General features: G+C 46.7%; 2 protein-coding genes across 2 annotated transcripts; one reads left to right on the top strand and one right to left on the bottom strand.

The window, feature by feature from the left end:
- Positions 1-5,490: 5,490 nt before the first annotated feature.
- LOC144139786 (DNA-directed RNA polymerase III subunit RPC5-like) lies at positions 5,491-44,224 on the bottom strand. The gene is made up of 16 exons (XM_077672044.1): positions 44,150-44,224; positions 42,830-42,901; positions 37,432-37,560; positions 36,189-36,319; positions 30,943-31,028; positions 29,020-29,100; positions 26,422-26,600; positions 24,877-24,998; positions 23,046-23,158; positions 22,559-22,679; positions 20,791-20,872; positions 18,589-18,648; positions 16,938-17,038; positions 15,632-15,726; positions 6,778-6,908; positions 5,491-5,972 (listed from the first exon to the last, which is right to left on the bottom strand). Exons 1-16 carry the CDS (start codon positions 44,222-44,224, stop codon positions 5,916-5,918), a joined length of 1,635 nt encoding a protein of 544 aa, XP_077528170.1. The 3' UTR covers positions 5,491-5,915.
- Positions 44,225-53,689: 9,465 nt separating this feature from the next.
- LOC144139785 (DNA-directed RNA polymerase III subunit RPC5-like) lies at positions 53,690-92,505 on the top strand. Its single transcript, XM_077672043.1, has 14 exons — positions 53,690-53,821; positions 58,343-58,471; positions 59,912-60,035; positions 63,167-63,244; positions 65,018-65,181; positions 66,799-66,920; positions 70,002-70,120; positions 70,502-70,622; positions 72,774-72,855; positions 82,434-82,493; positions 88,389-88,489; positions 90,424-90,518; positions 92,240-92,400; positions 92,479-92,505. The coding sequence occupies exons 1-14, from the start codon at positions 53,690-53,692 to the stop codon at positions 92,503-92,505; spliced, it is 1,515 nt and encodes a 504-aa protein (XP_077528169.1).
- The last annotated feature ends 30,089 nt before the right edge of the window (positions 92,506-122,594 follow it).

Genomic DNA, 122,594 nt, shown 5'->3' with positions numbered 1-122,594 from the left:
GTCACGCCCGGCCACCGCTATGGCCGCCTTTTCAATTCAGTTTCGGTTCCGAAAACGCCAGCTACCACGCTCATTTGAAGGCGGCTCTGAGCAACGTTTATAGATAAACGTTGGCTCTGAGCGGCCGCCGGTCCTGGCGCGGCCGCTTCCGTTCCATCACGTACGTCACGCCCGAAAACGCCAATAGAGAGTTTTAGCTAACCATTTTCGACGGTCTGTTCCGGTATCGGTATCACGGTCAGCGCAACCGGAGGCCGTTCGCGGCCAAGCGGGCCAGGTATGCGCAATGGCGCTCCCGCTTGCTATCGGAGCGGAGCGGACCGTGACAAACGGTCAGCTAAAACGCGCTAATAGAGAGTTTTAGCTGACCGTTTTCGACGCTCCGCTCCGGTATCGGCAGCCCGCTCAGCGCAACGCGGCCAAGCGCGCCACGCATGCGCAATGGCGCTTCCGCTTGCTATCGGAGCGGAGCGGACCGTGACAAACGGTCAGCTAAAACTCGCTAATAGAGAGTTTTAGCTGACCGTTTTCGACGCTCCGCTCCGGTATCGGCAGCCCGCTCAGCGCAACGCGGCCAAGCGCGCCACGCATGCGCAATGGCGCTTCCGCTTGCTATCGGAGCGGAGCGGACCGTGAAAGACGGTCAGCTAAAACTCACTTATGTCGCGAGCCGTTTGTGTCGCGCGCGTTGATGTTTGAAGCGCAGTATTTTGCAGTTCGCACCCTTTTTATATGTACTATTAGGTGACATTATTTTTACGTTGTCGAAAATTTGAGTGCAGTCGGCCTTTAAGTCGTCTCCCTCCGATCCACCCAAGACTTACCCGTCTCAATGACCCTGCCCCGGAATTCCCGAGCTTAACCGCCCAAAAACGCCATGTGGTAACACAGTGGCCTGCGGCTCTACGAGGGGGAGCCCTGTAGCTACCGGCACGCCGTGGGTCCGCTGCGCCGAAGACGACGACGACAAAGGCAGGATCTCCTTGCGTCTCTCTCTCTCTCTCTCTCTCTCTCTCTCTCTCTCTCTCTCTCTCTCTCTCTCTTTTCCTTGCGTGGCGCAAGGCCACGCGCAAGCCTGGGCGACGCCGGGCACTTCTCTCAAGGCGCTCGGTCACAGGCGCTTGGTGTTTCATCCACTGCGCGCAGGGGGTGCCGTGCGCCTCGCGTCGAGTTTTTTTTTTTTTTTTTTTCAGGCTATTTTTTTTAATGCCAACGCACCAAGCTGCTGTTAATATTTCTGTCTACGCCACTGATTTCCTTTGCGGACAGTTCCAAGCCGGAACAGACATGCAACGAAGGCTACCGCACTAGTTCAGAAACAGACAATGTAAACGCAACTACTGGTGTTCGGGCACAAACGAGAAGCTGTGAAAAAATTTTGACACAGAAGTGACAGAACAAGTAAATGAACAACTAACTAGACAAACTCGAGCTGGCTATACCTAGTGGAAATTGGGGTAAGAAAGACAGTCCAACGAAGCACCCCTATCTGAATGTTTAGTCGCAGTTAGTGCTAGTGGAAGCGACAATGCAGCAATAATAGAATGGGACATCACATTACATCACTCGTTACAGCACCACATAGTATCGATGTAGCCTCCACAAGAAGAGTCGTAAATAATTTAATACAAACGCACATCGGTAATCATCACCGGCGCATCCCACCAAGCGAATATTCAAGCATTTCAGTTAGATATATGCTGATAATGATACCTTTATTTTGCCCAAAACTGGTCGATTAACGGGAAGTGGAGATTTACACTGACGTCGCAGCGAAGCGACATTCCTATCCGAGATAAGCGCAGGGCAGGCAGTTCCGATGGGGCGCTGAAGCTTAAACGCGTTGATGTGCGTGCACCAACCCTAGCTGGACCAACCTAAAGGATACCAAACCACCCTTATTAACAAACAGAATGGGTGGAATGTAGCCAAAAGAACATTTTACAGTGAAAAAAAAACCGCATCTTGCAAAACTTTCAGCACTACTGGGACTAGAATCCTGGTCATTCATGCCAATATGGTTCTACCCCTAGGCTATACTATTGTGCTCAAAACAATAAGAGTGTTCGAAGTGAGGCAGCAGGTGGCGCTGGGTGCATACAGGCCAGTAACCGTCACGTCACTGCAGTACAGGTTATCAATGCAGGCAGTGAAGTTCGAACTAGAGAAGAAAGTAGGATATTAGGGGAACTTCAAAATGGGTTTCGAAAGGACAGAAGACTAGACGACAACTTATTTTTTTTTAAGCCGATGCATAGAGGTGGCGAAGATGCAAAACCGATCTTTGTCGTTAGCCTTTCTGGACATTAAAGCGGCGTATGATAATGTAGACAGGGAGCGGCTATGGAGTATTCTTGAGGACGAAGGAGTGGGGGCAGAATTCATTAGCTTACTCAGGGAGCTATACCGGGAGAACCAAGTGCAAATAGTGTGGGAGGGGATAAAATACAATAGGCCTGTATACAAGGGTTTGAAACAAGGATGTCTTCTTTATCCGCTGCTGTTCATGATCTACATGGCGGGGTTAGAAAGGAAGCTAGAAGTCAGTACGCTGGGGTTCGACTTATCATACATGAAAAACGAGCAGGTGGTGGAACAACGGGTTCCGGGACTAATGTATGCAGGCGAAATAAATTGTTCATGGCGCACAACCGGATAAGTATGCAGGGCTTGATGGATATATGCGGTGAAGAAGCGACGCACTTTGGGCTATCCTTTGGCAGAGAAAAATTAGGTATCATGGTCTTTAACGACGGCGCGGAGCACGAAACAGTATCAGGGCAGCAAGTAGAAATACCATGGGTGAAAGAGTATACGTATTTAGGAGTATGTCTGAACAACAGCGAAGATTACACGCAGGCGCACGAGGTTCACCTTAAGACGAAAGGAAGACGGAACGCGGCTATAATGAAGCATAGAGCCCTCTGGTGATACAGCAAATACGAGGTGGTAAGGGGAGTCTGGAAAGGAGTCTTGGTACCAGGATTAACTTTCGCAAATTCGGTTCTGTGCATGCAACCCAAGCGGGCCTGGAGGTAAATCAGAGGGCGGTAGGCAGATTGGCCCTAGGGGCCCACAGCAAAACTACAAATGAATTCGTACAGGGGGATATGGGCTGGTCGTCTTTCGAGGTGAGGGAGGCGCAGAGCAAGATAAAGTTTGAGGAGCCACTTCGTGACATGGAGGACGAAAAATGGGCCGCGAGGGTGTAGCGTGGGCACGCGGTGGAGACGGAAGAACAGACAGCTGACCAAGCGGTACGGAAAGTCGGTAGGGGAAAGTGGGGTTTACGCAACAGTTAAAAAGCAGGTAAAGGCAGCAGAGAGGACAAAGTGGGCACAGAGAATGGAAGCGAAAAAAACACTGGAGACTTATAGGGTAGAGAGTCGGGAAATTAAGGAGGGATATTCTATGGCAATACGAGAGGCCGTGCATTGCTCTTCGATGCACGGGCGGGGTGCCTGAGAACCCGGGCATACACGGGTAGCTGCAGGCAGCTGGATGAAACATGTGCATGCTGCGGCAGTGATCGGGAAACTATCGACCATATTGTAAGGGGCTGCACAGAGATACGACCACCATGCGGTGAGGGGGAAACGCCTCTGGCGGAGGCTTTGGGATTTGGGGCGAGGGGGAGCCTCAACTGCAAGGCCATAGAGATGACGAATAGGCGACTGGAGTGGTGGCGGAGGAAAAATAGAGAAGGGATGGGTACGCAGGCGGATTAATCATACGGATGAGAATTTCGAACAGCGAGGGGAGAAAAAAGGGGTGTGGGAGCAATGAGTTTAAAACAGGGAAGAAGGGGAGATGGGAGGGAGGAAGCAAATCTATTAGGTTAGCTGGGAGTAGGGCAAGTAAGCGTAATAAAACAGGCAAGTCGGTTGCTGACAACCGACGCCCCGATTCAAAGCGAGAGCCACTAATCATCATCGTCATAATCAGGTGGCGGGCTTGTATTCACATAGAAATGCAATCACAATTCGCAGCCAAATCGCAACTGATGAATAGTCCACAAGCCCCCGACAGTTTTGACCGACCCTGCCTAATCAACCTGGGTGGGACAGGTTGATGTGTTATGCTTATTCAGCATTAACGTGATTACCTTAATGCTGATACTGAAATCATGTCAAACAACGGCAAACTTGTTGCAATTCAGTACCTGTTGGCAACGTTTCCCAAGTAAAAGGCCTCGCTGGACTAAAGTTTCGAATATCCTTGGTTTGATTCCCATCCAGTCCCATGCTTTTATAATTTTCAGGTAAACTCAATTACTTTACCATTATGTTCCTTCAGCACTATCGGCAATTTTAGGAGCCGTTTCGTCGCTACGGACACGGCGGATTTTCTGCTCGATGGGCCAGCTAATGCTTTCCCATTCAAATGATGCTCACCACCCCGGAAGTGTAAACGCAGCTTTGAAACCAAGACTCAATCAACAACAAGCAACAGAAAACTCAATATCACCCAACCGAAAAAAGGAAGAGAAAAACCCAAATGTGTGAAAGATTTATTTCAAACCCCCTAATATCTTTATGGCCATGCATGTATCCTACAGAACCGCACTTCTATACAACAGAAGGGCCCACGTACATTCTCGAGGAAAAAGATGTTATTTATTAAGACTGCACATCGCTGTTTAGAAAGAAACCAGCGGTGGCCGTTGCGCCTAAAAAAAAAGCAATAGAGGGAAAGGTCACATTGCTGAATGCCAAGCAAGACGTACAAGTACACAACATGAGCTGCAAGAGATGATTATTAGGCGAATTCTTTCGTCAACACTGGGTAAGTCTAAAAGGGGAAAACCACGCCTGCTACGAGGAACTTCATCAGCCTCAATCCAATCCCTACCACTGACAAACAACAGATAGAAATGTAACATTAAAAGCAGAGTTGAACTACAACATAATGTCAATCGTACTACCATCAATCTTAGCTGAAGAACTTTCCTTTCTATAGCTCTACTTCTATTTGCCTTTGAAAGTGTTTGTAGGTTATCAATCAGCTACCAAATGCACATTAATTATTCCTTCCCTTAACTCACTCGAGGTTACAAACATTGCAAGCATGACTTTTTACAACCAATAAGCCTTTTTGCAACTATAGCCCATTCGGTTTGGGATTAAAGAAATAACACGACAGGCTCATTTGCTTGAGGAATTGATGCAAAATTTTCAGTGCAAAGAATAAAATCGAATGTTCGTTGTGTTAAAGGGCGAAACAACCGATTTTTGTGGAGTATATGCTTTTTATCCGAAATAAAAGGGCATCACTTTTGGGCCCTAGAACGTTTAAAAGCGAAATTTCTTATTAACTACCGGCCTTAATTGTTTGACTTCTTGTGGAGCTTTATTAATTTTTTAAAATAGAATTAAGCACACGTCCAGCTTGTAAGGTGATGTATTCCACATGTTTGTTCTATGAACGGTCGGATGAAAAGAAAACACCCGATATATTTTGCGTGATCTACTTTTTTAATTGGAACGTTATCTAAGTGGTAGTTTTGGATAATGTTAACTCGTTTTCTACTGAAGTTAATATGACTACATTTTGTGCGGATTAAGGTGCATGTGCCACTTATGCAAAAGGCGAGGATTCGGTCAAGGTCGCACTGCAGGGAGGGAGAATGAACGTCATTCTCTATGTCCCTATAAACCACGCGAACATTCGCGTATAACCTTATTTTGTATGTAATGTTCAATGTTATGTCATTGATGTAGATGAGAAATAAAAGTGATCCTAAGACAGATCCTTGTGGGACCCCCGAAGAGACAGCTGCGAGTTTGTTTTGATTCAGAGCCGAATACTTGGGCTTCATTGAATGATAAAGAAACAATGTTTCATCCAAGTCCCCAACCTTGCACATGCACGAAAGAAATGATGGGGAATTTCGCAAAATAGCTGCCAATCAATTGTCAGTGGTGACCTCCTGTCCGCCCCGATGAGGTCGATGGCCGGGCCGCCTTGCTCGTCTGCATAGCAAAAACAGGTCTGTCGAAAAATAGCCACACCACCACACAAGCAACAAGGAATGCAGATCTGGTCCCAGTACTCGAAGTGACTTGGAGATTACAATAACAAGCAAAAAAAAAAACAATTTTTTAGGAGTAATGGCGTAGAACACCGAATTCGAAACGGCAAAGGGGTGCGGATGAACAGTCAAAGCATTAGCACAGTACTTGGGAAGAAATATGCATCAATCTGAACAGCGTTGAAGCCATCACGCGTGCCGCTACGCAGTCACGTCCTTCAGCCTCACATGCACATGCACGCACATCACTGAGAGCAAGGACAAGGGGCAGGGGCCTCCATAGATCCCCTTAAACATCTTGGAGAGGGGATCGGTAGCACATGTATTGTGTCACGGCATTTTTTTAGTATCTGCTATGAACTGTCATTAAAAATTTCATCTATGACTAGCTCCAAGCAAAAATCAATGGCCGATTATCATCGAGATCATTACCACCTGCATAGACAAAGAACAGTAATGACAACGAGACAATGTACGTAGATATGCCATGGCACACAGTCATTAGAAGCATGTTTTCTGTAAAATTTTACGAAGGTGGTACGTTGCAAAAAAGCGTTGCCCCGCACGTAAACTTAAACGCCCTGCGCTTGCGGAGGGCAAGCCACGAAAATACAAAACATAAGATGGCCGGTGCATTTCGCTCGGCTGAGCAACAGTTTCATGGCACACGAAGTATGTACGCAGCTCTGCACTTTTGGTGTAGCCCAAAACTCAGTGGGAATAAGTACACGTGCGGTATGGGTTACCTTCGCGCCAGGGGTCTTGTTGGTGGCCGAGCCGCTGCGTTCGCTGGCCGTCGAATCGTGGCGGGAGCGCGGCCGACGCCTCACCTGGCGTGCCTTGGCACCCCCCGCTGCGGCCGACTGCATCACCGCGTCTGCACGAGGCCGCAAAGACGCACGCAGTCAGTCATGCTATCTCTCTTTAATGAGTGCGCCAAAAAGGTAAATGTGCCAATGTTTCCGTTTAAGCCTGATGTCATGGATTTGAATTTGTGAATAAGATAGGATTCTCTGACTTCTCTATCATGGCGCACTCATAGTCGTCTGTGTAAACCTTCATATCTTGATTATACATCTTTGTGTATGGGCATTCGTGTATGAGAATGCGCGCGTGCCCGCAGTTTCACTTGTACGTTTTTAATGTTTAAACTCCACTATCAGTTTCTTTGGCCGCATCTTACATTGTTTAATAGTGACGTTTGTCGTACGTTGCTGTTGCTGTCTTTTCACTCTGCACTTTAATTGCATGCTGGTTTTGTTGTACTGCACCCTCTCATCACAATCTCTTTTTTTGCTTGCTGCAGCCATGAATGACATGTCACTGTACCTGTTTTGTTTTGATAATGCGTCGCACATCATTCATAAAGATTTTTCAGCTGTTGTTCTGACGTACCACGCAGCACGTGTAACCCTCTTTGCTGTGATTGGCCCTTGACGCCTTATAAGCTTGTCTTCGTGCACTTGGGTTTTATTCTGACGAAGGCTTGTCCAAAGCCGAAACGGTATTATACACATCAAAGATGCAGTCCTTATTGCCAATGCTATTAGGCTACTTGAAGGGGCTTTATAGCGCCGAATGAGTTGATTGTCATTTTTGTATGATACAGGAATCAAGAAATCAAGTCCGGAAAAAATGTGCCTTGGTCGTAAGTGGGAATGGAACCCACGACATCCGCATAACGCGTGCGCTGCACTACCAACTGCGCCATCTCGGTGGCGGATTTCCTCTCGACTTCCGCGTGGGCTTATATTTAGGGAGGTTCAGAGACCGGTCAACTATATTATATATATATATATATATATATATATATATATATATATATATATATATATATATATATATATATATATATATATATATATATATATATATATATATATATATATATATATATATATATATATATACATGCGAACAAAAGGTTCAGAATATGAACCAGACGTTAAGTGACGACCTCAAACCAAATACAGTGTGGATTCTAATACCAACATCATTGTACTAAATGCTCTGCACCGAAAGGTGATGTACCAAAGGTCCAAATCGGATCCTCCGGCTTCATTGAACTTTTTATGGGAAGGTGAACTGTCTGGGCCTTTATCCATGTATGTCAGCATGGTTGGAAAGCGGTAACTACCATGTGGGTCTGTACCCACGTCCCACTCAGAAGAAGGAAAGAGAACTGCAGAGCCAACGGCCAAGTCAAGGTATGAATAAGTGTTGTGTCCTAAATTATGGTGTGTGGCCGGTTTCTTTTGAAAAGACACGCACCAGACGATCAAGCGACCTCGGGCATCCGTGCGGGAAGAACCCCAAATAGAGTTATGTGCATTCAGGTCACCTATAAGTATGTAAGGTTCAGGCAGCTGATCTATACCAGCGCCTCAAATCAGAACTCCATAGCTGGAAATCAGGAGGGTTGTAAAGAGAGAATACCGTTATTAACCTCTTGAATATTATCTAACGCATTGCATCAGCTTGAAGGACCGTGTTTAAGTTGATCGTTATACATGCTACAGATTTTCGAGCGACAATGGCCACACCCCCCGAGGAGTGTGCGTATCCATCACTATCCTTTCTAAATACCACATAGTTATTCAGGAAGTTTGTATGTTTGCTGTTCAGATGCTTTTCTGCAGTCATATTACACTCGGCTGATTGGCATGCAGTATCTCTTATATACATGAAGATTTTCGATAAAGCCTTCAAGTTCATTGTACAATATTTTCTCTTCCCATTATTTACAATTTAGAGGACTGGAAATGTGTTTTTTACGCAAGTTGAAGTTGAAGTTTATTTTACTTTCCGCATACAGGTCGAAATGACGGAAAGACCGGGGGAAAAGCAAAAGGCTAGAACCCTGACAGAGGCTTTTCCCCCGATGGCAGTTTTGCACGGCTATGCATTTGCAAGAAGAACATATTAGGAAAAGTTACACAGCACACAACTTTGGTGTACCCCAAAACACAATTTCAGAATTGCATACATGTACAAAAAAGCACAGTCCCTGAAAAGCATACATCTCGTAATAAATCAAAACATAGAATTTTAGCATGGTACATGAAGGCAAACAAAAAATACAAATTTTGCCCGAAAGTGAAGCAGCTACAAAAAAAAAACACAAGTTCATTTATGCATTGTCTTTCAGGGCAGTGATTCTTGTCTTTTTTTACTCTAGGTTTGGACGTAGGGATCTGTTCATTTTGCTACGACGCAGGCAGGAAAGTTCCAACGTCCATGTCGTCGTCGGACGTCCTCGGAATACCCGACGGATCGGGCTCCTTGGACCGCGCACCCTTTCAGGTGCTGTTTGCTGGAACCGCCACCGACAGGTGTCAAGGGTGCTACGGGTGGCACAGGCAGTGCAGCAGGAGTGCGAGCCGCTGCGTTTCTTTTCGTATCCATTTCCTCCGCCCCCTCAGCCATGCCGGGGACTGGTGGGACCGCATCAGGCTCGTCAAGTGCTGCGGTGATTGGTTGCGCTGCCGGAGACAACCAAGCAGGGGGCGGGGGTGGGACTAGATCAGTCTCGCTGACCTGGGTCGCCGCCGAAAACAGACGCCGCTCCTCCCCATGGCGAGCTTCGTCGGGGTATCTCTCCAGAGGGAAAGAGGCTAACCTCTTCCGTGGGAAGGCGATGTTCTTGATTATTGTCACATTTATGATGTTCTTTTCTAATTTGAACTTTACACAGGTCCGGGGCGGGGACCCTGGCAATTGATGCAGAGGAATTGTTGTGCGCGTTACAGTTATCTGTGAGGTGGTCATGTTGGATGCATCTGGCACGTTAGCTGACCCCGAAATGAGGTTTCCCGAACCGCTGGCGTTTCAAAAAGCGCCGCGAATTCGGGATGTACTCTGGAACGGATCCTCGAGCACCGGATGAAGCCTGCATTGATGTGGTCCAGAACAGTGGAGCGGTAGAACGTCAGGATGATGTGTTTAGTGGTATACTTCCTCGTTATCTCTACTTATCGTAACACGGCTGACTGCCGTCGCACCGTGATTTCTGAGGCCTTCAAGAAAATCTGTCTGGGTCTCGTTTGCCAGATCTGGCTCAGAGATCGCACCGTGCGAGCTGTTAAGGCTGCGGTGGGGCGTTACCTCGATGTCAACATCGGCAATAAGGGTTGTGGATGCGCTCCCTACGGCATGCGAAGAATTGAGGCATACTGCGGTTGTGTGAAGAACTCTTTATTCGCATCGCTGAGGCGAGATATGCGGGCGGCCACTAACAACGCGAACCTGTCTTCGGCACTTCACCGATGCTCTCTCTCTCTCTCTCTCTCTCTCTCTCTCTCTCGGAGTCCGAAACCATGGACAGTCTCCGCGCATGCCTCCGCATTCCACCGCGCATGCCTCCGCATTCCACCGCGCACCACTGACTTGCGCGCCTCGCGCCACCTCTCGGACGACGGCGACCCCACGTCCTAACGTGCGGGAGGAACGTTCTACGGCTGAGTAGGGTACAAGGAGAAAGCACGCGGCGAGGGGGCGCCAAGGCGCTCTCCACAGGGTCTGACTCAGTAGTTTTTTGTGGCCTGCTGCTGAGTGGTGACTTCCACCAGTAGAATTCCAGTTTTATGTGTCTTGGCTTTGTAGGACTCATTATCCCTTCTAGGAACTTCGGGATCAGGAACAAGGACATTGCGGCAAAAGACTTCTCTTGTTCAACTAATTCAATTATCAGGAAGCGGGGTTAGGTATCAGGGTTCGGGAAAATGATGGCAGGAAAGGGTGGGAATGAGACTTCAGTGCACCCTTTTCAGTGTCCGATCATGTTTTTTGGAGGGGCTTGAGTTTACCATATGGCATAGGAAAAAAGGAGGGGTCGGAAGTTCTTTCTTCGCAGGCGTTACCATCGCGGTCAGAGAGGTCCTGGAGCTCCCTGCCTGGTAAGCAGAGAGGGAGGCCATCGGCCGCAGCTTAACTAGGGCTCCCACGGCCACCGTTCGAGGCTTCTACCCTTCACCTTAAAACTCATTGCCACGGTTGGTTACAGCGGGAGTGTGGGGGCTCGGTCTCCGCGGTGTCGCCAATACCGTCACTTTGAATACGAAGGTGCGACGTGCGGAGGCCCATTTAAACTAATGTAGCGTCGAGCGATTCAGCTAACATGACATGTTTATCGAACCATGCTCATTCAATTTCAACTCCTCAAGCACAACAATTCTCAAACACGAGTTCCAAGAGCCGAATGCCGAATGCCTTAATTCTCCAGTTAAGTCTAAATGCCTACATCTTAGAGAAGGAAAAAGTTAAGTGCAATCATATATATATATATATATATATATATATATATATATATATATATATATATATATATATATATATATATATATAAATTATGGGGAGGTTTATTGGCAGGACGGCAGCAAGGCGTTGAAACGCAGAGAGGCTCAGCTGAGTCCGAAGGGGTTCTGCCGTGCGCGCTCAGCTCTCGAGACAACAAACTGGTGATGATGATCTTGAGTCTTGCCATGATGATGATGCAGGTAGCATGAGGTAATACGCTCCGCTGGCTGTTCTTCCAACTTCACGGCTGTGTAGCTGCGCTGATAGCGTTACGTCGATGGTGGCAAGTCTTCCTCGTTACAATCACCCCCCGTCGCGAAAAGAGCCAACCTGGCGACTTAGGGACACGACAAAATAAGAGGATCGTAGTCAGGCTTGAGGCGCTGAACGTGGACAATTTCGCGTCCACGGCGGCGAAGATCCGTCGAAGGCGTCAGTGGCTCCACGACATAGTTGACGGGAGAGGTACGCTCGACTACACGGTATGGGCCGTGGTACTTCGAAAGAAGCTTGCTGGATAGGCCGGCAGTAGTAGACGGTATATAGAGCAACACAAGAGAGCCGGGAGGAAATTCAGCTGATGGCTTGGAGTCATCACGACGGTGTTTTTGTTGTGACTGCTCTTCCGTAGTGAATGCGCGGGCAAGCTTTCGGCACTCCTCGGCGTACGAAGTAGTCTCAGAAATCAGCGCGTATTCTGAGGCGTCTGGTCGATACGGAAGGATGGTATCCAGGAGACACGATGGTTCGCGTCCGTAAAGAAGAAAGAATGGGGAAAAGCCGGTAGTGGCCTGCTGAGCGGTGTTGTAGGCGTATGTTATAAATGGGAGGACCTGGTCCCAATTCGTGTGGTCCGAAGAGACATACATTGCTAGCATATCGCCCAAGGTACGGTTGAAACGCTCCGTAAGGCCATTGGTCTGTGGGTGGTAGGCTGTAGCGGTCCTGTGGGTAACGTGGCATGCTGCGAGTAGGGCTTCAATGACCTCGGAGAGGAATACAAGGCCCCTGTCGCTGAGCAGTTCACGAGGCGCACCGTGTCGGAGCACGAAACGATGTAAAAGGAACTTTGCGACGTCGCGTGCAGTGCCGGCTGGTAATGCGGCTGTTTCAGCGTATCGGGTGAGGTGGTCGACGGCGACTATAATCCAGCGGTTGCCAGTAGCCGTTAACGGTAAAGGCCCGTACAAGTCAATACCAACACAATCAAAAGGTCGGGCTGGGCATGGCAACGGCTGCAAAGCACCTGCCTGTGGGTCCGGTCGTAACTTTCGGCGCTGGCAGTCGGCACAAGAGCGAACGAACTTGCGGACAAACGTGTACATTCCGCGCCAGTAGAAGGGCAGCCGGAGGCGCTGGTATGTCTTGAGAACTCCGGAGTGGGCACACTGCGCATCTGCGTGAAAGGAGTTGCAGATTGTAGAGCGCAAGTGGCAAGGGATGACAAGCAGCCATTTTCGGCCTTCGGAGAGGTAGCTACGGCGGTAGAGAAGCTCATCACGAATGGCGAAGTGGCGTGCTTGACGGCGGAGGGCTCGGGGTGCTGATGTCGTCGCCGGGTGTGAAAGGACAGCCAAAATTGAAGAAATCCATGGGTCTGCAAAGGTCGACCACATCCTCGATGTAGCTGGTAAAGTTCTCTCCGGCCTTTTGAGCTCGCTCTCTCAAACACTGCTCCGCGCGAAGCTTGCGAACCGCTGGCCGGTCAAATACGGCCGAAAAGTTCGTTTTGAATTCGGTCCAGGTAGCTGCGCTGATAGCGTTACGTCGATGGTGGCAAGTCTTCCTCGTTACAATATATATATATATATATATATATATATATATATATATATATATACACAAAATTTCGGCGCACGTTAAAGATCCCCAGGTGGTCAAAATTAATCCGGAGCCCTCCACTACGGCGCGCCTCATCGCCTGCGCTGCGTCGGCGCGTTAAACCCTACAATCAATCAATCAATATATATATATATATATATATATATATATATATATATATATATATATATATATATATATATATATATATATATATTGTTACGGGACTAAGGTGGGCAATGTCTCACAGCCCTTTGAACGAAGAACGATTACGACGACGACGTTCCTGGCGTGCATCTTGCGCGAGGTCGCTATGCCCATTCTGCAAATAGATCGCTTCACCCCATCCCATCGTTCGTCTCATCTGTGTCCTGCCGCCACGTAACATTTTGGTAAGGGGCGGGGTGATCCCCATCCTGGCCTCCGCATCGCATCGTCTCGGCCTTGGGCGAAATCGTCGAGGGACCGTCGGCCGTGTCGGGTAGCCGCAGCCCACTGCGACCTGCATTCGACCACGTCCCCCGCCCCGTGTCCCCAGCCCGTGTGCAGCCACTGAAGACCAGCCGATACAAGCCGAGAACAGACCAAAGACGCCGTGTCCCCAGCCCTTTCGTCCGACATGGTTCGAATTCCGCCGACGGTTCATTCCTGCTTGAAGACATCGCTTCTGTGGGGCCAGGCATCAACAGGGACGTCATCGTCATCTGTGGCGGCAAGCAAATCTCCACTGTATGTTTTCATCACATCGCTCACCACATCGCAATCCTCACGTTGCCTCGGCATCGACCGGGACGGTCGCCCTCGACCCTGGGGGTGATGTTACGGGACTAAGGTGGGCAATACCTCACAGCCCTTTGAACGAAGAACAATTACGACGATGATGACGTTCCTGGCGCGCATCGTGCGCGAGGTCGCTATGCCCATTCTGTAAATAGATCGCTTCACCCCATCCCATCGTTCGTCTCATCTGTGTCCTGCCGCCACGTAACTATATATATATATATATATATATATATATATATATATATATATATATATATATATATATATATATATATATAGCAAAGTAAAATACTTCCGGGAGCTCTCACACTGTGCTAAAGTATGGGACAAGATTGCCACTATCTAAGTGGTGCCAAAGCATGTGTTACTGTTCAACACCTCTCTTAACTATGCCCATCGATGTGGCCCTCAGCAAGTAGGCCATTAGGAGCCAGTGCTTTAAAGGATCTTGTGCTTTTTCCCTTCAAGATTCAAGTTGTTAAAAAAAATGAGATTTTTAATGACTTCATAGCGTGCCGACAGCAAAAGTTAATTTACCAGAAAGAAAACGTGGCTCTTGTTAGGCATTTCCTTTGCACAGTTATTTTGTACAGCATATATTCACCCTGCGAATATAATTTGACATCACATTGACCTGAAATTTGCGGTCGTTTTTAACAAACAAATATATTTTGCTGAACGCACCGAGCGGGAGCCTGTTAAACCGAACTTAAGTTATTTGTCGTGAAGCAAACACCCGTGTACGCGGAAATATTTTCCTCAACCACAGCCATCAACAAAATATGAAACTTTATTATTACTATGATATATTTCTTTCAAATAATTTGAAAAGCTGCCTGACTCAACTTTTCTTTCCTGGTTGGGCAGAACTCTAATCCTGCCAAGCATTCATAGTAATAATTCAGGCCACGCACATTTCCTCCCGTGCTGTAAGTGTAAAAAAAAGAGAATAAAATAAATAAATATAAATAAAGCTCATTACCAATACAAGGATGCCGTTATAAAATCCACCCGATAAGAAAGGTTCGAAGAGCTGAAGATTCCTAATGCCCCTGTGACACGGGCACTTTCAATCGCCATCGAGTCGATCCGGATCGAACTCAATCCGGATCGGGTGCTGCTACATGGCAGTTTCAATCGCGATCGAGCTCGATCCCGCTCGAACTCAATCCTGGTTTCTCAAGCACCAAGCGCGATCGAACGAAAGCGGCGATACTCTCGTCCCCGCTCAGTAATGGCACAGAAGCTTAAGGTGACAACTTCAACTAACGCACAAATGGTGCCAAATAACTTGACCCAAAATAAGTGTGCGGTAACGTTTACGTAGTTACGTATTCTAGGCACTATATGCCTACGACCGCGCGAAGTTACCAGACGCCCAGCGCAAGTACATTGTTAGCGCCATCTGGCGTACACGAGCGCAACCGGTGCAACTTCTCGATCGCGATTGAAACGTGCCGTGTAGCAGCGGCAGTGCATCGAGCGCGCTCGAAAACTCGATCGCGATTCACTTCAATCGCGATTGAAGTGCCCGTGTGACAGGAGTATAAGCTTCTTGATAATTATTCTGCAAAAGGCAAGTCTGAATTTGGTACAGCACATATTACCAATCTAGAACAGGCTTATAGAAACATTCAATAATAACGCAGGGAGGGCTGGATGAAAAGCGGAGAACGCAATACAAACAGTTGGGTCTCTTACCGTGGCTGTCTTGACGAGGTAGCTTGAAATATTTTGACAGGTTCGCCTGCTTCGCGCCCCAGCACAGCTGCTGCCTTTGGGCAACCTCGGGAAATCTGGAGAAAAAATACTCAGGTCCTGTTCTTGTTTTGAGACTGGCAGGAGGTGAAGGAGAATCAGTACCCTAACGTTCTCATCTCTGCCTTCGTATATGTGAAATTTTCTGGCATCAGTACCTTCAAGCTAAAACTAAACTCCCCACAATGCTTCGAGGTGATGAGAAAAATGATTGGTTGCTCTAAAGCCTTAATAAGAGACTTCTACACAGAACCATTTCAGATAAGCTAATTCTACTGGACTAATTTCTTTTTTTACCTGAAAAGAGCTTGTTACGCCGGTGGCTTGCAAAAGCACACAGGAAGTTCACAAACAAACCCGGGTTTTCCCTGAACGAATGCAAAACAGCAAGGCTTACATTGGAACTACATAAACGCGCAAACGATAACAAAAATGGCATGAACAGTCTTGCGGTGCCTGCGAATTTCGTTCAGTCAGTCAACCACCTTTAAGCAACTTAAACAACAATTCATTACAAGTGCTAAAGAACACAATGAACCAGTGGTTCTGTGGCCACCGTCATCAATCATCATCATCATGCCTAGGTCCACTGCAGGAAAAAGGCCTCTACCATGCTCCTTCCACCAGCCGTTGCTGAATTGTGATGCTATATCTTGTCCTTATCTCCTTATCCTTATCTCCTGCTTGTCCTTATCTCCTGCTTCCTTATCTCTTTATGTCCTTATCTCCTGCTTCCATCAAGTTGAACGGCCTCCCCCTCCTTCTGTTCTTGTCTCTTGGCAGCCACTCGGTTACCCTGATGGCCCACCGGATGTCAGTTTTTCGTGTTACGTGGTTTATCAAGACCAGTCACAAATGCGCATCCGATAACCCGACAAGATAACGCGATAGGAAATAATGCAAAGGACATATTCCGGCCACTTCCTCTTCATTGCAAAGGATTTCCGCCCCACAATGCCCTTTCTTTCACCTACACGGGCAGACAACAGAGACAAGGGATCACAAGTGCTCCCTCTTTCCTCCCTTTCCAGTGAGTGGGAGTCCTTTACCCCAATATCTCCGCCTTTACAATAGCTCCACACTCATTCGCTGAAACTCCGTCACTTGTCTCTGCCTTGAAACTGCGCGTTCTTGTATTACTGCGCACGAGAATTGATTCTTGTGCCTCTTGGGTCTTAAAGCGATGCGATACAAGCATGCGCATCTACTCCTTAGTTCCAGAGGAAAGACAGAGGGACAGGGGGCTCACTTCGTGATGAAGTCTGTGTCGCACGGCAGCAGGAACTCCCAGCCCTCTGGCGTCGGTTTGGCCACGTCACTCAGCAGTGTCTTGATGTCTTCCCCAGGAAGCTGATAGGAGAGCGAAGAAAACAAATAAAACAGAAGAACTAGGGCTACGAGCGCTGACTTCTTGGTATTACAACATCCCATCAAAACACTTCCACGCATGCTTGCTGCTAGAACAGCAAGCTCCACTCAAAGTACCTCAAAATTTTCTATACCGAAACTCTGATCGGAGTGTATGTTGCATAATACCCGCGGAGGTAGCTTAGTGGATAAGGCGTTGTGCTGCAGAGCCAAAGGATACGGGTGCACTCTCCGCCACGGTGGCTGATTTTCAGATGGCGGCAAAAAGCAAGAAAAAAAACGGCATCACGATTACAATACTCCCTAATGTGAAATGTGTGCGCAGCACGAACAGCTATCTCTTCGGTCACGACTCACGGCGCATAGCTGCTGCGTCTCAGGAAGTGATCCCGGGATCAGCGAACGCACGGTGGCGCGCGCTAAGCTGCCGTTATCTCGCAGAGTTTCGCTGCCGCCGATCAAGTAGAAGCAATTCGGGTTTGAACCTTCCGCGCAAATGTCACGAGGTTCGGATGAGCCCGAGAGGGGGAGGAGCGTTTGGTGAAAGTGTGAGGGGGATGCAGTGAGACATACTGAGGCGCGACGACGCGCTGGCAGATGGCGTCTCAGCAGCGCGTGCCACCCTCCCCCTCACCAGACGCTGCTGCTCCATTTCCTTGCAGCCTGGGGTGCCTGGTTTGCTCGCTCGGTTACGCGGACACCGCCATCTTCGCTGCCGCGAAACCTCTGTGCTGGGCGCCGAAACGCTGCGCGCTAAAACGCTCGTGCGTCGAGATTTGAGCGCAGGTTAGAGGTCCCCTGGTGGCCGAAATTAATCCGGAGCTTTTTACGGCACGCCTCCTGGCCCAGGTGTACCTTTGATCGTTATGCCAACTAAACTTGATTTTTGAATATTCAATATTCAAATGTAATATTCAAAAGTCAAATTTGGGGGGTTTAACGCACCAAAGCTCTACACCTGGGCCACGCGGTGCGCCGTAAAAAGCTCCGGATTATGAAATACCACAAGCCTGTTTTCTTATTTGACCTCTTGGATTTAGAGTCACAGAGCTTTATGACTTCACGTAACAGACATGGTGAGGAAGCGCTGTACTTCTCGCCTGAACCTCACGAAAGCAGCCCCTCAAGGCAGATCGCAGTGCGGATTTTGACGATTCTAGCTTCTGCAGCTGTAGCAAGAGCCTGTACAAACTTCCAAAGCCATGGCCAATGAGACAGCCTGCTGGAACAGACAATAATGGATAGGCAAAGAATATAATGCAATTTCATTAACATCCTAGGGTGAGTAAGTGACACACCGCTTTAGAACTAACAAAACCATTCTTACAACAAAAACAGCGTCCCTTTACTCATCTATATTGGGAGAAAGCTTTCAATGTGTACCGCATCTTCGATTAACGAAGAGCTCACAGATTCTGGCCGCAGCGGGAAGTCGTCGAGATTATCAACACCAAAACAACGTCCCCCGTACCCTTTCCTTCCATGAAAAACAGGTACGACAAACGCATTGCAAGAACAGCGTAAGCACTCACGTTGACAGCCCTGGCAAACTTGGCTTGCGAGACGTGCCTCGACTGGGTGAACAGGTACAGCTGAAAAGTCGAGAGACAAAGAGGCATTCTGTACTTATACTTCCTAGTTTTACTTTCTAGAGCTCCTCAAAACAGCAATCACAATTAAAAACTACAATTGCATTTGTTCGTGCTAGCATAACAAACTTTATATGCCGCTACTGTTTCAGTATCAGGGAAACTGCGACAAGTGTAGTGCTTTCCCCTACAGCTGCTTTCGAACCGACCGACTCTTAAAAGACAAACTTTATGGTTAAGACGAGTGACACTTTGGCTCTCTCGAAACGTCCACAATGCAAAACATCCGAATAAGACCAATATCTTAATACGAACTAATTTTTATGGTCAGTTCGAGTTCTTCTAATGGGAGTCTATACTGTACTCCTGTAACACGGGCGCTCACAAAAGTGCACACCCATTTTCCCAGTTATGTTGGCACCGTGCTCATTTGTCTCAAAGTACACAGAAAGACTGAACCACACATAGTAACAAATGTGCTGAAAAGCCACACTACCGAAACAAGATAACTAACAAATACCTGAGTATCTACCTTGTCGAGGATAATAACGATTGATTTCCTTGATAATACTGGGCTTTTCACTTCACCAAGCAACACGTAGCAGAAATTACAGGATGGTTAGGTGCAGGATAAAGCTGAACCTCAAAAGGGAAAGAGGGAAACTAGCAGAAACGAGAAAACCAAACATGGAGTCAATTAGAGCCAGGTCGAAGGAGTGTAAAATAACCCTTCAGAACTAATTCGCGCTCTTAAGTGGTGACAAAAATGGCAGGGCAGACATGCTAATCTACAACCTAAAAACGACAATCCCAGAGTCAGCAGCAGCTGTGGGAGAAGCAGCATGTCGGTAGTAACCTGGAAAACTAACGCAGAAAAAGAATGAACCAATTGCAAAACATAAGAACATGAAAGTGTCCAGTAAGGCCGATCGAACTGACTTGACAAAAGTAAAATGACACTCTGGAGAGAGGAGAAAGCTTAAAAGCAAATAAGAAGCTGGCTATAGGTAAAGACAGTACGCGCATTCTGACACAAACAGGGTAACATTACGCACAACATCGACGAGGTAATAAAAGTAGCGGACAGATTCTACACCGGGCTGTGTGGCAGTGACGACGGACTAGGGACTACTAAGCCCGCAAGCTTAGCTAGCGATGTCGCTCAAGTAACGAAACAGTAATTAGAAAAGGCTTTCCTTCGCATTGAAAGAGGAAAAGCTGCATGCATGTGACGACGTAAGTACCGTGGATCTCCAAAGGAGGGAGAAGATATTGAACTTGAAAACTTGCTAGATCATTTTTAGAACGCCTAACGACTTGAAAGGTTTCATAGCCTGTAAAAACGCCAACACAATTATGATTCATAAGGAGGGACATACTGCACATCTTCAGAATTACAGACCCATCAGCGTACTCTTATCCTCAACAGCATAAGCGACAGCTTAAAGGAGCAGCCTGCGTTTAGAAAAAGATACTCTACAACAAACCATATTAGTGTCATCCATCAAGTTAATAGAAAGATATGCAGAGTATAATAAACCCATTTACATGGCAACAACTAGAAAACAAACTAAGATTGTCTCAGCGACCCCTAGAACGAAGTAGGATAGGAATCACGCTCAGGGAGAGGAAGCGAGCTTCCTGGATGATGGAACAAACTCAGGCGGAACATATCGTAATTAAAATTAAGAAAGAGAAATGGACTTGGGCTGACCTTGCAGTATGATGAACTGACAACGGGGGGACCACGAGAGCAACAGAGTGGATACCGACAGACGGATTCAGAAGAAGGGGAGAAGGGGGGGGGGCGGATTCGAAAAAAGAAAATTGGAAGGTAAAGAATCGACTCCGGCTTTGCAAGACAGGAGGGAGTAAAGTTAATAAGAGACGCCTTCGTCCTGCAGTGGACTCAAATAGCTGCTGATGATCTAATGGTGATGATGGTGTTGGTGTTGGTGGCTTGTCCGGACGTCTAGGTCTTTGGAAAGGCCAATGATAGAACGCACCTTTGGCAGTCTCAGCTCCTGCTCACAAACAACCGCTTCGAATGGCTCAGGTTGCGTAAACTTTGTCGGCAATAGTTTAGTGACAGTGTGTAAGAACAAGAAGATATTAACAAATTTAATCAGGCTGCCGTTAACTCACCAGGAAGTCACGAGCTCGGCAGATTATCTCGGCCGGCACTCCAGTGTTGGGGCTGAAGGTGTCCTTGGGGTAAAGCACTTCGCTGTAAGACGAGAAAAAAAAAACGGGAACAGGTATTAAGAGAAGTGTTTTCCAAAAGCCTGCTCACATGATGCAAAACACCAAATAAAAGAACAAGTCCTATATACTTTCTGATTAAAGACAGTTTTTTTATATCACAATATCACAAGAATGCCGGTATTTCTTTTTACAGAAAGCTTGTAGGATTGTACAGATAAGGTCACAACGTTTCACCACCTCCACATCTTTATTCGCTCGGTAGTTAGCCTTGGTAATTGCGCAAGAACAAATTTGTTCAAGAAGCATGACATACTACTGTCGTACATAGTAGTCAAGTTTTTTGTAGACCTCACCCATTTCACTCGCATGCACAATCTTAAGGAGGAGCTTAACCATGTCCAACTAAACAGGAAGTAACCCTAAATTTTTTGGGACAGCTTAGGGAAAACACCTGCAAAATTATTGGTAGGCAAGTTTTCTGTAGACCTCACCCATTTCACTCGCATGCACAATCTTAAAGAGCAGCTTAACCATATTCACCTAAACAGCAATAACCCTAAATTTTTTGGGACAGCTTAGAGGAAACACCTGTAAAATTATGAGATTTTGCTAAAAGAACCTCAATGATTAATAATTAAGGAGCAATACATTCCTGCAATAAATTTTTTTTCTAGAACACATCTGAGGGCTTCACCGAGGAAAATAAGGTCATTATTTTGGCCGTGACGCAAGGGCAGACACTTCTTGGGACACTCGGCTAAAAGCTCACGCGTTTTGTAGCTACTTCGGCTGCTGTTCAACAGCCCACAACACTTTGTTCACCGAGAAATAAATACAGCTGACATTTATGTATATTACCTCTCTTCCATATTTTTTATATGACGTTAAAAAGTGACAAAACGCCAAGGCTCCACTCCTCCCTTCAGTCGAATGTCCCCGTCTCCCAGGTTGCCCTTTTCGCGAAGCCTGTTCTCACTGGCTTTTAATTTCCTTGCAGATATTAATAGACAATCAGTAAGGGTCCTCTCAATGCCATCTTGGTCTGGTGACATCCAGGCAAAGCCTAGTAAAACTTTCCCGTGAGCTACTGTTGTCTGGAAGAAGGTGTGGAAAATACACGCGCAATCGGCCGTTTATAGAACTGACGGTAGCTGCTGGCTGTTGCAAAGATCTGTGGTATATATTGCATATAAGGAAATACAGTAAACTCATGCAGTCACCCGCATGCGACATCTTTTGACTGCTTTCATCAGGCTAAGCATTTCAATGAAATCGAAACAAACGAAGCCTTCGGCCTGGGCTGAGGTATTTTGCTTTACAATGTTTGGTAGATAAAAAAAGTGTACGAGAAGTAGAAGCTCCTGCATACATTTTTTTACACTTACGTTCCCCGTCTGCCTCAGTGTTTCTTTTTCGAAATAAGTTCACACAAGCTCCACCAAACCCGTTCCACCACCTGTGGTGTAAGGAAGGGAATTAAGGAGCGATACTCGTTTTCACGCTTGGGCATTTCATGCGTTACTAAGCGCCTGCTGTGAGCGATGTATTTGTATTCACAACAGCCCAGTCTACCGACACAGGCCAACATGTTTTTACACTCTCGTGTCCGTTTAACAAGCCCCCGCTTCGTCACCCCACGTAACTCGGTACATCTAGTCCGCCAAACGTTGTCACGGCCACCCCCGATTTCCCCCACTAATGTGTTCACCTTTTGACCACCCAGCAGCCTCGGACGAGCAGGGCCACCCTCTGCAGCTCACGCAAGACTGCAAACATGTCTCCCTGGGGTGGGAGCAGGGTCATCAGTTTTGCCAGGTTCACCACCTTGGCTGCACGAGGAGACACAACATGCGAACAGAAGAAACCTGAATGTCCGGATCATATTAATACTTGGGGACAGTAAACAAGTATCTCATACCAGAGGACAAACTAGATTGAACAAATGGCAGCTCAAATCAAGAGCGCGGTGAGCTGAAAGGCGGTGGAACACCAGGGTAGCAGAGTGGCTACCGAGAGTTAGGACTAAGGGAAGACTTAATGGAGGGAGGCAATCAGAAAATGCAAAGGCAAAAAGTGGGCTAGGGCATCCGAAGGCAGAAATAGGAACACAAAAAAAAAGGCGTTTGTCTTGTTGTGGATGCAAGCAGGCTGATGATTATGATAATGATTTTGCGATGTAACAAAGAGAGACCCACCTCTTGCGAGGATGGCTTTGATTCGATCCTGAAGCGGCAGGTTGTTCAGGGCGTGTAGCGACGACACCTGTGGGCTGCCCGTCTTCTTGGGGTTCACCTTGTCAGTGTCCGAGCTGTGCGGCCGAAAGAAGAGGAAGTGGGGAGTGAGTTCACACGCATAAAAACAAAAAAACTGTGGTTGATTCCTATGTCGTTGGAATGAGTAAAACACGAAAGTGAAAGGTGCAGTGAAATCTGCAGCTGAACATGATTTGCGGGTCAGCGGTTGTCTTGTAGGTGTGTTTGACAAGCGACGTCCTGCTGGCGGGTCGCTTCGGCAAAGGTGTACCGGTGTCATTTTTGTGACGGATATGACGTCAGTGAAATCTTGGGGTATCGCGGCATAAAACACTTTTGCGTTAAAATGGAGAACCCGAAAACGAGCAACCCTAAGTATAACGTACTCTTTAGTACTAAAGGTTGCTTCCCCGCAAGCATACCCTGTGTGCAGGGGTGCACCCTTTACAGGCCGCTTGCTCCGTTGTACTGATATCACTTTCGTGACGGATATGACGTCAGCGAAATCTTCGTGTGACCGGGAATAAAACACTTTCGAGTTAAAGAAGAAAAAAAAAAGAAACCAAGGGGAGAGAGTGTATTTATCTCAAAGTCTGTGCGTGCAAAACTATCTTTCATCAGGAGCAGAATATGAGCGCGTTTTTTATTCCGCCTACATTAGCATAGAAGAGGCTGAGCGTTTAGGGCCAAAGATGGGGATCTCTTCCAAAGACAAGGATTGCCTAGCTGGATAATGATCTCGACCCGTTTCCTTATTGTAACTACGGCGTGAACACGTTTTAATTCTTTATATCATGTTGCTCCTGCTGCTACATTTATGTTGTCGCCGGTCTCGCTTCCCCCTCCCCTGCTTATTGTTCGTGTGGGAACCTAGCTGCAACGAAACCTGAACAAATCAATCGCAATGAAGACAAACTGACAATTTTCCACTTCAAGAAAAGGAATAACAGTAATTTGTAACTTCATGTAGCACAAAAAAAAAAAAACGACAGAAGACACAGGCAGGCGACAGGCACAAACGCTCCTTGTCCTCTGTCACCTCCCTGTGTCCTCTGTCTTTTTTCTGCGCTACACAAATTCATGGATTACCGCTACCAACTAGCCCAAACCCAAACTCTGTTAAGGAATAACAGACCGAGGTTAGCGTTGACTTAGTTGGCGCCAATGTCACGAAAGCTCAGTAGAGCTGTTTTCTTGTTGTATAAGTATACACAGTTATTTTATAAATACTTTAGGGAGCACGACGGACTACGTCAAGCCGCTTCTGTTGGCTTTTTGTCTGCGCTCCTGACATTTGTATTATGGTCCGTAGTAATATCCAGAGTTACTGGATATATACCGCTTGCGAAACGCCCCATATACGCCCCATGTATCAAAAGCCGGTCTTCGGTTGCCCCCCTGCGTTGGGGCCAGCACGTGGCAAGTTGACTATCCTGTCGTCTGTCGGCAGAAAGTTGAAGTAGTACTCAAGTGGTTACGACTGCTGCTGAGTCATAAAAATAAAAAAATAAAAACATAGGTACATTTCACCTAATTAATGTCTTCTAACTTAAAAGCAAGCTTTATTTAACAAAAAATTGTGATTAATTGATAGTTTATCGAAGTTCAGTCAGTTTAGTTTCCGTCCCCTAGGGGGACTTGCCCCTCAGCTTCAACGGAGCAGAGGGGCGCGCGCCGTCCGGATTCTGAAGCGGAGTTTTGCAACTGGTATATATTGAAGAACTCTGGTAATATCTGTATTTAGATGTCGAATAAACTTGACTTGAGCCCCCACCTTTCTTTCTTGTCAGTGACAACGCGCTGCAAATACTCGGCCAACGTCCCAGGTATATCCGACATGTCGCGGTCCATTTGCGGGCAGAACAGCTTTGACCGCTCCACGCGGGACATCTCCGTCTGCAAGCAGGCAAGACAACGCTGAGTTTTTAGCGAAATATTTGTCGGAGAGCTTCTTTTGAGTGAACACTGAACTCATATGGGTGAATGCACACTGATCAGGTTAGGAAGCAGGGAATAGCCAGAGATATATCATTATAGCACAGGGCAGCAGTCACCGATTGCAGTATTAATTATTGGACAAGGAAAAAGAAATTGCTAGAACTATGCTTTTGCTTTCAAACTCAGAGTGCGTCACATTTTTCACCATGTCAATAACGATTTTGTCGATGATCGTTTACCGAGTGCAACTGATCTTCTTGATTGCCAGAAAAGGGTTTTGTTTTATGCAGTTGCGCAGATCACTCAGCAACATTTTAAATTTAGGAAATTGTTCTCAATCGGTATAACTTTCAGAAACAAATGACTAACAGAGAAGAAGAAAAGGTGATAAGAGCCTGCCTTCAGCATACCACATGTAACCCCCCTAAGTTCTTAAGCGGCAGGCATTTAGTTAAAGGGCACGACATCAATCCAAACATGCAACATATTTTCACGTAGCCAAGGACGACCCGGGTTCTTGAAGAAAGCAAGTTTGTTGGAGCGAGTCTGTGCCCCTCAACGAACTTTAAAAAAACACAAACGTCGAGGAAGCCGTCAGCAGCGTGACGAGCACAGATGTGCGTCGGCGAGACGGATGCCGTGGTGTTTTCCTTGCGAGCATTCATCTTTCGGCGTTAATTCTTCGAGAACCATTGAATCAGATCTAGAACTTTGGCGATCAAAGACGGACATTCGATCTCGTGAAGACAGGGTGATACACTCTTCAGATCAAATGAGATCGCCTGCGCGCCATACAAAATAGGCTGAAACGCGCGCTTCACTTGTAACTTGATACGCCAGCTGGGCGCGGCCAGACGCTGGCACGAAAACACGTAACTAAACACAGCAAAATACATAATTCGCGGCAATATACACCAGACACTAAAGGGGCCATAATTCTTTGGGGAACCCATGTCTGTTTACATGCTTTGAACTCAGCTCAACTCTGGAACCAAGGTTCAATTCCTACACGAGCTCAAACATATTTTCCCTCCTTTGACAAGAGCTCCCATGTTTTGTTGCCGACACTAACAACCACTACAACCATACAGCTTTTTGCAGAACGGGCCCCACCCCGTTCGTGTTAAACGCTCTCCCTTTCCGTTTAAGCTAAATTAAGACCACCACATCAAACACCGCGTAGTTGATTTTCCTGCACAGTGCAAGAGCTTGCAGTGAAATATTCTTTTGGGAAGTTCTTTGATCGGACGACGTGAACGCGCGCTACACAGCCTATACAACGAGGATACAACACAGCAAGGACGCTGATTTCTAGCACAATTGGGCACTAAGTCTTTTCACCCTAATGAAAAAGACTGACTTCTCCCTCGTGGGTATTCACCTCCAGCCCGTGAAAGTTGGCCTCAACCCAGGGCTCGCTCTCCTCCTGCCGCTGCATGAAGCGGAACTTCTCACGCGCCTTCTTGGCCCGGCCCGTCTCCCCTTGGGCAAACCGCATAGTCACCAGCTTTGGCGCCACCTCCTCGCCGTCATCGTCCGTTGCTGCATGAGACGCAAAACAGCGAAGTTCATTACCGAGTCCAATCACAATAACAAGAACGAGAAAACACAAAAACGCAGTGTCACTTCTCAGAAACATCTCTGAATCAGCGCCGCTGTGCCTGCAACCAGAAGCAGCTATGATAGAATTCATTCAAATAATAAGCCCCCTTGAAGACTGCTGAAAAACATCAGTCTTAAGAATGCCAAAAAAAAACCCTCTAACATCAACAGATAGAACTCAACTTGCTCTTACCTTTCCTCTCCGAAAAAATAGAAGTACGCAGCAAGGAACCTATTACAACGGCATTCTACTAGAGATAATAAGTTAAATCAACTATTGTAAAACATTTGCAAAAATAAAAATTAAAAATTATATCCTCGCATTCTTTTTCAGGAAATCGCACTAAAAGTTAATAATGAAAGCACAGAACCGTTGCCGTACCTCACAAACTCCCGAAGGATGATTTTCACACTATGCAATTTTTATTACTCAAAGTTCAGGCAACTCTTCGTTCCCCAATTGCCTAATATTTAATCACCCAGTAACTATACTTTGCTTCACACCTTAGCTCGAAGTTTTCGAATGTTCTCGGTCAAAACACGCTTTGTGCCTAAAGTACTGACTTTAGGAAAGATCGCAGCAACTTTTTTTCTAATTCTAAACCAAATTTATAGACTAAACAGCTTGAAGGGCCTGTGACCACTTCACTCCCAAACTGGCAGTCCTTGAACCGTTGCCGTACCTGGCAAACTCCCAAGGAATGATTTTCCCATGATGCAATTTTTCATACGCAAAATTCAAAGGCCTTCGTTCCCTTCGTTCCCAAATTGCCTTGTTTTATTAATGGGCCCCAGTAACCCCATTTTGCCTCAACCTTACCTCCAAGTTTCCACATGTTCTCGGGTAAAACACGGTTTGCACCAAAAGTACTCGCTTCAGCAAACATCATCACAAGAACGTTTTTTTGTAGATTCTTGAACATATTTATCAACTAAACTGTTCCAACTGCCTGTGACCACTTCACTAACAGAGTGTCAGTTCTTACTCTGCGTTAACAACCACTTTAATTTGCAAAATCACTTACGGAGGCACTCTGAAAGCGAAGTGTAGTAACCTGTTACTAGTAAGGATAACACATGATTGGATTGTAAACTTTTGACAACTACAGTAATGCTAACTGCTAAAAAGCTGCCTTCTTCTTTGTACATCGCAACATCACCCTTAAGGTTACTTTCGCTTCATGCTGCGTTTATGTTTAGTGTTATTTGCCTAGTTCCTCTGAAAAAAACATGGGTCCCAGTTTAAAGTAAATTAATTAGGAACAAGCATGCTGACATGAATTTGGAACACTAAAAGTGCATAAAACATGAAATTTTTAAACGACAAGTCCCTGTGCCATTCCTCTCTTCTGGGGAATTTGAAAGTGGGAAGATGTATACCATATGTAAGAACGAGGCCTCCCACTGCGTGCGGATTGGCCAATGCCACACTTTCGGCAATGCTTACCCAGAGAGTCCGCTAAAGTACAAGTTGATGCCTACTAAGATTAAGTGTACATGGATAGTGCACGTTCTAAAGAGTTTAAAAGAAAATCGCTTACTGGACCCATACAATTTTCCTTTGCGAATTCTCTAAAGAAATTGTGTGGCATTTTTTTCCAAGTCATTCTTACCCATGTTACACTAACACACTAACGGACGAACCTTGATCGAAAGCGCGGATGATGGGGAGACAAGAAAGAGCAGGGAAAAGCTGTAAATTGAAACACCCAAAATAGTGTATGTAGGCATGCATGCATGCATGCATGCATGCATGTATGTATGTACGTATGTATGTATGCACGTACGTATGTATGTATGTATGTATGTATGTATGTATGTATGTATGTATGTATTCATGTATGTATGTGTTGTTCTTTAGGAAGAGAGGAAGGTCCACCAGCAGGCGTAAATTGTCCCGCCTAGTGGCGGGCACCGGAACACCTGCTCGTGTAGAGGAGGACAGGTGGGGAGGAAAGAATACATAGGAATAGGGGGATAGGGTAGAGGGTAAACATGGAACACATATACAACACATAGGAAAGATTAACAAGGAGCATATATAAAACACATAGGGGAAGAAAAACGAGGAGTTGCCAAATCATTGCAAAAAAACAAAAACAATTTTGTTAATGCCTGAACAAGCTTTGGTGATATGAAGCCTGCACGACGTTACAAGAAACAAATTTTCAGCCTATTATTAGGCAGATTTAATCTTCATGAATTGAACCTATACTGACCAGGCAAACTAAAAAGTGTGAGGAACTGAATGATTTTCTTTTTGAGAAAAAGTTGGGCGTGGAAAAGTCCATAATTCTCGAAACCATCTGAACGACCATAAAAAACCATCAAGCTTCCCTGTGGCGTTTATTTGTGAGGTGTGGAGGAGAGGTGGTCTTACGTTCTCCAGATTGATCCAGATGTTGGAAGCCTGGTCGCATTTGGAGGAGGGCGTGGAGTGGTGTCAGGTGAAGCTCGCCTGCGGGCAAAAGGTCGTAACGACATCGTCTAAATTCGACGACACTGGGACATCCAGAAGACGCTCAGTCCAGGTGTAACTGGAGCAGCAGAAAATGTGTAAAGCTGGAGTATGATGTACTTTAAATTGAAGAAAGCAGCTCCGACTTAAAAGGGAATCTTTAATAAGCCAAAGAAAAGCTAAAAAGAAGTTATCGGGGCTTTAAAAATCATATAAAACAAAAGTCTTGTATATTTACTCTGGAAGCTTTCATTGTCCAAATTTTCACAGTCATTTGCGACTTCTGCTACATCGAAAAACAATGTTTTATTGTTGCCGCTCTTACTATAAACACCATAAAACTAGTTACTTTGCTCCCAGAGGGAGTTAAGGCGGAAAGTTTTACACTGGAGAGAGGGCCTTTGCAAAAAAAGGGCTTGGATATAAGTTGAAATAGCTGTACAGGAGCGAACGTAATTGTTCACAAGCGATGTAGTGTTCAACGTATTGCCCACTTCCTTTCCATCTCTTCAGCTACTTCGTCGTATTTTCGTTTCTCGGTGTCTTTTTTGTGAAACACACACTTTTGTAACAACAGGAGTAACATAAAAAGGTGAACTGGCATTTCATTTTACTGGCTACGAAAAGTTTGTTAGACGTTCCCGCATCAAAAAGAGGCGGGTGTTAAGGTTCAATTAAAACCTTGCTCATTCGAATATACACGCAACATAGGAACATCAAGCACGGATACCACATAAATGAAAGGTTTGTGAAAGCCTTTTCTTCTCTCACCCAATCATTCCACGTGTTGCCAGACCAGGCAATATTCCAAGGAAGGCAGACATTGTGGTGAAGGTAAAAAAAATGGGCGCAGCTTGAACTAGTGGTGCAATGATTGAGTCAACAGAGGAGCTTGTGATGAAATAGCTTTTACGTGGCTTGAATAAATTATTTTAAGTTTTTTCGAGGTTATGCTAGGTTTTGCTAGGTTGTTGGTAGGCTTGACTAAGTCGTTTCTAGGTTTTGTGAGCTTTTGCTAGGCTTGGCTAGGTTGTTTCTAGGTTTTACGTTGCTATACTAGGCTTGGCTAAGACGTTTATAGGTTTTTCGACGTTACGCTAGGCTTGACTAAGTCGTTTCTAGATTCTGCAAAGTTATGCTAGGTTTTGCAAAGATGTATTTAGGTTTGGCTTAGTTATGCGTGGCTGGGCTAAGCCTCATTTCCGTTCCGGTGGGCCCTCCACACACCCCCAGCAGTCACGTGACGGGAGCACATCTGATTATCCACGGGTAAGTCGGATGCCGGTCGAAGCTATCCGGGGGGAAGCTAAGTGATCACAAGCTCGGCTGTTGACTCCAGCCTTGCACCACTACGGCAAGCACATTTTCCCCCCTTCAAAACTAACACTTGGCTCTAATACTTGTCAAAATTCCGCTATCTGGCCTTTTTTTCTTGGAGGTGTTGCGCACTGTGTGACAACACTTTTTTATCCAATTGGGTGCACATGTTATTGCTCTCCGCCGATGCTAACCCCCCCCCCCCCCCTTCCCCTTTTCTGTGGCCTTTGGGGTTGCCCAGGCAGTGGTTAGGTTGCCGATTTGACGGCGTAAAGGCCCCGGGATCGATTCCCGGGACTTCCCAAACCACATTTCTTTCTTGAGACTCGCACTCCCAACACCTGCTCAAGGGCTCCTTGCCTCTTTGCAACTTTCCCTCACACATGTTGGCCACGCATTTTCACTCCCTAAACTTGGCCGATGATAGTTTTCTGGTAACGCTATACGGCGGATGGGCAGAACTAAAGTTAAATCAGCCACGCTGTTGACAAAACTGCGAGTAAAAAAATGCAGGAGGCTTCTCACCCTGCCTGAGTATTCCAATGGCGCAATTTTCGGCCGTGCCGGGCAACCTAGTTGACGTCAGGATCTCCCTGTCCATCACGTTGCTACTGTCCAAGAAAGAAGCAACAAAGAAACAGAAAAAAAAGTTAACAAACATCACTTGTTGTGAAAGAAAAAGAGTGTCACATAAAAACAACATAACAGAATATAACTCTCGATGTGCCAGGGGCCCCCCTTCCCTAGGAGAACTCAACTTTGCTTGCATGCTTTGAAGGTGAAAACATTACGGTTTTCCCTGGCAATATGCTCATTGCTACACGAAGTGTGCGTCGCTTCCTTTTTTAACGTAAATTAATGTGATGGGCAGGCTGGCGACGCTTCCCGCCACAGTATGACATAGCCTACAGGGCGACTTGGTGCACGTCCTTAACGTAGAACGGCGTAAACACACAATAGTCGTTTCGTTTCTTCCAGTCGTGTGTGTTTACGCGAGTGTTTTACTATACTATCCACCCCACAGCTTCCCCAGAATAAGAGGTCTTTGCAGCTGGGGTGCACTCGTTCTATTCCAGGGGTGGTCACGTTCACCTGTCACGTGATGCGACGTCTGTGGAAAAAGGGACGAGCCACCGTGACCCGTTCTGAAGAGTGCGTTTGTCCTGCAATACAGACACTCGCGCATGCACTGCGCAAGTCTCCACAACATTCGCAGGCTCGATCAGCGCTGAGAGCGTCGTATGCGAAACTGGGACTGCCTTCATGCACCTCAAACATGTTGTTCCCGGATTGTCATAAATCAAATCGCGAAAAAGCGTTCCGAGCCCTGCTGGACTTTTCAAAGGACACGGGACTCTCGGACCGGCTATGATGCCGTCAGTACTGTCCATGGTGCGCGGCTTGTGAACCGTTATCTTATTCTCCCTTTCTGCCTTTTTCTGCCCGCCCTCTTTCCTTTCTATCCCCCTCCTATACTCATTCTTGATTGAGGTGCCCTCAGCCCGAGAGGCAGTTATCGGCTGAGTCAACTTTCGTTTCTCTTCTAATAAAGCAGCTCTCTCTCTCTCTCTCTCTCTCTCTCTCTCTCTCTCTGAAGAGTGCTTTAATGGAACATAACACTGATGATTATGATGGGCACGAGGAAGGCGAGGCGTCATCTTTCCCGACATCCTCCCCCGCGCGAAGATGGCTATAAGTTTATCTGTGTGTTTAAAGCCCATGACAGGGAAACAGTCCAGGTGGCGCGCAAACGTCGATCATTCATGTCCGTGGAAGCAAGCAGTGTCGGGCATCGCCGCTTATGCTTCCACCGATGATAACTGTGCTTCTTACGACGACGAAGCGTAGAACTGTTGCCTGGGTGAGCAGCCGCTGAACCTTTCGCGTAGACGGGAGTCTTCGAACAGGCGAATTCACTAGTGCTTGTCGATGAAAAACGCTTTGTTCGCCAGCAGGACTTTTCGTTCTTCACAGAAGTTTCCTTTCGTCGTTCGCTGTTCAGTTCTGCAAACTTTAGTGAATTCAAAGGCTCTGTCTCCCTTTGTCTTCTGTCTTGCTTTAAAGCGCTAACCGCACGGAGCGATTTTGCAAGCGACTTGGGGAGCGACGCGACTAGCGACGAACTACTTTTCGCCGCGTACCAAGTCGCTCATCGAATCGCTCGGTTCTCGGCAGCCAGAAACAGTCGCTCGCCTCCCGGAAGTGGCCTCAGCGACTAGCCAATAGGAGAGCCCCTACGTAAGCACGCAACCTCCAGTTTTGGAAGAGAACGGGAGGGAGATTTGGCGCGCGCGCAAAGTCCGCACAGACTGCGTTTGCGATGCAGCGGCAAAGAAAGCTTTGCATGGCAAATCTTGTGTACATGCTGAAGCGGAAGCAAGAAGGCTCCCGCACACACTGGGTGAGACCCGTGTGGCAAAAACGACGTCAAGAAAGCGAATTCTTCACGACGTTCTGTCGGAGCCGAGAGACGAGGCGCAGAAGAAAAAGCGCGCGCTATCGCTAAACCAAACCAGTTTTAGAGATGCAATGAAGTGCAAAAAGCAAGGTAGAAGGGCGTAATACTTTTTAGTCATGCTTTTTATGACAAATGAACAAAAAAAATGTTTGTAAACAACCGGCGTACCAAGCGCGTTACTATGCGCACTGCGGCAACATTTAAATCGCCGTCCTTAGTCGCTCGAGCCGTCGCTGTCATGTGATTGCCTCGGCGAGCGACTTCGGATCAGCGACTGCGGATCTTAGTCGCGTCGCTCGTTGTGTCGCTGGAAAAATCGCTCCATGTGGTTAGCGCTTAATCTCTCGGCTGTCCTTGCGCTGCTGACCACTCGGTGTTTTATATTCATCCTGACAACCCGAATCCTCTGGTGCGGCTGCGGTCATGAATGAGTCGTGTTGCACGATGAACCAGCCTCCTTTTTATTTTCATCGGGTATGGCAGCTCCTTTTTCGCTTTTCGCGCGACATTTCAGAGGTTTAATATGATTCACCTCACCAGGGAACCGAAATATAAATGGACGAAACGGAAATACGGTGGCTCTTTCCTCTCACTCTTCAAATGGCCCGTTGCTTTCATTCAACTGGCAGTTTTCGTTGTCCGTAACAAATGTTGTTTCAACAGAACATCTCAACATAGTTGTTTCCGGTGTCATTTCATGGTGGTCGCAGGCGTCGACTAAAGGTCCCTGGTTCGTTCCCTGGTTTCGGCACCAAAAATGTGGAGAAAGGGACGAGCCGCGAAGACCCGTTCGCGATGCGGGCTTTAATAGGGCATAATGGTGATGATTATTATGGGCACGAGGGAGGCGAGGCGTCATCTTTTTGAACAACGTCAGCGCCGCACGCCGTAGGCTAACCCTTGCTCTGCTGCCGGCATCCTGGCCCAAACAAGGGCATAACTCTGCATCGCACGCTTTCCAGACTATTTATCAACAGCGGCTCGCGGCGAACATAAGAGTACAAAATCGGATCGGTCGGCTAGCCACCTTGCAGTATGTACCCTGTACCTTTCACTGGCGATAATTAGATTAGAAGAGGAAGTGGGCACGCTTTACCGGTACCAACATCCGTGCGTGGAGAACGTCAGATGAGAAGCACAGGCGCGTCGCTTAACCACTTGCAGTACAATTTCTTCCTTTTCCCTCTTCCTGTCGGCGATATTGCTTTCAGAAGTTCGGGCATTCAGCGTCGTAGGTTATTGACGTCGTTAATTTTGCACCGATGCATTTCCGAAACGAAACTGAAAGCATGATGGCTGATAAGCGTGTGGAAAGCAGCATGTCTCGCAATGTATAATGTAGACTGCGTTTTTTTTAATTTGATGAGCTCAGAGGAAGTTCTGATTTTTATTTATTGCACGTTCTCAACCACTTAGGGGCTGCTTATTTCAGGAAAAAAATTATAGATGCTCTTGGAATGAGTCGCGTATTTCACAGTCGGTTTCTTGGGAATGTTACCTGAAATTTTCCAAATTAATGATTTTGCATACTGTCCCTTAGGGTTTGGCCGGCCCTGTCGCGATCCAGGTGGCTGTGATGACGGGATCGCTGCCCGAAGAGCACATCGACGCGCATCGCATTGCACACCTCGAACGTCTGACCAAGACGGCCACCAGCAGGCAAATGCTCGACTGCCTACACATCCCGTACAAGAGAAATTTCGGAGAAAAACACTGTTCCAGCCGAACTACGGAAAGGCATCTGTATTCCTCCTCTCCCCAAGATCATGCATCCAGTCTACTACGAAAAGCGAAGAGATATACGAGCCCTAGCGCTAGGGAAACAGCTCCAAGGTGAACATCAAGTCGTCTACACGGTCACTGCCTCTTACGAACAACGAGGGGCTATGGTCTCAGTTGTCACCGACCAGGAAGGAAAGATTCTCACCGCCTGCTCCATCCGAAAACTACACACCGAAGGTGAAGAATTAGCCATAACGTTAGCGAGGAAAATTCTCGGCGACTCCCAGACTGCAGTACGCAACTTCACAAAGGGGGGAATCTCCAGTGCGGTACTGCGAGTCCTTTCCCAGCAGGACAAGAACGTAGACACCTGAACCACATTAATATGGACACCCGCACACGCGGGGCTGGAGGGCAACATATAGGCCAACGAGGCTGCTAGAGCATTCACCTACCTAGAGCCCTTGCAACCTGCCGTACACCCTGCCCACAACACCAAGGATCGCCTGTGCACCAACCAGGACGTGCTGAATCAATACAGAGGCTTAAGACGGAAGTACCCTGCAGCCGACCCCTTGCCGACCAAAAAACAAGAAGTTGCATGGAGACGTCTCCAGACTAATACATATCCGAACCCAGGCCTCTACAGGCACTTTCACCCAGAAATTCGTGACGGTAAATGTAAACACTGCCCCCCCCCCCCCCCTTGCAAGTTTGGCACACATGCTATGGGAATGCCCTGCTGTACAACGAAAAGACTTCAGTAATACAAAAGGAACACTTATTATCAACAGCAAAGACCAGTGGGAGACCGTGCTGCTTAGCGAGGACCCTGCCATCCAGCAGTGGGCCGTCCAGAGGGCCGAAGATGCCGCTAGGAGCCAAGACATCCTGGCCGTCGTCTGAAGCCCACCGGCCCCTACTAAGCCTTTCTTCTAGGCAAAATAGTTATTTCCTCCTCCTCTCGAATGAGCTCTCGCAGTTAGCAAGTTTTGTTACGTCACAAATCGTAACACCCAAAAGCGTAAGGGACGTCCACACCTCTTCTCACGCTTCTGGCATCCTGTGCCTTCTACCAGTCTGCCAGTCTACCGTCAGAGGCCAACTTGTTCCCACTCATCAGTATCTCTTTAAAGACGACAAGTAAAGCAGTGGCGACTGCCTGCATCTTTCGGGCGGTTTCTCTACGGCGTCGAAGAATCTTATTGGTGCAATCAGCGACCATCAACCAAAGCCACCGCTAGAAACATAACTGGGCGATTACAGTGTGGCCTATAGATTCATTTGACCGTATCGCCTGGATGATAATGTGCGGTCAACACACTGGTAACGATGTTTTTACTACTGGAATCTATCCCGCGACTCGTACCACTGTTCCGTCACTGTGGCACAAAATTTGAGTTCTACAACATTTCTTGCGCTCTATTTTTTGTTAAAAACAAGTGTTTCGTGGCTTGGATAGAGTTTGGTGAGTTGCGAAGCAGGCTAGTTCTTTCAAGTTGAGCAGTGTTGTATTTTGCCTCCGCGGCCACTTTATAATAAATTAGTGGGAGAGGGGGGAGAAGACGAGAAGAAAGCAGCGAATTCTTACCTTGCGGCCTGGGTCCCGTCCTTGCATCCAGTGAGATTATCGTCACCACTGTTGGCGTTCTCAGAAAACTGCTCGGCACGAGCCCTGTCGTAGCTCGGATCGTCCGTGTCCAGAGCATACTCGAGCGCCACCTGCCAACGAACGACACAGTGAATGGCGATCGGTATCCTCGCTTCGGACCACTCTCCAACCTCAAGTGAAGAGCGAATCGAATGTCCGCAAGTTTATCGCAAATGATAAAAAAAGTAAAACCGAAACCAGCAGTTGTCGACCCTTGTGAGATTAGACTTGATAATACAGTCAACATCAAGATAGTGGTACACGTAGCAATGCAAATGTGTGCTACTAAAAGGATGAAATCTTGGCCGCACACCAACGATTCACTCCGCAGGAAATGTGTTGAAATACAAGAGAAAACGGCGCAAATGATCACAAAATGAAACGGACCCAAATTCGCCAAAAAAATAAAAGCTGGAAATCCCCAAACTGGAAAACACAAAGCCCTAACCGTACGAATTTGCTGCTCACGAGCCACACAGTTAAAGAAGTAGATTTTTACTTCGCATTTCCGTAAGTGATCTTGAATTAACAACAAAAGAATTTCTTGAAGGAAATACGAATAACACATTTTTTTTCTGTAATTTAAATTCATTTGAGTATGCGAGAAGAACTGGCTCTGGAAATTGAGTACGCCAATAATTTAGCAAACCAGGAGAAAAACAGTGGCTCCACATTATTGCCTTTCTAGCACAAAACTCAAAAAGCCAGTGGGGAGAGTGGAAGTGGGGGGGTAGGGGGGTAGGGGGGGGGGGTCGATGTCTCCTTCGCAAATTCAAACAGGGGCCAAAATTTTCAAAAAAGCTATAGGTTCAACAGTTTGTCAACTTTTACGTGATTCTATTAAATTTGAAATGATTCTATTAAAGAACATTTAGCTCAGCTAAAAAAAGAGACAAACAAGCAGTCCTCGTAGCGATTCTTAATCTACAAGTAAGTAAGCTAAGGATACTTAAACACATACAAGCAAGTATTGGCAACTCCAAGAAAACTAGAGCAGACGATTATAAAAGGCAAGGGAAACACTTGCTTTGACCCATCATCTGCGCTGCCTTTTTTTAAGTTACAATGTAACGACAAGCCTTCCAAAAACCCATCTCTAATAATTGAGAAGCCAGTGCATTTCAAAATCGTCAGGTTACTTCTACACCCTTCTAAAATAAACTGTGCCTCACAGCAGGAGTACCTTTTTTTGCTTGGGCTTCACCCGGACACCGACGCATTGCTCGTCCGCGTATTCTCGCTCCGTCGACTGGTGAGGAAACTGGAGGAGGTACAGCTGGTCGGCGAGGGCCTTCGAGATGTAGACGTCCAGCTGAAATGCGAAAGGATTCTATCTTCGCAGGTGCTCGAGAAATTCGATGCTACGCAAGAAGATAAGAGAAAATATTTCAGTCTTAATGGAGAGCGTCATACAATAACGAAGACACGAATACGAAAAAGGGAGGCAGACAGACGTGTCTGTCGGCCTCCTGTTTTTTTTTGCAGTCTGTTCAAGGGTCCATGTAGAAAAATACAGTTAATTTCGGTTCATTAAAGACTGTTCTTGTCCTGGTAACAACGATAAGTATTTTATCGCAAGCTTGAACCCGAAAACGGAGATATTAGGGAAACAGATGAACCAGTGGCGATGCCCCAACCACTTTCCCTATGACGTCACGGAATCTTGTCCTCGTAGCGCTTCTTAATCTACAATTAAATAAGCTAAGTATACTTAAAAGCATACAAGCATACTGTAAGGAAAGCCACCGCCAAGAAACATGACTGGGCGGCGGTAGTGGAGCCGCTAGTTCCATTTCATCGTAGCACTTGAATGCGAACGTGCAGTTACACATTGATAACTATGATTTTAGTTCAGGTCATAATTACGTCACTCCTGCCTATATTCCGCCACTGAAGAAATATTTAAAAACTTTCACGTGAAAGTTTTTAAATATTTCTTCCGTTTTTTTGTTAACAAGCGTCTTTTGTGGCTGTAAGGCAGATGAGTGAGCAACTAAAAGGTAGTTTTTCGAAACTGCCCAAAGGCGAATTCTGTCTTCCCGGCTCTTTATTTTTGTACTGTTTCTCAATCACTATGCAGGCACACCAGCGTGCTGTCCATAATTTGCGAGCAAACAGCTTGTACCACTGTTGTTAAAGGGACACTGAAGTGATATGTAAACATTGCGGGATTACTAGCGCAAATTGTAGTCCGGAGTCCCCAGGCCATGTTTCGACCACTCTAGGCGCGTTTAGGCGATTTTATTTAGTAGAAAAACTAATTAGAAAATGCTGTCCTCCTCTCTTTACGCTCGCCCATTTTCTGTGGCGTTTTCGTGTGACGTCAGGAGGGGATGAGCTGGCAATTGGCTGCGCCACGGCAGCGCTACTGCACGGCTCCCCGGCCGACAGAGTCAGTCGGCCCAGCGTTTCGTCCGCCGGCCGCCGGCGGGTCGTCGCAATCAAGGAGGTTAAAAAAATTGCTTGGTCGCAATTCGTTCGCTAAGTTGAAACGAAGCCAGGACACGTTTGTGAATGGAAGAATGTGCCTTCCTTTACTTGGTTTGTTTGTACACTGTATCTAGCTCCAAGTCAAGGTCGCTTCACACAAGCGCTTCCCAAGCGCACATGCGACGCTTTGCTGACTGGTACGCCAGTAGGAAAATATAAGGCCTCTTGAAGGCGGGAGAAGAGTCAGCGAAGTCAATATAGGTACTAAGGAAATAAAATCAACTGATATTTTTACCGTACAGCGTAAAACTAGGGCGCGGGAAGCACTTTTTCGCGTTGGGCGAACAAGCACAGCGGTCAGCAGCACGACTACGCATCTGCGAACGCTTTTCCGTCTACGAAATGCAATTGCTAGAAGTGAGCTACTGTGGAAACTCGGGCGACGCTTACTGCACGATCGCAGTACAACAAATAGTCACCTAAGCTGCTTGAAATGCCAAACTAAATAGGAGTGTAAACCGGTTGTACAATATATACCCTATATTAGCAAGACCTTCGCGTCCCGCGCCGTGGCTCAGTGGTCTGGGGCGCCGGGTATGTCACCGCAAATGTTTGGCAAGTCACGAGTTCGCATCCCCGCGGGTGCGTGCTTTTTTTTTTTGTAAGTTAACTTTTTTGTTTTCCGCCGATGTTTTCTATATTGAGTTCACCTTTTTTTGGGCCGCAACGTTCATGGCTACACGAACTAGTTCACAAAACGCGCGCAGGCTGGCACTGGCGCGCTAGCGAGTTCTCGTTGGCGTGCTGTTGCCATAAGCACCGACTGCTTGCAGGCAGTGGGCACAGGCCAGAATGAACAGACCCTTGGCCTGGTGCGAACACGCTTTTTACGATACAGGCATGAGGGAGGCAAGCTCCAAATATGGGGGGAAAGCGCATGACATTTGGGCGTCTGCGGGTACGCGGAGGGCGTTCATGCACTGCGTAGGTCTCGGCTAGTGAATGCTACGACTACAAGCCGTCCTGGGAGGCTTATCTTGTGCATTTTACAGCCGACAACATGGCAGAAGCGCGGTACGATGATTACTGAGATATTGAGAATGCCCATCCAACAACGCCATTGGTTATGTTTTACAGAACCGAAACCGAAACTTGTGTGATTGCTAACCTTGGGCATCGTCCAATCACGGCGCCCCTCCTCCCAACGTCACAGCCTTAGTTGGTGCGGCCGCCGCAAACCGCGCATGGTAGTTTTTCTTCTTTCGCGCTTTGTAAAATAATTACCGATTTGTCAACTGGATAAACGATGAAAAGTGTGCTAATTTGAGCCAGTCTACGCAGTGCAAGCAAAAACGGGAGCTTGACAAATTCACTTCAGTGTCCCTTTAAAGTTTAAGGCTATCGACATAGCTTGCCCATGACGTTACCAAAGCCCTTTCTCCGAACAACTCAGTGCTGAGTCCTGTTCAAGGTGAAAGGAGCAGATAAGTGTACACGATTTTGATATGAATGTGGTTCACAAACATGGAAGCTGGCCTGGAGTCAAAGTAAGCCATGTCTCGCAAATAACAACGAAAAGTTTCATTACGCTGCCGTCTCGTTGTATGATCTGTTTTTTTTTAACAGCGAAGCTCTTCAAGCTTGAGCTTGAACCGGTGCCGCTAGCAAAAAAAAAAAAAAAAAAAAAAAAAGCTTTTCTTGCACGAGATGCCTGCACGGCCTCGCGCAGCTGCGTAGGCGGAGCGCAGCCTCGCTTAGCTATGACGTCACGGCACCTCGTGACTCCACGCCGAGCGCATCGTTTACACTCCCGCAAAACTTGGGTCGACGGAAGAGCTATACCTTCTGAGGAAGAAGCACAGCGCGAACGCCTTTGTGTCGCTGCCGCTCATAAACGGCAGCGAAGATCGCTACTTCCCGAGTACCACGCTCGTCATACGGAGTACAAGCGGAATCGACGGCAAAACGACCCGGACTTCGAGTAATGAACAACTTTCAACGTCAAGCCCACAAATCCATGTCGCCTTGTAAAATCCGGCTGAACTTTGCTTCACCCCTCAGCACTCAGCCTAGCCCAGCAAGAACATCGCAAAACCTAACAACACTTAGCAAAGCCTAGCAAAACCGCAAAAAACCAAGCCCGAGCCCCAGCTCTCCTGTTTCTCCACCCTTGCACCACTAGTGCAAGCTGCGCAATTTTTTAGATGCGAAGCGTCTCATGCTCGGGGCTCCCTCCCTTTTTGTCCGCCGTCCGCACTCTACTGCGCATGCGCATCTCTTCAGCCCCGTCAGCGTTTGGGCTGACGTCAGCGCAGTCCACTATAAAAATAAATAGTTAGGTGGCGACCAGTTTCGATCCCACGACTGTCTGGCCGCAACGGGAGGTACGTGGCGCTCTTCCCACTGCGCTACAAACCGCGACGGGGGCATGTGCTACGAACGCGCCTTATGTCCTTGACTCATTCAAACTACGTCAAGAAGCTACTGATACAACGAAGGCACACGAAGCTGAACGTCAACGGAAACGACGAACTGAAAACTTTAGAGGAGGATGTTGAACTTCCCGTGGGAAAGCTGTGGCGGGAAGCGCCACGCGCCTTGCAGCTCAACCAGAGAAGAGGACGAAGAGGGCGGGCAGCGGGGTAGGAGCGTGAGCACGCAATAAAAGACGAGAACCAGGAGGTGTTCGGTCAGGTAACGCGGGTGTCGGTCTCTTCGCTGTCTCTACATTTCTCTACATTTCTCTGTCTCTACATGGGGGTTCACACTACGTTCTCATTCGTGCTCCGACAAATGAAACAACATAACGGCAACACAATGGAACCTACACGGAACCCTTATGATGCTTCGCATCCTCCTCATGGTTCCCCACGGGAAGATGGTGTATTTTTTTCTTATTTATGCTGAAGTTTGTTCTACCAAAAGGGGATCAAGATATCCGACCTCTTTATTTTATTTTTTTTGTCGCACACATCTTTGCGTTTTAGCAGTAACGGCGCGAAGACAGGCGTCGACACAATGTTATGAGAGCGGAAATGCCGAGGCTCTTCGATTTTCAGTATCGCACTCACCGCGGATAGTCTGCGGGTAGTACGAGGGTTACTCATGCCATACAAATCTAAGTGAAAGACGAATGCCTGATCTCTTCTCCGCGAGTATACGAGACTGTAAAGCCAAGAGCCCCACTGTGTCACTGTTTTTCTGCCTTAACATAATACTGGCCGCAGTTTCCGATTTCTTTTAGACCCGAATGCCCTTCTGAAAGATCGACGGAGAGAGATTAATCCCAAGGATGTTCGCGTTCAATGTGCCGCAAGCAGGACTAGCGTTTACCCATGGCTTCAAGAAAAATGCGCCGCGTATCTACTCCCTTTATTGCGAATGTAGTCTACAGACGATGGTCGTCCGCCACGTAAATACCTCCTTTCTTTTTCCTGCTCAACCATTTTGCTCTTTCCGTCTTCCGTCTCACTCCTTCCACGATAAACACGCTAGAGGTTTGCTCAAGTCTATTCGAATTTACCGCGTTCCACTGCTTCTAGCGCCTTCCACGCGCCACATGCTCGAACCATTGTTACTGTTGCTGTTTGACTTCTTGGAATCTTGGAATGTCATCACGAGAGGCTATTGTCCCGGGTGACCGTAAATTGGAGGGCTTAGTGTCGGGGGCAATCGTAATTTTTGGGCGAATTTTTATTAATCAAGCAACAATGTTTAATCGAACTTCCATTTATTTTTATTTAAGTAACACTCCAATAACACTTATTTACTTGTTTTTGCCTTAAATATGCGTCGTTTTGGTTTTTATCACCATTTCCCCCAGATATAAATGTCATAAATGGCTGGGCCAACAAATGCCTCAAAGCGTGAGGGTTCCTGCTATGAGCTTCATGCATGCGGCCTTGTCGTCGCTGGTCTGTTTTCGCTTAGCTGTCATCGAAATGCAAGGCTATTCCGATAGCTATCACCTGTCAATCTGCTTTCTAACCACAAATCAAACGCTGACGTTCTGAAGTACACTCGATTTTCGCCGGTATTACTAAATCCCGTAGCAGTGCCATGTTCTACGGGAGGCGAGGTGAAAAACGGTCCTAGGAGAGTCAGAAGCGTTAACGAAGCTGCCCAAAAAGTGAAAACAATTGCTTCAGTACCTCTTCGACGACCTCATCATCGTCCTCCACGTAGATCGTCGAAGCAGAAGCCATGGAAGCCGCTACGGGTCTCTAGAGGGCGGCAGCTGGGTGGCAGCTGGGGTGGCAGCTGGGGTGGCAGGGGGCAGTGTGTTCGGTGACGTATCTTTGCTCCGATCCGCAAGCTCTGCCGTGGCTCGCGCTCAGTGTCGACTTCCGCGATGCCCACCAGGTTGGTTGGTTGGTTGGACCCTTAAATCATGGCGCATACCCACGCTGGGGATTGGCAAAGAAGCTCCCTGTAATGATTACGCTGTGACCCGGTTAATTTTAGAGAGAGGAAAAAAGAGTAAAGTAAGATAAAAACGATGGAGAGAAGAAAAAGAAATCTTTGGATATAACAGAATTGTCAGTAAAAACGTCACGAATTAAGACATAGCTGCCTAGCAGGGCATCCGGCCTATCGTCGCAACAAAGGAGTGAAAGGCGAGCATAACATCTTCGTGGCAAACTCCTAGGATGGGAGCACCCAGGGGAAGAACAACGGTGGAAGATAACGGGAGGTTAAGCCGATTAAACGTCTATTCAAGGTGCGCACCAGGGGCACTGCCGCGTGTTTCACTTGAAAAGCTTCTCTTACTTTGCTCCGTTCAGCTCGCTTGGTTACAGATACGAAACTATGAGTTTTGTGCTATACTTGTGTGGTCGCGAGCTGCATTTGGAACGGACGTTTATCATCAGGGACTTAGTTCACTAAATAGACGGCAGAGACGTACGCATTTTTCGTGAAACGCCGATGCTGTCGCAAAGGCGCGCCGTTCCGATATGTGATCCATCCGAATTTTTCGCAGTACCTTACGAAGTAGATGCCGAAACTGAGGAACAAGATGAATGGTTTTCCAATCTGAAAGAACACATTTTAACTAGTTAGACCAATCTCAAGCCTTGGCCGATCCCCTTGAGTGGGTGTGTGCTCATACGTTCCAAGGAAATTCGAAAATGGCGATGCAGACTGGAATTTTCTCACTTTGATTTTCCCTTCGTTTTAATGCTTAGCCTTCGATGTTCAACCATGACTTCACAATCCGACTTGGCCAATCCCCCTGAATGGGTACGCGCCATTGTTATTATGGGCCCAATCATCCAACCAGCGAAAGAAAAAAGCCGAAGCGCACACGACAGTAACCGTTTGGAATTTCCGGCTCGGCACAAGATAACGTTCCAGCGGAGCCTCAAATGGTGTTTGTTGTTTTGTTATTAAAGCATTGCTTTACTAATCTCATCAAGCGGTTCCGCCGTCGCGGTAAATTTGACCTTCATTTGACCGCAGTTGTGCCGTACCATTGGCAACGCATTACGGGCCTCTCGCCGCCGAGAGGATTCGCCGCTGCCACCGACGCTGTCGGCTTGACGCATGCGCTCTCCACAGTGTGTTCGCGCCTGACCACGTGAATCACCGCGTGCATGCGAGCTTGGCCATGAATGTGAGCGAGGCCGGCCCGTCTTCTCGGAGCGTTCCGCGGGAGCTCGAGTCTTTGAGCCATCTTCGGCAAGCGGTGTCTGACCACACAGTGAATATTGCTGTGTTGCTCGGAAAACGCCCGAATTGGGACCACAACCGTATGACAAGGGCAGGCTTTAGGCGAATAGTTTTATAATCATAGCTAAATTAACGCTAACCAAGTGAAACCAAGACACAGCCAGGCTAAGCCAAGCTTTCGCTTCGCATATTCAGGGTTAACTTAGCTAAACCGCAGCAATTAATGTTTAAAGGGGCCAGGCAGACAAAATACAGGTTTGTTTTAATCGAAAGATTCGGTTTTTTACAGTCCCCCAGCGCTTTTCCGTCAGCAAGCGATGTTTTATTCACTGAGGAACTAATCAATTTGAGTTAAAATGTAGATTCTCTCGCCAAATCGAATGTTTCGTGACGTCTGCCATGACGTCACATGGCGGGTATTCGAGTGAACTTCAAGTGCACTGTTCAGTCTGCAGCGGTCTGCGGAGCCTTTTTTTACCGTCAGTCCTCCTGGATGTCGCCACCAGACTGCTCCACAGTGCTATTCGCATTTGCTTTGTTTTTGAGCGTATTTGCACCTGGCTTGTTTTTGTACGGTAGGTAGTAACCGTTTTGTCAAAGAAATCAAGCGTTGGAGGGAAGCCCGTCTGGTCGGGAAAACGAATGACAACTAAAAACTGGCGCCGACCAAGAATTTTTCTAAATTCCAAAAAAGACGGGAGCCGAAACGTCTTCTTTAAAATTTATAAATATTCTTGGTTGGTGCCAGATTTTAATTGTACCCACGCGTTTTATGAAACATGGAGTATATTCGTGACAACACCTTCTTCAAAATAATTCGATGAGCCATAAAGCCCTCCGTTATGGTCAGAAAGGTGATCAGCCTTTAAAGAGTCTTTATGGAGTCTTTAAACAATAACAAAACGACAAACGGCTGCTGAGGCTGCAGTGGAACGTTATCTTGTGCCGAACGGCCGTCCACCCCTGAAGCACCTGTCACAGCGGGTGGAAGTTCCTAACAGCCATAGTTGTGTGCGCTTTGACACTTTTTTTTATTGGTTGGATGGTTGGGGCACTTATCCATCCTGGGAGATTATGGGAAAAAACCGCTGCTCTAGGTTTGAGGCTTCGGCTCTGTTGAAAAGTCGTACCCAGGGTTATGCGGCAGCAATTCACAAAACAAGTTCCGCTGGTGATGCCGCGTTTCCAGCGACCATTACTCCAGTAATTGAAAAGTCCATCACGCAGGTAATGCAGCAAGTGGTCGCTCCGCTTACTGAGACTCTTGTCACGCTGACGCATGTCACAAACCTTTTGGCGGCAAAGTTAGGATACTCACTACCGGATGTTCCCAATAACCACCAGGCCACATGTTCTACTTCTGAACCTCAGCTTGTAACACACTCTGAAAGAGAGGATACCCAGGCTATTGCAGGCTGCTCCTCACGGCATACAGCGGAATCAGTGCCAGACTGGGGTAGCGATGAGACAGTCGGTCCGAAGGGAGTTCAGGTTGTTATTAATGACGAGGTTGGAAAAGCCGCCCCGGCTGTAGACATCGACGACTCCTACGTCATGGAAGTGAATGGCGTTTCCACAAATAAAATTCTCCCCACAAAACAGAAGAGGCGTATCTCCCCTATAGATGAAGCTAAGGCTGCACGTGGAAAACCAGCAAGCAAAAAGGCGTCCCCTACGTCTTCAACTAATGGCACTGATATACTGGGGGCCATTGTTGCGTCCACAGTACACGAGACAGTATAGCATCTCTGAAGGTTGTACAGTGGAACTGCCGCTCCGTTAATTCTTCTTTTGTTGATCTCAAGTGTCTAGTTGTAAATTACTGTCCTGATGTTGTCCTCCTTCAAGAGTCATGGCTTTCTAAGGACAATTTTTTTGCTTTGGGAAATTATCGGGCCTTTAGATTAGACCGCAATAGTAGAGGGGGTGGGTTACTAACCTTAGTTTCTGCAAAACTTTGTCATAGAGCATTTTCTTCGTTGGAACTGATGTCACCCAGTGGCGAAGTTCTCGCGGTAGACTTGCTTCTTCCTGGGAGTCCTCCGATCTCCATCGTCAATGTTTATTTTCCGGTAGGCTTCCGTAGAGTAGAGAAACTGGACAGGTTTATAGCCAGTAAATCGAGAATTATTGTTGCCGGTGACTTCAATGCTCACCACGTTTCTTGGGGCTTCAGAACGGACTCTCGTGGTTTAGAGCTCTGGCACTGGCTTCAGGAGAATGACCTTTCCTGTCATAATTCCCGGGGTGTTACATTTTTGCGTGGTGGATCTCGATCGGCCTTGGACTTGACCTTCTCCTCAGGCAATGTACAAGTCGCGTCCTGGGGTACATTACCTTGCGGCTCAAGCAGTGATCATTTCCCCATTGAGTTTACGGTAGGTGTCCCTCTAACTAGAATTGAGGTCAGAAAGCAAAAATTTATTAACGCTCGAGTTTATCAGGGGGCACTGCGGGATTGCTTTTCATCAATGCAGACCACTGAGTCCATTGTAGATACTCAGCGAGCGATGGAGTCTTTGCAGGCAGCAGCAAAAAACGCTGAGTTCACAGTCAATTGTACCGCACAGCAAAAGGTCTTTAACTGGTGGAACTCTGATTGCAGCCGAGATTATCGCCGTAGAAAAGCAGCTCTGAGGACTCTTCTGCACAATCACTGTCCTGTAAATTGGATAAACTATAAGTACATGGCAGCAGTGTTCAAACGTACAGTTGCTAAAGCTAAAATGGATTACATTATAAATCTCAATGACTCTCTTTCGAATTCTAAAAATAAAGCAGCGCTCTATAAGTTCATGGCAAGCAATGGTGTGGTTTCCATCAAGAAGTTACAGTCATCAGAGGTCTTAACTTCTGCTGAAGAGGCCCGGATTCTTGAGCGCTCTGCTAGAGGTCTTGCGGTTCGCTTTTCTTCTCGTTGTAATAACTTCCGTCTTATCGGCCCTCCAGAAACGGATGATTTTATGCCAGTCTCATCTTGTGATCTGACGGAGGCCTTGTCCATCACACGTTCTGCGGCGCCGGGGCTTGATGGCGTGACTGTTGGTGCTATTAAATTTTTGGCTGAGGAATTCCAACCGGTTCTATTGAATGTGATAAATTCATCCCTCAGGTTTTGTTGGATTCCACTCAACTGGAAAGTGTCCAAGATAATTTTGCTCCAAAAAAAGCCAGGTCACGGTTTCGATTTAGACAACTTAAGGCCGATTGCTCAGACCTCCAACATGATAAAATTAATAGAGCGAGTACTTTTTAAACGGATGACTTCTTTCATGCAGGACAGGCAAGTACTCAGTCCTGCTCAGATTGGCTTTAGGCGGGGATGTTCTATTTGGAACGCTCATGTGGACTTAGAGGCGAGGATCCGCTTAGCACAAAAAGGGAAACTGGTGTCGGCACTAGTGACCTTAGATGCAGCTAAAGCTTATGACAGTGTCGAGCATGGTATCTTACTTGACAAACTAGCGCGTATAAACTTGCCTACATATCTTTTTGCTTGGATTAGGGAGTTTTTGGCTGATCGGGAATTCTTTTGCACAAACGGAAGGCTATCTTCAGGAAGATTTCCACAAACTAGAGGAGTGCCTCAAGGATCGGTTTTATCGCCTTTACTTTTTAACATCCTTATGAGTGACATTCCTATATTCCCAGATGTAACAACCTACGTTTATGCGGATGATATAGCGTTTTTTGCAGCCGCAGTCGACATTCATTCGCTATATGACCGCTTGCAGGCCTATTTATCTGTCTTGGAGACATGGCTTGACAGCATTTATTTAACGTTAAATGTGTCGAAGAGTGCTTTACTTGTCTTCCCGGTTGCAGGAACAATTTCAATTTCTCTCGCTTACAAAAATCAAGTCATTCCGCAGGTGGATTCCCTGAAATATCTTGGTGTTACATACACGTCTGCTCTTGATTGGAAGGCACATATTAACGCATCGGTCACAAAAGCGGAGAGAGCATTTGGTCGCATGAAAAGACTATGTGGGAAACGGGCAGGAATGCGCCGGGACACACTTTTGCTGTTGTACCGAGCCTATGTCCGGCCAGTCATGGAGTTTGGGTGCGTCTTGTTTTGCAGTTGCCCTATCTTCAAACTGCGTCCGTTATACCTGCTGGAGAGGCGCATTCTTCGATTTTGTCTTGGCCTTCCCCGGTTCGTTTCGAACCGAGTTCTGTACTTAGAGGCACGCGTTCCTGAACTTAGGGTCCGTTTTCTCTTGCTGACGGTGCAAACTTACCTCCGCATGTACGAAGCCCCCTCTGGGGCTGCCAAGCCGGTATTTATTTGTGAGCCGAGTATATTTTTTACATCTCCGTGGCACAAACGTATCTCCCCCCAAGTGCTATTCGTTCAATCATGCCTGGATTGTATTTCTGTTAAGTTATATGATGTCATTCCGGTATCCACAATCGAGCGAGAAACTGAGTTTTACTTTCAAAACCCCTTCCCTTCCGCTGCAAAACTTCTACCACGGTCGCTATTAGCCGCTATTTTAAATGAATATTTATCCAAGTATCCTTCTTCATCTGTGATTTATACTGATGCATCTCAAAATGGCGAGAAAGCTGGAATTGGTATTTTTTCACAATCTGGAGTTATTCGCTGCGAATCCCGGATTACACACCCATTTTTATGGCCGAATTTTTAGCAATAGCTCTCGCTGTATGCAAAGTACCGCAGCATGTATCAAAAATTATCATATTATCTGATTCGATGGCAGTTATATCGGCGTTAACTTCCTCTTCGGAATCTCCATTGTACCTCAAGAAAATTAAAAAGAGCGCAAAGGACGAGGACAAAGAAACACAGTAGACGGGACGCGCGCTCACTACCAACTAGTTTATTTCGAAAACCCTTCCCACATATAAATGTCAATACATCAGGGGCGCGCCTGCGCACAGAAGACCTAAAAAAGGCAAGCCACATGCGCGCTACCGATTACGGCACAAAAGGCGGAACTCACTCTCCCGCAAATACACCGATGTCTGGCTGACAGAATCTTTGCCCCTTTTTTTAATGTGGTATGCCTCCAAAAGTTCACGTGCCACCGTGACAGCTGAGGATGCTCCACGACCTGCTTCGTGTCGCCTGCTACGTAAAAGGTGGGGACGTGATGGGTGAAAGCCTATTACGTTCGTGGAGACAACAGGCAGCGCAATGCACCGAGTTTCTTTGGCGTAGCACCCTGGTGCATCTTCCTAGACGTCATGATAAGACGGCGGAAGCCCCTCACGAGCCGGTTGTGATCGGGGATGTCGTGGTTCCCGAGGATGTCGCTAGCGTTTTGAGGAAAGGACCCAAGTTCTGCCTTGAGCCAGGTGTCCCCGCCCACGAACTTCTCGCTATCAACAGAAGAGTGGCGAACAAGACAAGCAGGGAGCAGCAGGAACGGTGCCTCTTGGAGGGAGTCGACAGCCTGTTGGCCACTACCCGGAAGAAGCCTCCGCAGCAGAGAAAGTTACCTACAGGACGTCTGGTGCACTACTTCAACGATAACAACCTGCGTCTTCTTCAAGCCGACAAGGAAGGGGGATTTGTCGTCCTGACATCTGACTGCTTCAGTGAGAAAGCTGCCGTGGCGATTTCAAAGAACTTTGTTCCCGTAAAGGCCAGAGTGGCTAAAGCAAAGACTGAGGCCGTGAACAAGTGCAACCAGCTTGAGCTGAAGAAGCTCGCAAAGAACATTTTGGGGAGCAAAGGTAATTGTCTGTCAATTTTCTTTACCGCGAAGACCCATAAAGAGGGGGTACCCTTTAGGGCCATTGTTAGCGAGAAGGGATCCTGGCAGCTGCACGTTAGCCGGTACCTGCTTAAACATTTGGGTGGTTTGACCATCCAAGACCCCTTTGCAACAAGAAATTCGCTTGATGTGATTGAATTTTTACGCGACAATGTCTCTATAGGGTATTTATTCTCGGTGGATGTGGAAGACCTTTTTTACTCGATCCCACACAATGAATTGTTTGTCGCTGTTAGAGAGTGCATAGAAGAGAATGGTGACATACCCTTTCAAAATAGTGCTGGAATATGCGTTGACGACTTTATGTCCCTCTTGGAGTTTTATTTAGGTGCCACGGTCGTGTCCTTCGATAGCAAGTTATATGTGCAGAAACGAGGTATCTGCATTGGGTCATGTGTGGCGCCGGTACTTTGCAATATTTTTTTGTCGGCTGTTGACAGACGTCTGCACAGTGCTTTTAATGGAAGCGAAGTGCTTAAAGTTTTTAGATATGTAGATGATTTTTTAGTTGTTTTTAAGAAGCTGGATTTTATCGATTTTAATGATGGTTTTAATAGCTTTACGGATGGGTGCAAAGAAGTGTTGGACACTTTCAACGAGATGGGACAAGGTTTGTCTTTTACACACGAACTGCCTGCCGAGGGGAACCTGCAATTTTTAGATCTTAAGCTTTCTGTTATGCAATCTTATGTATGCTGGGCGTACAACCCACGCTCCCGCAAACCTCTGCTGCCGTTCAATTCGGCCCACTCAAAGACTGTTAAACGAGCAATTGCTAAGCTCGGTCTGGAATCCGCCCTCCAAAAGTCTTGCGATCATGCCGCCCACACCAGTTTTCAACAACAGATTCAGAGGTTGCGGTCGTCAGGGTATCCAAATACCATCCTGGTGGCGACTGTGGAATCCCTGCTGCAGAAACTAAAAGGCACGGCGAGGGAAAAAGAAAGGCAAAAGAGCACCGAGAGGCCCGAAGTGATTCCATATATCCACAAGGTGACACATAACCTTAAGAAAGTGGCGAACAGGCACAATGTACCCGTTGTTTTTTCAGCGCCGCGAAAGCTGGCAAAGTTGTGCGCGCGCATCCCTGGGGATGCCAGAAAAGGGGCTGCCTGTGGTAAAAAGCACGCACTGCGTTATGTGGATTGCGCAGTGGCTGCAGTATATGAGTTGCCACTGGACTGCGGCAAGTCCTATATAGGACAAACCGGCCGATGTGTCAATGACCGGGCCCGCGAACATGAGCTGTCCCTCACAAAGGATTCCGGTGCGAATCTTCCGGCGCACTGCGCAGAATGTAAATGCGTGCCTCTGTTTAATCAGTTGAAGATACTGGGCCGCAGCAGGGATACGGTGGCACGTGAACTTTTGGAGGCATACCATATTAAAAAAAGGGGCACAGATTGTGTCAGCCAGACATCGGTGTATTTGCGGGAGAGTGAGTTCCGCCTTTTGTGCCGTAATCGGTAGCGCGCATGTGGCTTGCCTTTTTTAGGTCTTCTGTGCGCAGGCGCGCCCCTGATGTATTGACATTTATATGTGGGAAGGGTTTTCGAAATAAACTAGTTGGTAGTGAGCGCGCGTCCCGTCTACTGTGTTTCTTTGTCCTCGTCCTTTGCGCTCTTTTTAATTTTCTTGAAGCCATGAACCAACTCGCCCAACAATCCATTTTATTAAGTTATCTCCATTGTACCGCACACTATTATTTTTTGTTCCCAGGCACGTGAAGGAGGTACGCTTGTCTTGGGTCCCTGGCCATAAGGACATCAGGGGCAACGAGCAAGCGGACCATTTAGCTAATCTCGCCGTCACAGCTCCCATTCAATTCGGAATTCCTAATCTGGCTCTATTTGCATCTGCGAGACTAAGACGATATTGGCATTTAGACGCCACCCGTTCCGATTCGCTTTTATCATTTGAAGAGTTCCAACATTTAAAGTTCGGGTGGAATGTTCATTTTTGTGGCTCTCGGCAATGCGAGGTGACCTTCACCGAGCTGCGCTGCAGGGTTCCACGGCTTAATTTCTATCTGTTCAGATCAGAACTTTCACCTACAGAACTATGTGTGGGGTGCCAGGTCCCCGAAACAATCGAACATTTTTTTCTCGACTGTCACCGTTTCTCAACAGCTAGACAACTGTTTTTGAAGGAGCCGATTGAGCGGTTGGGGTTGACTTTATCGATAACACTTATATTATCTATTGGCGCATCAAAGCTGGGGTTTGCAAGAAGGGATATATATAATTGCATTCAAAATTTTCTTTCTGCCTCAGGTCGTTTGAATTGCTAAACGGTGCTGATTAATGGGTAATTCGGGTTTCATTCTTAACTAAGTTTCCTTTTACACCCTCTTTCCGGAAATAAGTATTTTGAAGTCCTCACGTTTTTAACCAGTTTAGCCCTGGCCAATCCCCCCTTGTGGGTACGTGCCAAAATATTCGAGGACATCATCATCATCATCATCATCAACCCCGGTCAGCTCCTACAAAGATGTGCTTGCGTGGTACAGAGAGACTAGGCGCGCCTTCCCGCCGCCACACCGTAAACTCACCAGGAGGGAAGGGGTGCTCGTGCGACAGCTCCAAACGCAGGCGATATGGACGCCCGTGGTGGCCAAGCACGTGTGCCCCGAACTATACCCAACGGACGAGTGTGCGCTGTGCGGGAGCGCTCGTGCGACCATGCAGCACATGCTGTGGGGTTGCCTCAATCAACCACCGACAACAACAACGGAGGAGGACGATGATCCGCTCCCACCAAGCGTGAGGGATGCGGTCACCAGCGTCAACTACGAACTCCAAAAGATGGCTGCCGAGCTCGCGCTCGCGGCCATCGAACGCCAGCGGCCGAAAGTGCGACTTTCCACTACCCCTCGCACGGGGCCCGGCGAGTAGCGCCAGTAGGTAACCCACCGGGTTTACGCAGGCCTGAATAAATGTTGTTTCTCTCTCTCTTGAAGAAGTTTAAGCATTAGACCTTCGAAAAAATTGAAGTGAGAAAATTCGAGGCTGCATTGCCATTTTCGCACCTTCTTCTTATTGTACTTTAGTGCCACATACCTACTCAGGGGGATTTGCAAGGGTTTGAGATTTGTCCAACTAATTACGCATTCTTTCGAATCGGAAAACAATCTTTTTTAAATCCTCAGTTTCGACATTCTCTTCGCACGCTACTGCGGCAATTTCTTAAGAGTCATATATGGGGGCAGCGCTTTCCGACAGCATCGGCTTGTCACGAGGAATGCGTACCTCTCTCTGCCGTCTCTTTGGTTCCCGAAGTTCCTGATAATAAACCCCCGATCGTAATGAATTTCGTATATTGCACAAGTACAGCACAAGACTCATAGTTCCTTATCTGAAACCGAGCTGAACGGAGCAAAGTAAGAGAAGCTTTTCAGGTGAACCACGTGACAGTGCCCCTGGTGGCCATCGCGAAAGTCGACACTGAGAGCGAGCCACGGAAGAGCTGGCGGAGGGGCGCAAGGATATCGCAGTGAGCACACTGCCACCCGCCACCCCAGCTTCCACCCAGCTGCCGCCCAGCTGCCACCCAGCTGCCGCCTTCTAAAGCACCGCAGCGACCGTAGCGGCTTCCATGGCTTCGACGAGCGGCGTTGAAGGTTATGTGGCCATGGCCTCCACTTCGACGTACGGCGTTGAATACAATGAGACCATGGCTTCAACTTCAACGTACGGCGTTGAAGACGATGATGAGGTCGTCGCAGAGGTACTGAAGCAATTTATTGCACTTTTTGAGCAGCTGACATACTCCTGCCTGTGTTTGCCAAGATATTCGTTAACTCCCCTGACTCTTTAGCTAGCACCCTTTAGTACGTTGCCTCTTGTGGCACATGACACTTCATGAAGCTTAGAAACACAGGGGAAAATGGAGTGTATTTCAGAAAGCCAGCGTTTGCTTAGTTATCAGAAAGCATATTGACAGGAGTGCTAGATATCGGAATATCCTTGCGTCGTGATGTCAGCTAAGCGTAGCTTACAATCAATAACTGCACGCTCGTGCCGCTGACCGTTCAGACACAGAGAGAAATCTCTTTTCCAAGCCAGTTGAAATCGAAACGCGCGCTGTTACCACCAGCCGAAGTCTTACGGCGACGGTGGCGGCTCGGTGAGCCAGAAGTACGTTGCACCCCCCGTTTGCGATGTGCCCAGCGCATCCCCCCACTGCTTAATGCTGGAAATCGGGAATAATGGGTTGAGAGGAGAGGTCCACATGGCGTGCGTTTGAGCGTACAAGAAGTCACAGAGAGGACACTTGGGGTAGGGAATTGAGAGGGATAGATCTTGTGGAGGAGGGAACGACTGGCAAAGAATCGGTCGGGAGGAGTCGCCATAGGCGCTCCCGAGCGTTGGTGAGGGATGTGTGGGCAGTGTGATATCGGCGTCGGGAGAGACGGTAATGCTCCGTGACTTTGATACTAGTGCAGTGGGTTGCGGGCCGACCAAGAACCGTGGTGGGGAGCGGGAGCAAGTCCAGCACGACTGGTCAGTTCTTGTGCTGCTTTATGGGCCGACTGGTTGCCTCCCGCCCCTTCGTGGGCCGGGGTCCAGACGCTGTCGACGGGTTGTGTAAGGGTATATTAAGGAGACTTTTGAGTGCCGGGGCTAAAATCGAAGTTTCTTTTTCTTTGAGCCATCAGTTAAACTATGGTCGTGCTTGCAGCACATTTGGCGCGGAAACCCTCGGGATGCTATCACTACGTCGATAATTCAGAAGGGCGTTTGGGTCTAAACAAAATCGGTAACTGCGCTAAGGTACAAAAGGAGTGACAGTGTATCTTTTCTATTCACAGTCTCAGACTCCCCGAAGAGCAATCGAGCATTCGTTTTTTCCGTATATTCTTACGGCGCGGGGAATCCTCGGACTACACGCGGGCGGTAAGCGGCGAGTCCGAGACTGAAAGTCGAAGAGCCACAATATTTAACGTTCCCTCTCGCATAACATTCCGGAGTTTTAGCGTACCGTTACCGCGTTTACTTTACCATGTTCCGTGAATGCGGGTGTTCACTGCGCACACGCGAGTAGTTACCGTGAACAGTAACTTACCGCACATGTTTTACCGCCCCCACCAAGCAACCTAGGCCGACGAAGTGCTCCGTCGCGTGTTGATTACAGCAAGTGAACTGCGCTCAGCGCTGGATGCTGGGTGCAGCCAATAAAAGCAACCTCAACTGATGTTGCTTACTATGGTATTCTTAAATTATGCTTAGAAGTACGACAAACGACTTTTCTCAGTTGCTAGAGCAAAATGGCAGCACCACTTATGCTAAGTCTCGTCCGCCTCAAAGGCTGCAGCCGAGTTAGTGAGTTCACAAGGCCTGTTTACGCTTCCAAAAATCGTTCCGGGGACGACAATGTAGGTTCTTGAGTAAATATTACAACATATTGTACATATTTCGGGCCATATTATTTAGCGTAGGCGTGAATTGCACTTTTAGTTTATTCCAAATATTTCCAGTAGATGGTGCCACCGATATTACTTTCTTTTCAAAGCTATATCTTCCAGAGATTCCTACATTTTAAAGAAAAAATACATTATTGAGGACGCTTAATCCGCAAATTAAAAGATTGAAGCTATTTTAAACGAAACCAGACATCTCGGAGCAACCAAGTTTTACGTCATTTGTTTTGACATTAGGCAGTTTTAGCATATCGTTACCGTGTTTGCATTAGGCAGTTTTAGCATATCCTTATCGTGTTTGCGTTACCGTTTACTGTGTTACCGGAAGCGCTGGAAGCCTGTGCCGGTAAGTTACCGTTAGCGGTAACTCTCGCGCTGCGCAGTCTACTCCCGCAAACACGGTAAAAGGTAACGTAAACACGGTAACGATATGATATAACTGCCTATTACCGTTTACCGTGTTACCGGAAGCCGCTGGCGACGGTGAAGCCTGTGCCGGTAAGTTACCGTTCGCGTTAACTCTCGCGCTGCGCAGACGACTCCCGCCAACACGGTAAACGGTAACGTAAACACGGTAACGCTTACCGGCACAGGCGTCACCGTCGCCAGCGGCGTCCGGTAACACGGTAAACGCTAACGCAAACACGGTAACGATATGCTAAAACTGCCTATTAATTCGTCAGACCTCGCTATCCGCACCACACCTGCCGGTAAGCCGGAATACGCAGAAACCGCAAATTGTGTGCTAAAACGTGTCCTGACATTCTCAGCTGCAAATGGAAACTCGGGTTTCCGGTAAACACGGTAGCGATATGCTAAAACCCCCTTTTTCAGTCGACGGCTGTTTTCGTACCTCCACTGCAACTGCACAAACAAGGGTCCGTTACTGCTCAAACTCAAGAAGTGTGCGCCAAAAAAATAAAAGATCAGATATTTTGGATGCACTTTCGGTAACAGAAACTTCTCCATAAATAGATGTAGTTCAGCTAACGCACAATTGAAAGAGAAAAAAAAACAAGACTGTTCAAAATAACGAAAATTTTCGCAGATACTTGTGAAACATAACTTACGTTGGCGCCAGGCTAGCTTCCACGTATGTGAAGCGCATCTATTCCGAAATTCTGTGCAGTTATCTGATCCTTTTAGCTTGGAGAGTGCTCATAAAAATTGGATTTGGTTACTGGGATGTCGGAAAGTGCTTTCGTAACGCCATGGACGAGCTATGTCGGCAGCATTAAGATTTAACAAGAGCTGTGCAAGCTGTTTTCTTACAAATGCAAAAATTAATTATGGGCAGCGTGCTGGCATGTCTGCATGGGGATTAACAAACTGTGCAAAAATGACGGGCCATGAATAATAACGGGTCAAAAATCCCCCCTTGTGGGTGCGTGCCAAAACCTTTGAGGACATCATCATCATCATCTTTCGTTGCTGTTGCCGCGTGATTTCTCATATGCCGCCAGGAGGTGGCGCGGACAACAGCAGGCGGCGGTTTTCTGCAGTAGATGTAGAATATCATTTGCTATCGAAAAACCAAGCATCCATTAATTTTTTAATAAAGGAACACTGTAAATATCCCTTGTGTACTAATTTCCTGTCTTATATTTGCGTAATGTGTTGTTCTTGTTCAACGAAGTTGACAAGTATGAACATATAAACCGGGCTTAGACGTTTACCTTTGGCTGTGAGTATAAAGGGCTACTGCGCAATATCTACCTTGCTTTGGCCGGGTGGCTGAATCGAGTCACAGACAGACAGGTATACAGACAAACCAAAATTTCTGGGTTTAAGTAGCCCAAGAAAGACTATCGTCTTTAAAATAACGGGCCAGAGTCCAACGTTGTGCAGTTTTGAAAAACTACCTTTTTGTTGCTCACTCAGCTTCCTTCCAGCCACAAAGAGCGTTTTTTAACAAAAAAAAAAAAAGCCAGGTGAAAATATTTTTTTTCTAGCTGGAATGTTGAACGAGAAATTTCTTCTAGCTAGAATATTTCTAGCTAGACATAGGCAAAATTTCTAGTTAGAAATGCAGTTTCTAGCTCGTTTCTATTTGGATTGAGATTTTGCTCCGGCTGGCAGCTCCTCGCATTTGTCAGTCTAGCTGGAAGAAAAAAAGAACCTGCAAACTGAAATATTTATCTAGGCTAAGAATTTTTCTAGTTAGAAGGTGTCTATTCCAGCTACAATGTATAAATTTAGTCAGAAATGATGCTGGAAATTGTTTCTTATTGTAAATAATAATTTCTTGCTAGAAATCTTCTTTCCATTTTCACAGGGGAACATTTAAAAACCACAATTTCGCACAACAGTGACGGAAAATGGCAAGAAGTGGTGTAATATGACCAGCGCTAAAAACTCAATTATAACTGAGTTAACTGCACGCTAGCATTTAAGTGTTACGATGCTACGGCACCACTACAATCGCCCAGTCAAGCTTCTTAGCGGTGGCTTTCCTTGAAGTCTACAAACAAGATTCTGGGAAACCGTTGAAAACTCGCTGCACAGTGGGTGGGGAGTCGCCACTGCTTAGTCTGCTACCGCTAAAATGTTCGTTATTGGGTTCAGGTTTGGAATAAAATATTTATCGTGGTTATTACTGAAACTGAAACTGAAACCGAAACTAACTGTATTTTCTCTTCTTGACCCCTTGGACAGACCGCAAAAAAAAAAAAGCAGGAGGCCGACAGACACGTCTGTCTGCCTTCCTTTTTCGTATTCGTGCCTTCGTTATTGTATGATGCTCTCCATTAAGGGTGAAATATTTTCTCTTATTTTCTTGCATTGAATGTCTCAAGCACCTGAGAAGATAGAATCCTTTCGTATTTCAGCTGGACGTCTACATCTCGAAGGCCCTCGCCGACCAGCTATACCTCCTCCAGTTTCCGTACCAGTCGACGAAGCGAGAATACGCGTACGAGCAAATCCTCGGTGTCCGAGTGAAGCCCAAGCAAAAAAAGGTACTCCTGCTGTGAGGCGCGGTTTATTTTAGAAGGGTGTAGAAGTAACCTGGCGATTTTCAGAAGCGCTGGTGTCTCAAATATTACACAAGGGTTTGCGGAAGGCTTGTCGTTACACTGTAACCCAAAGAAAAACAGCGCAGACGACGGGGCAAATAAAGCGCTCCCCTTGCTTTGTCCCATCGTGTGGTCTAGTTTTCTTCGAGTTGTCAGTTATTTCTCGGATTTTTTTTTCAGTATCCTTAGATAATTTTCTTGTAGGATACGAGGACTGCTTGCTTGTTTACTTTTTAGTTGAACTTACTGTTATTTTCTCACAACCTAGTTCCAGAAACCTCGAAATCTACGAGGGGGGTTGCTTTTAGTTTAAATTTGTTTGCCACTCTTTCTCCTTTAACTCATGTGAGCAGATTTAATGCAAACGACCTAAAAGTTAGCAAGGTGTTTGACCTGCTACTACTTTTTGACCTGCCACTGTTTGAATCCATGGAGGCAATATCAGTCAGCCCCTCCTTCCAATGGCTTTTTTTGTTTTGTGCTTCAAACCTAGTTTTGTTAAACCACTGTTTTTCTCTATCGTTGCTAAATTATTGGTTAATACAGGTATACTAGCGTCTAGCTAAATTTCCAGAGCCAGATTTTCTGGAATATTCATACATCAAAGAAAACATTGTTATCCGCATGCCCTTCCAGAAATTCTTTAGTTCGTAACTTAAAATCACCTGCGTAAACGCGCAGCGAAATGAAATCCCGGGCCATCTCCACTAACGTGAAACCTGGGAAAGGGGTGAAGCATGCAGTGTATAAGTGTATTCTTGGCGACTTGGCGTTTTTGCCAACGGAAAAGAAATCGTTGGGGTAGATATATACAGCTTTGCTGTAAAAGTCTCTTGTATTTGAAGCACGAAGCTCTCTTACGCGAGGCGTAAATGAGTTTCCCGGTGTTTCAGAACCGTGACTAGCTACGCGAGACGATGATTACGACGACGACAGGAGACGCCAATAGCGCGAGCCCCTATGGGGCTTCGCCCCTACTCGTGAGCAGAAAATTCGTACGGTTAGGGTTTTGCGTTTTCCAGTTTGGTGATTTCCAGCTTTTATTTTCTGGCAAATTTGGGTCTGTTTCATTTTGTGATCAGTGATCATTGTGATCTCGTATTTTAACACATTTCCTGCGGAGTGAATTATTGATGTGCGGCCAAAATTTCACCCCTTTAGTAGCACACGTTTGGGTTCCTCTGAGTACCACCATGTGGATGTTGACTGTTTTATCAATTGTAATCTGACGGGGCGTCGGACAACAGGTAGTTTTGGTTTTATTTTTTTATGGCATGCCATTGGGGATAAACTCCTTGACTTTCGATTCGCTGTTCATTAGTGGTTGGAGAGTGGTCCGAAGCGAGGATACTGAACGCTATTCACTGTGTCGCTGGTTGGCAGGTGGAGCTCGAGTATGCTCTGGACATGGACGATCCGAGCTACGACAGGGCTTGTGCCGAGTGGTTGGCTGAGAAAGCCAACTGGGAAGGCGATGGGCTCACTGGATGCACGGACAAGTATGGATGCACTGCTCTATTTTACAGCGAAGCTGTTAGCCTCTCGTTGGTCGGAAAATTTCATGTCGTAAAAAAATAGGGAGGACCCAGCAGTTCTCGGCCAAGACGCCGAGCGAATGAGTCAGACTAATCTGGCATGCAGCATAGAGCTCAGTACTGGTGTAAAGGAAAATCACAAAACAAGCATCTAAACCGCATGATTCAAGATAAGGCGCCCGCGAGCAAAGGTAACCCCCCTTTGCTCTGGTAAGGATTAGGTTTGCACCTGCTCTCGAAATAGGATGGGGGTTGACGTCATTCGAGGGCTGGCTAGCGCATGCGCCCTCGCCCAAGACGCCGAGCGCAGGAGTCAGGACTTGACATTTCCCGCCAGAGAAGCAGCCGAGTGGGAGCGACAAGCCCGCCTAGACAACGAGGAATATTACATATACTTTCGCAAGGCGGAATGGCGCTCATTTTTTAACACGAAAGTGTTTTATTCCCGGATACACCAAGATTTCGGTGGCGTCAAGTGACGCCAGCACAACGAAGCAAAAGAGGGTGCACCCCTGCACACAGTGTATTTTTGCGGGGAAGCAATCTTTAGTACTAAAGAGTATGTTATACTTCAGGTTGTTCGTTTGCCGGTTTTATATTTTAACACGAAAATGTTTTATGACGGGATACACCAAGATTTAACTGTATCATATCCGTGACGGAAATGACGCCAGTACACCTTTGCCGAAGTGACCCCCCAGTAGGACGTCGCTCGCCAAGCACACCCACAAGACAGCCGCCGAGCCGCAACTCATGCTCAGCTGCAGATTTCGCTGCACATTTCAGTTTCGTGTCTGACTTATTCCTATGACAAAGGAATCAGCCACAGTTTTTTTAGGATAGTTTTTCAGTCAGCCAACCAGTCTACAAGGAAGTGCATTAGTTTTTTGGCGGTACGCTACCGGTCCCACTAAGAAAGCTTTCGCTTAAAAATCAACGGGAATTAAACCCAAATCGCCAGAGTAAGAGCCGTAGATTTAACACCACGCCACCTCAGCATGTTGCCGGCAGCAGAACAAGGGTTAGCTTAGTGCGTGCGGCGATGACGTCATATCACGTGACGTATGACCGTGACGGCACTTGAGCAGAACGGGTGCCCCCCAGCTGTAGAGATCTGATTCTGGGGAAGCCGTGGCGTGGATTATGTCATTAATGAGCGTAAACACATACTGGTGGACGAACAGACAACAGAATTATTATGTGCTTGCGCTGTTCTACGATACAAACTTTCACCGACTCGCCCGGTAGGCTATGTCATACTGTGCCGGATAGCGTCGCCAGTCTTCCCGTAGGAATTAATTCGCGCTGAAAGAGGAAGAGACGCACACATCATGTAACAGTAAACATATTGCCACAAAAAACCGTAATGCTTTCACCTTCAGAGCACGCAAGAAAAATTTAATTTCCCTGGGAATTTCTTGCTGTGCTTTGACAGAGGAAGGGGAAGGGGGGGGATGTCCCTGGCACAACGAGAGCATCATTCTGTTGTTATTTTGTGACACTTTTGGCCTTCGACGACAGGGGATGTTAATTTAATTGTTATTTTTTTCTCTTTTTCTGGTTGCTTATTTCTTGGAGAGTAGCAACCTGATGGACAGGGAGATCCTGACGTCAATTAGGTCGTCCAGAACTGACGAAAATTACGCCATTGGCATTCTCAGGCCGGGTGAGAAGCCTCCTTCATCTCTTTCTGGCAGTTTTTTTTTTTTGTCTTCACCAAAACATCTCTTTTTCGGGGAATACTGCCTGTTCACGTACGCATATAATGAAGGTTTGGGAGAATGAAGGCTTCCACAAACCTTGGATTTGTGTAGGATCCGTGCTTGGTGTTCTCATATCGCGTGTACATTTTGATGACCAAGGTTATGATTGCACAATGATACCCACCTCCTTTTACAGCGAAAAAATTTAACAAACATTTTGTTTCCAGTAAAAGGAAATGTCAGTGAACCTTTTCATCTGCTGTTAGAAAAGTGTGTGTTACACAAAGAAGACACCGAGAAACGAAAATACGACGAAGTAGCTGAACAGAGGGGAAGGAAGCGGGCAATACGTTAAACACTACATCGTATACAAACAATCATGTTCTCTCCTATACAAAAAAAAACACTTAATATTGCCAACCCCTTTTTTTGGCAATAATCTTTCTCCAGCCTAAAACTCTCCGCTTTAACTCCCTCTGGGAGCAATGTAACAAGTGCTAGGGCGTTTATAGTAAGAGCCGCAAACGTAAAAAAAAACGCTTTTACGGAGTCGTAGAAGTCCCAAATAACTTAAAATTTGGAATGAACTGCAATGAACAGACAGACAACAAACTACGCGTTATAAGGCCAGTCTTGGAAGCATACACCACTGACACACACAACAGACACAATGGAGTTACCCTGGCTCGATTACGGATGGGCCACACCCATGCAACACACTCCTACCTGCTCACGGGATCTCCAAGACCCCTGTGTAGCAGGTGTGGAGACGGCCAATTCGTGATCCAAGTGCTACTTCAATGCAAATCACTCCACAGAACACGACACAAACACTTCGCCGAACTCTACCGACAACACATGCCACTGCACCCAGCGTTATTCCTGTCTGACGATCCCATGTTTTCTGTCAAGCGCGTTTTTAAATATTTAGTAGAAGTGAAATTTTTAGACCCTATTTCATACCACGCATAATCACAACCTGGCCCTCTACACCAGCTGTCCTCATTGTCTTTACCAATTTTGATTGTGTTCTTGCTCACTGATTTTAGTATGTGCATAATCTGTCATAAATAACAACTGTTTTGGCGCTCTTTGCCCCAGTCGGCCTTGCGCCAGTAACACCTAACCATCAGCATCATCTGAAAATTTTGACAATGAAAGCTTACAGAGAGCATTGGCACGACTTTCCCTTTGTTTGATTTTGAAGTCCCAATAATTTATTAGTCTTTTTGGCTCAGTACAGGCTCCCTTTTAGGTTAGAGCTGCTTCCTTCAATTGATTGCATATCGTACAACAGCATTATATCTTCTGCTGCTCCAGTTCCACCTGGACTGAGCGTCTTCCGAATGTCCGACTGTCGTCCGAAGTTAAACGATGTTGTTATGACCTTGTGCCCGCAGGCGAGCTTCACCTGACACCACTCCACGCCGTCCTCCAAATGCGGCCGAGCTTCCAACATCTTGAGCCGTCTGGAGCAGGTAAGAGACGCCTCACAAACAAATTGAGCAGGGAAGCTTGATGAATTTATTAAGTCCGCTCAGATGTTTTCGAGAATTATGGACGCCCAACTTTTTCTGAAAAAAAAAAATCATTCGATTTCTCACACTTTTCAGCTTGCCTGGTTAGTATAGGGTCAATTCACGCAAGATTAGATCTGTCTACTAAGAGGGTGCAAGTTTAATTCTCGTAGCGGCGTGCAGGCTTGATGGCGCCAAAGCTTGTTAAGGCATGAACAAATTTGTTTCGTGCTGTTTTGCAATTATTTCGTTTAACTTTACTGCCTTTCCCTGCCCTTTCTTGTCTCTCTATCAAGCGCGCTTTTGATAAATTTTCGCCCGTTAGTATGTTAGTGTAAGATGGGTAAGAATGACTTGGTAAAAATCTCACACAATGTCTTTAGACAATCTGCACAGGAAAAGTGTGTGGTCCCCGTAAGCGATTTTCTTTTCAACTATTTAGAACGTGCACTATCCGTGTATCTTTAATCATAGTAAGCATCAGCTTGTGGGTAAGCATTGCCGAAAGTGTGGCATTGGCCAATCTTATTGCAAATTTTGAGGCCTTTTTCTGGTATAATTTTGTAACGCAACTACCACATTGGGTATGCTGATTCCCGCCTTCAAATACCTCAGAAAAGAGGGATGAGGGTTTGCTAATATAAATTCCAAATTTTCTTCTTTTGTTCTCAATTCTTGTCAGCATATTTGTTCTGTACCTAATTCAATCTAAACGTGGGCCAATTTTATTCTTTCAGATGACTCAGGCAAGTACTACTAAAGTTAAGCACAGCACGAAGCGAAAGCAACCTTAAGAGTGTAGTAGTGATGTCCAGAAATGAATGTGGCAGCTTTTTAGCAGTTAGTATTATTGTATTTCTCATAATTGTACCATCCAATCATGCCTTGTCCGAACTAGTATCAGTTTAGTACATTTGCTTTCAGACTGCCTCGGTAAGAGCTTTTGCAAATTAGAGTTGCAGTTAACGCGGAATAAGGGCTGCCGCTCTGATAGTAAAGTGGTCACAGGAACAGTTTAGTAGAAGAATATGTTCCAGAATTTAAAAAAAAAAAACGTTCTTGTGATGATGTTTGCTGAAGGCAGTACTTTTGGCGCAAACAGTGTTAACCGAGAACATGTGGAAACTGGGAGGTAAGGTGTGGGGCAAAATCGGGTTACTGGGCGAATTAACAAGATAAGGTAATTTGGGAATGAAGGGAACGAAGGCCTCTGATTTTTGGAGCACGAAAAATTGCATCGTGGGCAAATCATCCCTCGCGAGTTTGGCCGGTACGGTAACGGTTGTAAGCTTTCATTATTGGCTTTTAGTTTGATTTCCTGAAATTAGATGCGAGGGAAAAAGCCTTCGCCTTTTTTTGCCGACAGTGTTAAAGTGGCTGATTTACTTTTATTCTGTATTGTGGAATGCCTTTGTAATATGCTCTTCCTGCCCACAATTTTGTTTCTTTTTCCCAAGAGGGGATGGTTAGAGCAGGCAGGGTTGTAACTTTTGATGTTCGAAGTGTGTTTGTTTTTGTGGTGGTTTTACTAATGCGACGTTTTTTTAGCAGCATTCCAGGGGGCATATTATTTAAAAGAGTTCTATCATAGGTGATATTGGTAGCAGGTGCAGGAGCGTTTGATTTAGAGATGCTCCTGTGAAGTGACTCGGCGTTTTTTGTTTGCTCTTCGCGTTCTTGTTTATGGGATTGGACTCGGCAATTAACTTCTTCGCTTGCTTGTAGCCCACGCAGAAACGGAGGAAGAGGAGCAGGAGGTGAAGCCGACATTGGTGCTGATGAAGTTTGAAGAGCATGAGTCATACCGGGAGAAAAGGGCCCGTGAGAGGTCGTTCCAATTCGTACAGCAGAAGGAGGAGAAAGAGGCCTGGATTGAGGCCAACTATCACGGGCCGGAGGTAAGTATCTGCGGGGTCATGGTCAGTCTTCTTCTATAAGATGAAAAGCCTTAAGTGCCCCATTGTGCAACAAAGCAGCGCCCTTGCTGTGTTGTATCTTCGTTGTATAGGCTGTGTAGCACACATTCACGCCATCCGGTGAAAGAACTTCCCAAAAGAATGTTTCACTGCAAGCGGTTGCATTGCGCGGGAAAACCAACTGCGAGGAGGTCGATGCGGCGCTCCTAATTAAGCATAACTAGAAAGGGAAAGCGCTTAAACAAGGAAGGTGTTGTGCCTCGTTGCGCAAAAATTCGGCGGAGTGGTGGCGTTTTTTCTGGGCTGCAGAAAATGGGCGCTGTTGTAGACTGAGGGAAAAAGCCGTTTGAGTTCGTGTGGAAATTGAACCTCGGTTCCAGAGTACGAGCTGAGTTGAGTGCGTTACATTTATGCTAGAGGCGGAACAAGAATTAGCCGAGTGCGTGTGGCGCTGACGTCATATCACGAGATAGGTGCAAGTGACGACACGTCAGAGCAGGGGCTCGCCAGGCACGGAGAACTCTGATTCTGGGGAAACTAGGACGTCAACTGGGTCCAGTGTGCCTGGCGAAGTTATCCCACCGGAAAGCAACTAAAGGAAAGACAAACATGACGTCGCGGTAAAGAAGTACTTGACAAGTATCGCTGGGGGAAGCTATAAGGCTTTCGCCTTCAAGCATGTATAAAGACTTCAGTTTTGGTTTAGTTTTGGTTAGGCTGTTGGTCGTTTGTTTTTCTAAGTTCCAGCGATTGTAAACGGCGTCCTGAATTAAAAAAAAAAAATCTGGTGAAACTCGCGCAAGGCTTGAACCATGCATAGCGAAAGCACTGAAGGGCACATCACTATGCATTTGTACAATTTTGAAATTGTTTATTTACATGTTCCGCCGTCGCTTTGCCCTGCGTTATAGTATAGTCATCGTCATATGAATCGATATCGTCTCGTTCCTCAGGCCAAGCATTGAATGCGTGGTAGCGCTTGACGACAGCTGGGGCGCAGCCGCGGCGCGTACGTGCACGACGCATGAGCGGCGTTTATTGGAGTCGCGTCGAGGTTGCGTGGAGTCGGAACTGCGCCAGCTGTGGCGTTGTTGGTTGCTAGGCAACGTGAGGGGCTCCTGGGAGTTTTAGCAGTTTTTTTTTTTCTAAAGGCACTGCGCGAGCCGGGGACAATGGGCGGTCCCCGCGACGCACGCGCTGACCAGCACTCAGTATTTTTTTGCTCCTGTGGGTTTTCGCCCCCCCCCCCCCTCCTCGTTTTCTTTTGTTTTTGCTAAAGCCGCTGCGCCTGCGGATATGCTTGGTGGGCGCCGCGAGGTACGCGCTCACGAACGCTGGGGATTTTTTCTTGTCTTTTTAACGCGTTGCTTGTTATGCTCTACAGACGGTCAGCGACATCAGCTACAACGCACGCACGAGCACCAGGCATTTGCTTGGTTTTGTTAACTGCCGGGCTGTCGCCGCGAGGCCACTGCTCACATGCGCGCGCTGGGAAATTTCTTGGTATTTTTAACTGCGAACACGAGAAATTTCGATTTTCTGAAGAGCTTCGCTGTTATTATGTCGCTAAAAACCCAACGTTGGTACGCCCGCTTGCAGACGGAGATGTCCTGCGTGGAGCGGTCAAAGCTGTTCTGCCGGCAAATGGACGCCGACATGTCGGATCTACCTGGGACTCTGCCCCAGTATTTCCAGAGCCTTGTCACTGACAAGAAAGAAAGGTGGGGGCTCTTCTGACATTGGCGCCATTTAAGTTAACGCCAACCTCAGACTGTTAGTTGCTTTCTTCATGTGGGAAGTTCTCCATTTTCCTTCATTGCGATTTATTTGTTCAGGTTTCCTTGGACGAGGCTCCGATAGGAACATTAAACAGGGGGAAGCGCGACAGGCAGTAACATAAATTTAGCACTAGGAGCAACACTGTGTAAAACAATAAAGTGTTCACACCATAGTTACAAAAAAAGAAAAGTTTCCGGATAAAAGGGCGTATTAATGCAAGAAAGTCGCACACACAAGCGTACAGGTTGCAGAGTGCAGATGCTTTAGTGCGCACACAAATAACGTGCACAGCAAAAAATCCGGGGCCATCTCCACTAGCGTGATACCTGGGGAGGGGCGAAGCATGCAGTGTATAAGTGTATTCTTGGCGCCTTGGCGTCTTTGCAGAAATAACTGCCCTTCTTACGCCCTTTCAAATGAACCCAATACTGAGCCCAATACTAATATGGACTGCCACACACTGCCAGAAGCGCTTCACCATGGGTGAGCAATATTGGAACCCACTTCTTACGACGGATCGCCGCAGTGCCGGCAAACTCCCCATAGAAACAATGCATTAAAAACCCCGATGTTACGACGCTGGTGTGCACGCGGTCCGCTTCATACGGCGGACGTTGGCGGGGTTAAACCGGCGTGTTTCCTACTTTTCCCGCAGCTTCGTCGCGACCTTTATAACTTAACCCCCGTTTGACGCGTCTTGATTGCAAAGGTAAGCAGTCCGCGGTCGTCGAGACCACTTTCTTGACTCAAGCAAGCGGGCGAGCACTGGCAGGCGGTAGCTTAAACTTCGACGGCCCCATGCGGCAGCAGAGCGCCAACGCGCCAACCGCAAGAAGCCCTAGTGGCCGGCGGACCGCCTACTTGACGCATGATTTCCAGCTCTCATCGAGTCGACGAACGTGAAAATACACACATATATATACGGGATACCGCACGGCGAATGTTACATCATTCCTTTATATCCCTCTTTTTCTTCTATCACCGCCTCTGCATGCTCCCTCGCCACAAGGATGTGATTTTGGCAATAGAACACTCTCGCCTTTTTACCCTCTCAATTTGCTCAGCCACGTCTGCCTTGCCATCTATATCTCGCGCGCGCGAGGCGCAGGGCTAGCGCAAAAACCGCTGGTGGCGGGGGAGTGCACAAAATAGGCTTTGCGTTAAAAGCTTCGTATTTCAGTCAGGGGTTCGCCAATTACCCGAGAACACGCTAAATAAAGTAATTCAAAATTTTTAAATGTATTCTTAGCCTATCTGTCACGTCAGACCATCTATAGATATACTATACTTGTGAATAAGTTAAGAACGGCAATAAACCGCTGCGGCGGCTCAGTGTTGCGCTGCTGAGCACGAGGTCGCGGGTTCGATTCCCGGCCGCGGCGGCCGCTTTTCTGGTGGAGGCGAAACGCAAAAGCGCCCGTGTGTACGAGATTTCGGCGCACGTTAAAGATCCCCAGGTGGTCAAAATTAATTCGAAGACCTCCACTACGGCGCGCCTCATTCCCTGCGTTGCGTCGGCGCGTTAAACCCTACAATCAATCAAGAACGGCAATAGCTAATGTAAGGTATCACTGCGCTTAGCGGCGGACCCGGATGTCAACGGGCGCGCTCGTTTTGAAAGGAGATTGCTATAGATGCGGGACATCGTTCGCCTTTTCTCACGTAGTTTGTTTGTCGTCGCTGCAGTAGTTTATAAGCATATAAAGTCCAAACAATCACGGAAACTGGTCGGGCCATTATTCGTAGTAACGCACTACTTGCGCCGCGCGAAGCAACATCCGGCACAGCGGAAGCTTCATTTGCCGTTTAGTAAGTTGTACCCAAGTATAGGGCGGCATTTACCAATACCCTGATCATTCGACACCCCGGCAATACGACGCTTTCGTACGTTCCCTTGAAGTCGCATTATTAGTGTTCCACTGTAATATGTTTTTGCGATTTTTCTCTCCACGTATGTGTCGGTCACTGCCGCCATATTCGGACTGCTGTGAGAGAGAGAGAATTTTTTTTCTTCCTAAATTGCTCATGAGGACAAATAGTGTAGTGAAGGAACCGACTATGATTGTTTATACTGTAATCGGAGATAATCCATCGCACTGTCTGGGGCACTTGCGTCGGAAGACTCGCTACTCCGTGTGAAAAAAACTGCTCCCTGTGAACAAAACTGCGTCTTTCGCATTTTGTGGATAATAAAAAGGCTGCGAATACTCGATAGTAACAGAAGGTTTGACAGTTCGTATTCAAGTACTGTAGTCAAAACCCATTAATGTATCTTTCTGCGTTAATGCGTTTGCGAAAGAAAAGGGAACTCGTGTATACAGACACAGCGTATATATCAGACACCGCGAGATCATCATCATTCGGCTTGGCGATCTTTGTCTTTGGTGGGGATCACCACCTTGGTCCTTAAATGGGCAGTCTGTTCTACGCTAATGAGAATGGAATGACAAACGCGGTCATATTCTGTTCCTGATGAACGATAGTTTTTCACGCACAGACTAACAGCTAAATACGCTGTCTCCCCGTGTTTTTTTAACACGAAAGTGTTTTATTCCCGGATACACGAAGATTTTGCTGACGTCATATCCGTCATGGAAGTGACGCCAGTACAATGAAGCAAGCGGCCTGTAAAGGACGCATCCCTGCACACAGGGTGTTCTTTCGGGGAAGCAACCTTTAGTACTAAAGAGTACGTTATTAGGATTGTTCGTTTTCGGGTTTTATATTTTAACACGAAAATGTTCTATGTCGCGATATCCCAAGTTTTGGCTGACGCCATATCCGTCACGGAAATGACGCCAGTACACCTTTGCCGAAGCGACCCGCCAGCAGGGCGTCGCTCGCCAAGCCCACCCACAAGACAGCCGCCGACCCGCAAATCATGCCCTGCTGCAGAGTTCGCTGCAAATTTCACTTTCGTGTTTTACTGATTCCTATGATTGAGGAATCAACCACAGCTTTTTTTTTTTCTGTTCCTGTGCATGTGAACGTCCTGCCCACTTCCTCTTCTTTCGATCGCACAGCTCAGACGCGGACGCGGACAAGGCAAACACCAAGAAGACGGGCTGCACACATATGTCGGCGCCGGACGCCCTGAACAGCCTGACGCTTCTGGACCAAATACAGGCTATCTTCCTAAAAGGTGGGTCCTTCTTCGCTGCATCATAAAATCATCATAATATCATCTTCAACCTGCTTGCATCCACAGCAAGACAAGGGCCTCTGTCATGTTCTTATTCCTTCCTTGCGACGCCCTAGCCCACTCTTTACCTTTCCACTAGCTGATTCCATCCCTTCATTAAGTCTTCCCCTGCTTCTAGTAGTCCCATCCTTCGCAAGCCACTCTACTACCCTGGTGGAACGCCAGTTGTAACTTCTCCGCGCTCCAGATTTCAATTTATTCGCGTTACTCAACTTAGTTGGTCCTCTGGTATGGGCTGCTTGTTTCCTGTCCCCGAGTGTTACCTAACATGATCCGGACATTCAGGTTTCTTCTGTTCGCATGTTGTGTCTCCTCGTGCAGCCAATGTGGTGAACCTGGCAGAACTGATGACCATGCTCCCACCCCAGGGAGACATGTTGGACGTCTTGCGGCAGCTCACGAAGGTGGCCATTCTCGTCCGAGGATGCTGGGTGGTCAAGAGGTGAGCACATTAGTGGGGGAAACCGGTGGTGGCCGTGACAACGTTTGGCGGCATAGATGTACCGAGTTACGTGGGGTCACGAGGCGGGGGCTTTTAAACGGACACGGGGGTGTAAAAGCATGTTGGCCTGGGTCGGTAGATTGGGCTGTTGTGAATACAAATGCATCACTCACAGTAGGGGCTTAGTAACGCATTAAATGCCCAAGCGTAGAAATGGGCATCGCTCCTCAATTCCCTTCCTTACACCACAGGTGATTTAACTGGTTTGGTGGAGCTAGCTTGCCTGAACGTATTTCGAAAAAGAAACACTAGCGAGTTTTAGCTGACAGTTTTTTCACGCTCCGCTCCGCTCCGATAGCAAGCGCGACCACTGCACATGCGTGGTGCGTTCGGCGGCGAACGGCATTGGCTCCGGTTGCGCTGAGCGGGACGCCGCTACCGGAGCGGACCGTCAAAAACGGACAGCTAAAACTCTCTACTGAGGCAGAAGGGGAACGTAAGTGTAAGAAAATGTATGCAGGAGCTTTTACGTGGCGTGCACATTTTTAGCTAGCAAACATTGTAATGATTAAAATGCTTCAGCCCAGACAGAAAGCTTTCTTTCAGTTTCGATTTTATCGACATGTTTGGCCTGATGAAAGCAGTCAAAAGGTGCCGCATGCGGGTGAATGCGAGAGTTTACTGTATTTCTTCACATGCAATATATGTCACAGACATATGCAACAGCCAGCAGCGGCCGTCAACTTCATAGATGGGGGATTGCGTGTGTATTTTCCACATCTTCTTCCAGAGAGCAGTAGTTCATGGGGAAAGTTTTGCTAAGAACGTTATGAACAAGTGACACTACGTCCCGTGTCCAAATAACTCCGTCGATTTCAACGCGTGATTCAAGAACCGTATGAAGGAGTAGGACAGGTTTGTACATTATTGTTGTTTGAGCCGGGAACATTTTTTTAAATACTAAAGTGTGTTTCCGCGTGGCTCACTGTCGTGCTTGCCAGCATTCCTCTTGGCATGACACGTAATGATTGGTAGATCTAAAAAAATCCGATTTCAATAGTTATATGGCGCTATCAGCAAAGTTTTTTCGGGTTCAATGTTTTAAGTGATGCTCCTTCATTTGTGGACAAAGAAAATATTCCCGCCAAAAATCAGTTATCTGCCTCTTTGAAGGGCTGCTGAAGAGATTTTCAAAAAAATGTTGGGGAAAATACTTTATAGATTTTTAATTCTGAATTGGGAAGACATGTTTATTTTATGTGTAAACACACTCAAACCACCTTGTTTCGCCAACACAAATGACCCCTGCCCGAGGCCGCTGTCAGAGGAGTAGATGACGTCATATTCAGAAGCGCCGGTACTTCGGTGACCTCTCCGCCTGAAGAGCTGATGCGAGCTGACCCGTTCAAATGCGAGCCAGAAAGTCTTCCGGGGAATGGAAAACGCACACAATCTTTCCTTAGATGAGGAGAGCCTGAGGGAAGCATGAAGGCGACAAGTTCGCTCGCGGCGAGCTTTAGAAAGGTGTTTTCCTCCAACGACCCGCTCCATACAATTTTTTTCATCGCCAAACTGACCCGCGCTCTCCATTTGGGTTTTCCCCGCACGACACACTTCAGTTTTCTTTAGTACACTACCTCTGCGCATGTCTCTACTGTGCCATGACGTGCCACAGGGTTACTTGACTAATTTGATATGCATCTAGGCTCAGACTTCACGTTCGGGGAAAACTTCGTCTCTGTGGCAGGCGCGACCGGGCGCGGCTGAACAAGAAAAAAATCCAGGGACTTAGCAGTGGCAGCATAGCGCGAATCTTGTGAAAGGGTCCGCAGCGGCGAAATTTAAGTTCTACTCTCAGTCAAGATTTCGAGATATCCGCAGTTTGGCCCGAAAATACGGGCAATAAATACATGGGACGTATTGGTTCGGTGCCGCGGGAAATTTCGACTTAGCCGATTTTTCGAGATATGTGAGTTCGAGTTAACGAGGTCTCACTGTACCAGCATATTTGTGACATAATAAAACGGTGTGAAATGAGAAAGCTTATAGACTTGTTATTTTATTTGGTGTATTGCCTCATGTCAGCAAGCTTTTGGGGGATGTTTGACACTTATATTCATAGCTATCTTCCTCTATTTTTTCGTCCCACAGCGACGTGCTGTACCCGAAGGGCACATTGAGCCCCAGGACTGGAGTGCCGGCCGAGATAATTTGTCGAGCTCGTGACTACCTGGTGAGTTAACCGCAGCCTGCTTGAATCTATTGGTTTTTTTTTCTTCTTCTTGCGCTCATACACTGTCTCCAAAAGATTACCGACACAATTTACAAAACCTGAACCCCTCCCAACGGTTGTACCACAGCAGGAGCAGAATTTCCAGAAGGCGCGTAGTCTCACTGGCCTACCCACATACTTAGATATTAGGCAAGGCCATCTCCATCACAACAACAACAATAACAATAACTAACAATAACAACAACAACAACACACTAATAACGATAACACGATAATAATAATATTTAAAACCTATTTGGGTCCCCTACCGGACTAAGGCCTCTCCTATTGATCTCCAGATGCTTCTGTCTTGTGCGGTCCGGATCGATTCGCTGGCTCCCAATTTTCTTAGTTCAACCTTCCATCGAGTTGTTGGCCTTCCCTTTCTTCTAGGCCGTCTCTCGCTATCCACTCTGTTGCCTTGGTGGTCCACCAGTTGTGAGTTTGTCCCACTACATTGGCCAGTCCGAGTCTTTTTTCGAAATTTGAAGCATATATCTTCCAGCTGAGTTTGTTACCTGATCTAGGAAGCTCATTTCCTCTCCCTAAACGTTATTCCTATCCTACTTCGTTCCAGGGGTCGCTGAGCCGACCTAAGTTTGTTGCCATGTACATGGGTTTATTATATGCTAAATATTTTGTAGCGCAAGCTACACTGGCCGAGGTTGAGCAGTTTCGCGTGTGCAGTGAAGGGCCGTTCTGCGCAAGCGCGAAGGGCATCGGATTGGATTGGATTGGATTGGCTTGGCTTGGCTTGGATTTCATTGGATTGGATTAAAGTGGATTGTGTTGGATTGTGTTGTGTCACAACCGCGGCAGACGCACTGGCACCGGCGCGTACCCAAGTGTGCGCCTCAATTGCACAGGAGCCAAGTCTGACGCTGCGTCGGAGCCGCTTTATAGCCGTTTCGCGTGGCTCGTGATGAGCCGTGCTGAGCATGCCCGAAGAGCAGTGGCTGGACTGGACTGGACTGGATTAGACTGAATTGGACTGAATTGGACAGGACTGGACTGGATTGGACTGGATTGCTGAACCTTAGCTCACGCTACGTATATCCTGGTATAGCAGAGCTAAGCCACTACTAATTTTTTCTATTACTTCATTGATGACACTAATGCGTTCGGTTGTAGAGTATCCTTTGCTAAACACAGCCTGTTCCTTGAGTTGTTGTAAATCTGAGCTGCGGGTTATGCTGTTAAGAATTACTTCGGTAAGCAGTTTGTATACAACCGAGGATACGCTGTTGGGTCTGTAATTCTGTAGATGCGTGGTATGTCCCTCCTTCTGAATCAGAATAGTGTCGACGTTTTTCCAGGGTATGAACACTTTTAAAGTTGCTTGGTGTCTGCAAAAAGGAATGAGCCTCCAAGACCCGTTCTGATGTGTCTTTTAATAGAACAGCGTGTGATGATGATGATGGGCATGAGAAAGGGCAGGCGCCATCTTTTTCAACATCCTCCCCCGCGCGAAAATGGCTACAAGTTTCATTATTTGTTTAGAGCCCATGGCAGGGGAGCAGTCCAGTTGACAGGCAACAAGAATTCATGTCCGTTGAAGCAACCAGAGTCGGGAACCTCGCCAGTTCTGCTTCCACCGATGATAACGCTGCTTCTTATATCGTTGGGCATCCTGATTTCGTGAATCGCCGTTGAACTGTAGAAAGGAGTCCACGAACGGACTATTTCATTGCCGCCTGTGGGTGGAAACTCCGTTCTCCAGCCGGCATTCGTTTTTTTTTTTTTCCATCACAGACCTTGGGTCTCCTTCTTCGTATGCCCTTGAAATGCCTCGTGGACATCCTTGTATGTATGCGGACTATTTCTCGTTGTCTTTTCTTTCGCGTCACCCTCTCTGTAACAACACTGGAGTTGTCTGCCACTTGGTGTCTTCTTTTCATCCTGACTATCCGCCTCCTTTGGCGCCACTTTCTTCTTGAATGGGTCACGATGCAATACAAACCAGCCTTGCGGTTCTTGTTCTTCTGTATAGTTGTTTTCAGAGGACTGTGAATTCGTTGTTTTTGATGTCCGATGACTGACGGTCAAGTCGTTAACTTTGATTTCTGTTCGCGAATGTCTCGCTACCCTCACGGTCATTTCTGTTTCTTCTGAGCAGCCATTGTACGCAGGATGGCACGTGCCGGCTTCAACGAAGAAACCAAGGCATTTTTTTTCTGTTGGAGGTTGATCTCACCAATTCATTTCTGGCCTACCGTCGTCTTTGTGTTGTTCGGTTACCAAAATATTATTTTCATTTTCAACTTCCGTATCACCATATCACCTTTCGGGTGCTAGCTGTCCGATCTCTGATCAAATTCTGGCTTTGATGGACGCAATGCGAGCTTGCCGGCTTGTTCTGGACTCGGGTATTTTCATTTCCAGCCTCAATGTTGCAGATATATCCATGGCTTGAACATCAAACGCGTCCATCATCTTCGCTTCAAGATTGTCAATGCCAACAGTGTTCTCAACTTCTCGGTTGGTGTTGGCCGAGCAACCATTTTGTTCCGTAAGTCTTTAAAACATCAGTCGACTCACGCATAGATGGTTGCTCGATGAGGAGAAAGTATTCAACCTTGCCAAGCAGTTGCGTTAGTTGCTCCCGGAAAATCCGCCGTCTTTCGAGTAGGGCCTCCATGGCCCAGCCCAGCGTCGCAGATCGTCCTGGCAGTTACGCAGCCGGAAAAGCACATCGTATGTCTTGGCAAAGGAGCAGCAGTATTGGGTCCGGCTGTTATTTTCTTCTTCTTCTTAAGCCGGCCCCCAGCTGAATCGACGGATTGGTTTAAACGGCGGCTTCTTTCTTGCTTCTCAGGTGTGAGAAGAGGGCCGACGACAATAAGACAAATCCGCTCGGAGTGGCTCTTCTCTGGAGGTCCCTTGGCCCCGGGTTTCGGCACCAAAAGTGTTGAAAAAGCGACGAGCAGCCAACACCCATTCTGATGTGTCTTTTAATAAAAAAAAGCTGATGATGATGATGGGCACGAGTGAAGCTAGGCGACATCTTTTTCCACAAGGGGTTCTGGAAATCAGTGCTGGATTAGGAAACTTCGGGGCCCGGGGCTACTGCGTTCTTGGGGCCCTATGATGATGATGATTCCGCTTATATATGCGAAAATTTTTGAAGCCCATGTTATGCTCTCTGATCAGTAATAAATTATACATAATTTTACCCTTTCCGGAAACTAATTTGTTGGCTTGATGTCTAGTATTATATAACGGATTTTATCAGGCGCATAAGTTAGTATGATTTGATTGCTGGTCCATCACAGATTCGCAATTAATCGAAGCGCCGTGTTGGCCTGCACACGACATGGCATAGGAGAGTATTTTCTTACCAGAAGCATATTTTATTAAGCCTGTAAGGTATTAGTTTTATTGTAAAGTACTCCACCTGCATATATGGGAGGGCTCAAAGTCCGCGCAGGCAGCTGTCACTCACAGACATCTGCCAAACAGTTCGCCGCCACGGCTTACGGGCCAAAATCCTGTAGGTTACCCGAGCAGGCGGGGGTGGGAGGTGGGGCTCACTTCACACATGTCGCGCAACGCAACCTTCCTATCACAGCACGATTAGTACAAAGACGATAAGCAGGAAAATGACGCTTTTTAGGCTGGGCAGCGGTCCGCTTCGTGCATGGGTTTGCGCATGGCCGTCGAACTTTCAGCGGCGATGAACTCCTGTTGCGCAGCTGTGATGGTCTTGCTAGTCGGCAAGCCGTTACGCATTAACTCTTTCGCAACCGCGAAAAAAGGGCCGATTTTCGACATCCTCGATCCCTTTTTTTTTCTTGAGTAATTTTTATTGCGTTTGGCATTGTGATATACCAAATATACTTCTAATCAAGCTTTGGAACAAAAATAACTCCAGTGTGATAGGTAGGAAACGGTTTGTTATTTCAGCTGTTAACAAAGGAAAAAACACACGAAACCGAAGTAAACAAAACATACACATGCAGCTGAACAAAGCTGCAAAATTAAATTCGAAGTTCTGGAATATACAAAACGTTACACATGATGTCAGCTCACATTCTGGAAAGTTTCATTTCTGTACGTTATAAACTCTATTTTTCATGGCCCTTCAAGCTAGGGGTGGTGACTGCTGTGCCACTCAGAAAAACAGTTGCGGGAGGACGTGAAGCATAGGGGCACTTCGCATGTGCTGCACTTGTTATATGTTTTCTGCTCTACTTTCTTCTTTCGATAGCACAGCTTGCAGTTCTTCGACTTCTCCATTTTCTGGGGTTGGTGGCGAATTGGCTCTACACTTGGATATGGAGCACGGTCTTGCTCGATGTCATTATAATCCAAGATCTGCTGAATGAGCTTCTCTCTAAAAGCAAGCTGGTCGAATCGGGCATTTTGGGCTAGCTCTGGGACTCCTGGGTTTTCTTTTCGATGGCCTTGGTAGAGGATGAAACTGTTGACACACGCTATGTCCACGCAATGAAAAAACAGGGTTTTCCACCAGCGCACGCATTTCCTCAAGACATTGTAGGTTCCAATTATTTGGTCCGATTTATCCACACCCAGCATGCCAGCATTGTAGTCTTGGACAAGCAGAGGCCTCTTGATGGTAATCAAAGTCCATCTGTCACCTATCTTCTGCCTTCGCGTGGCTGGGACAAACTGGTTGGCTGTATGAATGGTACTCATCAGGTTCACGGCGCGCCGGTCTTTCCATTGCATATATAAAATGTTGCCATCGCGAAGCCACCGAACGTCTCCGCGCTGAGCTCTTCGTTCCCACCCAACATTGTTCAGCTCAGTTGGAAAACATCGGCGATCTTTCCGGGTGGTACCACAGGCAAGGGTTTTGCGCTCCAGCAAATGGTCAAAAAGTTTCCCAGAGGTGTAGAAGTTGTCCATGTAAATCCTGTACCCCTGGTCTAGATACTCTGAGCACAGGCTGCTGACCACATCAAAAGCTAGGCCATGTGGTCCTGGTCTTTCACGCTTGCCTGTGTATACAGAGAACTGGAGGGTATACCCTGTTTCGGAGTCGGCTAGTACCCAAAGTTTATACCCCCACTTAGTCACTTTGTCCCGGATATACTGCCTCATTCCTGATCTGCCTTTTGACTTCACCATACGTTCATCTACCGAGAGGTCCCGCTTTGGTTGAAAAAAATTCGCTGACGTCTGACTGATGTGCTCCAAAAGCCAGGACACCTTCCAGATCTTGCCAACAGTGGCTTCACTTGCCAAGTCGTCCGGGTCCGATACGTGTAAAAAGGCTAGTAGAGCTACAAACCGGTTTCGGGGCATAATCTTTGATGGAAGAAGGCCACTGTATATACTCCCCGTGCTCCAGTATAAGTGCAGTCGTGGTACTTCAACAATTCCCATGTAGATGATGATCGCAATGAAACGCATCATCTCTAGCGGAGTTACTTCTTCCCATGAGCCGTCATGACGAGCATAGGTCGGCTTGTCAAGAATGTTCATCCAGGCGTACTTGTTTGTATTGTCACACAACATTCTGATCACTTCGGCCATAAAAAACATCATAAAAAAATCCAGCGCTCTTGCGAACTTCCGGGTGGCACTCCGCCGTGTAGCGTCGATATGGACACCGGGCTGTCACTTGGGCTCAAACTTCACACGTCTTGGCGCATTGGGCAAAATATCTCCACCGTATCAACGGGTCCCCTTTGGGTTGGAGAGCGACAGGTGAGCACGAGAGATGGCATGAGGCAACAGTTTAACAGGGATAGAATGTCTCTGCTCACCCCCGCGCTGCTGATCCCGTCGGTGCCGCGCAACAGTTCCAGCAGTCAGTAGTTCGTTGTCGAACGGTCGGGTGGTTGTTCGGTCGTAACTGGCATTGTAAACACGCTAAAGCTTCTCGACTAGATTCGGGGTCTACGACGGAGGCGAGTATGGGTGGACCTCTCGTTTTCAAGTCCTCAACACGTCTGCCACGTCCACTGTTTTCCCGCGCTCCTTCGGGGATTCTTCTCTCGTGCCGCCACTCCAACATGGGGCCAGATCTTCGGGCCGCCCTTTGGCCGCGCCATCCGGCGGCTCATTCCAAAGCGAAAAGCTCCCGCGGGGACAAACAGCTTACCGTCTCCGAGTCGTGGCGGAGGTCCATTTTGAAGACGCCATCGAAGGGGTTTTAAGTGGACACAGCTTTCGTCATCCCGAAAGGAAACAGACGTTGTTGTTGCTTTGTTTGGCGCCCACATCTGAGTTCTTCACTCCGCCTAGGCCTGGTGATTCCCCAGCTCGAAGAGAGCCGCTAGGGTCGGGCTGGCGCGGTCGCCTCTGCGTCCACACGGAGTGGCACCTAAAGAATTACTCTACGAATAGAATCGCGCGGATATGTAGCTTCCGCAATGCTTGTTGCTCAGACAGCCTGCAGTGGCTGCAGCACAGAGGCGCGTGCTGAAGCCGAACGACACCGCAAGTGGCCTACACAACCTTTGAACATTTAAATATTCAGCGAGAATATCGAGTCAATATCAATCACGCTATGCGATTCAACTAACCCGCTAGCGTTATTGAACGGGTCGTCATCGCAATGAACTTCCTTTTCAAGCGCTATACATTGAAATTTGTGGCAGAAACTGTGTATGAGCCCGAGGGCAGTGCTTAAGTTGTAAATAATTACATATAACGTCCCTCAGGCTTAAACAATTTACAATGCTCTTCAGACATTATTTCATTATTCGCATGCCTGACCCTTTCTTATACCGAAACGTGCCCGCGCCGAAACGTCCGCTTACCTCGATGTCCCTGTACCGAAAAGACTACCGAAACGACCTGTGCCGTAAAAGACCGGAGCCGAGCTCGGGACCTTTTTTTTATGTGGCTTATTAGGCCCGATCAAGCTGTGTACCCACGACTTTTTGTTCAAGACGTCTTCTCATATACCTCGGGAAAGCAGGGAAGAGGAGTAGGAATAACTAATTTAAATTTAAATGGACTCGAAGGCTGTCAACCATAACGTGACCCCCACCCCCTTACTCCTCTCCACCTGTCACGAGTCAGCTTTGGTGTAAAGGTGAGGTTGAAGCTCCTACCTTCAACTTTCAACGCGGGCACTCAAAATATATTTTTTTCATATGATCGAGTGGGGCCCCTGACAGCTGGGGGCCCGGGGCTGCAGCCCCCGTAGCCCCCACCTTAATCCAGCCCTGGTGGAAATAGTGCAGCAGGTTTTTTCAGTACAGTATCTCTTCCCTCGTTTAGACGATCCACGGCTAGGCCATCATCATCTGCAGCTTTTCCTCTTTTAAAGGAGTACTGACACGAAATTTTTATGTTACGTTTTTTTCGCTGCTATGCGTGCCTACCAGCCCACTAATCATAGAATGACAGATTAGACGGTCGAGCGCAGCGTAAACATTCATTTACGGCGTCGTTTATTCGTGCCAGTTTCGGTTTCGACTGAAAAACGCCGAGCGGCCGCCATGACAGCATGTATAACATGACGTCACCATTCTTGCCGTATCGCTGCCTCTCTGGAAGCGCGCGCGAGCGAGCGCACGCGCGCGCCCAGACCGGCCGAGGTTTTCGCCGTCCCCACAGGCCCGGGCAGCATGACGTCAGTCCCAAAACCATGACGTGTACACACGCCCGAGCAGCGCGCGCCAACCACAGCCAGCGCGTCGGCTTCGTCACGGGAGCCCCGACGTCGGCAGTTTGGGGCACGTAGCAGATGATGTCACGTCGGCCCGCTCTGGGCTTTCTCATGCGGGCGAAGATTAAAATGGATTTTAAATATGTTTCGCTGAACGGTTGCTGTTGAAACTTGCTGGGAGATATCTCCTGATAAAAAGGAAGCGTTTTACATAGTTATCTCAGCTTTGAAATTTCGTGTCAGTACTCCTTTAAGGCCCGTGCGGGCCTGTTCTACTTCCGCTTTAGTTATTAGTGGGACATCGCAAGTTAAGCCTGCAGGCTCAGTAGGTTCCCCCGGTCCGACGTTGATGGTATCGTTCCGCTAGTTTTATTATCTTGTTCATGGTGTGCGTATTGTTACCCTGTTCATCTGTGAGTTCGTATATTGTCTTTGCCGATAGGCAGCGTCTTCTTAGTTGCTTTAGAGCTTCTTCTCTCTCCAGAGTTTTCTCAATCACTGCCGTGTTCTGCGGACGAATGTACTTTGTTTTACTTCTGGGTATCAATTTCTACAGCTCCGCCAATTCAGTTCGACCCGCCGTACTGGACACTTCAATGTTCTTCTGTTTTGGAATTGGTTCATTCGTTTTCTACGTCAGTTTGCCAGGTTACTCCAGTTGCTGCTGACTCTGTGATTGTCGTTGTTAGTTGTCGTTTAGCATGTCTGCCCTGCACTCCTTGTCACCACTTAAGAGCGCGCATTAGTTCTGAAGGCTTCTTTTACACTCCTTCGACCTGGTTCTAATTGACACCAAGTTTTGTTTTCTACTTTTCGCTAGTTTCCCTCTTTCTCCTTTGATATTCCGCATTATTAAAGCAAAGCTTTACTACTTTCGTCCAGCGATTTCGTGGAGGATGCGCAAATGACCTTTTGACCGTAGACACACCCCCGACAACACACCCCTCGAAGCGCATCGCGTAATTCGCCGGGTCCGCTTTGGGCGCCTGCGGGCGCCGACAGCTGTCGCCACCGCCACTGCGGCCGAGGCAGCCAACCACCCCCAGAACCTCCCATGCAGGCGGCGCTGGGTCGGTTCGGGCAACGTGACTCGTCTCGCGCTCGGCGAAGAGCAACGGTGCGTTCGCCATGAATGAACGCCGCGTTCGCCCGGCCTCTTTTTGTGAGCGTTGCGCGGAACCGAACGGCTTTAGGACGTGGTCGGCAATACAGCTAAATCAAAGGTTAACCACGCGAAACCAAGATTCAACCAGACTAAGCCAAGCTTTCGCTTTGCATATCCAAGGTTAGCGGAGCTAAGCCGCAGCCATTTTTTTCACCTAACCATCCTGTGATCGCTGCTATGTGTTGCTTGGTAAAGTAAAAATCCCAGTAAGCTCGATGACAGCAATCATTATCCTGAATACTATAGATACTGTGATCTCTGTTAGCTTGTTTCAGGAGAGCGGCTTTTTAGAACACTTGTTACTATGTGTGGTTCAGTGTTGCTGGTTACTCTGAACACCACGAGCGTTGTGCCAACATAACTGGGAAAATAGGTGCGCACTTTTGTTAGTACGCCTGTTGCAGGAGTACAGTAAAGGCCCGTTAAAACGAACTCGAATGGACCGTGGAAACTTGTTCGTAGTACAAGAAATTTGTCTTAAACGGATGTTTTATGCATTGTGGCTATTACAAGAGAGCTGAAGTGTTGTTTCCCTTAACCATGAAGTTCGTCTTTACCGAGTTCGTCTTAACCGGAGACTACTGCATTTCGTTCAAAATCATGTGTGGGGGAAAGCACTACATTTGTCGCAGTCTACCGGATACTGAAACATCAGCAGTATATAAGGTTTTCTATGCTAGAATAAACAAATACTGAGGTAACTTCGAAGTATTAGCGCTGTTTTGACAAGCTTTAAATAGTAAAACTAGAAAGTGGAGAATGACTCTTCGGCTATTGCCTTTTCAGATGTATCTGTTCACTCAGTGGAGCCACGTCTCGAAAGGCATGTTTTCCAACGCTCTAAAAGTGAGTGCCTGCGCAATTCGTGCGAATACATTTGTCGTACCTTTTTTTTGTTGAAGGAAAGGGTGCGGGGAACGCTGTTTTGTTGTTGATGAGAAATGGTTGGGAGATGAAAAGTGCGCATTTCTCGACGACCTCCCTCAGAGGCCATGAAGCTTTGAGACGCCGAGGTGGACACCTTGCGAAGCTCAATCGAGGATGCTGGAACATTGGAAGTTTTTTCCCCGAGGTGAAAGAGTACATGGGCAGTTATTGCTGTGAAATTACTTTTTTTTTAAGTGGTGTCGTATAATTCCCACTGGGGTGTTGATGGCACTGCATTGTAGTCTTTGCCTATCCACTATGGTCTGTCCCTGCGGGCTATGTTTCATTGGTCCTGGCTCTGAAAGGTTGCACAGGCTCTTGCTGCAGCTCAAAGCCAGAATCTCCAAAATCTATAAGGCAATCTTTCTTGATGGGCTGTTTTCGTGCTGTTCAGACTAGAAGTAAAGCTCTTCCTCAGCATCTTTGTTACCTTAAGCTCTGTTACCTTTGTTACCTTAAACCCTGAAGCCAAGACGAGGATTGGAGAAAATAGGCTTGTGGGAGGTTCTACGTCTACGTGAGACGTTCTACGTCTCCCGCGGTAGTCGAGGGGCGGCGCTAGTTGACCGGCCTCAGAGCTCTTGTAAATATAAACCCCCGCTTTAAAGTCGAGAGAGAAGCCGCTGTGGGGATAGCGTAATTGGTTAACGCACCGCACCGGTTATGCGGAGATGTGGGTTCGAGTCCCGCTCCCGGAAAACGGCGGATTTTTTCTCGACTTATATTTTCGCTTATTTATCAATGAATCAAAGAAACGTGACAAGCACACGTCATTCGGCCCTATTATATATTTCGAAAAAAAAAAAAAAGCCGAATAGCACTGGCAATGACGACTGCAACCTTGATATGTATCTTTACCGAGTCCCTCGTCCCGTATCTCTCTGTTCTGCTACATGCATTACGAGGCACTGGCTCCAGCAGTTCGGATATGCCAATTGCTAACCCCGACCTCCGACCACGTTCTACGTGGCGGCCGCTGGGAAAGAAGACGTTCTACGTCTCCCGCGGTAGTCGAGGGGCGGCGCTAGTTGACCGGCCTCAGAGCTCTTGTAAATATAAACCCCCGCTTTAAAGTCGAGAGAGAAGCCGCTGTGGGGATAGCGTAATTGGTTAACGCACCGCACCGGTTATGCGGAGATGTGGGTTCGAGTCCCGCTCCCGGAAAACGGCGGATTTTTTCTCGACTTATATTTTCGCTTATTTATCAATGAATCAAAGAAACGTGACAAGCACACGTCATTCGGCCCTATTATATATTTCGAAAAAAAAAAAAAAGCCGAATAGCACTGGCAATGACGACTGCAACCTTGATATGTATCTTTACCGAGTCCCTCGTCCCGTATCTCTCTGTTCTGCTACATGCATTACGAGGCACTGGCTCCAGCAGTTCGGATATGCCAATTGCTAACCCCGACCTCCGACCACGTTCTACGTGGCGGCCGCTGGGAAAGAAGACGTTCTACGTCTCCCGCGGTAGTCGAGGGGCGGCGCTAGTTGACCGGCCTCAGAGCTCTTGTAAATATAAACCCCCGCTTTAAAGTCGAGAGAGAAGCCGCTGTGGGGATAGCGTAATTGGTTAACGCACCGCACCGGTTATGCGGAGATGTGGGTTCGAGTCCCGCTCCCGGAAAACGGCGGATTTTTTCTCGACTTATATTTTCGCTTATTTATCAATGAATCAAAGAAACGTGACAAGCACACGTCATTCGGCCCTATTATATATTTCGAAAAAAAAAAAAAGCCGAATAGCACTGGCAATGACGACTGCAACCTTGATATGTATCTTTACCGAGTCCCTCGTCCCGTATCTCTCTGTTCTGCTACATGCATTACGAGGCACTGGCTCCAGCAGTTCGGATATGCCAATTGCTAACCCCGACCTCCGACCACGTTCTACGTGGCGGCCGCTGGGAAAGAAGACGTTCTACGTCTCCCGCGGTAGTCGAGGGGCGGCGCTAGTTGACCGGCCTCAGAGCTCTTGTAAATATAAACCCCCGCTTTAAAGTCGAGAGAGAAGCCGCTGTGGGGATAGCGTAATTGGTTAACGCACCGCACCGGTTATGCGGAGATGTGGGTTCGAGTCCCGCTCCCGGAAAACGGCGGATTTTTTCTCGACTTATATTTTCGCTTATTTATCAATGAATCAAAGAAACGTGACAAGCACACGTCATTCGGCCCTATTATATATTTCGAAAAAAAAAAAAAAAGCCGAATAGCACTGGCAATGACGACTGCAACCTTGATATGTATCTTTACCGAGTCCCTCGTCCCGTATCTCTCTGTTCTGCTACATGCATTACGAGGCACTGGCTCCAGCAGTTCGGATATGCCAATTGCTAACCCCGACCTCCGACCACGTTCTACGTGGCGGCCGCTGGGAAAGAAGACGTTCTACGTCTCCCGCGGTAGTCGAGGGGCGGCGCTAGTTGACCGGCCTCAGAGCTCTTGTAAATATAAACCCCCGCTTTAAAGTCGAGAGAGAAGCCGCTGTGGGGATAGCGTAATTGGTTAACGCACCGCACCGGTTATGCGGAGATGTGGGTTCGAGTCCCGCTCCCGGAAAACGGCGGATTTTTTCTGTACTTATATTTTCGCTTATTTATCAATGAATCAAAGAAACGTGACAAGCACACGTCATTCGGCCCTATTATATATTTCGAAAAAAAAAAAAAAGCCGAATAGCACTGGCAATGACGACTGCAACCTTGATATGTATCTTTACCGAGTCCCTCGTCCCGTATCTCTCTGTTCTGCTACATGCATTACGAGGCACTGGCTCCAGCAGTTCGGATATGCCAATTGCTAACCCCGACCTCCGACCACGTTCTACGTGGCGGCCGCTGGGAAAGAAGACGTTCTACGTCTCCCGCGGTAGTCGAGGGGCGGCGCTAGTTGACCGGCCTCAGAGCTCTTGTAAATATAAACCCCCGCTTTAAAGTCGAGAGAGAAGCCGCTGTGGGGATAGCGTAATTGGTTAACGCACCGCACCGGTTATGCGGAGATGTGGGTTCGAGTCCCGCTCCCGGAAAACGGCGGATTTTTTCTCGACTTATATTTTCGCTTATTTATCAATGAATCAAAGAAACGTGACAAGCACACGTCATTCGGCCCTATTATATATTTCGAAAAAAAAAAAAAAAAAGCCGAATAGCACTGGCAATGACGACTGCAACCTTGATATGTATCTTTACCGAGTCCCTCGTCCCGTATCTCTCTGTTCTGCTACATGCATTACGAGGCACTGGCTCCAGCAGTTCGGATATGCCAATTGCTAACCCCGACCTCCGACCACGTTCTACGTGGCGGCCGCTGGGAAAGAAGACGTTCTACGTCTCCCGCGGTAGTCGAGGGGCGGCGCTAGTTGACCGGCCTCAGAGCTCTTGTAAATATAAACCCCCGCTTTAAAGTCGAGAGAGAAGCCGCTGTGGGGATAGCGTAATTGGTTAACGCACCGCACCGGTTATGCGGAGATGTGGGTTCGAGTCCCGCTCCCGGAAAACGGCGGATTTTTTCTCGACTTATATTTTCGCTTATTTATCAATGAATCAAAGAAACGTGACAAGCACACGTCATTCGGCCCTATTATATATTTCGAAAAAAAAAAAAGCCGAATAGCACTGGCAATGACGACTGCAACCTTGATATGTATCTTTACCGAGTCCCTCGTCCCGTATCTCTCTGTTCTGCTACATGCATTACGAGGCACTGGCTCCAGCAGTTCGGATATGCCAATTGCTAACCCCGACCTCCGACCACGTTCTACGTGGCGGCCGCTGGGAAAGAAGACGTTCTACGTCTCCCGCGGTAGTCGAGGGGCGGCGCTAGTTGACCGGCCTCAGAGCTCTTGTAAATATAAACCCCCGCTTTAAAGTCGAGAGAGAAGCCGCTGTGGGGATAGCGTAATTGGTTAACGCACCGCACCGGTTATGCGGAGATGTGGGTTCGAGTCCCGCTCCCGGAAAACGGCGGATTTTTTCTCGACTTATATTTTCGCTTATTTATCAATGAATCAAAGAAACGTGACAAGCACACGTCATTCGGCCCTATTATATATTTCGAAAAAAAAAAAAAAAAAAAGCCGAATAGCACTGGCAATGACGACTGCAACCTTGATATGTATCTTTACCGAGTCCCTCGTCCCGTATCTCTCTGTTCTGCTACATGCATTACGAGGCACTGGCTCCAGCAGTTCGGATATGCCAATTGCTAACCCCGACCTCCGACCACGTTCTACGTGGCGGCCGCTGGGAAAGAAGACGTTCTACGTCTCCCGCGGTAGTCGAGGGGCGGCGCTAGTTGACCGGCCTCAGAGCTCTTGTAAATATAAACCCCCGCTTTAAAGTCGAGAGAGAAGCCGCTGTGGGGATAGCGTAATTGGTTAACGCACCGCACCGGTTATGCGGAGATGTGGGTTCGAGTCCCGCTCCCGGAAAACGGCGGATTTTTTCTCGACTTATATTTTCGCTTATTTATCAATGAATCAAAGAAACGTGACAAGCACACGTCATTCGGCCCTATTATATATTTCGAAAAAAAAAAAAAAAAAGCCGAATAGCACTGGCAATGACGACTGCAACCTTGATATGTATATATATATATATATATATATATATATATATATATATATATATATATATATATATATATATATATATATATATATATATATATATATGAGGGAGTCTACGGGAATGCTTGAGGTCCGCTTTATTTGCGAGCGCCGGGCAAGGACACAAAAGGACAGCAACCGTTCCAGCAGCGGAGATGATCAACCGTCGAGAAGGAAGATGAAATGAGATGATCATAAACGCGCACAATGTCTAAATGACAACGAAGCATACAAGGGATATTGGCCGCTTCCCTCTGCAAAACCTCTCCTTTGGCAATTTTACGCTCCCAATATATATATATATATATATATATATATATATATATATATACAATTTGACAGCAATACATTACGCAATATTCAAATTTCAAATTTTGCGGGCTCAACGCACCCAAGCAACACCTGGTTACGCGGCGCGTCCGAGTAGAAAGCTCTGGATTAATTTCGTCGCCTAAGGACGTTTAACATGCGCCAAAATGTCAACGCGCGAACGTTTTCGCCTTATGCCTCCATCTGAACAGCAGTCATACACCATGGCCGGGACTGAACCCGTGTGTTCGGGCTCAGCAGCACAACGTCTTAGCTGCTTACCCACCGCAGCGGGTATTATGCAATATTGCCGCGAACCATCTATGGGTTTGTTTACTTATTGTTTATTTTTACAGCCCGGCCACGCCCGGGTCTGTTATCTGTGTCCCCAGCGAAGCGCGTCTTTCATTCTTTATATTTTTGCCGCACGGGCTATCTCATTCAGATAAGCAGACTGTTCCGCCGTAACGTCACTAGCCCAGACTAATCTTCTTTGATCTACAATGTTCTGGATGTAAATCGACGGTTCCAGAAACACTCGCGCCGAAAGATAAAAGCTTGCGAAGCAGATGCCGCAGCATTCGAATCGTCGACGCTCGCCTTCGCACGTCACTTTGTTGATTGCTGCTTCGCCGCCTGTGTATTCCTTGAGTTGTTAGGGGAGCCCAAGTTCGCTCCAATAAACTTGTTTTCCTTGAAGACAACTGCGTCGTCTCTGGCTTCGTGACAATATTCACTTCTATCAGAGTTGCAGAATTTAAAAATTTGGCGTATTTTGAGTGGCGTCCAGTAAACGTATGGTGAAGTATGCTGATATGATGTTAGAATCCCAAGAAGCCAGTGCTCGTCGACTTAGTCAATCCAGTTTCATTCCTTCTTCTTTGCTCTCCTCTCAGCTTCCTGGGGACGAAATCGAGGCATTGCTCAGCGGCATGGCGAAGCCGATGCCTGGGGGGTGGGAGTTCGTGCTGCCGTGTGACACGGACTTCATCACTAAGTGAGCCCCCTCTTCGTCTTTTAAAGACGATAGTCTTCCTTGAGCTACTTAAACGCAAATATTTTAGTTTTTCTGTCTGTCTGTATGTCTATGACTCGATTCAGCCACCCGGCCAAAGTGAAACAGATACTGGGCAGTAGTCTTTATATATACTCACTGCCAAATTTAAACGTCAAAGTCCGGTGTTAATGTTCATACTTGTCAACACTGCTGAACAAGAACAAGACTTTACGCAAATATGAGGCATAAAATCAATACATGAGTGATATTTGCAGTCTTTTTTTATTTAAAATTCACGGATGCTTGCTTTTTGCGATAGCAAATGAAATACTACATCAACAACAGAAAAGCGTCGCCTGCTGTTGTCCGCGCTACGCGGCGGCATTTAAAAAATCAAACTCCTACAGCAACGAAGGGTTCCACTAGATAGGTTCCCCGTTCACCTTGGAACGCTCGTGGAGTAGGGCAACCTGGTTCTATAAACGTTGTAGTGGGGTGCCTCGATTCACGCGCGTCTTTGCCGTACGGTAGCGCTGGCTTCGGGGCACCCGAATAAGAGCAGTGGAACGAGGTAAATTTAAATGGACTTGCGCAAACCTCTAGCGTGTTGTCTTGGGAGAAACGAGACCGGAGAGGAACAGCATGAGAGGCGAGTGGGAAAGAGAAGGAAGGCATTTACTTGCCAGGGGCGCCAGTCGACTATCGTCTTTCGTCGGCATTTGCATTTTTCTCTGGGACTGACGAGTAGATGCACATATGTGTCTTTCACCACGCTAATAACTAGACGCACGTAGAACTCAATTCTCGCACGCAGAAAAAGAAGAACGCGCAGTTTCAAGGCAGACCGAAGTGCCAGAGTTTTAGGGGATGCCTGTGGAGCTATTGTAAAGGCGGAGATATTGTGGGAAAGGACTTCCACTCAGTGGAACGGAAGGCAGGAGGGAGCACTTTTGATATTTTGTTTGTGCTGTCTGTCCCTGGTACAAGAAAGGGCACTGTGGGATGCAAATTGTATGTGATGAAAAGAAAGTGTTAAAAGTCCCTGTCTTGTACTTTGCATTATTTCCTATCGCGTTATCTTATCGTGTTCTCGAAGGAGCGTTTCTTGCTAGTCCCAGTAAACCATGCAACACGGAAAATTGACAACTGGTCGGCCACCAGGGTAGCAGAGTGGCTGCCCGGGAGACAAAACTAGTAGAAGGGGGATACCGTTCAAGTAGGGGGGATGAAATAATAGAGGCAAAGAATGGACTTAAGAATCACAAGTCAGGAACGGCTGGTGGAATGAACATGGTGGTGGTCTTTGTCCTGCAGTGGCCACAAGCGTGATGATGATGACTGATGACAATGACCACAGAACTATTGGAGCTGGTTCATTCAGTCATTTCACATTTATAATGCATTGTCGCTAAAGTAGCTTAAGGTGTTCACCGACTGAACGAAATTCGCAGGGTTGTCCGTAGTATTCAAGACATGCACATCAAGACCGTTCATGTCATAAGGTGTCATCGTTTGCGCGTGCAAGTATTTTCAATTTAAGGCCTGCTGTTTTGCATTTTGGGGGGAACACACGGGTGGATTTGGGAGTTCCTGTGCGGGTTTGCAAGCCACCGGCATAACAAACTTTCTCGCATGTAAAACAAATTAGTTCAGTACAATGGGCTTATCTGAAATGGTTAAAGTCTCTTATTAAGGCTTCAGAGCGACCAATAATCTTTCTCATCACCTCAAATCAGAGTGAGAAGTTTAGCTTTATTTTGAAGGTACTGTTGCCAAAAATTCTCACATACGATGGCAGATATATGAACGTTTCGGCGCAAATTATCCGTCTCCTCTTGTCAGCATATTCTGCATTCTCATCTACTTATTCAAAACAGGAACTGGCCCTGAGTATTCTAAAGTAATAACCATCTTCCAATGTTTCTTTTCTGCAGATTTCCCGAGGTTGTTACGAGGCAGAAGATGTACTGGGACGAGAAGAAGCAGCAGCTGTCAAAATATTTCCAGCTACCTCGTCAAGACAGCCGTGGTAAGAGACCCAACTGTCCGTATTGTGTGTCCTCTGCCTCCGTTCTAGGTTGGCAATAGTGTGCCAAAGGCAGACTTGCCTTTTACAGAACATTTCTGAGCAAGCTTAGGAACCTTAAGTCCTTCGAACCTTTCTTATCGGGCGGACTTGATAACGCCTCGCGTGTAAAAGTAGTCAGGAGCTTTATTGATTTATCCTTATTAACACGAAAGTGTTTTATTCCCCGATACACGAAGATGTCGCTGACGTTATATCCGTCACGAAAGTGACGCCAGTACAAACAAGCAAGCGGCCTGTAAAGGGTGCACCCCCGCACACAAGGTCTTCTTGCGGAGAAGCAACCTTTAGTACTAAAGAGTACGTTATTCTAAATGTTGTTCGTTTTCGGCTTTTATATTTTAACACGAGAGTGTTTCATACCGCGATACCCCCAGATTTCACTGACGTCATATACGTCATGGAAATGACGCCAGTACACCTTTGCCGAAGCGACCCGCCAGCTCGTTAAGCACACCCACAAGAGAGCCGCCGACCCGTAAATCATGCTCAGCTGCAGATTTCGCTGCACATTTCACTTTCGTATTTTACTGATTCCTGTGACAGAGGAATCAACCACAGTTTTTTTATTTTGCTTTTCTTTTTTTTAACTTACAACACCGGAGAAAATGTTGGTGGCCTGAAATAATACTGTAGAGGCTTCTTAGGATTAGATTTCTGCCAAACCAGGAAAGAAAATTTGAGTCAGGCGTTTTTAAATCCCTGGAAAGAAGTAAGTGTAGGCATAAAGATTAATGTTTTATTGGTGGCTTTCGCAGTGGAAAATGTCATCGCGCACATGGGCGCTTGTTTTGCCACAAAAGTTAGGTTCGGTTTCACATGCTTCAGCTCAGTGCGTTCAGGACAACATATTCGTTTAACATGCAAGCCGTAATTTCAGGCTATTGTGAAATAAAATCCATTTTGCGGTGCCAGTTTATGCGGTTTAAAAGAACAGAGCAAGAAAAATGACCAACAAGTGTCCCTGGTCGTTTTGGGTTATTTTTGAACTTTTGCAGACAGCACGATATTAAGTAATTACAAATGTTTAATAATTTTTAATAAATTGAAGCTCTAAGGGAAATAGGGCTGAATTAATCACAGCACTGGTTCCCAGTGGCCTATATTTCACTGGTTCCACTATATATCTATGGTGGGAATTGTCACTATAAAGGGTAGGCTTCCGGATTTAAAATTGTTCTTCTTGAGCGAAGTGATCAGGGCCGTAGCGGGCGCTATAAAACGTGGTCTAACTGCTATTTCAGGGAATAATTAACAATAATTTACTTTTTAAAACCTTTATTGATAATTCCGGGCACCATAGCACCAATGTAATGTTTTAGACAAGCGCCTGTATCTCGTGTTTGCCTCTTTGTTTCTTTTCCCCATTTTCCCATTCAACTACTGTAACTGCTTTTACTTTTTGCTGATAATTTGTAGTTTCGAAACATATATAAACTGTACGATAAATGCCACCACTGTAATCCGACGTAGTCCGGTCCCTCTGGTTTAATAAACCCGTTCTTCTTTCACGGTGGTCGAAAGCGTCTTTTTGTAATTTTCAACCGGCGTCCAGGAACACCTTCTTTGTATATATAAGACAGGACTCTGGTTGAGATGTTATGTTTATATATGTCTGCATGTATAGCATGACTGTCTGCATGCATCATTGCGGTCTCGTGTAGGGGCGGTGATGCAGTCAACCGCAGCGGAGGTTGCCAGGGCTCGTCAGGTGAGGAGGCGGCCGCGATCGCCACACGATTCGACGGGCAGCGAAGGCAGCGGCTCGGAGGGTGGCTCGGTCACCAACGGACAGAAGGTCACCAAGAAGACCCCTGGCGTGAAGGTAACGCATATATCACGTGCAGTTATTCCCAGCGGCGTTTGCGCTACACTATAAGTGCAGTGCTGCGTACGTGCTTAGTGTGCCGTCAAACTGTTGCTGCGCTAAGCGAAATGCACAGGCCAGCTTATGTATGTTCGTTGCTTTCATGGCTTGGAATTTGTAGAGCGTTTGAGATTACGTGCGGCAAAACGTTTTTTACAAGTAACGCCTTTGTAATTTTTTCAAAACCCACTGATACGTATTGTGCAACATTGTTCACGTACGTACGTACATTGTATCTTATTGTCATTATATTTTTCCTTTATGCATATGTTAATAATGATCTGGGTGATACTAGGTCATGAGCTGTCTTGTACGCACGTAGAGATGCTTTATTGCTTGGAGCTATCTATAGATGACATTTAATGACAATTAGTGGCAAATTTTTAAGGATTCAAGGATTTCAATTCCTTTACTAAACATTTTTCGGTACATACACATCGCACGTACCGTAGTTATTAGTACAGAAGGAGGTTCCATAGTAAAACTGTCAGGGGGACCTTCTGCTAATAAATCCGGAAATATTGTTTAAAATATGTAGGCAGTCGAGGTACGGGTCAGTTTAGCACGCTAATTGAATATGCAAACACTATAACAAGAAATTATGCAATATTAGCTCGGGAAACACAGGTTTGAGTACTATAAACAGGGGAAAGCGCAAAAATTATTATTCAGAAAAAATTGTTAGAAAGCGTGGTCTTAAACTACTGTACAATGAAGAAGCAATATACTGTACAAGTACCAAAATATCGCAGTTAGGTGCGGGTCACTGTAACACGCCAATAAAATATGCAAGCACTAGAACAAGAAATTGTACAATATTAGCTCTGGAAAAACAGGTTTAACTACTATACGCGACTTTATTATTAGGAAAGATTGTTAAGCAAAAACGATCTTAAACTACTGTAGAATGAACGTATAGAATAAGACAATTTGATTGTTATTGGTAATGAATTCCATAGTTGAATGCCTTCGAAAATTGCTGTTTGTTTGCCGTAATTAGTGTAGACCTTAGGCAGCAGTAAGTTAAGGCCTTGTGCAAATCTTGTGGGGTTGGTGTTCGTTAGGTGGGAATCTAAAATGCTACTAATGATAATGTCGTGTGTGCGAGCCCGAAAGTTGATAGCGCCCAGTTTTAGTTGAAAAGCAAGTTTTAGCGGTGGAATCTTCACACTGGTGTACATGGGAAACGTCGATGCGTTGTAAGGGCTGAATGTAATTAGGCGAACTGCTTGGTTTTGTAAATGATGGAGACATGACAAATGAGTAGAATATGTGTTTTCCCATGATGATAAACAGTAATTAAGATGACTGTGAACAAATTCATAGTATACAGATATCAGAATATGTTTCTGAAAATAGCTTCAAGATCTGATTAGTACGCGTATGTCAAACCCAAGTTTTTTTTTTTTGCAAGTGATTTCACGTGGAGATTAAATTTCAGATGAGTGTCGAGTAGTACTCCGAGGAATGTTACTATGCTGACACGGGAATGGCGGTGAGCTCAAAGCAAAGGCTTGGAACTGAAACTGAATACTTATTACAGGTATTAAATGTTAAATATTTTGTGTTTGTGGGGCTAAAAATTCACTCCAGATAAATATATTTGGAGTGCGTTTTTATTACACCATGCTGCAGTATTTTCGAGGTTCTGATTTAGCCTTGCAGTTAGGGCGTCTAGATTAGGATCACCTGTTAATATTGTGGTGTCATCAGCGCTAACAGAAATGCTAACACAAGTCCCATGACACAAAATATGCTCTTGCGACGACCCCTTCCCCAAGATGTGCAAGGGGATCTATGAATACCTTCGTCGCTTGTCCTAGCTCTCATTGATGTGTGTGCCTGTATAAAAGTACATAGTCAAGCATTTGCTTGATTGCTGTAGAAATGGAAGGACGATATTTTTGATGACACGCGTATAGATAATGTATACCAGACTTCAACACTGTTCAGGGTGACGCATTTTCTTGCGAGTACTGCGGTAATGCTTGGACTGTTAATCCCCCCCCCCCCGCTTTGTTGTTTCAAATTCGGTATTATCCGCCATTACTCTTCTAGGAAAGGGGTCTGTTTCTTGTTCTTTTTTTATTGCAATCTTCAAGTCACATCGAGTACTGGGAGGAGATCTGCATTCCTTGTTGCTTGTGTGGTGGGGAGAATTTTTTCGGCGAACGTATTTTTGCACTGCCTGCAGACAAGCAAGGCGGCCCGGCCATCGACATCATCCGGGCGGACAGGAGGTCATCGCTGACGGCGTGGCAGCTATTATTGATAAAATTCGCCATCATCCTTCTTGTACAGGTGCAAGGTTGGTGACTTGGATGTAACATTGTTTCTTTGTTATCGGTTACCTTTAATGATACTGGAAATGTGAGTTTCTTCATCGGCTCAATATTTTCCACATATTGCCTATGTTCACACTTGTGAGTATCTCGCAGGAACTTAATTTAACATTCAGTGTGCAGGATTTGTGGCAAGCTCGCAGTGAGCTCACGGACACAAAGTAAAATGTGCACCGCGGCCCTGTTTCAGCAGCGTTAAAGGGACGGGCAACCGCTTTTTGTGAAGTCCATGTCCTCTAGTTCATATGACATCCAGTGTTTTATATCGCGTGGTAATCACCAGGCATTTATGAATTAAATGGCAGAAATGGTTTAAATTTGGCGCTAAACTTTGTGATGATGATGATTATTATTATTATGATGATTGCTGTTGGTTTCCCCTTTGTATCGGGGTGATGACATGTCATCTTAGCAAAAAGGACTAATATACCAATTTAATATTAGCTCTGCTTAAGGCAGGCACAAAAAACTTAATAGGCCTTTTTTTTTTTGCTGTTTCAGGGGGTAGCTCTCCTAGGCAATATTCCCCTCTGCTTTTCGTCCACCATCATTCGAATCTTCTTTTCGTCGCCTGGACATCCTTGAATTTAACTCCATTGCGCTGCCCTTAAATCCTAGGGCTTCTCAACGCCGCATATTTCCCTCGCGTAGATTTGTATGGATACCCTCGCATTCTAACACTATGTGCCGCATAGTCTCTGTTTCTGTTTGAAATATAAAAGGTGGCGCCACGCAGAGTCTAAATGTGGCACTGTCATACCTATTCAGTACACACAGCTCCGTCGGTTTCAATGCGCGGCTCAAAAATCGCACGAAGCAAAAGAAAAGTGCATTTTATTATTGCTTTAGTTGGAGACAAGGTTTAAATACCTCGTTTCATTCCGCGTACGGTTTAAAGTATGTTCCCGCATGGCTCATTGCCATGGTTGCCAGCATTCGTTCTATCAGCATGCGTTATCCTGGCAGATAAAAAATTCACCCACACGTTCTAGTGTCCTAACAGGAAAATTGTAAAATTGTTTTGGTTTAAGGTGTTTTCAGATGCCCTTTCAATTGGAATAAAGAGCATATACTCCACAAAAATCGGTTGTCTGTTCATTTATCCCTTAGGCAAATGAGCGTGTAATCTTACTTCTTAGTACAGACAAAATGGGCTAGTTAAAAAGCTAGTTGCTTTAAAAAGACATAGTTAGCACTTAATTGAAAGATTTAATTAGAGATATGCTTGTGTTGTTTATGACCTTGAGGGATTTAAGGGAATGAATAAATAGTTCATGTGGAGCGGGTAACTGATTGATAAAGCTACAAGCACTTTTAAAGGCTGGGTTGAGTAGAGCTAGGAACGAAAGTTCTTCAGTTAAGTTTCGTGGTAATACTATTGACATTATGTTGTAGTTCAACTCTTCTTTTAATTGTTACATTTGCATCTGTTGTTTGTCAGTGGAGGGGATTGAATTGAGGTTGATGAAGTGCCTCGTAGCAGATGCGGTTTCCCCTTTTAGGCTCTACCAGTGGTGACGAAAGAATTCAGTTGAGAAATCATCGCTTACAGCACACGTTGTGTACGTATCATACGTCTTGCTTGGCTTTCAGCACTGTGACCTTTTCCTTTGTTGCTTTTTTTTTGCAGGTGCTACTATCACCGTTGGTTTATTCCTCAACAACGATCTTATTAAATTATTTACGTATTTTCCTTCGGGAATTTGGGAACCTTTCTTTATACGAGAGCGCTTTTCTGGGATGCATGCACGGCCGCAAACGTATTAGGGGTTTGAAATAAATGCCTTTTACACATTTGGGTTTTTCTCTTCTGTTTTTGTGTTGGGTGATATCGGAAAGAGTTTTCTGTAGTTTTCTGTTGACCCTTGGTTTCAGAACTGCGTTTACACTTCTGGGAGGAGAGCATCGCTTTTACAAGAAACCATTACTTGGCCAATTGAGCAGAAAAGGCGCTGGTGGGCTGGTGCAGCAACGAAACATCTCCTAAAATGGCGGGAAATGCAGGGAGAACAAAGGTGAAGTAACTTAGTTTCCCTGAAAATTATGAAAGGGGCAGTAAACTTCCGACCGGAAATTTTGAGACAGCGAATATAGTAGGGCACTTTCACTGCCCCGAAATATCCGCCATTGGCTGGCTATTTCGGGGCAATGGAAGTGCCCTACTATTGGTCTCTTTTTTTTTCTTTGTCTGCTCAAAGCAGTTCTGAGCAGCTTCAGGCAGCTCCGCATTTTATTTGCCCATAGAACGTCTATGGCTGGAGCAGTTTGGGGCTGCTTGGAGCTGCTCAGAGCTGCTCTGAGAAGGCAACAAAAGGCCTTATATTTACGCCTTAGCATTTTCGCTGCCCCGAAATTTTCCTCTCGGCTGGACTAGACTTACCACTCTCGCTGCCCAAAAATTTCCGCCGTCGGCTGGACTACAGCCTTACTACTCTCGCTTCGGAACTATGTGCATCGGCCAACCACCACTTGCTCATATGGCGTACCTCCTCTCTCTCTCGGGGATGTCGGGTCTTTCTCATGCGCCGCGACTGGTCGCACGCGTAGCGCTCTACTGCACGCCGTGTGCCTCCTTCACTCGGTTGTAAGCAACAAATCTTTTTTGCCTCGTTCCTAAGAAACATCTTTACTTCAGCTCCTAGGGAAGATCAGCATCCATCATAGTGGTAAAAAAACAAGAATATCAGGCGCGCAATGACGAAGCCAACCAATAATGCTTGTTGAACGGATAGGTACTGGGCCTGATTGCCCCCCCCCCCCCCCCCCCCAAAAAAAAAGAAACTTCATTTTGTTATTTTTTACCATTCAAAAAAAAAAACAGTGGTTGCTGGAATGTGGCAGCCACAGAGAGCGAAATGTTTCCACCGAACTTTACCATGAAGTCGATGTCTGTATGGCTTCTGGTCAGGTAGCATAATACAAAAGACGAAACACGTCACTGACCAAGGCAAAATATAAAATGACGTTTCGGGAGCGCTACGGCTCTTTTGTTCACAATGAAAGCAGTCACTGCAAGGCGCCAATTTAAACAGCCTCCAGCAATCTTGCCAGAGATTTGGCGAAGCCTGTATGCACGGAGCCGTCAGTTCGTTTAATCTGCTGTGGCATTGTCTGTATAATCAAAAAATACTATACCATATGCCCCGTCACTTGTTACAGGCTTTGAAGATCCCAGTTAATTAGTGATGCTCTTCGAAACTCGTCTCTATTCGCCGGTACTGGTGCGAACGTGCAGTCGTACTTGTGTGTTTCCACGTGGGGCAACCACGCAAAGAGGCAATAAATCTCTACAAGGACCCCTTTTTTTCGTCCCCGAGCCCTTGCGTAGCGGCAGAATAGACTCGTAGTTCAAAGTTAGTGATCAGAAACGGGCACGGCAAGTGCCACTGCACCACGAAGACAAAAGCAACCGGACCTGAAAGATCAGTTGCTTATTCTAGCCGCCAGATGGCGATGCCGTTCTACTTGCAGAGAAACCGCGGAAACAGCGAAGAGGTCTCAACAACCTAATTAATGGACGCACAGGATGCCGTCCGACTAATCAACGCCGAAAGAATACTCAAACTGAGTTCTATTCTGCCACCAAAAATGGAAAAAATTCTACATTAGCAGAAATTTTAGACAGGCTCCGCCAGCTGCAAGACAACCTTTAAATAGCACAGTCCGTCCTATTCTCTAATACGATTGCATGGTATGGGACACCTTCACGCGAATTGTGATAGGTAGTCTCGAGTCCATACAGAACCGCACTGCTCGTTTTGTTACGAATAGTCCTGTGTGCCTCAGGTTAAGTCTTTGTTTCTGTTGCGCTGTATTGTTAAGATGAATCACCAACTAGCCCAATACTACACTCTGCTTAATTACGTATTAGGGGCTTGTGCTGCCGGCGTCTCCTTTCGTAGTCGTGTCATGTAGTCACAGTACTTAAACACCGGTGCACACGTTTTACAACGCCTCGCGCTAGAACATAGCGCGTACTAAAAGAAAAGTGCATAATAGATAAAAGAAAACTCCCACCTCCCCTCGCGGGAACCCCTGTGTAGATGCGACGCATAGGCGGAGCAGCGAAGGGACCGCGTTTTATAGCGCGCATAACGTTGAGGGGACTGCGTAAGCCGGTCCCAGTCGATGACGACGTTGGCGTACTTGTAAAGCGGCGTGGACTCTAGGTGTTTGAGCCAAGCGTGGATGTTGCTTCGCCGGAGAACGGCACACCGGTTATATGCGCAGCGCGCCCGAAGGAGAGGAAACCGCGGAAGAGAGAGTACTGCACATGAGCCGGCCCCAGCGCGTCTGCCGCGGCTTTGACGCAACACAATCCAACACAATCCACTTTAATCCAATCCAATCCAAATCAAATCAAATCCAATCCAATCCAATCCAATCCAAGCCAAGCCAAGCCAAGCCAAGCCAAGCCAATCCAATCCAATCGAATCCAATCCAATGCTCCTCGCCAGAGAGTGTTCGCTATCGGAGAGGAGAGGGGGTGAGCGGCGGAGAGCGCAGCTGGCGCGGCGTGGAGAATGGGGGAGGGGTGGACAACGCCGACGACGACGACGACGCCGGAGGGACAAGGCAAGTGAATCAGATGCTCTGCATCTAAAACCAGTTCAATATATACTACAATGATTCAAAGATTTCTGGAACGCCCCCTGTCCGATTCAGAGATCGTCAAGCACAAGCGGAAGCTGTTTGTAGACGAGTCATAATTTGCGTTACACTCAGGTACCCACCGGCTGTTGACGCTACGCCTAGTCGGGTCGGGCGGTCGGTAGCAGCAAGAAAAGGCATACTTTCCTGGTGTCAGGGCCTCATTGGTCACTGAGACCGAGTCAGTTGCGCGCGCTCTGCTGCGTCTGCCCCGCAGCCTGGGGGGCTTTAGCTTGCCATGCCTGAACACGATGTCAAGTGTTCTAGCGTTGCGCGGTGTGTGGGAGCTCGTAGATGATGATGAGTACCTGGAGCAGGCTCTGCTTCGCTACTGCTTGGGTACTACTGCTCGCTTGTTGTTTTATGATGAGCCCATTTTTTTCTTTCCTTGTTGCTTGTTATTTCTTATTCATTTCATTTTTTGTTGGTGCATTTCCTGAGTGAATTTTGTGTTTACCCCTCTTCCATGATGCCCTTTGGGCGAAATGTAAATAAATAAATAAACAAATAAATAAATAAATAAATACAACACCGTATGGATCCAGGGCCCAAAGGACCGGAAGGGAATGAGGCGGCCAATGCGGTAGCGTGTTCAAGCGCAGACCACGTACCCGACGGGCCAAGCACACGTCCCCACGCAGTGCCAACGTACGGTGAAACCGTAGACATAGCCCGACAGTTCAGGCCCGATACCCGCCTCCACATAAAAGCATCACGCCCTCGAGAGCGCAAATACTTCGGAAAATTCAAGCTAACACTTACATACAGAAATCCAAGTTGTCAAAAATGATGCGACACCAACATTGAGACCTTGACCAACTCTGCAAATAATGCGGCGAGATAGCCACGCTGTTCTGTGACACATGGTGCTGCACAATCATATGGGGATCAGGTAACACCACCTTAGCGCACCCTACAGCACCAGATACATGGGATAGAGAGAGAGAGAGAGAGAGAGAGAGAGAGAGAGAGAGAGAGAGAGAGAGAGAGAGAGAGAGAGAGAGAGAGAGAGAGAGAGAGAGAGAGAGAGAGAGAGAGAGAGAGAGAGAGAACTTTATTTAGTGGCCCGATATCGTTCAGAGCGTCAGCGGTCGAGCCCAGCTTGGACTCGACGGCGGCCCCCTGTGGCCGGGCCGTTCATGGAGGTGATTGCTGGGGCGGATCTCGCTGAAGCACTGGAGGTCCCGCACGGATCGCTAGAGCCACAGCGCCTTCTGGATGTCCTTATTGGGGCTGAGCTGCGCGGCCTTCCAGTCTGAAGAGAGCCCTGGCAAGCGCATTTCTCTACAAGACCAACTCAACTTGCTAAAGAGAGCGAAGAACGGAACACTCACCACTGGCGCCTTGCACCAGGATCCTACCTATGAGAAAAGAGAGAAAGAGAGAGGGATCTTTAACCAAATCTGACGATGTTATTCGGGCTAAAATGCCGAACTTGCTACATCAGATGAATGTGGTGACATTAATAAAGGTGATAGGCATGACGTTGAAAGTTATGCGCACTAGTGCATTCAGTTATTTGCAGATACGGGTGTGTGTTGCAGGTACGCTATCAGAGCTTTTTGTGGCCCTTCAAAGCACGTTTGGGACATGCCCAGGGACCGAGGACGTACCTCAGTTAAATGTCCGCGGAAAGCGGCAGTACCAAACACACTGCAAGGAACACTCTTTGCGCACTAAAGGGAGAACAATCACAGAGGAGGTGCTGGGGTTTCCTCGCACATCGCAGTGTGGGCAGAGCGGCGACGTAGTCCGTTTTAATATAATAAGAAATTGCCCGTGTATGCGACATTCCGCCGCATGGGATGTGCAATTGCTTCTACCCGCTTGGAGAGTCCCGGTGGCATTTTGAATTTGCAGTTTCGATCAATAGAAGATAGCGGCGCGTAATGACGTGATACGTCATCCCATGTTTCGCGCTGCATGGTTCATGCCACACTAGATACAAGGGCAGATGCGTCTTTCCTGGAGAATGGTATAGATATTACCGATGCACGATGGTTATGCGCAATGTATGCAGCAATGTCCGCCTTCACATTGCCAGTTATCCCACAATGGGCTGGAATCCACTGAACTGATATGTGATGGTGCCCTTGTAGAGCTTGGAGATCTAGAGCGTGTATGTCAGACACAAGCTGGTCTTTTGGAAAAGACGTTAGACATTGAAGGGCAGCCCTTGAGTCTGGGAAGATTGCGCACTCTCTTGCGGGCTGTTTGATGACGTGAGTGAAAGCCACCCTCAGAGCTTTCCGTAGCCGTAGCCGTACCGTCAACTACGGTAGCCGTAGTTGACGTTTTGTGACTGAGCATGACACTGATGGTGGTGCGCGATGACGGTATCCACGCCCCGATAGTGGATGACGTTGCGGACACCGACCCATCAGTGCACACATGTGTGGTCTTTGTACTTCCGCGAAATATAGTCCAGAGCGAAGAAATTTAGGGTGGAATCCGGAACATGCTCCTTCCTCGTGCTGCCGGGCACAGTAGTCGTGACTGGTATGGGCAGGAACATCCAGGGCGGGTGCTCAGGAGGAGCAGGCCATTGATAGACCTTCGGCAGAAATTCACGCACTTCTTTGGCCCAGCTTGTCGCTAAAGGATGGCAGCGCTGTCCTGCCATAATCCACAGACGTGCACGAAGCAATTCCTGCGTGCTTAGAGCGAGTGGTGAGAGCTGCCCGCATTATTTTGAATTCAAATGGTAGAGGTTGTCTTTGGAACACCAATGCAGATCCGCAGGATTTGTGCTTGCATGCTCTGTAGCGTTTTGACAGTTCCTTTTGATGGAGGGACCGAAGCAGGGATGCTGTAACACATCACGCCAACGCAAAGCGCTTCGTATAGCCGGAGAATTGAGTTGACTGCACAACCGCCGGTGTTAGTGGAGAGCATACGGAATATGCGGAGGAATGATGTAATATTGGCCATGAGGTGGCGAACATAAGGCAGTGAGATTTCTACCAGATCTTACCCCCAAGAACTTGTAGGTCGGGACGTATGGAATTGCGGTGCCTCCAACAGTGAGGTCGTAGTGCGTTAGGTCACGCTTCGTAAAGGCGATCGCAGCGCATTCGTTAGCTAAGATTTCTAAATATTCTGTTGCCAAAAATGCCGTAATGGAGTCGATTGCCCGCTGAAGTCTCGGCCGTAACACTCGCCTATTGCAGCCAGAACTCCATATGCAAAGGTCGTTGGCATACAGAGATTTCTTCCGACAGTGGCACGCATTTTTCTTGGCCTATTATGGCAATGTTAGAGTGTAGGGCTGAGCATCCCACCCTGGGGAACACCTCGGGTCACCTTGTGTAGCGATGAGTCGCCGCTGTCCGTAGACATGTACGCGTACCTATTGGAGAGGTAGTCCTATAGCCAAGCATACATGCGGCCCCTAATGCCTGAAGACTTCATCGCCGAGTGGGAGGCTTCATGCTTCGCGTAGTCGTACGCTGACTTTGTCAAAGAACACGTCAACACTAATGTTCCGCGGACACTTTTCTTGTCTAACGGTATTCGCAAGGGAGATGACTTTGCCAAAGCTGCTATGACCCTTTCGGCAGCCAGACATTTGTGTCGGGTATACATTTCGGATGGTGAAAATCCCGGCCTAAATGGTACAGCGCCCACCTATGAATTCCACTACTTGCTATCCCTTATGCCTTTCCCCTCTTCTTTTCTCTCAATAATATTTGTTCCCTTTTTTAGTAAGTCGCGAATGCGTATTTATGCGCCCTGGCTTTCTCGCAAAGCTTTATTTTCAAGCAGTTGAGCCAGCCTATATCCTGAGCTATGCTGAGAAGCCGGTGTGTTTAAGTCATGCGGCAAAGCAAACTTCTTGCAATGCCGTGAATATCTTGGAGAAAACAGATGAAAGTGCGTAGCGGAGGACTCTGCTCAACCCATAGCCGCTCAACTACAAATATGGGCTCGGTGGCACCGCCCGGCATATGATGCTCAAATCTTCAATCTTGTTTCTTCAGGCTTTCCTGGACGTGCTCAGTTATGGCCACGGTACGTTCACGCTGCGCATCGTCCCGCTGCGCACCACTTCAAAGACAACAGCGGTGTTCCACCAGCCCGTGATTCCGGTCATCCTGGCGACAACGATGCCAAAGACGACACCTTTCGTTGGTGGCGTATCTTGGCCATCTCGACTGGACCAACCCTTCGGCGCAGCAGCGACACCCGCGACAGCGTGGGAGCCGCTTAAAAAGGAGACCCAGCCAAGCACCGAGTTCAGTGGGCTCGGTGGCACCGCCCGGCATATGATGCTCAAATCTTCAATCTTGTTTCTTCAGGTTAGTGATAGGTGGTTATTCGTTAAGTCAGTCAAAAGTAGTTCTCGTTGTCTTGTTGTGCTACCGAGCCCCCAGTGTATTATGCTTTGTTGCTCTGACTCTGTGCGCATTATCAGGTTGTTGTTGCAACTTAGTGGTGACGTCGAGGAAAATCCTGGTCCTGTTGATGCTAAGCTTGACGAGATTCTCAGAGTTGTCACTGAGATCAAGTCCTCACAACATACTTTACAGGCTGGTCTACAGAGCGTAGAGCAGAAGATTGCGGACATTGAGGCCACTCTTGACACACTTAAAGAGTACCATGAGAAGGTAGATGAGTGTGTGCAAACAATCACTATCGTTCGTTCTGAGGTGAAGGAAATGAATAAAAAAATCGATGATTTAGAGAATCGTAGTCGCCGAAATAACTTGGTTGTGTATGGTGTAAAAGAAAAGGACGATGAAGATCACGGAAGTCTTGTAGAAAGTGTGGTGAACAACATTTTTAAGGAAGTTCTGGGGGTCAAAGCGACGTCAGTCGAACGCATACACCGCGTTGGCAAGAAAAAGGCCACGCGAGAGCGGCCTGTTGTGATTAGATTTTACGATTTCACAGAAAAAATGGCCGTGCTACGGAATTGTTTTCAGTTGAAGGGCTCTGACATATCTGTTTCGGAGGATTTTTCATTAGCTCTCCGGGAAACGCGTCGGAAGCTGTGGCAGTCGGCAAAAGTTAACCGCGACAACGGCGATAAAGTTACTCTGGTGTATGACAAACTGAAAATAAACAAATGCTTGTATGTTTGGGATCATGCGCAGAATAAGCGAGTGGAACTGAAGCAATCCCATTATGATTCACCCCAAGATGTCGGAGCTTCTAACGCGTGACGCATCAGGAATGGTATACCGCTTTCCTTACTGTGTTTTAATGCGAGAAGTATTGTTAACAAAGTAGAAAAGTTAGAAGAGTTGTTATTGCTGTACTCCCCTGATATAGTCGTCATAACAGAAACGTGGCTAAATTCTAACATACATGACTCTGAAGTAATTCCCCCGTCTTATACCCTGCTTCGAACGGATCGTGACGGTCGCGGAGGGGGCGTAGCCATTGCAGTAAAAAACGGACTAACATTTTTTGCCCACAAAGGCATCCCTAACCATGAAAGTACGTGGTGCACAATTAAGGTTAATGATGCTTCTATTCTGGTAGGTGGAATTTATCGAAAACCAAACGCCCCTGAAAGTTACCTTATGCAAATTCACGATTTCCTTCACCAAAATATAAACGACCGCACTAAAGTTGTCATGCTAGGTGATTTCAACTTGGGAGGCATTGATTGGGACCAGCTTACAACCGGTAGCCATGAAGTAAGCAGCTGTGAGTGGCTTTTAAACATAATGTATAGTTTCTCGTTGTCACAGTTGGTAAAAGAGCCCACGCGCATACAAGGAAGTGTTCATTCAGTACTTGATCTTGCGTTTGTATCGCGTCATTTAACTCCTGAACTCAGTGTAGAAGATGGTATTTCCGATCACCAAATGCTTTTACTAACATTTGGTAACCAAAATCATAATGCGAACCACACTAAAAATTCTTCGAAGGTCCGCGGGCCCAGTCAAGCAATACAACCGAGCAAACGACGAAAGCGTTATCGATCATTTGGAAATAGCATTCGAGGAATTTTCATCTCAGCCTGGTGCCAGTATTAATAATTTATGGTTAAAGTTCAAAAACGCAATACAGTTTTGCGAAGCTAACTTCATTCCTACTAAATGGAAGCGCACAAAACGGAAAACGCCCTGGATTACACGTAGTATCATTCATATTAAAAGAAAGTTACAAAGAATCCGAAGAAGAAAAAAATTACTCCGCAGAAATAGGCCAACTCGCGCGAAGATTAAAAGAAGAAATAAAAAATGCAAGAGAAAATTTCTTTTCAAGCACGTTGACAAGTTTTATGATAAATCAGCCACATAAGTTTTGGCGATATTTATCCAAACCAGTTGCCCCTATCGGTACACTGGAAGTTGCAGGGGTTGTTATAAACGACGCACAATCTATCTCAAACTGTTTCAATCAATACTTCCAATCTGTATTTACACGTGCCCGTACCACAGCAGCACCAGCGACAGCGTCCTCTTCCTTAATGCCGGGTATAGAGATAACAGAGCCAGGTATTCTTAACTTGCTCTTGCAGATTGACGTCAAGAAAAGTTCAGGCCCTGATAACGTGTCTAATGTTTTCCTTAAACGATATGCCGAACAGCTGGTGCCGTTCTTGCATGTGATCTTTACGACGTCCCTCAAGACAGCCACTCTGCCGGACGATTGGCTTTGCGCAAAAATCACTCCGATACATAAAGGCGGCAACAAACTGCAGGCAGAAATGTACCGGCCAATTTCACTAACCAGCTGTTGCTGCAAATTGATGGAACACATTCTAAATAAAGCAATAATAAATTATTTGGAAGAAAATAATCTGATTTATTCAAAACAACACGGCTTTCGCAAAGGTTTGTCCACGGTTACTCAGCTTCTAAAAATAACTCATTATTTTGCTTCAGCAATAGATGCCAAACTCCAAGTTGATGCAATATTTATTGATTTCGCAAAAGCGTTTGACCGCGTCCCGCACAATAAATTACTTGAAAAGCTCAAGTCTATTGGCATAAATTCTCAAATATTATCGTGGGTAGCAGCATATCTATCAAACCGCACTCAATACGCGTCTCTGAACAAATCCGAATCTGACCGCCTTAATGTTTTTTCAGGTGTTCCGCAGGGTTCCGTACTGGGCCCTTTACTTTTTCTCGTATATGTTAATGATGTTGCGGATTGCGTTGAAGATGGAGTTACCGTGCGACTCTTTGCCGATGACTGTGTTGTTTACACTAACGTGCATGATGTTGCAGACCAAGTGAGGCTAAACTCTTCCCTCCGTAATATAGCCCGTTGGTGCGACACCTGGGATTTGAAAATTAATACTAGCAAAACAAACTGTATGAGCATAACCCAGAAGAGATCACCTCTCCAATTTAACTACACATTAAATGGCTCCCAAGTGTCCCGAACAAATTCCATAAAATATTTAGGCATAACAATTACGCATACATTGAAATGGGATGTTCACATTGAAAACACCTGCACCAAGGCCTTCAGGCAATTGTGCTTCATTCGTAGGAAACTGTCGGCAGCCCCTCCTCATGTCAAATTAACGGCTTACAAGACTCTTGTGAGACCCATCCTCGAGTATGGTAGTATAGTTTGGAATCCACATCAACAATATCTTGTACACAAATTAGAAAAAATTCAAAATAAGGCACTTCGTTTTATTTACTCTAAATATTCTAGACACGACAGTGTAACTTCGTTGCGCATGCTAGCGCGCATTCCAACCTTGTCGTCACGTCGTAGTGTTGCCGCCATGAAGTTCCTGTATCTTTTGTATCGGGAAGCTATAAACATAAACAAAAGTGATTACCTTAAACCACCTCACCGACACTCAACAAGGACGAATCATGACAAACCTTTCAGACCATTTAGCAGTCGTACAAATACATTCAAGTATTCTTTCTTTCCGCTGGCCATTGAAACTTGGAATGGATTACCGTCTGATGTTATCAACGCCACATCGGTTGATAGCTTTGCTAGGAACGCGGAATCGTGGTTTACTTCGTCTTTGGAACAGTGAAGGCGTTCGGCAAATAAAATTTTTCTTGATTTTGATTTTGTACCAAACTTGAACAAAATTACATTGCAAGTGAATTGTTACCGCTTCTTTGCGCATGTTTGAGATTACTGTTTTCCGCCTTATTTTACCCTATCCCGTATTGCATATGTTTGCAAGTGTTTTACTGCATTGTTTTGTGTTAGAAGAGACTTATTTATCTACACCGTCATTGTTGTCGGTTGATTTAGTATTACCTGTCAAACTAAAAACACAGCGGAGAGCGTTCTGGCGTTTTCTTTTCTTTTTATGCGCTTTGGCAATGGCGTGGTTGATTGTTGTGTTCTCTTTAACGTCCAGTTTGCTTTTTGTACCTATTTGTGTAATGTGCATTATGTGCCCACTTCCTGTATGAGCCTGACCAAGGCTTACAGTATTGATAAATAAAATAAAAAATATGGTGCGTGCACACGAGCATTTTGTAGTGAAAAACGAATTCAGCGCAAGTTGTACGCTATCAGAACTACAAACTATCAGTGAGGGGGTAAAGGAAGGCGATAAAAGTATTTTTTTCCCTCCGAGCGAAAGTAGCCGTGTAATTAGTATCAGCAGTTTTGAAATAGCATGTTAGAGACTGGAACACTCATTGCTTCGTTTCATAAGGGCACCCCAACCCACTGAGCGTGCAATACAGTGCCTGCGCCTCGATGTTGCTGTTTACGAAAAATTCAGAGCACTCACACTCTGCCTGAATGGAAGCTAGCGAAGCTATAGCTAAGGTTGGTTTTCGAGTGCCCGGTGCATCCCTGCGTGGCTGTCCTTTATACCATACACTGACGTCCCTTCAATTCCTGCTCTTTTTCCTCCGAGCGAACGACATGCGTAGCGTACTTGATCCCTTCGCCGGAAATGACGTCAAAAGAGGAGTCTTTTGCACCCCCCCCCACCCTCCTTGCCACGTAAATCCCTCTCTTCTCTCCTCGGCCCACCTCTCACAGCCTTGACCTTCCGTCTCGCTTCCCCCATGCTAGAAACGGTGAACGTTAGCTTAAGTCAATTCAATTTGCCCTCGTTCTACGGCCCGCGTGCCATCTATTGGAACCTGTCGTTGCTGTTGGACATGGAACGCCGCCACGATGTGCCGCAACGAGGTCTACGCTGGGACGCAAGCCCTTTCATGGGTCAAAATTTTGTTTTAAACATGTATTTTTTATTTGCAACCCCACAAATAAAACAAGTCTATATCTATACTCAATTAAAACAGCGCTTCTTGTGCCAGTTACGTACTGATGTTCCGCCTCAGACATGCCTAACGTTTTCTTTTTTCTCGACAATGTTGACAAGTATGAAGTATTATAGCAGCTTTATTTGTTTGTAAAAGGTTTTGCCTGTATAAACTTCTGGCTTCAGATTTTACCCGCCGCGGTGGCTCAGTGGCTAAGGCGTACACTGCCGAGCACGAGGGCGTGGGTTCCATACCCGGCAGCGGCGGCCGCTTTTCTGATGGAGGCGAAAAGCGAAAACGCCCGTGTGTACGAGATTTCGGCGCACGTTAAAGATCCCGTCTTGGTCAAAATTAATCCGGAGCCCTCCACTACGGCGCGCCTCATCGCCTGCGTTGCGTCGACGCGTTAAACCCCACAATCAATCAATCAATCAAGCTTCAGATTTTTTTTTAACTTGTGAAAAATCTGCTGCCGGTGGCGAAGATGAAAATTGCGGGTAGATCTACTTCCACGGAGAAGATCTACTGGATCCTAGTCATGTAAAGCTTAGCCGTAAAAGGCCGGCTGGGGAAATTACGTTTGTGTCGCGTATACGGTGTTCGGGAAGACAATGAACACGTCTTCCGTGCGTTTCCGTGGGATTTGGAATTTGTCTATAAAATACCTTTTAGGCCCATCGGACACCACTGACACTTCGGTGTTTGGTATATGAAACTACTCTAGGCTTTCTGGAGGCCTCCGGACCAGAGGCCAGTTGGTGATTGTCTTTTTTCTTTCCCCTTCTTTTGTTTTAAAGCAATGCTTTACTGCTTTCGTCCCGCAGTTTCGCCGCGGATGTGAAAGTTCACGTTTTAACCGCAGACACACCCCCTGCGACGCACCCCTTGAAGAACATCGCGTGATTCGCCGGGCCCGCTTTCAGTCGTTCAGCTCAACCAGCGGCGGCGGCCGCGACGGGAGCGGCCGCTCAGCTGATCGAGAGCCGACCCACCCCGCCGCCTCCCACGCATGCGCAGCTGGGTCGTCTCGGGCTACGTGACTCGCCTTGCGCCCGGCGAAGAGGAACGCCGCGTTCACCGTGAATGAAAGCGAGGCTGGGCCTGCTTCAGTGAGCGTTGCACAGGAGCGAATGGCGTTAAGCCGTGGTCGGCAATGGTTAACCAAGCAAAAACAAGACTCAACCAGACTAAGCCAAGCTTTTGCTTTGTATATCCAAGATTAGCTGAGCTAAGCCGCAGCCATTTTTTGTTCCCTCTGTTTAATCCTTTAAATTTTCGGTTCTCATTTAAACCTAACTTCATCTTGCACCAACCATCTGGAGTAAAGTCCAGCATTATGCAGGGCTCATTTCTTCGGTTCCATTAAAGCATCCTCCCCCTCTACCATAGATATTCATCGTTGCACCTAGGCAGGCCTCCCGTCTTCCCTTTTTGCATAAAACATTTAACAATTGATTCAATTCGCTCCTCTGGCTCAGTGACTAGGACGTCGCGCTGTTGAGCTTAAGGACGCGTGTTCGATTCCCAGACGGCATGGCCGCTTTTTAGATGGAACCGAAGACCGGAAACGTCCGTGTGTCCATGGAGATCCCCATGTGGTCAATAGGAATGCGAAGCCCTCCAGCGTGGCGCGTCTGATAGAACAGGCGTAGCTGCGGCGCGTTTAACCCCTAAAGTTCAGTTGTTTTTCTTTTACATTTTATAGAATTTTCCGTCGTCCCAGACGTCATCATCATCAACATCATCATCAGCCTATCTAAGCCCACTGCAGGGAAAAGGCCTCTCCCATTATTCTTCAATTACCCCGATCCTGTGCTAACTGCGACCAATTTATCCCTTCTTGATCTCAAACTTCTTGATCTCATCTGCCCATCTAACTTTCTGCCGCCCCCTGCAACGCTTGCCTTCTCTAGGGATCTACTCTGTCACCCTTAATGACCAATGGTTATCTTGCCTTAACATTACATGCCCTGCCCACGTCCATTTCTTCTTCTTAATTTCTACTAATATGTCCTTTACCCGAGTTTGTTCCCTTACCCACTCGGCTCTCTTCTTGTCCCTTAATGTTACACCTATCATCTTCCGTTCCATTGCTCGCTGAGTCCTGCTCAATATAAGTTGAACCCTCTTAGTGAGCCTCCAAGTAGTAGTTCTACGTCCCAGACGTAGAACTACTACTTGGGTAGTAACGTAGAGCTACCCAATCGAGCAACGCCATTCCGGGCTTCGGCGCAACGCTACACAACCGCACCACTTACTCGTTAGTAATATGACGTGAGTGACTTTCCTTTGCAGAAACACTTTCCTAACCTGAGTATCTCACACATCGCGTGATTACTTCAGCTTGCAAGCCGTACCAGATAGCCTATTGATATAAAACAGGATACAACACCATCCTTTCCTCCAATTTGAGCCAAGTAAAACCAAGATTTGGTGTAACAAACGACAACACATGCAGCGGCACTCGACGAAGAAGGGCTCGTGCCACCGGAGCTCACAGCTTTAGAAAGTGTTAGCCTCACTGTCCGTGTAACGCGAGCTCAGTGCGGCCCCGGTCAATTAAGGCGCATAGCAATAACCCTTACCGCTCGAATTCAGCCCGCTTATGATCATCGCTCGGCGTCTGGCGCAATTTGCCTCTTCACTTTTTTCGGTGATTATTATTAGAAGCCGTCCCACTGATAGGCTCCTTTCCGAGAAGTGCTGAGGGGTTCTGGGACCTCTCTATACTGCGGTGCTTCGTTTTTATCCCTTTTTACGCGGGTGTGGAAGCTACAGAGCTATATGCAGCTGCTCCGTGTGGAATTGGTGGCGATAAGGGCCGGTGAGGAGGCTGAAATTTCGCTGGGCCAGCAGCGGAGTCTTTATGGCTTCCCTCAAAAAATAAAAATAAAAATAGAACGATTGTTGGGGGCAGCTCTGGCGAGCCGCCTCGCGTCGGTTCGAGGGAAGCGAGCGCTCGTACCAATTAAGTTTGATCGCCCTGATGGAGCCTGCCCATTTTATTCGCAGAACCGTTGTACGATGCAAGAGATGTAAAGTGACGCCGAGGGCTAACTGCGCCTCTCAACAGAAGGAGTTGTTGCATTTTTTTGGTGAATTAATGCGTAGGTGTACGTGGGCTGACTGTTTTGTATGACACTACAGGTTTTTGTTGCGCGGTGTGACCCACGCCTGCCTTCAAACAAAAAAAAATTGTTGTTGATTCCTCTGTCATCGGAATCGGCAAAACACGGAAGTGAAATGTGCAGCGAAACCTGCAGCTGAGCATGGTTTGCGGGTCGGCGGCTGTCTTGTGGGCGTGCTTGGCAAGCGACGTCCTTCTGGTGGGTCGCTTCGGCAAAGCTGCACTGGCGTCATTTCCGTGACGGATATGACGTCAGTGAAATCTTGGTATGTCCCGCCATAAAACACTTCCGTGTTAAAAGATAATACCCGAAAACGAACAACCATAAGTATCACTTACTCTTTAGTACTAAAAGTTGCTTCCCCGCAAGACGACCCTGTGTGCAGGGGTGCACCCATTACAGGCCGCTTGCTTCGTTGTACTGGCGTCATTTGCGTGACGGATATGACGTCAGAGAAATCTTTGAGTATCCGGGAATAAAACGATTTCGTGTTAAAATTATTAAGACATCTAAATACTTTCTATGATACAGTCAATGTGAGAGCATTAGTGTCCAATTGCCGAGCGTGTCCTTTAATTATCATCATCATCGTTTTCCCTTCGCGCCTTTTTTATTCCACACGAATGGACACACTCTTACCCTACTTTCCATTTTCCCCCCTTGGAACATGGGCCACCACCATTTTTTGTAATAAAGTTCATCTAATTGAGTTCAATTTTCCCGCGTTTCGCACTGCTCACGCGCTCTCCGCATAGACCCCAGCCCCACCTGCATAGACCAGCTTTGGGGCGCCTATTTTTCATGCAGACAAACAATCCCCTCACCCCTCAACAGCTCGACGTGGCTTTCTACGACGACTGCACCGGCTCTGGGCGAGTCGCAGATGGAGCGTGAGTGTGTACGTGAGTTAATTATTCACCTCAATTACTCTACTGCAGTTTACATCCACCAAATTTAAGAGCGTGCATTGAGCCTTGAGTGTGACCTCCGCGGTAGAACAAGCCCTGCCTCACGATTGGTATGTTTGCCGAGAAGTATTTGTTAGAGACAGATTACATATCGGATGGAGCTAAACCGTGGTAACCTCTCAAATACAGGTACCGCGTTAACGGTGGCAGAGCAAGAATGGCCAAGGGTCTTCTGGTAGGACAAACAAAAAGGTGATTGCAGAAAGGCTGACTGAAGATATGTTTATCATCAGTTTCGAATGGATCCGAGGCATATGGTGTCATAAAAAAAGAGCACGATGTATGCATGGGATAAATTTAGTAACATAGATTGAACAGGAAATGAAAAAACATGTGTAGACGCACTAGAAAAACGTTTTTTGGATATGGTCATATTTTGACACTTTTGGATATGGACACTTTCATGTAATGCGTAAGTGATGTGAATGACAGGACAACAACCAAAAAAAGTACGTGAACAGAACACTTCGTTATTGTTCGTTGCCACCGCACTAATCCTTGCGCGCAATATATCCCGACGCTAGAAATTTTATACCTGGCGCTCAAAATTCGCAACAGGGTCAAGCGGTGCTCGACGCATTCACTGTCGTAAGTCATGTGAGCAAGATCATAAGATAGGTTGGGCTTTACCGCAAGTTTTCTTCAACAACAATTCAATTCAAGCTGCTCAAATCATTGTTTTATTTTTGTGCTCCGACGTACCAGACGTTACGGGAAAAATTGTGGCCGGATGGCCGTAGCTATACAGCGAGGCCATGATTACAGAGGGTAGCGTATACGGCTCCCTTCAGTGCGGCCATAAACGCAACAGCTGAAGGGGGAAGGGGTGGTAAAATTAATACGCTTCTATTCCCATCTACGTAATGAGTCTCCGGTTCCGTGCGTGGTTGCTTCGCGGGTTCGCCAGCCACCCCCGTAAACCTGCAGCGCCCACGTCGTAACAATAATAGTCCCGGCTCGCTCCTACCGACATTCGGTTATACTCTGTATCTATTTTTATTTTTTCCTCTCTTCTTTCTTTCTTTCTTTCTATCTTTCTTTCCCCAAATTGTTGCTTCTTTTCCCCCTCCAACCCGGCGTTTCTCTAACGGCCCCTTTCCCTTCGCCTCCCGTCGTTTTTCCTTCCCATCGGACTTCCTCTTCCGGTTTTAACAGCTTCCGAGAGGACGGCTGTTGCCGATACGTAGTATCGCGCCCACGAAAGAGCCGCATCTCACGCAGGCCGCCCGCGATTTCCCCCGGCACCTTATGGGCCGTGTGCGAGGAAATGAGAGCACTTTCCAGGCCTTCCAAGAAACGATGATGATACGCCGTTTTATCTGGCTCGCGCCCTCCTCTCCCCCCGCTGTTAAGGGGAATGGCAAGAGGCAGTCGAGTGTTGTTACAGCTGGATGGGCCGGCAGCGAGTTTTGAGAGGAGTTCACGGCAGGAGGGAATATTAGCACGGAATTAGGGAAGAAACGTACGCTCATTTGGTGTAGAACGTCAGCTCGCGTCTTTTTAATTGCGAGGCCGTCGAGTTTCGCGAGCTGGGTATGCACGAGGGCCTTGGTGGTGGGGTAATTTCGCCCCGGATATGGCTGCGAAATGTCCGCCTTGTGAAATGAGCACCGAGAGATCAGCGTATTCCTTTCGCAAGTTGCTGTGTTGATGTTTGGTCAGTAACCATAGAGTTATTACAACGCAGCGACAGCTTAGAGCTGCTGCCGTTTGCGCTTAGTGACGCGGTTAGCTTGAAGGAGTTCACTCGATTAGGCAGTGGTGCGGAGTAGCAGTAATCGGGCACACGTGGACTCCACCAGGGAGCCGAGCAGTCTGCAAACACTCCAACCGGGCTTCTTTTTTTTTCAACCGTTTGTGGCGTAATATCTACGTTTATGACGGTGAAAATTGTCGCAACGTGTGCCTAAAGGTATCCGCTACTTCTCGGTCATAGTAGGTTCTCATTTTAGTTTTAAAAATTCGGTATTAGCGGTACTGTTACCTGCAGATGTGGACGTATACCAGCCAAAAACTTCGACCATTACCTCACAACGTGCGAAATTGCGATGAAGTAAGAACGCGGTCAACCAAGCAAATTATGTAAAACAAGCTTGCATGTACCCAAACGGGAAATTATCAAAAGCAAAATACCTATTGACATATTAGGAAAGCTGGTCAAGACGAATAGCGATAACATTGCCTAACAGTAAAATCGCCAAACAAAAATAACGCAAAGTCGAAACGGGTTCTGAACATACGCGATTAACAGGTCCTTAATACAGACTTTACATTAGTCCATCATGGTTACAACAAAAACAACATCAAAGAAAAAAATTCAGATATACAAAAAATATTTTCATTCAAGAAGAGCCAAAAAAAGTACAACTATACTCGATTTTCTATTTTTATAGGCATATTCCTTTTCTACAGATATTTTATATAAATTTTTGCAATGCGTTTTTACATTTACTTTTTATATAATAGTAGACACAGGTTGGGGCTTTTTGTGATTTCTCTGTATTTTTTTCCTGGTCCCGAAATATAATGAAATAACCGGGCACATAACCGCACATAACATAACCGAAATAACCGAAAAATGCGGGGGGGGGGGGGGAGCAATTATCCCGAAGAAGAATGGAGAAATTTCTGTTTGAGGAGGTGGGAGAAATGTGACAGAAATGTCGTGTTTTCTCTATAAAAATTCGACTGTCATTCAAAAACAGAGAGAGAGGGGAGAATAATCACTTTTGTGTTTTCAATCGCCTAAGCTATGCTCACGCAAGGAGGCCGGCGTGCCTACGGAATATTTCGACCCGTTCCTTCCCGTACAGCAATGGTGCCGGAAAATATGAGCCGGAGCGCAAAAATAGCGCAATTTCTTTCAGTACAAGTAAATTTGTTGCATGGCTCTACAACAGCAACAAGGTTTGGAAATACGACTTTCCAAATATACCACCAACCGCGTCGTTGTGTGGTCTCCACGAACTATATTCTTCAATGTGGCGTGTTTTGGTTCATATTCTGGTGCTCTTTTTACATTTGTCCATGACTGTACGTCAAAATGTCAAAAACGCGTTCGTGTTTGTACCGTTTCGTCGCAACTGCAACTACCGAAAACGCAGCTTCGCCGGAAACGAACTCTCTGCAACTTATAATTTACTCTGCGCAAACTGATAACAGGGTTCTACCGGAGATAAACAGAGACCTGCTATCAAACAACAGAACGCGTGTGTGCGTGTGTGTGTGTACGCGCGCGCGTTTGTGCGTGTGTGCGTGTGTGTGAGAGATATAGGGGGAGAGTAAGAGAAAGGGAAAATCAGAATGGGAAATGACGTGACTGTTTGATGCACACAAAAAAATGCTTCCAGGGTGGGAGCATTTTTTATCCACTTTCTTCATTTCAAACATATCAAAATTTATTTCAACAGAGAAAAATTGGCCGCGTATCTGCTCCTTTCGTTGCAAATGTCGACGAAAGATGGTAGTCGACTGGCGCCCCTGGCAAGTAAATGCCTCCCTTCTCTTTCCCGCTCCCTTCTCATGCTGTTCCTGTCCCGTCTCGTTCCTCCCAAGATAACGCGCTAGAGGTTTGCTCAAGTCAATTTATATTTACCGCGTTCCACTGCTCCAAGTCGGGTGTCTCGATGCCAGCGCAGCCGCATGGCGGAGGCGCGCGTGAATCGAGGCACCCTGCTACAACGTTTATAGAACCACGCTGCCCGACTCCACGAGTGTTCCAAGGTGAACGTAGAACATATCTAGTGGAACCTTTCGTCGCTGTTGGCGTTTGATTTTTTAAATGACGCCGCGTAGCGCGGGCAACAGCAGGCGACGGATTTCTGTATAGTTGATGTAGTATGTCATTTGCTGTTGCAAAAACCAAGCATCCGTGAATTTTAAATAACGGAAGACTGCAAATACCACTCATGTATAGTCACCAACACCGAGGAAGGCACTGCTAGAGGAAACACGCTTTTTCTTCTCGCGATGTTAAGTATTTAGCCGATAGATAAGACTCTAAGAAGAAAATATGCTCGTCCCTGGCACGAACCAAACCAGGCGTTGGGTATTTAGTTCCAATCTACAGCGAACACGTTTTTGTAAGCGGAAACTCACTCACTCACCCCCTGGCTCACTCACTCACTCACCCCCTCACTCACCCCCTCACTTACTCACTCACTCACTCACTCACTCACTCACTCACTCACTCACTCACTCACTCACTCACTCACTCACTCACTCACTCACTTACTCACTCACTCACTAACCTTCACCGACACTCACTCATTAACACTGACTCACTATCATTGACTCACTCCCTCTCTAACAATCACTCACTCATCCGCCCAGCCACACACTCACCGCGTCATAACACTCACGTATTTACTCACTAACGCTCTCTCTCTCTCTTACTCACTAAACATTATCCTCGTACCGCATTAATCAAAATTCCTCAAATGAGGACGTACATTGATTTCATCTATGCCTATATTATCCGCACTTACGCTTCATAAGATATCAGTTTTATCTCAGCAATAGGTGCCGTGATAAAATAATCCGTTCTCGCTCCCGCCGTATCGGCACTCTTCCCTTGATGACCTAGCTTTTCCTTTGTCAGTTATGCTTTGTGGCAGAAGTACCTCAAAGAAAAGGTAGCTTCTCCCTTGTCGCGCTGGCTATGTGGTGAAGCCTCCCCCATTTCATCAACTGCGCCGATTTGTTGTATGTAGCTGCTGAAATGACGAACAAATTCGCGTTGTAAGCTGAACGTCAGATATGGCACAGTACAGTGAAATGGTAGGGAAGGGTGCCGTTTTTTTACAAGCTTGTCTGGTTATCATTACTGTTATTATATCGAATTAATTTCGGATCGTTCCCCCAACGCACGCACACTCAGAGTGCTCTGGCATCGTTGCTTACTTTTGCAGAGTTATGCACCATAGTAAAAACGTCAACAGGATTGATGGCAACGTAATTTTAGCTGTTACGTTGTTCGGATATCACGCGACCGCGTGCGTTGATGGAATAAGCAATAACAATAACGGCAATCAGTTGACCGGTGCCGCAAGTACGTTGGCGATCGTTAGCGCCTACGCAACCGGAAGTCTGATCCAGCTCACGAACCGGAAAAGGCTGATTTGGCAGGACTCGTTCAGTGGGCCGAATACTTCCGGTTCCCGAGGCTTCAGCCTTTATTACATCTTCCTCAACACTGCCAACACAAAAATCACGTTTATGATATCCTACACCAAAAGGGCAGCCCACGCCCGCTTCACCCAGAAAGTATTATTATTGCGAAGAAAAAATAGAGGGTCTATGCGGAAATTGTTATTTCCGCTCCAGCTGTTCCAGGAAATGTATACCTAAAGGTCCACTGAAGCGAATTCATCGATGTCGTTTTTGTGCTGTATTGTGCAGTTTATCCCCCGTAATACACTATTTGACGTGGTATTCTATATATAGGACCTTAGTTCATCTACAATAAGCGGCAGAAGAGGAAAAAAACCATTCACCCCTCCGTCTAACGACGACGACGGTTGAACGCGGAGCTTTATGGTGATGGATTCTTTGATTGGCCAATCCCACAATGCGAGTTTGTGCTACTCAGGTGGCACGCACCACTTTTCTAGGATACCCACAGCAGCTATCGGAAGTGCACTCCGTAGGCATAACGCGATGTACGGCGAGAATTGGTACCTGATGCTTGGCGTTTGCTTTGACCCACCCGCAGTGGAGTACGGAGACAAGAAATACTTGTCTCCAAACTTGTTTATGTTCTGCAGGTCCTTAGTTGCGCACGGAAAAACGTTCAAGCATTTCACAGAGTGTTGGCTACCTTCGTATGGCGATCCAAGTGGGAGCCCATGCGCCGCGATAACCTCTTCCTCCCGTTAAGGTCTGGTGGTGTTCGGTTGGTGCATTTGTTTGTACACCAGCTCGTTTCGCGGTTCTTTTTTATCAAAACGGCTGATCATCGGTTTTTAAAAGTTTTTATTCAGCATAAATTGAGTGCTCATTTGCCTTTTTATTTGCTCCAACCCACCCCGCGAATCCTGGGCCGCTTTGGGGCTTTCTGAAAGAGGTTTATGACACTTTCAAGTTTCTTATTGTGCGTTTTTCTCTCGAGTATTTGTACGGTCTCTCCAGGAAAGAATTGACGGGGCATTTTAATTGAAAGTTTATTTCCAGTGCCCATTTACCGTCAACCATATGTGAGGTTTTTAGATGACAGTGTGTTGAAGCGCGTCAAGAAAATTTGCATCCAAGCGGCTGCAAAAACTTTCTTTTTTAAGTTGCACACAGCAACGTTGCCTGTTAAAACATTTCATTTCATTTCATTTATTCGTCCTTAAGGACCAGGAGGCATTACATAAGGGGGGGCGTACATCAAGGTTGTAACATCTTCGCAAAAATGTAACAAGGAATAACAGAAAAAAGGAAATAAAAAGACAAAAATCAGCACTCAAGTGATGACGTACATCGGGGTTTCAACAACTTCGTAAAAAAGTAAAAATGTTCACAAGTTAACAAGGGACAACAAAAGAGGAGATAAAAATGAAGGAAATTAACACTCAAGTGACAAGGCGTACGTCGAGGTTGTAACATATAAAAAAGCGACAATGGTCACACATAGTAACTAGAAACAACACTAGAAGGAAATAAAAGCAGGAATGAACACTCAAGTGACTACAGCAAGACTAAGAATAAATTTTACAGGAGTGTAATAACAGACAAGGAAAGAAGAGTGAAAAAGAGATACGAAGAAGGCAGGTGGGGTGTTTAGGTAGCATCGTTTGGGTTGCTGATATACGTTAGTTTTTCGCGAAATTTTGTGCGATCGCTGCACGAAGCAATGTTATCCGGCAGCGCGTTCCAAAGCGTGACGGTGTGGGGAAAGAATGAGCTGCTCATCGCCGTCGTGCGGCCCTTTATCGCCGCCAAGGGGCGAGTGTGGGATATACGGGACGATGTCCGAAACGGTCGTTTCAGGAGGGCGTGTCCTGACCGAGTGAAGTAAAAGGTGTGCAGGAGGCAGAGGCGAGAAATTATGCGCCGCGAAGCAAGCGGTTGAAGAGATAGAGTTTGTTTTAAGGCGGTTATGCTGGTTCGTCTTGAATATGCTGAAGCAATGAAGCGAGCAGCGCGGTTTTGCACGGCTTCTAAGTCATCGCTGAGATAAGCTTGGAATGGGTGCCAAATGGATGATGCGTACTCAAGTTTTGGTCGAACGTATGTTAAATATGCAAGTTTTTTTATTTCGGAAGATGCGGATTTTAAGTTGCGTCGCAAGTACCCAAGTGTGCGTGAAGCTTCACAGCGGATTGTTTGAATATGTGTCACCCATGATAGAGATGGCGTCATATGAAGTCCTAGATACTTGTAAGCACTGGTGTGGTCAATAGGAACGGAGTGAATGCAATAAATGTTATTCATGGTGGTGTGTTTGCGCGTGAAAGACATTACTTTGCATTTTGTGAGGTTTAAAGACATATGCCATTTTTCGCACCAGGTAGCGATGGTGTCTAGATCATGTTGTAGGGCGATAGTGTCATTAGGTGAAAGAAGGGGGTTATACAGGACGCAATCGTCCGCGAAAAGGCGCAATTTTGATGTTATGTTGGTAGGGAGGTCGTTGACGTAAATCAAAAACAAGAGTGGAGATAAGCCTGCTCCCTGGGGAACACCTGAGGTTACATTGGTTAGAGCTGACTGGAAATGGTTGGCGCAGGTAAACTGGACGCGCCCAGTTAAAAACTGTTCAAGCCATTTTATAATGTTTGGACTGATACCAAGGGGAGTTAGTTTTGCAAGCAGATGTTTGTGAGAAACGCGGTCGAAGGCCTTCGAAAAATCCAAGAATATTGCGTCAATTTGAAGATTGTCGTCCATGTGTTGCAGCAGGTCATGTGTGAATTCGGCTAATTGAGTTTCGCAAGACAGAGATTTACGAAAGCCGTGTTGGAAGGGGTAAAAAAAATTGATTGATTCTAAGTAAAACATTAGGTTAGATGCTATGATGTGCTCGAGGAGCTTACATGCCACACTGGTAAGAGAAATCGGGCGGTAATTGGAAGGTGCATCGCGCCTGCCTCCTTTAAAAATGGGGACTATTTTCGCTTTTTTCCAATCGTCAGGCAAGGTTCCTGTGCTTAAGGACTGTTTGAATATAAGGTACAGAAATTTACTAGAGATATGTATAGTACCTTTAAGTAATTTCGCATTGATGTCATCGCAGCCTGCTGATGATGATATTTTAAGAGAGCGGATTAAGTTGGTTATGCCATCCAGGGTTATTTGTATTTCAGGCATTGTTTTGGGGGAGAAGTTGGGCAAGGGTTCTATAGGGCAAGAATTAAAATCGTGGAAGACCGATGTAAAGAATTCGTTTAGGGCTGCTGCGGAATCACTGACGCCTATGGGTTCCTCACTTGCATCGACAAGGTTTATCTGGTTAGTTTGTGGTTTGGTGGAAATGGTGCGCCAGAATTTATTTGGGTTTGTGCGGAGTATTGAAATCAAGTCAACTTGGAAATATTTGTCTTTGGCGTCATTTAATGCTTTGATGTATTCAGCCTCACAGAGGCGGTGTCGCTCCCATGCTTCTGGACTGTTTTTGCATTTTGCGGTTCTATACAGGCGCTTTTTCCGGTTTAGCAGTGATTTTAAGTGTTTGTTGAACCATGGGTTATTCGAGTCTGATTTTACAGTGATTGTAGGTATATATTTCTTTTTTAAGCTGAGCAACATGTTTTTATAGAGTTCCCAGTTGGTGTTTACTGAACGAGCCTCGTACGACTTTTCAAAATTTTCATAGTAGTGAGTAAGTTCTTTATTGATTAATTCAAAGTTTCCTCTATTATAGTCTGTGATTAATTTCTTCGTAGGTGACCGTCTTTTTATTGGCATAGAGAGGGCTACATGAAGAAGGTTGTGGTCGCTAAGTCCGGGCAGTACTGTTACACTTGATACATCATCAGGGCAGTTGGTGAGCAAAAGATCAAGTACGTTGTCACCTCTTGTAGGCGTCGTTATTGTTTGGTGAAGGTTAAAGTCTAGTACCAAGTCTAGAAACTGTTTGTGTTCATTCGAGGACGACTGATTAGCCACCGCGAGAAGGGACCAATTGATGTGAGGGTAGTTGAAGTCTCCAAAAAGGAAAATTGGCGCTTCGGGGAATTTATCTTTGACGTTTGTGAGGGAGTTGCGAAGGTGGTCACAAAAAAGCGGATTACTGTCTGGTGGTCGATAACAAATGCCGAACACTAATTTAACCGATGAATTGTGCACGCACACCCATGTGAGCTCAAGGTTGTCATCGCGGCTGACGAGTGAGGATGACAGGCTACTTTTAACTCCAACGAGAACGCCACCTCCTCTCTTGTCCTTTCTATCATGGCGGTATAGTGTGTAATTTAGGTTCAAGGGTAAAACTTCACAATCTCTAATGTTGTCATTCAGCCATGTCTCAGTGAGAAGAATTACGTCGGCGTCAATGTCTGTGAAGGTCTGTGAAGGCGTCAATAGTGAAGGTGTATATGTGCCTTGGTCTGTTAACTGTCGCTTGTGTAACCAGCCGGAGACAATTGATCACTGCTTTGTTTTATGTCGGGATGCTGTGTTTTTTTGGGACGTTCTGCATCGGACTCTTAAAAAGGACATAGACATCACCCCCTACAGTATACGATTCCTGCCAGTGATGAAGAACTGTTTCGTGCCATATGACATTTTCGTGTTGATAGGATTGTTTAGCCTATGTAAATGTGGCATGATTGACCGCCATGCTGAGGAATCTCGTGGAACTAAGTCAATTTTTCGCGAACAATGTGCGCTTGAGTACAGTGTCTATGCGGAGCAATCGCTAGCCGCCGGACTGGTTGCATCTTCTTGGGGCGTGTGTGTGCCTGCCTGACT

The sequence above is a fragment of the Haemaphysalis longicornis genome, unplaced genomic scaffold (genome assembly GCF_048455015.1).
Source record: "Haemaphysalis longicornis isolate Haplotype H1 unplaced genomic scaffold, Haemaphysalis longicornis Haplotype H1 scaffold_5, whole genome shotgun sequence".
Lineage (NCBI taxonomy): Eukaryota > Metazoa > Arthropoda > Arachnida > Ixodida > Ixodidae > Haemaphysalis > Haemaphysalis longicornis.
Note: the sequence above shows the minus strand (reverse complement) of the source record. Positions and strands in the feature narration are given on the sequence as shown.

Bases quoted from the DNA above. Each gene is read 5' to 3' on its own strand.
- LOC144139785 (XM_077672043.1), top strand. From the start codon at position 53,690: ATGGCTTCGACGAGCGGCGTTGAAGGTTATGTGGCCATGGCCTCCACT. The intron at 53,822-58,342 runs GTACTGAAGCAA...TTCGTATTTCAG, and splicing joins ATGATGAGGTCGTCGCAGAG to CTGGACGTCTACATCTCGAA. The intron at 63,245-65,017 runs GTAAGAGACGCC...TAGCCCACGCAG, and splicing joins TCTTGAGCCGTCTGGAGCAG to AAACGGAGGAAGAGGAGCAG.
- LOC144139786 (XM_077672044.1), bottom strand. From the start codon at position 44,224: ATGCGTCAAGCCGACAGCGTCGGTGGCAGCGGCGAATCCTCTCGGCGG. The intron at 22,680-23,045 runs GTGGGTCTCTCT...CTCCTCGTGCAG, and splicing joins CAAAGCCATCCTCGCAAGAG to CCAAGGTGGTGAACCTGGCA. The intron at 6,909-15,631 runs GTAAGAGACCCA...GGCCTCGTGCAG, and splicing joins ACCTCGTCAAGACAGCCACG to ACGCGGTGATGCAGTCGGCC.